The sequence below is a fragment of the Nuphar pumila genome, chromosome 3 (genome assembly GCF_984573655.1).
Source record: "Nuphar pumila chromosome 3, dmNupPumi1.hap1.1, whole genome shotgun sequence".
Lineage (NCBI taxonomy): Eukaryota > Viridiplantae > Streptophyta > Magnoliopsida > Nymphaeales > Nymphaeaceae > Nuphar > Nuphar pumila.
The window spans coordinates 22,407,266-22,533,157 of NC_143251.1; the positions used below are offsets into that span (position 1 = coordinate 22,407,266).

Consider the following 125,892-nt stretch of genomic DNA (forward strand, 5'->3'; position numbering starts at 1 on the left):
GCATGTAAAAGTCCTATTCCAAATGTCAAACTGCACTGACAAAGACAATCATAACTGGAAGTAAAGTAATTAATTTAAACAAAAGAAGATTATGTATAGATTAAAGACAAATGAAACAAAATGCACTAAAAGAATTTCTAAAACAGTCCATACATCAGTTTACAACTATGTCACATCGGTGCGGGTGTGGGGATGCGGCACTTTAAAAAAACATGGGTGCGGGAGTGCGGCAAAAAAAAAATCGGACCCGGGTTGGATTTGGATCCGACCCGGATCCAAACCCGTGCTTAGAAGCAGATCAGGTCATGCTGAACATGAGCGTTTTTGCTCCTGCACACATCGTGGCCGTCTGTTTGCATTTTAGATGAATGCCACGTGGTTTGTTGACCTTTTAGTAAATCGGATGGCCAAGAGCAAAAGCGCCCTCCTCCTCCTCCTCCTCCTCCTCCTCAGGTGAGCCTCCCACGACGTCTTTTTTTTTTACATAAATGACCCTGGGTGCGTTGACAGCACCCAGGGTCAGGTGCCGCACCTGCGTCGTGTCGTGTCGCGTCGACGCGGGTGCGGCACCTGATTAGCCGAATCCCTGTGACATAGGTTTACAATTACAACATGATTTAAAAACTGATAAGATAGAGGAACTCACCCTGTTCAGCAAGCACCTCATCAACCACTTTAGCTATCTGTTACATTAAAAGGAATCCCACAAATGTGAATCAAATAAATGAACATTCCAGAAAACAGGGCAAAAAGCAACACAAGGAAATTGATAGCTTGCATAGGTATACCTTATTGAAATGCTCATATTGTCTGTTACCCAAACCAAAGACACCGTATTGAAGGTTCTGGAGCCAGGTTTCTCTCTCTTTTACCTAAACAAGTAACCAAAATTTTCAAACATATGCATTGCAACATTGGACTGTAGGACACTTCTCAGACTTGGAGTCCACTATGAAACCCACCTCTGTAAACCATTTATAAAACCTTGCAGCATTATCTGTTGGTTCTCCATCACCGTACCTGCATTATCATAATAGAGCGTCATATTTAGAAAGATGCTCAGTGTTGATTCCTCTTTTCAGCCATAAAATAAGTATGATATCAACCCACGTTGCTAGCATAAAGAAGGCCAAAGTTTCTTTCTTCAAATTCTCTTCAAACTCATCATCATCAGATGCATATTCATCCTATAGAGATGGAAACACCATTTTTCAAAGCTAAGAATAGACACCAAAACCCAAAGGAAATAAAATAATTAGAGGAGAAAAAAAAGCAATTATACATACCAGATCAACAATCTTAAAAACTGCTTTATCGTACCGTGACTTGGCCTCTTCCACTAGTGCCTGCATCCAAGAAAAGATGATCAGAATAGGCATCTTATCAAATTCTTTCTTTTTGCCACACACAGATGTCAATAAAATTTGAATTAAGAAATGATGGAAACATTCAGGCTGTTTAACCATCTCTTGACCAGTCACTCCATATCCCCACAAGACAACAAATATGAAACAATTCTTTCTTACTAAAATTTGCTAACAACATTATTCTTTCTTTGATTATTCATATTACAATGTCTAAATGCTGACAAATGTCAATAGAAGTTGAATTAAGAAGTAATGGAGTCATTTAGGCCGTTTGACCCAAGATTACAAGAAAGGGAAACAACAAACGTCTTGGGAAACAGAAACAGGAAACGGGGCTTTCAAGCACATGTGAAACAGGGAACTGGAAACAAACCCAGAAATAACTGGGAAACGCATGGGAAACATTTAAGAAAAAGTAATATAATAAATTAATAAAATGAAAAATATGAAAAATATGTATCCCACGAAAGGGAAACTCATGGGAAACGTGTTTCCCAAAGATGGGAAACACATTTCCCATGATTTTTTTGGTGTTTCCCAAATGTTTTGGAAACACAGTGTTTCCCGTTTCAGAAACAGTTTCCCAGGAAACACGTTTCCCACCCTCTTATAGTGTTTCCGGTAACCCTGGTTTGACCATCTCTGTTGACAAGTGATTCTGTATCCCCGTAAGACAGAAATTATGAAATCATTCTTTCTTACCCAAATTTGCTAAAAACATTATGCTTTGATCATACATATCACAACCTCTAAACGCTGATAATTATCTCGTAAATTCCCACCTAATATGAAGAAGGATGTGAACCCCAACAAAATGAAAATCCTGAAAAGTAACGCTGTCAAGCTAGAATCGTGATAGCAATTCAACACAAACAAGCTTAGAAAGCTGCCTAAGTAAATACGAGAAGCACCATTAAAGTTAATAGAGCTTGCTCCCAGGGAATCATCAGTAATGCAAAATGCTTCCAATGCAGTAAGCAGGTACTGATGGTATATGACCACCACTCCCCTAATTTCCTCATTTTAGACACGATGATTTACAATCAACCTTTGGCTCGCTTTCCCCTTCTCATACAAGATTAGAAACTAATACGCATACCCAAGTAAAATATGAGACACCATTAAACTTAACAGAGATAACTCCCAGGGAATCGTTCAGTGAAGCAAGAAGGTATCACGATAATTTACAATAACCTTAGCATTTTCAGTTTTGCTTTTGCTCGCATTTTTCTTGCATTCCACACTTTTTGGTCAATATTATCCCTAACCACGAGAGGATCTCACTCGTTTACTTAAGCATGTCCTATCACTGAATATTGGAAGATCCCCCAGAAAGCTAACCACAATTTTATCACACGTTAAAGCATTAGTAATACGTCGTTACCCTCTCACAAAAAGTTAACATATTTCACTCCATTTTCAGGTATTCCAGTTGAAAAGGGAAACTTCCAGTACAATTCCCACACGAAGCTTGAAAAACTTTTGCTTTTCACTGGAAAGCAAAACCAGAAATACGGAAAATCCCACCGAAAAGACCAACATTACCTTCGCGAAACCCTCGGCCGTGCCAGTCTGCGTCCCGAATAAAACCATGACCTTCTTCCTCCCCACATCAACCTCCAACTCCTTCTTCCCTTTCACGACATTCGGCTTCGCCGACATCATCGCCGCCGCAGTCGCGGCGCTCTTCCCTGTTGACCTCCTCCACACAAACAGGAACACGCAGCCGATCAAAACGGCGATCAAGGTCGTGAGGATCACGAGAAGCTTCGGGTTATCGCCGAGGCCCTGAACGGAGCCGGACAAGTCAGCCCGGCCGGAGAAAATCGCCGGCATGAGATCGATGGGGATGATGTCCAGCAGGCTCTTCACGGTCTCCGACTGCATGATCTACTCCTATCCTCTCCCGATAATAGAAAGAGAGGATTCCGGCAAGGTCTCCACCAGAAAACCACCAAAATACACAGTATTCCGTCACGATCACGAGGGGAACTGTGCAGAGGGAGAGAGATAAAGATAGAGGGAGAGGGCTCGGCGTGCTTTCCCAATGAGGATCTTCGCCGTAAAATGATAACTGCGGTCGGATACCGGTGAGTTCCACTCCGAAAAACCTTAAGTGAAGAGAGAGAGAAGGCGTGGGTGTGAAGAGTGGAAGGCATTTAAATTGTGGAACCGGTGGAGCCAACGCCCACCCACCAAACCCTAACAGTCAATCCCTCCCACCTACTCATTTAACCATGGTTAGCCACGTGGCGAGATGTCGAGCATCGTTCTCGGCCCCTTGGTTTAATCGGCTTCTCCCTTCACGACGCGATGGGATCAAGTGATATCGGACATCACAGTTGACGGTGATTTTCAGTATGCACCACCCATCCTGGTGGATTAAGGGTCCGGATTTCAAATCGTCCATCCAAAGTAATTTTGAAAATTTTGACGTCCGTTTCAAAAAAAAACACTGGACATCACGAGAAACGGTGTTTTGCAATATCACCTGATCGAACCTTTCGGGGGAGGGGAGCTCCTCTCATCAATGATGAGCCGAGTCACGAGTTCAATTCACTGGTAAATGACCTGAGCCCAAGCATGACTAATGGGTGCAGAATAGATTATCAAAAATGCCCCTGTAGGTCAAGGTAATAGGATCGGTTTCGGACCCACAGGGATCTGGCCCAATGATGTCAGAAACGTGTATCCAATCAGCTCAAAATGGATTGAAAAAGGGAGGAGATTCGGTTTAATTATGTTTAATATATTTTAAGAGGGGTTAAAGACTTTTTATTATTGTTTTATTTAAAACTACACGTGTCATCCGATGGTGAAAGGTGACCGGTTCAACTAGATTATGTTCACAGTCTAAATCGGTCGATTCTCCCAATAGAAAATCGATTCAAACACGATACCAACGTTGATCCGGCCCCTCTGCTTCCAATGATAATTAAAAAAAAAATGTGAACGATTTCTTTTTATGTATTGGATATGGATCGGATCCTTACCAGCGATCAATGTTGGGACTAGTGTGTCCTAAATCTTCATATTTTGGGCCGAGAATGGATTCGTCGAGGGACGGATGATTCTTGAATCTAACCTTAGTCATGGGCAGGATGATTCTATAATCTGAATCCAAACTTTAAGAAATGCGTCTGAACCAATATCCAGATCGGCATGAGATACGATTAATAGAGTGGAATCCACGTCCAAATGGTAAGGAAAAAAAATGCAGACATCGCGTGCCTGTGTGGGGTTACATTTTTTTTTTTTTTTTTGAAAGGCAACCTGTGGTTAGGCAGGCCCCTACCAAGGGTACAATGATACCATTGGGATTTGAACTTGCAACGTCCCAACACAAGGTGTCGTGCACTAGCTGCTCCTACCAGACAAGGAGCCCTGGTTGCCAGAAAAACCTATACAGATGTCAGATTATAGCGGTCCAAAACCTGGTTCCTATTAAGCTAACAAAAAAAGGGTTTCACTAATTCTATTGTAAGTAATATAACCAACGGGGTCGAGCAGAGTTCTTACTGGACCTCATTCCTTATCACCAAACCCTGACCCTATAGGGTTTGGTATGGGTCACGTCGGGGTCAAACCCGACCCATTGACACCCCTAATCACATGTTTATACAGTTGGGAGAAGGCGATATTCCCAGATCCAGATCCAGATACGGTCATCCCTAACATCATACCCCTATTGTCAAACCCACCCCGAAATCTCATTTTCGCAAGTTGTTTGGGTTAAATTTGACCCAATAATTAGATTCAACATGGTTGATTTCACAGGATCGACCTTTGAATCATATTTTTTCGATGAAAAACGTGATTTTTCATATCATCAAAATTTGATGTTTCATGTAGTTGTTGGTTTTTGAATGGTCATGCCATCCTGCACACGAGTCCTATTTTAGGTGATTTAAATGTCAATTTGTACAAATTGGACCATGTCCTCTAAGGGGGTTCGGTTTGATGGGAACATAACCTAATATTATTAATTATAATAATTTGTCCAATTGGATCAGGTTTGGTTATACTTTGATCCAAATTGAACCAAAGCCATTCACATCCTATCACCAAACCCAACCTGACATTCTTTTATTTACTTATTTATATTATAAGAAAAGCTAGGGGAGTGCCCCACGGTGAGATTCAATCTTGGGACTCGACTAAATAATGGTTTTTTCAGCATTCCTGCCCCAACCCATGTCCAATAATATCATTATTAAGATTTTCAAAAGAATGTCTAAAGGCCGTCAAACTAACATAACCTAATATTCATGTTTGACTATTGAATTAATAATCTATTCTGCTCAATAAAAATAATAAAACTTTAGGGACTATAGAAACTATTTACTTGATCATTGCTCAAAAATCAAATGTTGTCACTGAAATGCAATTTATACTGCTTTCTAAAGATACGAAACATATTATATTATATACCCTTTGTATCGCTGATTTGGTTGGAACTAGAGGATTGGGTCGGGTCAAAGTCCAATCAAATACCGACAAGGGCTCTGCTCGTCTGGTAGGAGCTGTTTGTGCATGTGCATTGGTAATTGTTACCAATGTGATGGGATGTTGAAATTAGGGGTGTCAACGGGTCGGGTTTACCCAGACCCGACCCGGTATGGTGATAAAAAAAAGACCCATTAAGACTCGGATTTGGACCTGAAGGTCCGAATAATATATACATCCAGGTATAGTTTGTGAAATTTTATACCAGACCCAGGCCAGACAATAGTTCCTATTAAGACCCATAATTTTTAAATGTAAAAATGATAAACAATCTTATTTTACCGGGTCTGGCCTGGGTCTGGTTCACGTAGTTCTCATCGGGTCCCAATATGGTTTCTCTTATGGTGAGTATGATTAGACTCAGGTCCAAACATGATACCATACCCACAAATCGAGGTTAGGTCTGGTTTCACCTAGGTCCCAACCAAACCCGATCCATTAACACCCCTGGTTGTAAGTTGAAATCCACCCCTATATAGGTGGTTTTTGCATGACTTTTCTGTTGGGACTTGAATATTAACTTCTTAAAGCTTTTTTTTTTCAATTTTTATGTAATAGCTAGCAACGATAGCAACAATTTTTATGCATTGTTATTTCAAATCAATAATTTTTTTTTTGTCTCTCTCTTCCACATGGACAGGACAAAAATGGCACGGGACACTCATTCTTGTAAAATTTCTCATTGAAAATAATGCACAAGAGGACACGACAAGGGGGGATGACAAGACCCCCAGGATCCGCATTAGCTCTGCCTGTAGTACTTACAATCACGGTCCTGGGCTTACAGGACACTCATTCTTATAATTTTTAGTTTTAAATCTTTTCTAAAACTTTATTTTTTATATTTTAAATTTGATTTTATTGCCACGATTTTGTTGAACAAAACATGCGATTTACAAAAAAAAAATATCACGAGTTTTGGCTGCCAAAATTTTCCCATTTTTGCTTTGGTCACTATGCTCCTATATGTCCATACAGTGTGTACGGTACTGATCTTCAATTACCTCAACGTATGTGTTCAAACACGATTCATTTGCTAAGAATCAATTAGCAGGTCATACTTTTTTTTATTAAAAAAATATAATTTTATGAGTTTTAAAATTTTGAGTGGATGATTTTTGAATTTTCTTAAAAGCCTGTTTCCCATGTAATAATCAGATAATCTATAAGTCAATTCTTGCTAAGCTGACCATGTCTAAGGTCAGATTCTGAAAAAAAAAATTTTGAGACTATCCACACCATCCTACTATTAAAAGGAATCGAACCTTCTGCCAATGGGGTAGGGGTGGACAATGGGCCAGGCCTAAGCTCGGCTTTGGCAAGACTTGGTCCATGGCTTGTAGTCTTATTTGGGTCCGGTTTTAGTATATATATATATATATATATATATAGTTGAAGGCAGCCCCCTCCCCAAATCATCTACTGTACATTGGTTGGCCTCCCGTTGGTAACACCTATGAGGTCCTTCATTAGGAATGACGGTGGAGCAGGGGGAAATGGGTTCCTGCCTTGCCTTTGGATCGAGAATGGAATACATGAAACAGAGAATGGATCGGGGATGAAGGTTAAAATCAAAACCAGTGCGGGGATAAACTTATTCTTGTCCCTGCCTCCACCCCATTCTGTCTATAATCTTTGTTAAGAAAATTATTATTATTATTATTATTATTATTATTATTATTATTATTATTATTATTATATATATATATATATATTTCTAACCTTAACGTTCTCGAATATCTACTCTCTTCTTTTTCTCTTTTTTTTAATGAGTTTTGTGAGCTTTCATTCATCTCGTCTCCTTCTACTAATGACGAAAGACGGTGGTGATGGAAGGACCGAAGAATTGGGGCCCGCTTCGCCCCGTTTGGACTAAAGATGAAAGACATGAAACTAAGAATGAATCGGAGATGAATGTTAAAATCAAAACCTGTGCAAGAATGGAGGGCAAAATTTTGAGACGGAGTGAGGGTGAAGACCTTGTCCCTCGTTGCTGCCCCGGTTCACTGCCATTCCTATCCTCCATGCCCATCGAAGTTCAACTTTGGTAAGAAACTCACATGTAGGTTTCAAATTTGTGAGATAGTGTCAACTTCGTGTCATTCATAATTCACTCCTACTAGATGAGTAGAGCCCTAATGCATTATAAAAATAAATAAATAAATAAATATATATATATATATATAGCCGATAGAGCTGCAGCCTGATTTATAGAACCAAGCCCGACCAGGCGGCCCAGCCCATTGCACACCTCTACAATGAGTAGAAAGCTTTGCCAAATATGCATGACCAGACGAACATAGTTTACATGCTGTCAGCACCACCACCAACCAACCACCATTGGAATGAACCGACAGTCACTAGCTAGCTTAAAAAGCAAACAAATAAAAAAGAATAAAAATTAAAAATATTAATCTTGGCTAATAAGAGTGCACGTCCTATCCAACTACCCCTATTTTTATTCTATTAAAGTGTCCTATTTTGGTTACATCTTTATAGTTGAAAATTTTCCTGACACTTGAACCACTTGCACCTGCCATTCAAGCCACCATAGGTGTTTACTGACACTTGAACAATTTCCTTTTCATTCTCTGTGACTGGCCTGCCTTAAGATTAGCATACTATCAGAAGTAGCCAGAACTTTTTGGTTATTCCAAGTTCCTGCTATTGTTGGAGATAAATTTTTTTTTTGAGAAATTACAATTTTTTTTTACCACATTCGATGACAATAAAGCATGTGATAAGTTATTAGTACAATTTCTAGCTAGGAAATGAGACTTCCTTCAAGCATGAAAATGGCAAAAAAGTCTAGGAAAATCTGCATTTTTTTCTAGAACTCACTAGATTTTCCAGATTCCATTCCTTTATAAGCACCTAAGAAAGGAAAAATTTATATTGCTAGTTCAAGTTGTTTGTTTGATAGCCCCCAAAGGGGTTTGGCCAAGTGGGATGAGACCTAGGCTGCTAGGCAGGTTGTTCAGGTTCAAATTCTATGGGCGTCACAACTTGCGCAAAGCTGAAGGATCAGATCAGGTCCAAGAGACCTTGAACAGAAAACTGTTGAAGGCATCTTAAATTCCATCCATCAACGAAATAAATGACACTCACCAACGGTGGCTCCGCTAGTCTGGTGGGAGCAGTTAGTGCACGTTACCTTTTGTTGGGGACGTTGCAAGTTCGAATCCCAATGGTATAATTGTGTAACTGGTAGTGGTAGGGGGTCTGCCTAACCCCAGCTTTCTCCGTCAAGAAAAAAACTAAAAGAAATAAATGACACTCGTGCAAACTCATCCACGGTCTTAGATGAGCGGCGTCAAACGCTGAAAACTGGATGACTGAAATTATTCACAACAAGCGACTTGTTGTACTTCTTGGGTGCCGTTGATTTTGTCAATGGATGGCATCCACGGTGCATTGGACAGTTTTCTGTCCAAGTTCCCTTGGACGAGGCCTTGTGCCTGGTAGACAGGGTTTGAATTCAGGAATGCGAAGAATCAACCAAGTTCTCCCTCGTTTGATTGATTGTGCTGGATGCAGCCTCCCTTTTTTACCAGATCCCTGACTTTGGAGGATAGAGCTGGGATCGTGGTTGTTATGGAGGAATAGACCTTTAGATTGGGATGTTTTGGTGGAATGCAATATTTCAATGTAGTTTTGTTTGTATATAATATTTCATATGTATAGATTCTAACAAAGGGAGAGGGTCTTCCCCTAGCTTTTTTGGATGAAAAAAAAAATGTACAATGTAATTGCGCATTTTTAGTGTTCTGCTGCACCTGTTCAACCTCCGATCATTGCTTCCGTCCCACAACTGACAGGTTGTATCCTAAAGATAGAAGGTGATAAGCTGTATTGGATCACACACAAAACACGTCAGGTAACATGGTTCACATGGTTCGACCAAAAATGGTCTAAGTCTAAGGTGATAAGGTTCTCTCTCTCTACATTTACTAGAGATGAGAGGTTTCTTTAAATCAGAACTGATTATGCGATTTTGGTGATCTTCCTTATCATAATGAACAATTCTATATGTAACCAACTTTTCTTTAGATTTTACATTTTTTACATTTTTACTAACTGACGAATCTCTCCTCTTGAAGTGTTATCTGAACGTGAAACTCAATCATGTGTGCATCATGACCATAACAGAAGTCATATATATCATCTAATTAATAGTAATCATCCGCTTCAACAATCTTGTCTTCCTGTAACTGATCATACTTGGGGTATAGTTTTGACTTCATCTTGCAAACCGCTCACCATTCATTTCTATCTGACTTCATTGTATTCAGATATGAAGTATAGTAAACTTGTTGAGCTTGCGAGACTAATATGAATGGTTTATATGTTCCAAACCTTGATTTATGATTCACCTCCATAATGTCTGAGGCTTTGCCGACTCTTATTGGTGTAAGATCAAATCAATGACACTTGATATGCTTAAGTAAGTCAACTCTATTATTTCTTCAATAACAATGTAGTAGTCAAGTTCATTTTCACCATAACTGCTACCCTTGACACACACCACTATTCATCGTTGACTTGTTTACACCATAGTTTTTTGTATGAAATCGATAATCATTTACGATGTATTCATTGTAATATTGCACAATATTGGTCAGACCATTTTGTAAATCACAAATTTCTTGATCATCAACATCACCATGGCAGACCTACAAACATAAGCAATGACTGTAATCACGACCAATTAAGTAACATATTGTTGTTTACACGAAAAGAATGCATGTCATTGTCCTTACCAACTCTTTGAACCATGCCCCCAAACTTATTCTTACGTTCTTTCTGTACTTCTGAATCAGTGAGATATGAAAGTTCTCTTTGCAACTCCAGATTAAATCGTCTTCACTTAACAAATATTTATATTATCGAACCATGTACACACGTATAGAATTTAGTGTCACATATTAAGTATACTTACTTGATGTAGGGGTCGATCGCTGAGCAATTAAAAATGATATAAATTTGTGTTGTGTCTTGCTCTCGATCTTTCAAGAGTCTTGATCGGCAACTGTCAAATGCATGTCCAAGTGGTTTAAATATAATAGTTTAGCAGTCACAGTAAATTATTCTCTCATCATCATTACAAGGTGGGCAAGTGTAATTGAAATATGAGATTCAAAATACATAGATGAGAAATTTGAAATCTTTTCTAAAGTGTATGCTTTACAAATTGAACCCTCCACTCATGCTTTATTCTGGACCTTTTTTTTTAGGCCAAACATGCATTGTCAACAATATATATCTTGTAATATAATAAATTCTCAATAGCATTTGAAAGAAAAGTATAAATAAAAATATATCTTTCAAATGGGTAATCCATTGATATTGCACAGGACCACCAACCCTAAGTTTATATGGCAAATGTATGACCACATGTTCTATAACATCAAAAAATGCTGACGGAAATATCTTCTCTAGCTGACAAATAGTAGTGACGACAGAATCATCGAGATTCTTTATCTTAGTTACTACAACTTTCGATGCACACAATATTCTAAAAAATCTACTCAACTCGGATAATACCACCTATATAGGTTTGCCTAACATATCATAGAATGTTAGGAAAATCAATTGTTGCATAATGACATGACAATCATGGCTCTTCAACTCATATAATTGTCCATCGTCTATCTTTACAACCCGAGCAATGTTAGAGACGTATCCATCTGGATATCTCAATTGTCTCAATCACTGTCATACCTGCTTTACTTGATCTGGTCCAAGCACGTACCTTACTTTTGATTTCAATATTTTGCCATTGTACTCTTGGAGTTTCAATTTTGGTCTTTTACATATTGCTTTTAAATTCATACGGGTCTTCCGATTATCCTTCATTTTTCCTTTGACATTCATTACCGTATTGAACACATTATCAAACACATTTTCCTCCACATGCATCACATTCAAATTATGTTGTATCAATAAGGTCGGCCAATATGATAGTTAACAAAATATAGATTTCTTTGTCCAATTGTGATCATTCTCAAATGCAAGAAAGGGCATCAGACTACGAGCATCTGTCAGTCAATATCGAAAGTATTGCAATCATCTTAAAATCTCTATGTCAGACAACCATGTAAGTGAACCTTTTATTTCAATTATGTCTGCTCGAAACGCATTCCTTTATTGTCGAAACAGATGGTTGTTGGGTAGAAATCAATGGTGACAATCAAACCAGCTCGGCTTTCTTCCATGCGTCATTCTAAAAGATTTTGTATCCTCCATGCAGTACGGGCATACCAACCTCCCATGTGTGATCCAACCAGATAACATACCATACGCAGAAAATCACTAATTGTCCATAAAACAACAGCCTTTATATTGAAGTTTTGGTTTTTATGGGCATCATACATGAGAACATCGTCATCCCACAGTATTTTCAGTTCATCAATCAATGACCTTAAATATACATCAAGATTTTGGCCCGGAGAGGTCAGACCAAAGATCAATAGAGACAAAAAAAGATTTTGACGCTTCATACACAAGCTTGGAGGAAGGTTGTATGGGGTGACAAATACTGACCAATGCGAGTATGAGGTTGATCTACTCCCAAATGGATTAAATTCATCTATACATAAACCTAGTCTAACATTTTTCACTTCCATTGCGAAGGTCTAATGAGTATGATCAAAGTGCTTTCAAGCTTCTGCATCAACAGGATGTGTGATCTTGTCTTCATCATATCGAACTTTATTTGCATGTCATCTCATGTGTTTAGCTATCCTAGAAGTCATATACAATCGTTGCAATTTAGGGGTGTGAGAAAAGTAGCTGAGTGACTTGTATGATAGTTCTTTTGACCTCGTGCTACCATTGCCTCTTGTCTTTGGCTTAAACCGAGGATGCTCACATGATGAGCATGATCTGCTATTTTTTGATCTTTGAAATAAAACATGCAACGATTTGGACAATCATCTATCTTTTGATATCTCATACCTAGAGAGTTGACCATAACCTTCGCACGATAGAAATTTTATGATAATTTCTCATCTTTGGGCAACATAGTCTTTACAATAGAGTACAAACAGTCAAAACATGATTTGCTCAAATTATACTCTGACTTCAAGTTCAGTAGTTAAAGAACTGCAGACAAGACAGTGTGACTCTCGCAACCATTCCACAGTGGCTCATCACCATCTCTAAGTAAGTCATAAAATCTATTAGCTACATCGTTTGCTGCTTCTTCCTCTACTCTAGTTGGTACAGCACTAGGACCCATAGCAGAACCCAGTTCTGATCCTGCGACATCAAATATTAAATCCACATATGAATTATTGTGTACCACATCCACCTGTATGTCAAAATTGTTCTAAATTTCTTCACCATGAAGCATCCAATTCTAATAACCACTCACAAAACCCTTCCTGTATAGATGATGTCTAATGCCATGAGGTTCTACAAATCGATTGTTCTTACACATCGTGCAGGGGTATCTGATCCGATCGATGGAATCCACTGTACTGACACTTGCCGTTATAAATTCAATAAAACTGTCAACACCATCCATAAATTCAAGCATTCACAGTTTTCAGTCATTTTATCCTATAATGTTATGAATATTATCTTCACCAGTTAAAAGAGAATCATAATAATGCGTTGATGAAAAAAAATTATCATGCATTGTCGGTGGCTATAATGATTTGATATATATATATATATATATCACAAAGATATTTAGAAAGATGAAATCATATTCATAAACATGATACATTCAATTTAAGCATATTTTCATGATATAATTTCACATGGTGGGCATAATTAATTCAAAAATAACTTTATGCAAGCATGAATACAGTCACATCAAACATTATAATACATTCAATTATTTATATCACAATAATGTCAAACATGTACCTACAACAAACACACTCTAATATCCCGCTAACTACTACCATGACTAGCATGGACTCTGAGCTACAAAAATAAGAGCACTTTTATTTTCATACATTCAAATCATGCTCAGCATGATCTTCAAACTCCAGCAAAGCAGTCCTAGATATCTACAACTAAGTGAGTATGTGAATAGAAAATTATTGTATCGAAGAAAGTAAATAACATGTAATGAGCTTACATCACTTACTCACCATGGGTTTTTACCCGATTTGCATGATATTGCCTTTGCATTTTTTTATTTCTTTTTGCATTATATTTGTAGCTGCATGCAATGCTTAGCACTAATCATCGCATAATTAGCTCAGTTATGTACTTGCAGAGCACATTTATATACGACAAGGATAACAACTCATCAAGAGGTGGTAGCGGCTTCGCCACTGCCTGGCAGAGAGAGAAGCAATATACCTGCAGACTCACCAGCGAAGAGGATTCGGTTGCATGTCGGTTACGGAGCAAGGCTACCAGAACAGGAGGACGACAAGGTCACCAACATGGGTCAGGGGAGATTTTCAAAAAAATGATTGATATTTACAAAAACGTCTCCTCCCCTCCCTGCCCCCAACAACCTGACAGAAAAAGAGGGTAGGGGGCAACCCCTGCCACTACAAGAAAAATACTAATTAGCGACAGACATTTACAACAGACAAAATCTATCACAAATTGGTGAAGAATTAGCGAGAGAAAGATATTCGTCGCTAAAATAGCATTTATTTGCAATTTTAGCGATGACAAATATTATGTCAATAATTTGTCACTACTTTACGATGGATCAACGGTAGAACTATTTTGTCGCTAAGTCGTCGCCAAATAGCGATGACTTAGCGACAGAATTTGGCTATCGCGAATCTGTCGTTAATTTTCCCATAAATCCCTAATTTTTTCCCTTTCTTTCTCTTTTCTGTTTCATCTCCGCCACATTTCCACGGCCCACCTCTCGTCACGCCCTGACCCACCCCTCGACCTGCCTCCTATCGCCCCCGACCCGCCTCCTGTCGGCCCCCGACCCACCTCCCGTCACCCCCCGACCTGCCTCTCGTCGCCCCCTGGCCTGCCTTCCATCGCCCCTCAGTCGGCCTCCCATCGCCTTCCTACCTGCCTCCTGTCACCCCCCGGCCCGCCTCCTGTCGCCCCATGGCCCACCTCCCGTCGCACCCCAGCTCGCCTCATGTCGCCCCTAAGCCTGCCTCTTGTCGCCCCTCGGCCCACCTCCCGTCGCACCCCAGCTCGCCTCATGTCGCCCCTAAGCCTGCCTCTTGTCGCCCCTCGGCCCGCCCCCCAACCCACCTCTCGTCGCCCCCCGGCCTGCCTTCTGTCGCCCCCCGACCCGCTACTTGTCCCCCCCCCCCCACCTCCCGTCGCTCCCCCGACCCGACAACATCGTCGTTGACCCTCCTACCTAACTCATTGTTACCCTTTTCCCCTCCGGTAGCCTTGCCGACCCCCTTCCGCCGCGCACCCGACCTAGGCTAACACCCCTGTTCGGACATCCCATTTCCCCCTCTTTTCTGCTCATCTTTCAGACATCTTCGACGCCTTACCCCCATTTCCGGTGACCTCGCATGTAACCCCTGGCCTGCCTCTCTGTATTGTACTGCATATTTATGCTTCACAAATACGTTGTTGAGCTAATTGTGCGATGTTTAGTGCTAAGCATCGCATGTGGCTAAAAATGCAATGCAAACAGAAATAAGAAAAAAATGTAAAGGCATAAGCAATTCAAATCGAGTAAATACCTGTGGTGAGTAAGTGATACAAGCGCATCATATGTTATTTAATTTATTAGATGCAACACTTTTCTATTCACACACTCACTTAGTTGTGGATATCTATGACTGTTTTGATGGAGTTTGAAGATCATGTTGAGCATGATCCTAATGTATGAGAATAAAAGTGTTCTTATTTTTGGAGTACGGATTTCATGCTCAACATGATAGTAGTTAGTGAGATATTAGAGTGCATTTGTTGCAGATACATGTTTGATATATATTTTGATATGAATGATTTGAATGTATTGCAATGTTTGATGTGTTTGTATCCATACTTGCACGAAGTTATTTTCCATTTGATTATGCCTTCCATGTAAAATTTTATCCTGAAAACATGCTTCAAATAAATGTATCATTTTATGAAATGTGATTTCATATTTCTAAATATCCTCGTGATGTGTATAAATATGATGTGATGGTGTTACACACGAAAATTTAGGCATTCAAAAAATTGCTCACAAACAATCACCAAATAAGAATTAATAGATAAATTAGATATTTTTTTCATCATAGGATTATTAAGATTCTCTTTTAACTGGTGATGATAATATCTATAATAGTATATGACAAAATGACTGCAAACCGTGAATGGATGTATCATAGAATAGTTGATAATGGGGTGTCGCATGAATATATGGATGAAGAGGGGTTCGATCCTAGTCCCCCAGCTTGACATAGGCCCCTGTTTACCACATGGGATACCACCTCGGTAGTACGAAGAGAGATGAGTGGGCAGGGAAGAAGAAAAAGAGCAACAAGGGTGAGAGGGTGTGAGAAAAAGGGTGGGGGTTGCACTCCTCCCCGTCCTCTAAGAGGAAAATAAGGAGCGGAGAAATGAGAGAGAGAGAGAGAGAAAGATGAGAGGGGGTCGGCGGGTGCATCGTTGGCGTCGGTCATGTTGGTGATAGGGGAAAAAGAGGAAACTCAGAGAGAGAGAAGGGAGCAACAAGGGTAGGTGATGTCAGTCGAGGTCGAATGCTCGACAAGGTGGTGTCGGTGATGCTGTCGGAGAGGGAGGCAGTCGTCGAAAGGGGGAAAAGAAAGGGCAAGAGAAAGGACGGAGTTGTGCGATGAATGAAACAAAAAGAGAAAGAAGGGGGCTCGCATTAGGGTTTTACTGAAAATTAGCGACGATAAATTTTTGTCTCAAAATCCATCGCCAATTAGCGATGGATTAGCGATGAATTTTTTTTGTCTCTCATCCATCGCTACGTTGCGACGGAGTTTGAGACAGAACGTTTTCGTCACTAATTTATCGTTAATTAGTGACAAAGTTTGAGAAAAAAAATATCTTAAATTCTGCAACTAATTCCAATTTTAAGAACAATTAATTTTTTTCGCTAATCTATCGCAAAATTACAACGAATTGTTTCCGTCGCTACTTAACATTTTTCTTGTAATGGAGCGATAGGAGCAGGTGGCTCATCCTCAGGCATTGGAGCCAATGGGCTAGGAGAAGAAGAGATAGGATCATCAGAAGAAGGTGAGGAAGGTGGCAGATTTGGTAAGGAAGGCAGTGTAGGAGGAAAACCGGACAGATTTGAAGATAAGGCAGGTAGAGGATTGATAACAGGTGAAACTAATGATACATGTATGGAGTCTGCATGGGCAGCAAGTGAGGATGATATATTATGAATAAATGAAAATGATTGTTCATCAAACACAACATGTAGGGAAATAATAAATTTAGCTTTATCTTTCTTGAGACAAAAATATCCTTGATGCATATTACTATAACCAAAGAATACATGCCTTAGATCTAGATCTAGTTCAACCATTATGCCACAATCTCACATCCAATGATAATCCAAGTTCCGACTGGACCACTAAATTCTATTAATTTTTCATGTTAATGGGTCATATTGTATGTAACCGATCAATGGTTATATTCAATCCCGACCGTACATCACCATTGGGAACGGTGAGAGTGCTTCGACGCATATCTTCATCAAATTTAGATGTGTGATCTACATCACAAAATCGAATCCTTGTTATCGGGTTTGTGGCTTTTGCTCTTCCATTCTCCTCCTAGTACAGGACAACTTCTTTTGTGGGAGGACTCTCCATTTTGGCTGGGCTCGTTCTTTGTACATATTTGTATATAACTTCGTATATAGACTACACATTATATGCAACATCGCTGCATTAACCTGACGACCATCCATCTTGGCATTTCTCCAGATGGATGTGTTCATCTCAAGATATGTTGAGATGGAGCTGCATAAAAAATGATCTGTACATATTCGTCGTCTTTATTTTCAATGAAGGGGCCCAGCATCTTTTCATTAAAAAAAGGAGCTGATTTAGTATTCGTATATAATAAAGCAGGTCAGATCCAGTTTGGACGAGGCTGAAACTCTGACAGAAGCTAACTAAAACCTGGGTCTAGTGGTCCATATGGCTCCGAGGTGTGGCTGTCAAAGCATTTAAGATGATCTGACATCCTCACCGTCCGTTACAGTGGATGTTTGGCAGCCTTAAATCTGCCGTTGTGTTGTGGTTTCCACCATGCTCTCGTCCTCTCTTGTTCTCAACATCACAGATGATATTTTTGGCAACATCCCACTTCAAGGCTCCCAAACATGGCCTTAATATGTTCACATGGAACATTTGGGAAACATACCATTTAAAAGGTATGCCTTGACCTGTTAATTTGGCAAATGAAACATGCTTTATGTTAAGATTATAATTCTACTTAAGATTTATACTTTTTTTAAGGTTTTCCAAAGTCTAGAAAATAAAAAATAAATAAAAACAACAAGAGTAATTATTTTACCTTTGGAAAAATATTTGCTACTAATGAAGGTAAGAAACTAATGAGCTAAAAATTATGGAATGGTATCCACAAATATCTAACCATACAGATTGACCTTTCTTCTCAAACAAAGAAATCTTACCACACATATGTGTTCAACATGGTTTGTTTGCTATGGATCAAGCCTTGGATCATGTTTTGCTGATGTAAAAACATGATTTTTTAAGTTATGAAATTTTGACACATTGTGAGCAATTGATTTTTGAACCCTTTCAAAAACCTAATTGCTTGTCGTAATCACATGATTCAAAACAAGTTTACTTATAAACAAACTATGTAGATCACATCTGTAACATTTGATCTATAGAAAATTAAAATTTTTGAAGAAAGCAATGATTTCTACTCATTAGCTCCTTAACTTCATTAGTAGCTAATATTTACCCTTTGCCTTTTTTAATCATTATTAGGGCTGGTAAACGGGCTGAACACTGAACACAGTGTTAAAACTTGGCCTTTTACCATGGAACAGTCTCAGAATCATGTTCGTGTTTAGCCAAGCCGAGCTTGCTTGTCCCTGAGCTAGATGAGCCGCAAATATAAGCAAGATAGTGTAGAAGATTTTGTGTTTTCAAACAATGGAAACAGTGAGGTTTGGATTTTGGACACTGGCGTTGAAATTCACCTACTCTAATCACTTGTACCAATTTAATTTTAAAAACATGTCACACTTAAAGCATATATATATATATATATATATATATATATTATAAAAAATATGTGTATTAGCAACAGACGCTATCTATCGCTAATCCGTCGCTAAATATGTTAGCAACGGTCTTTGCAATAGATTAGCTACGGATAGCGTCTATCGCATAACCCTAGTCGCTAAACTGCGGTTGAATTTATCTGTCGTCAATCTGTCACTAGGTGGCGTCAGATTGGCGGCGGATCATGCCCGTTGTTAATCCGCCTCTAAATAGAGATTGAATTTAGTTATGTGACAAAATTTAATCAGTCACTACTATTTAACGAGAGATACGTATCCGCCGCTAATGGTCGTTGCCAAATTGGCGATGGCCATTAATGATGGCTTAAATTCCGTCGCAAATCGGCGACTGCCTCAAATTAGCGACGGATAATCCATCGACAATCCATCGCAATAGTTCATCGACAATCCATCGTCAATCCATCGACAACTTAGCGACGCAATAGTTTTGTCGCTGATCCGTCGCTAAGTTGCAACGGATATGGCGACAGAATAAAATCCATTGCTAATCCATCACAATGTAGCGACGGATTATCGACAGAATATTTTCCGTTGCTAAAATCATAAATAAATGATATTTTAGCGATGAATATCTTTCTCTCGCTACTCATTCGCCAATTGGCGACGAATTTTGTCCATCGCAAATGTCTGTCGCTAATTAGTGTTTTTCTTGTAGTGATATATATATATATATATATATATATATATATATATATATATATATATATACATCATCTGTATGAGCTTGCTCGAGCTAAGCCGAGCCAAGAACACTTGTTTAAGCTAAATGAGTTGTTTGTGGCTCGGGTCACCAGCTACACAAACTAATCATGAGTGAGTTTGTGTCGAACTGAGCTGAGTTGATCAACAAGCTGTTCAGTTCGTTTACCAGCCCTAGCCACTGCTAATTTTCCTTAAACCTTGGGCTGGGTTTTACCTTTTTTATCATTTTGTTATGACCGTTTCTTAATCTCTGCTCTCTTATTTTGGTTAAACTGGGTCAAGTCAGTAAAAAAGGTCAATCTGACCCGATTTTTGCCCATGGTAGCACCTACTGACTCTGCAATTTAATGGGTTGCATTGGATACACTATTCAGATGTCTAAACCTAATTCTAAGATCAATTGGATAAGATGTATAAACCACATCCCTTGGGGCTATATTTCATTGGGAACTATTTATTTTTATTTATTTTTGTTGTTTCTTGTCATTACATTTCAATGTTTGAGTTTTCCTTATATATTGTTATAATTTATTTATTTATTGTTTCTATTGAGGTCCTTTCCCTTGGACGGGCCGTGCCACTAGTCCTTATAATGCCTGCATGATGATGAGTATATAGTATAAGAACGCACGTTTAAATTACCTTTTTAATGTTCCTACGTACTCACTCGTCCTAACGAATGCATTTCTTTCACATTTGCTTTTCATCTCACGTTTTCATGCATCATCATTTGCTTCTTCTAATAAACATGTGATGGTCATGCTTTTGATGTTATTTTAAGATAGAATGTTATGGATTGGACACAAGGCCCACCACCAATGGCTTGGCGCCACGTGGTAGGCCTCTATCGGTCTCTCTCTTTCTCGCTCTCCGATCCAAATTAAAGACAACCCTGAATCTTTATTTTGTATCAATACAGAAGCTGACAGAGAACATGAGCTCTCAATTTTAGGACTGGCCTTGGGCCTAACATCAGATCTGGATATATGAGTTTGTAGATGGATCCAGATTGAGTCGAAAGTTTGGGTTGGGCTTAAATATAACTCCAATTTTTGAACGGCCCAGCATGAATCAAATATGAAATGTAATTGCTATAAGAGATAGAGAGTTTTACTATATATATAAGGGGTTTATTCTATGCACGAGTGTATAGGCAGCCCTCTATACTCTACCATTTTTAGGCCATCATGACATCAAAATTTGGCAAAATTACTACCATCTCAAAGGGTGTGATGTCTATACTTGTCTTGTTGTACTCCTTCACTGGCCATAAAAATAGAATGTTTAAACTTAGGGATGCCCTTCACAATAATAATTGAGAGAATTTTGGGCCAAATTTGACATAGAACAACTCTCTCTCTCTCTCTCTCTCTCTCTATATATATATATATATATATATATATATATATATATATATATATATATATATATATATATATAAGTTGGTAGCTGCTAACCACTTTTCTAGTTAACTGAGCTTTCAATGTGTTTTTTCCGTGTTTTTACTTAAATTTGGTCATTCATATGTGCTCTACGTGCTTGATTTTATAAGAATCGACTCTTGGATCATCTGATTTCAACAGGTATGCTTTTATAAGGTTTAAAAATCTAAGCTCTAAGATTTTTCTAAATATTCAAGGCTTAAAGATCATATTTTTTAGTAAAAAAAACACTATCCAAGTGTTGTTTTCTAGTAAATCGATCGTGTTGAACACATTTGTATGGTAAAAAATAAATAAAATATGAGAAAAACACTTCAAATATCCAGTTAGAAAAGTGGTAAGAAGTTACTCCTTCTGTCTCTCTCTATATATAGTAATGGGTTTGTGCTAAATCATTTTTCTGCTAAATGAGCTAAATGTTGTATGTCGTTGGATCTAAACTATCCAACGGTGTGAATACAATATTCTAAAAACCCCTTTAGGGTTTTTGAATCATGTTTGTCTCATCTCTCTCTCTCTCTCTCTCTCTCTCTCTCTCTCTCTCTCTCTCTCTCTCTCTTGGTTGCCCACCCCTCTTCTCCTCTCACAACCGTCGCTGCCACCATTGACTATTGTCGCACTCTATGGTTTCCGCTCTCAGTCCCTGTCGCTGCACCCAGACTTCTCTCATCTTAGGTTGATTTTTTTTTGTTTGGTTTCTTTATTATTTGATAAGAGAACCGTCTCTGGGCGCAACGATAGGGGACTAAGAGGGGAACCCACCTAGTGCAGCAACGATCGACAGTGACAACCAGCGACGGCCGATGGTGGCAGTGATGTTTGCGAGAGGAGAAGAGGGATGTGCGACAGAGATGAGACAGAGAGGGAGAGAGAGAATATCTACCAAAAGAGGGCGAGAGAGGCGACAAACGTGATTCAAAAAACCTAAAAGGGGTTTAAGTACATTGTATTCACACCGTTGTGTCATGGGATAAATTTCAAAGCCCCGTGCAACATTAGGCGAACCTTAACTCAAACCTTTTAGCGAGTTTTAAAAGCGAACACAGCGGATTTTTCAAAGCAACAAGTGCGAAGGCAGTTTTGCATGCAAACACACAATTACAAGAAGGCCCAATTATACATAGCAAAAAGAGTTGAGAGAGAATGAGAGAATAAAAGAGGAGAGAGGAATGTTCAACAACAATCAATTCATTGAACATAAGGAATATACAATAGTGTCGTGCACCACAATCTCATGAAGGAAAATGCAAATTACAGGTATATAAAACTGTACAAACATTACAAGGATGAAAGGCCCTTGTGAGCCATGCAAGGCTTTCGGTAGGCTTATTACAAGGCAAAAACTACACAAAAAGTTTGGGCCTAAGATTCTTCCACACCTAAGCTATCAACGTCCTTGACGACATGGCTCATGCTTCATACTCGTCCACTGCTGAGAGAAACTAGTGAACGTTCTTCACCTTCTCCCAACTGGCTTCTTCTTCTTACAATCCTTTCCACTTGATAAGATAGTCTTTGATCTGTCATTGATGATTACACAGATGATTTATGATGTTCTCTACTTCTTTGACGTCAGTTGTGTGGAGAAGTGTTGGTTCTCACATCGGCTGGTTATGGTTGTTGTCTTCTTCATTGGCATGTAATGACTTTAGGTTACTGATGTGAAAGACTGAATGTGTTTGAAAGTATAGAGGAACTTTAAGTTTGTAGGTGAGGTTCTCTACGTACTTGATGACAAGAAAGGGGCCTTCGTATTTGTTAACGAGGCCCTGATGTAGACCCCAAAAGATCTTGGTTCTCTCGTGATACAACTTGACCAATACTTGTTCTCTGACTTTGAACTTTGCAGAGCGGTGCTTCTAATCCACCTACTTCTTCATCCTCTTGGTAACTTTGTGCAAGAATACCTTGGTCAGCTTTGTTTGATCATGCACGATTGCTCACGATATTCTCTGAAATGCCTCAGTTGGTTATAACATGATTCATGAACAATCCTGTGATTTGCTCGATCGTACTTGTGGGCAGCATCGACATGAAGATATCATACTTTGAGAACCAATCAACCACCATAAAGATCAAATTGTAGTCGTTCACCTTCAGTAGTTCCAAAATGAAGTCCCTGGAGATGCTCTCCCACATACTACTTGGAATAGGAAGAGACTCGAGTAGTCCTGCGGGCTTCTGATTACTCAACTTATCCTACTGGAAAATCAGACAGGTGCAAGCATAACCTTCAATATCGTCCCGCATAAGAGGCCAGTAGTAGGCAACTCTACTAAAGTGAGTGTTTGATGTTGCCCTGAGTATCCTAAGTACCAAGTATCGTGACACTTCTTAATCACCAATCTCTGCAATGATCCCTATCGTGGTACAAAAAATATGGTCTCCCTTTGTCACAACAAGGTCATCTTGCATCCAGAATCTTTTGGTTTTCCACATGATGAACTAGGGTTACCAGATGCTAAGCTGATGAATCAGACTAGATGCCTTCCTGAATATAGTCGAGGAGGTCGCTCTGAGGCTGAGCAAACAAAGCTTCCTCCTCTTTCAAGGCTGCCAACTTGGCCTTTCTGCTTAGTGTGTTGGCTATGACATTGGTCTTTCTAGGCTTATACTCCAAGACTATGTTAAACTCTGCCAAAAACTATTTTCATCTAGCCTGCTTAAGGCTAAGCTTCTTCTACATATGAAAGTAGCTACTGGCTATATTGTTTGTCTTGACGATAAACTGAGAACCTAAGAGGTAATGATGACAAATCTACAAGCAGTACATAACTGCAATCATCTCTTTCTCGTGCATGTAGTATTGCCACTTCACATCCTTCAATTTACGGCTCTTAAAAGCGATTGGATGCCCCTTCTGCATGAGCACTCCACTAATTACAAAATCCAAAGCATCTGTGTGGACCTCAAACATCTTCGTGTGGTTGGGTAGCCTTAATATTGGATCGCTGGTAATAACTCTTTTCAGATCTTGAAAGGTTGCTTGGCATGCATCCGACCAATCCCAACTTTGATCCTTCCGATGCAAATCTTTGAGATGTGCACAGGCTAGATAATACCCCTCAATGAACTGGCGGTAGTAATTCATGAGTCCCAAGAATAACTGCAGCTTTGACACAGAAGAGGGAGGCTTCCACTCCATAACGACTTGAACCTTTTGTTGGTCCATCCGCAACATGTCACGTCCAATAACATGGCCCAGGAACTCCACTTGCGCTTGCCTGAATAGACACTTCTCGTGTTTCATATATAAATCATTGTCTTTCAACAACTGAAACACAATGCACAAGTGACGTGCATGCTCTTTCAAATTTTTGTTGTAAACAACAATGTTGTCTAAGTAGACGACTATAAACTGATTCAGGTATGTATAGAAGATTTTGTTTATGAGGGTCAAAAAGGTTGAAGGGGCATTCGTCAGATCGAATAACATAACCAATAACTCGTATAAGCCATATCTCGTTATGCACGTAGTCTTGGGTTTATCTCCTTCTATGATCCTAACCTGCCAATAACCCGACCGCAGGTCTAGTTTTAAAAACACTCGAGTGTTCATCAACTGGTCGAACAGGACGATGATCAATGACATAAGATATTTGTTCTTGATCGTCACCTTGTTTAGTACCCGATAGTTCATGCACAACCATTGGGACCCGTCATGTTTCTTCTGAAAAAGCACGGGTACACCAAAGGGTGCTTTTGAGGGATAAATAATCTCAGAGGCCAGTATATCGTCTAGCTGCCTCTGTAGCTCCTTCAACACTGGTGGAGCCATGAGATATGGGGCCATAGCAGAGGGCTTCACATCCAGCAGAAGTTCAATCTCATGATCTACCTCGATAAGGCAATATCTTTGGGAGCTCAGGAGGCATCACCTCCTTAAACTCCTATAATACGGGGATCAGACCAAACGAGTTGTTTGCTTGCTTCATAGGCTCGGCTTCATGGAGGGCCACCAGGAATGTCTCATCTCCCTGCTTGATGCCCTTCTTTAACTAAATCACGTAGATCGTCCACATCTGCAAAGTGCCAACAATACAAGTAGAGACCATGCACGGGCATTGCTTATAAATAATAGACACCATGTTCAAGTGGGGGCGGGACAGAGGCTTTGTTCACCCACAAAAAATCCATGTCGATGATCACCTTAAAGTCATCGAGTGGGGCTACCGAGAAATTAGTTATGCTTAACCAATCTCTCATCTTGACAGTCACATGTTTTGCCTCACCGAGGATTGGCTTCGCTTCCAAGTTTACCGTTTTATGCAGCTTACCTCTTTCGTAGACTTTAAGCCCACTCGCTTTGCCTCTTTCTGAGAGATAAAGTTGTGGATGACATCTGAATCGACCATGGCCTGATTGGCCACTTTGTTCATGATGATATCCATGTAAATGAGTGCCTTGTTGGACGAAGGCATGCCAACACTAGTTTCCTTGGGCGTTAATACTCTTTGTAGTGTGTTCATCCTTGGTTGGTCCTCTGGTGGGCCTTTTGTTTAAGCTGTGTTCACAACTCTATCATCATTCTTATGACTCTCACGGTAGTTCTTGTTTTTGTCATATTGTTCCCAATAATTTTGGCTTTGGTTATCTTGACGATTCTCCCCTTGGTCATTCTATCTTTTCGATTATCATTCTGATTTTTGTCCTCAGAAGTTATCTTTTTTAGCCATCTTCCCTTGAACTTAGGTTTTTACTGAAATTCTGATAGTACTTCTGCTACTGCTAAGGCGTTAGCAAGATTCTAAGGTTTTTGCTTTCGCAACTCTTGCTCTGCCCAAGGTTATAGTCCCATCATGAAATAGAGGAGATTGTTTGTTTCTCCCATATCTGTAATATTCAACATGAGAGCTGAATAGGTCTTGACATAGTTATGGATTGACACAGTCTGCTTCAGGCCCATCATCTTCTTGTACGCTAATTAATTGGCATCCAACTGAAGAGAGTGATTTCACAATTCTCTTTTGAAATCATCCCATGTATCAATTGCGCAGAGACCCTTCTTCATGTCACTGCATCTTCTTTGCCACCAAACAATGGTGTCATCAACCAACCGCATTGTGGCGGCTCGAACCTTGACCGCTTCATCCTCGACATAGCTTGCTTTTAGGAACTCCTCTATCTGTCATAGAAAATTCTCTACTTCTTTGGCATCGTGAACACCAATGAACTTCTTGGGCTCAGAAACCTTTAGACGGGTAGTCGATGTCTCGACTGCACCATGATCATGGGTTGTTGATCGACATTCCATAGCTAGGATTCTATGTTCCAAAGCCTGGTTCTTCTATTCCATCCTTAACCCATGATCCCTCACAGTGTCCAACTCGACAATGATCAAGTTTACTCTATGTTTGAGTAACACAATACATTCTTGGAGGTCTTCATTTGTAGTCTTGAGCTTATCATTGATCTTTTGATAGTTGAGAGAGGCTTCACACACTGTAGCCTTCATCTCCTACATTTTTTACAAGAGTCTTTCCACCATATCACTACAAGAAAACTGTGGATTAGCGATGGATGCTATCCATCGCTAATTTGTGATAGATTAGCAGTGGACATGATCTGTCTCGAGTCCGTTGTTAAATAAGTATAGATTTGGTTTTGCAACGGATATTATCCATCGCTAATCTGTCGTTAGATTTAAATAAAAAAAAAAATTGCTCCCTACCGAGCGGTATTTCGGCAGCAATAGGTCGAACTTGTACCGCACCACACAGGCGTTGCACAAGGTCTTAGACCCGAGCGGCTCGGCCCGCCACTTCGGGGTCTTCTGCATAGAACTAGTGTGCTCTCTGACACCCTCTCGACCTGGTTCCCCATTTGTCTTGCCCGACCTGCTACTGCAAAGAAAAGCAAAAGTCGTATCTCATCCATAACGAAAATATGCAAAGGAAACCAAGGAAACACAAGCTCCGCTTAACTTACCCGATCAAAAATCACTCAAAACGAAGATGCATTCTGATAAAAAAGATGCTAGAGATCTAACAAAGATGAAATAGAGTAAGATCAAGCTTTTCCGGAAAAGGAGACGACGACAACGAGGATGATGATGATGATGATACAGCTGGACGTCACAGTAGAAAAAAAGCTAGCATGTGAAGCGTAGCTGCAGATCGTCCGTTATTTTGATGAGAGTTCTCCCATCTAGCAGACCTCAGCAACCTCAGATTCTGGCAGTCACCTACGAGGCTTCTCGGGGAAATCGGACGATCTGAAAGAGAAGCACGCCGTTCGGCGCTTTAATCGAACAACTTTTGGGTTGGTTTAAATTTTGCATCGGGGAGAGAGGGAAATATTTGTGCCCTAGATGGGTCAGTTTAAATCGAAAAGTAGCGACGGATTAGCAATAGAATTTTTTTCGTCGCTAATTTCGCAAATATTCTGAATGTTAGCAACAGAGAGTTTTCTCTCGCTAATCCATCGCAAATTTGCGACGAAAAAAATCTATCGCTAATTAGCATTTTTCTTGTAGTGTATTTTCTGACTTGGTAGAGTCTGTCAAAGGAGTTTTCCAAGCTTCTTCGACGGTAGACATCTATGTCCCCTTAACTTTCTTGCTCTTTGGCTTTGGTGGTATCGCCACACCAGAATCTCTAGAAGCTATGATCAAAGATTGTCGCTTAGTCGAGCGAGACTCAATAGACTTCACCTTGCCTAGGGTGAAGTAAGTGCTGATACTACATGTCACGAGCTAAATTTCAAAGGTCTATGCAGTGTTGGGCGAACCTTGACCTAACCAGCCTTTTAGCGAGTTTCAAAAGCGAAACACTGTTGATCTTTCAAAGCAACAAGCGTGAGACAGTATTGCATGTAAACACATAATTACAAAGAGGCACAATCATACAGAGCAAAAAGAGAGTTGAGAAAGAAAGAGAGAATAGAAGGGAAGAGAGGAACGTTCAACAACAATCAATTTATTGAACGCGGGGAATATACAATAGTGTTATGTACCACAATTTCATTAAGAAAAATGCAAATTACATGTATGTAAAGTTGTACAAACATTACAAGGCTGCAGGGCTTTCGGTAAGCTTATTACAAGGCAAAAATTGCACAAAAAGTTTGAGCCTATCAGTTAGATATCAACGAGATCCAACAACATACAACATTTAGCACGAAAATGATTTAGCAATGACTCATTACTCTCTCTTTCTCTCTCTCTCTCTCTCTCTCTCTATATATATATATATATATATATATATAGGAAAATGAAAACCTACCTAATAGAAAACCTCCCAAACATACCCAATAAGAAATATTTATTGGATTTTTGTTGTTTTTTTTTCAAAATTTTGACCTTCCAGATGTGTTCCTCATGATTGATTTACTAGAAATCGATACTTGGATCGTGCATTTTGGATGAAAAAAAATGGTATTTGGAGCCTCAAAAATTTATGAAATTGTAGGCTGTTGATTTTTGAAACCTTATAAAAACATATCCATGCACCAGATTCAAATGCTCCAAACAAGCACATAGATCACAACTGTAAGGTCAGAATTTCAAAAAAATATCAAAAATTTGATAAAATGTTTCTTATTAGGTAGGTTTTCATTCATATATATATATATATATATATATATATATATATATATATATATATATATATATATATATATATATATATATATATATATATATATATATATATATATATAGGTCTTGGTCACAAGGTTGATCGAAGAAGGCCCTTGTTTCCTTAGAGGAGTGGTTCTTCAAAGACGAGATTGCAGATTGGTTAGAAAGCGCCTCACAAGAGGGGTGTCAAACTTTCAAAGGCTTTTCAATTACTTTCTTTGGCCATTCTAATCGAGACCGGCATTGGAGTAGATACCAATAGAGAGGAATAACCAATCGATAAAAAAACATGAAACGATTCAGTTTTCATAGAGCTATTGAAAACAGTTGGCAACAATGATGTTGAAGTGGCAGGATTTTGCGAGTTGTCCCAACTACTGCTATCTTTCATTCCTAGAGTCGAAGAGAGTGAATACCACATATATATTATTTCAGTCTCTTAGGATAGAGAAATAGTTGGAAGCAGATAAGGTCTGAACATGAGCTTTTTTTGCTCATGCCAGTATCATGGCCGTTCGTTTTGTATTTTGAAAAGTTAAAAACTCAACAGCACAGTTATATATGCTATGCGGCATTCATCCAAAATGCAAACAGACGGCCACGATTGGCATGACCAAAAAGTTCATGTTCAGCATGACCTGATCTGCTTCCCAAATAGTTGTGCCTAAAGATGTTATCTAATCGTGCAACTGAGACGGACTAAAAGTTGCCTTATTAGAGAAAGGGGTGGCTTTATCAGATAAAACCCTATATATAGCAAAACCCCTACGAGAAGGTTTTCCTTCAAAATGGGTAATTGCACAGCGTAACCCCGCACGTTCTTTGTTTTTTTTTTTTTAAATGAGAATTAGCGGCGGTTTTGAACCACCACCTCTCAGAGATTTAGCAGTGATCAAGACAACCACTAAAACTCACAAGCACGAAAAAAATTGATGAAGCATCGCTGTTTTGTATCATCAGATACGTCAGACAAAGTGTCGCCATTGATCATGCATGATCAAACAGCGATGTTTTGTCATTTTTTTTGGGTGTGCATGAGTTTTAGCAGTTGTCTTGACTGCCACTAAATCTCTAAGCTAAAAGCGGAGAATTAGCAGCGGTTCAAAACCATCGGTAATTCTCAACACGTGGCAAAGCAAAACCTGTTAGAACATACGAGTTTTTTCATATATATTGGGCGTAATAGTAGATGCCCAATTGTCGAGCAAAATTAGAACTTTAATTTTACTTGACACAAAAGACGATCTTTGGTAAGGGTGAAGACTGCCTCAAGACTTTTTTTTTTTGGTTTTTTTTCATATCCATCCATGCCTTGTGGCGAATCCCAAACCAATTCCTGCCTTCTATCGAATCTCAAATATGTCCCTGCCTTTCGCTTTACCATTCCAAATGCACCCTTCTAGTTAGGGGCGGGCAATTGGCCCGGCGGCACGATAGGCCAAGCCGACCCGGCCCATATAGTGGGCTAGGTTTGGGCCATAATTTTAGGCCCACACCCGTTAGGTACCTGGCCGAAACCCGACCCGTTATATAAGTGGGCCAGGCTTGGCCTGGCCTGCAGGCTATCGGGTCAGCCCGGTGGTCCTGGGTTATTTATTAATTTTTTTAATAATATAAATTTTTTATAAATTAACTATTATATTTAATTTATTTTTTGTTAATTTTAAGAATGAGTAACTATTACTAGTCATTAATTTTATGTTTTTTTATTTAATTCATTTTTTAGTATTTTAAGAATTATTGTATTAATTTTATTAAAAAATGACCTACAAATGTGTTTGGACTAGGCCAGATCGGGCCAGACCCGGACCCCTTCACATTGGCCAGCTGGGCTAATGTGCCAGGTCACGAGCTTCTCTTCAAACCCGAGCCCGTTAAGAACCGGACTGTTGACCAGGCTGGCCCGGTCAGCCTGGTCCATTAGTAGGCCAGGCTGGGCTGGCCCGATGCCCACCCCTACTTCTAGTTAGCTCCCGTAAGAGAATTTGATGGAAACCATTTAGGCATAGGAAAATGACATTTTTGCCCATTAGGGAGGGATTAATTTGAGATAAACAATAAGGCAAAAGTGATTTTGAGAAAGCTTATGCAGACAAACTACTGAATGGCTCCTTCCCCTTCCGCTCACAACAAACACCACATTCCTTGGATCTTAGAGTCTGTTCAAGACACAAATCACCCTTGCACTAAGACGATTTCCAAATAGAACACAAATGCATAATTGTGCCATCATAATCCAATGATATAGTACTGTTTTTTATCCTCCTATATGCTGAGGCTACATACTCAATGTCAGCTTGCTAAAATTAGGATCAAGACTTACCACTATTATAAACTGCAATACAAAACTAATCTCCCAAAAGCTCCTCCTCTAATGATATTTACACTACCTCTTAAAAATCTTGCATAAAGTCTAGTCCTCAACAAGTAAACATCATGTGTGCTTACACATTGACAATGCTGCTTGTCATGTTGTAATTGCTTCTCTGGTTTTAGAAAGGAAATCATAGCCTCAACTAATGGTTCTATATTTTATCTGTTCACTGTAATGTTATCTGTCCACTGTAAAAGATGAGGAGCATCCAATGAATTCAGAGACAACCATTATGCTCTTTTTGGGTTTTTTCAAATCCAACTCCCTATATATTACATTCAAGATTATGCCCATCTCTTACAGTTGTGGCAATAGCACATTTGTTCTTCCCCTTTTACAGGAAGGACAATTTGAACCGAAACCATCTCGTTTCACCATGTTGAGTGTTGTGTGAGGAGAAGTTCCTAGGCTAAAAGCTTGAGATTTGTCCCAAAAGAAATGAGAGGTGATTGCAATTAGCATATGGGGAACATGTAGAATCTGGCATTGAAAGACACCAAGAGAGGGTGAGAAGGGTCAGGGGAGATGGAATGACATGTGGGTGCTTTTTAAACAAAATAAGTATATTGTTATGATAACATAACTAAGGTAAGATGCTAATCATGATTAAATGAACAGCACTTGACAGGTGAACAGATTTTAATTGAGGGAGCAAATGCTAGGGATAAATTTAGGGTTCAATACAAGGCAGGGATGCATTTGAGATTAGCCTATAAGGTAGGAATGATTTTTGGAAAAAAAAACTTTTTTTTTAACTGCACACACCGTTGCTCCGTTCTACGGAAATATATATGAACTATGGATGTATTAAGCATGGCCAATTTGCTAGAAAGTGACTATTGGACTATGTGTTTTCAACAAAAGAACATGAATTTTAAATGCTTGAATATTTATTAATTTTTTGAGCCACCAATTTTCAAGCTTTAAAAATCTTTCTCATGTTTCATAATTGGATGATTCAAAAGAGCATTTTTTGTAAAACGGAGTATGTAGATCACATCTTATATGGTTAGTTATGTGAAAAAAAAATATGAAAATCTTTGTTTATATTCTAGTTCTCATATTTCCAGTTGGGAATGACCAGAATCCCATAAAAATAACATTCTTGAAAATGCATTGGTATTTTTGAGGTAAAAAAAGTAACTTTGATAAATTCAAAAAAGAAAAGGTGTTGACTTTTCATTTTCCTTCAAGTTCAATAGGCCTATAATGCCCCAAAAAGTAACTGTGCACTTTCAAAAACATCATTCTTTTTAGTGTATTTTAGCCATTTTAATAAAGATGAATGTTGCTGTTAAATACAAATGGTTTAATGTTATATAAACCCATATATACATATAGTTTCACTAGAATATGAGAACGACAATGTGAAGTGGGCATTTTGACTTTTTTTTTAGGAAATTTGACCACGTGATGTGTCTGTTCATCATGGTGAAGTTCCTAGGAATCGATTGTTGGATTGTTTAATTTTTATGCAAAAATATGTTTTTAGATGCTTAAATATTTATAAAAAAATCTTAACCATTGATTTTCAAGCCTTAAAAGGTCCCCCTTAAGCATCATAATTTGATGATTCAAGAGCTGGTTCTTATTAAACCAAACATGTAAATCACATTTGTACAATCATATTTAAGCAAAAAGAACTAATGAAAACATGAAAATCTCACTTAACATGGTAGTATTCATATTTTCAGTTATATATATATATATATATATATAGAGAGAGAGAGAGAGAGAGTTTGTAGTAATCGAAACATACCTTTCTCTGAAACGGAAGCGTGAGAGGATTGTTTATACTTGCTTTTGCTCAACGGTCTCACTTGGAGAGAACGATGATTCCACGAGTCCAAATGCTAATCACGTTGATTCACCACGAAATCGTACTCTCTTCTTCTTCTTACTGTTTCTTTTCTCTTTGCACAAATCTCTCTACTGAGATTTCTCTCTCTCAAAGACACTGTAACCCACTGTGTACCAACGTACACAATGCCTTCTCTTTCCCTTAAGCACACTCCAAAGAAAAAAAATGAAAACCTTTTTTTTTGTGTCTTCCCTGTTTTCGCCCAAATGAGAGAGCCTCAGTAAATGGGGAGTGGGTGGTTTCCAAAACCGTCCGTCCCCTCCTCAAATGGTGGGCCGGGTCCGGATCTCGCCCATCATGGGCGGACCCGGTACCCAACCCAACATTCTCCCACTCGCACATGATGGGAAGAGATCTTAGAAGAAGGAACATCAAATGTGCTCATATGGTGAATAACATCGTGTATTCATACTGGCAAATGGATCGTGCAACCCGTGAGCTTAGGGAGAGGAGGCATATTATGTACCGGTTAGTGTAACATAATAGCCTAAACCTGCAAACAATAAGATAACACAAAGTATACCTGCACAAGCCAAGTAAGAAGCTCACTGTGTCCTAGATCAAATACATTTTTCATATTCTAGCATACTGAATCCCTCTGCACATATTATAGTGCTAAGCTATGCTAGACAAGGCCTTTCATTATGCCACATGTTTCATCATAAACCCAAAACATCCCCAGGATGCGAAAAAAATAAGCTAGCTTTTAACATGTGCATAATCTGAAAATGTCAAATGATCTTCCTTCCCAACTCTTATTCTTTGAATCAAGATAAGTTGCTTTCCCAAACATGTTCTTTTAGACCGAATCATACATGGCCTTAAGCAACATGCTAAAGTAGCAACACTCATCTTTCTCCTTAAAATAAGGTTAAAAGTCAATAAGGACATCAAAATATATATATATATATCTATATCTATATATATATTAAGGACTGACACAATGAAGAAGCATGGACCATTCTTCATTTCCTTTTGTGGTCGACTTATAGTCATGGTGTGACATACGTGGTATGACTCACGTATTACGGCAAGACTTTCTCACTCCAGTGAGTGTATGCATACACCATAAATTCTTTGCCGTACAGATTTTTTTTTTTTTAGTTCAGTTCCTCCCCGAGAAACTAACTTGAGTCCTTCAGGATGCACATTCCCATGCAATGTCTATCCAAGTCCTCAGATCTGGTCAACCAGGTTACCCTTGATATTTAGATATCAAGGTCGGTCTCTCCATATAGTTAAATATACACAAGACCTCATCCTAACCCGGTTAGGGCGATGCATCCCATATACGTATATATGGCGGATATCATAACTCATTGTACTCCCACTCCTTTGAGTTATAATCACATGATATCCCCAAAATCCGACATGCTTCTTAATTCAGCAATCCTGGATTTTGTTACATCTCATCTCAGCCCGCCCACAAGCAGCGTCTGAGGCGATAAATCCGTGTGAGAAAATTTATCTCAAACCTGGTAGCATACTCATATAGATGTGCAACATACTATACAATGATCATAGAAAGAAAATATGAATAACATTAGCATATCAAATCTTACAAATACCCATAGATTTTACATGTTTAACATAAGAATCCCTATAGATAGGCTTAGTAAAGGGATCTGCCACCATATCTTGGGTATTAACATATGCCAAGGCAACCTTGCCTTTAGATACAATATTGCGCATATACTTGCATCTCGTATCAATATGTTTGGTTTTATTGTGAAACTTGGGATCCTTAGCAAACGCAATTGCCGCTTGATTATCACAGAATAAAGTCACTGGCAGTTTTGCTTCAGAAGAGAGTCCCAAATGTTTGATGAATCTCCTTAACCACCAAACACATTCTTGCACTGCGAACGATCCTGCAACAAATTCAGCTTCCATTGTGGACAAGGCTACACACGTCTGCTTCTTGCTACACCAAGATATAGCTCCATTGTTCATCAAGAACACATAGCCAGACGTAGACTTACGCTCATCAGGGTCCCCACCCCAATCTGCGTCAGTATAGCCTACCACACGCATGTTACCACCATGGTAACAAAGAACTGAATCTGATGTGCCTTTAAGATATCTCATAATCCTCTTGACAGCCTTTCAATGGTCTTGTCCTGGATTAACTTGATATCTACTCACCAACCCTACTGCATAACATATGTCAGGTCGGGTGCACATCATAAGGTACATAAGGCTGCCTACTGCACTGGAGTAAGGGACTTTGGACATAGCTTCTATTTCTTTAGATTCCTTTGGACACATCTTAAGACTTAAATCATTTCCTTTTGCAACAGGAGTATCTATGGGTTTACAATCTTGCATATGAAATCGTTCTAAGACCTTCTTTATATATGATTCTTGTGAAAGAGAAAGAAGTTTTTTTGAACGATCTTTTTTTATCTCTATGCCCAACATAAAGCATGCTTCACCCATGTCTTTCATTTCAAAATGAATAGACAACCATTCTTTAATGGTTTTTAGAAACTCCAAATGATTACTAGCCAATAAAATATCATCCACATATAGAGTTAGAATCACAAATTTTGGATCTTGACGCTTAAGATAAACACAGTGGTCCTCATCAATCATAGCAAAGTCATTGCTCATGATGGTCTCATGAAACCTTAAATATCACTGTCTGGATGACTGCTTTAATCCATAAATGGATCGTTTGAGCTTGCACACTTTGCGCTCAAAACCAGCAGTAACAAACCCCTCGGGTTGTACCATATATATTTCTTCATCCAGTTTTCCATTAAGGAATGCAGTTTTAACGTCTATCTGATGTAATTCTAAATCCATATGTGACACTATGGCTAACAAAAAGCGAATAGAGGTCAATTTGACCACAGGTGAGAATGTTTCATCATAGTCTATCCCTGCCATCTGTGTGTATCCTTTAGCAACCAAACGAGCTTTATATCGCTCGATAGATCCATCAGCATTTCTTTTAATATTGAGAACCCATTTGCTCCCAATAGGTTTTCTTCCTTTTGGAAGATTAACAAGATCCCAGACCTCGTTGGATGCCATGGATTTCATTTCCTCTTCCATTGCCTTGTGTCATTCATTCCTTTTAGGACAAGATAGAGCATCTCTAACACTCTTAGGTATATTATCATCTTGGGGCAAAACCACAAAGGCTTCCCCTTCGATTTGGAATCTCCAACGAGGAATTCTCTTCCTCAGACTCTTTCGAGTTGTCAGATCTTCATCAAAATCAATATTCACTTGAGTGTTACTCCCACTATCCAACAGTGGTATAGACACATCCTCTTGTGTCTCTAAAACATGATGATCAATCTCTTTAGATTGATCTTCATCATCCAATTCATAGAACTGGAAGTGACGCTCTATCTCTCTTCTTTTAGGAAATTCACTTTCAATAAATGTGGCATCTCTAGAATCTATTTCAGAAATACTCCCATCAGTATTCTCTCCTAAGAATACATATCATTTTGAATGTTCACAGTATCTTATAAAGATACACTTCTTTCCCCTAGTACCCAATTTTTCATATTGATGGGAAAGATTATGGACATATGCAGCAGACCCCCAGGGATTGAGATAAGCCAATTCTGGCTTTCTGCCTTTCCACAATTCATAGGTAGTTGAAGAAATAGATTTAGATGGTACACGATTTAATACATGAGCGGCAGTTAATAAGCAATCACCCCAAAAGGAAATAGGTAAATTTGCCTGCGCCATCATGGACCTGACCATCTCTAAGAGGGTCTTATTCCTCCTTTCTGCAACACCATTTTGTTGCGGAGTTCGAAGAGTAGTTAATTGTCTATCTATCCCTTTATCATCACGCAATCCCTTGAATTGTTCGGATAGATATTCATGTCCACGATCTGTTCTCAAAGCCTTGATCCTACGATCAAGTTGATTCTCCACCATGTTCATAAAAGATCTAAAGCAATCCAATGCTTCAGATTTATGCGTAATTAAATACACATGGCTAAATCGTGTATAATCATCAATAAAAGTGATGAAATATGAAGCTCCATGCCTCGTTGCCACATTCATTGGCCCACATATATCTGAATGAATTAATTGAAGAGGATAGGTTGCTTTAATTGCCTTTCCAAAAGGTAATCGAGATGCTTTCTCAGCAAGACAATGCTCACATATAGGCATTTCAATCTTAGCATAGGATCCCAAAAGACCCTCTCGTGCGAGCCTATCCATTCTCTTTTGCCCTATATGTCCAAGCCGAGCATGCCATACAGATACATCCACATCCATATTATTAGCAGTTGAAATAAGTGAGAAACATTCATCATTAACATTCAAATTAATAAGTTCTGTGTCCAACACATAGAAACCATTCATCAAGAAACCAGAAGCAACTGAAGTTTGTCCACAAATGATGTCAACATTGACATCCCCAAACACAAGTTTATAGTTTAACATAGACAAAGCAGAAACTGAAATTAAATTTCGTCGAATCTCTGGAACATGCAGAACATCATATAATAATAGAGATCGTCTTCCTCGCAAATCCAATTTGCAAGTCCCGATTCTTTTGACTTCTGCTCTAGTGTTATTCCCCAGGAACAACCACTTCGAACCAGATGGCATCTTCCTATATTCGACGAAGTTTGTGCGGTCTTTGGTCACATGATCAGTGGCTCCTGAGTCTACAATCCACATAGGATTAGATTCAATAATTAGTGCACAACTACAAACATTTGTACAAAAAACAGGAGTCATAAGAGAATGTACCTTCTCCTGCTCATGACATTCACGAGCATAGTGACCCAAATTGCCACACTTAAAGCATTTTGCATTTGCCTTATTTTTCTTGCTTCCACGCTTCCCAGAGCGCTGATAAGGCTTCTTTTCTTGCTCTTTGTCTTGTCCCTTCTTATTACCATTCTTGAACCTTCTTGGTCCATAGAATTTCTTCTTAAAAGATTTTTGCTTTTTCGAACTTTCTGCCACATATGCCCTCATGCCAGATTGTTGAGTTGCTTCAAGGCGATCATTTTCCAGTTCTACATGACGGGCGATATCATCGAAAGTCTTAATACTTTCATTATGAGTCATATTAATTTTCATATGTTCCCAACTGTGTGGCAGAGAACGAATCACAACCTGGACCTGTTGTTCATCTGTAAGGGTATGCCCTGCACTATTGAGCTCTCTAATCATGTTTGTCATCTCCCTGAGATGTTGGCTCATGGTGTGTTAAGGGGACTTTCTGTATGAATCGAACCTGATGGTCAGCCTCCTTAGTTTTATGGCTGATGTTCCCCCAAACTTATCTTTAAGGGTCATCCACATCTGTTGAGCAGTCTTATAATGCTCAAATTGGCACATGATGTCATCCTGCATAGAACATAGCATGGTGACACACGCAACAGTATTCATGTGCTTCCATTTCTCATAGGTTTCCATATCCTTACGAGATTGTGCCCCAGTACCAATTTCAGGTCGTTCCACAGTATGGTTGAGAGCCTCCAAGGCCTCAGCCTCCTCCAGTGTAAACTGAATCTTTCTATGTCATATATCATAATTATCACCATTCAGTTTTTCAATTCGTGCCAAGTCCATTATTGATTTACTTGGTGCAGCCATGTCCTTTAAGATAAGAATAAAGCAATGTGCAAAAAAATGTTATTCAAGCATGTTATGATCTAATCATTAGCACATCTATATGCAGTCATAATCACACGATTAGATAACATATAATTTTCACAGGGCGTGGAATCAAAAGCTCACTTCGTTCACAATCATCTCCCACTTTCTCTAAGATAATTATATTTACCTAAACTGTATTATGACTGTTTTAAAAAAAATTAACACATAGAGTAAGTACTTCCAAAGTACTTAGATTTCCTTATATGATTAATATGATTATATTACATGCATTCAAATTAAAAAAAAATATTTATATAAAGTTATACGGATCCGGGTATCCCTGGCCTAGTAGTGACTTAACTAAGGGAGTTTGCAGCTCCAACCACTAGCCAATATGCCTCGACCCACATGGACCTTGGCCCTGTCAGGGTTCAGCCAAAAATTTCTCAGCCTGTGCCGCAGTTCAATGAACTCGGCCCACGGCCTGTGCTGCAGGGCCAAGAGCTAGGCCTGCAGCCTATGCCGCAGGGTTGGGTCAGGTTGGGCTAAGCCTGCGGCCTATGCAGCAGGACAGGGTCTCGGACTGCGGTCTTTGCCGCAGAGCCTCACCCAAAATTGGGCCTGCGCCACAGGAGCCCATCGAGCCAAAAACTAGGTACTGCCTAGTCGTATAGCCTGCGGCTGCAGCAAAAACCCGCATGATCTGTAGGGTCCCGAATCTGGCCCGAGGCTGGGCCAGCGCTGTAGGATATGGTTCGGGGCCAAGAAGGCGCCGCAGGATCTGGCTCGAGGCCGGGCCTGCACCGCAGCAGCCCACCTGGTAGTAGCCCAGGTTTGCGACCTTGTCGCAGGGCTGCAGTGGCCTGCCCGACTAAGGGCCCATTATGCAGCCCCACTCCAAGGTCGGACCTGCTGTACAAGGGCTTTCAGGCAGGTCCGACAATGGCCCCACAACGTGCATCCACGAACGCATAACGGTGGATACGGGGATACATCCGCAAGCATAAAATAGCATAAATAAACGATAGCTCTGATACCATTGTAGTAATCGAAACATACCTTTCTCTGAAACGGAAGCGTGAGAGGATCGTTTATACTTGCTTTTGCTCAACGGATGCGTGCTCTCACTTGGAGAGAACGATGATTCCACGAGTCCAAATGCTAATCACGTTGATTCACCACGAAATTGTACTCTCTTCTTCTTCTTACTATTTCTTTTCTCTTTGCACAAATCTCTCTACTGAGATTTCTCTCTCTCAAAGACACTGTAACCCACTGTGTACCAACGTACACAATGCCTTCTCTTTCCCTTAAGCACACTCCAAAGAAAAAAAAACGAAAACCTTTTTTTTTGTGTCTTCCCTGTTTTCGCCCAAATGAGAGAGCCTCAGTAAATGGGGAGTGGGTGGTTTCCAAAACCGTCCGTCCCCTCCTCAAATGGTGGGCCGGGTCCGGATCTCGCCCATCATGGGCGGACCCGGTACCCAACCCAACAGTTTTGATGATCTATAAGGAGCAAGAAGTTTACGGTGGTATACAAGAGCAGGGTTTGGAAGAGGCAACTGAAATAAGGAAAACGAAAAAGGACGGAGGAGAAGAAATTTCCTCTGTTGGCAGTATCAGTTTTCCTATACAATGGATTCTATTTTTTCTAATTTTGCTTTTAGAAAGCCTCACGTTGAAAGCAAGAATATGTTTGTTTAAACCGCCATTACAAATGTCTGAAAAAAAAAACTTTATTCCTATTTCATTGGGTAATCCACATTGATGCAATAAAAGTAAAGGGCCTACCACAATGATGAAACAACCCAAATAATCGATCCAATTACCAAGTAGGGTCTCATGAAATATTTCCTCTTTGTTTTTTATTACATCTTAAAATGACTTGTAAACATTATTGTGAGCATCTCATTAATTGTCTACGGATCCATAATTGTCTACGGATCCACTATTAAGAAGTATATCTACAGCTTTTTGTGCCAACTTTCCTTGACCCATTACTAACTCTCTGTAGATCTTCTTCTTGTTAATAGATCGGTAACAATATTGTTCAGGTAACTCTTTTTCTTACTGGTACAACCCTTTCACATGGCGCCAAGGTGTCCATTTAGGCCACCCCAAGGTGTCCTTCCACATAACTTCAATAATTAAAGCAAAGTTATTAAAATCGGTCTAAATAGGCAAATTTGGATCAAATCGGCCCAACAACGACTCTAAAAGAGCGGATTCAGTTTGGTTTTTCAATCCTCTTTTAAGGGGTTCAAAAAAATGTTATTATCTTTTTGATATTTTTTCAAATACCACGTGTCATTTGATGGTGAAAGTTGAACGATTCAGCTCTAATTTGATTTGATTCGATTTGATTTTTTTTTTAAAGAATCTGATTCACTTATTGAACCGACACCAATGAATGAAGTGTGAAGGTCCAGTTGTCCTATTAGTCTGCATCTCACATCCAACATGCACGCACCCACCCACCCACCCACATACACATATCCCTATCATCTTCATCTTCTTTTTTTTGTTTTGTTTTCTCTTTAATGCAATGAAAGATTCTTGCTTGCGTGCAAGGTACTGACCCAATCAATCACTGGCGGTCACATCCCTACGATAATAGATCAGGTAATCCGTCAAATCACTTTAAACATTTAATTTGACATCTTCACCATCCATTGCTTCATCCCACGAGGACCCCACGGTCTTTATGATTCATAACTTTTCTGGTATGAATCATAAAAATAGAAACCTAACTCATCCAATTCAATAAGTTGAAAATTTAGTTGTAGCACATATGTGCATAAACCTGACATCCTTTCACTTAAGATCAGTCACAAATATAGTTGATGTTCTAGAAACATCATGAATTTAATGTGATATTTTGAATAATTGCATTTTTTCCATTAAAAATATAGGCCCCCACTTAGATGACAAGAGGCAAAGCCAAGTTTTCAAAAACTTGGTTTCTTTGTAAACCTCATTTGCCAAAACTAGGTTTTTATTGTGTTTGGATGACCGAAAACTTTAAAAACCAAGTTTTAGATTTTCATAATTCAAAAAATTAACCAAAAAAGGAAAATTAATGGCTAACCATTTTCAGGCCTGCCATTAACTACAAAATGTTTATCTATTACTGCATATGTCCATGTCAAACCATTTTCTGGTCAATGGCTGGCTAGAAAATGGCTTAAAAGCTAAAAAATATAAATATAAAAAACAAAATTAAGAAAAAAAATTAACCGACCATTTTCCTGCTACATCTCGGTTAGGTGGGTATCAATGTGACCATTTTCCTGTCAATGGCCGGCAAATGAATAAAAAGCCAAAAATAATATAAAAAAGTGAAAAAAGAGAAATTAAAATGGCTGGCCATTTTCCAGCCTGCTACCATTGGAAAAAGGCCAGACTAGTACCTCCTGACAATGTGGGTACCATTCCAACCATTTTTTCGGTTGATGGCTGGTGAGAAAATCCCTAAATATCAAAAAGAAAAATGTAAAAAAATAGGAAAAAATAGAAAAATAAATTGGTAGGCCATTTTTTGGCCAGCCACTGACTCAAAAATGGCCGGACTAGAACTGCCCAGTGAGGTGGGGACCAGTCTGTCCATTTTCTGCCCGAAAATGGATGAAAATTGAAAAAATAAAATAATATAAAAAATGGCTGAAAATTGGCCGGACTCATACTACCTTCCCATGGTGGCTGGCCGAAAAATGATTAGGTATTATTTATTTATTTTTAAATGAGGCCAATCACCTGCCGAAAATGGTCAGGATACTAATACATGGGTTGGCTGTCACTGTCCTGGCCATTTTCGGTAGAACAACAGCTCGAAATGGCCGGATATAGAAAGGTGGTGTGGAAGGGGTGGTGGAGAGGGAGCCCCCCCACCCTACCCCACCTCTTTGCCCCATAAACCAAAATTTGGAATTGAAAAAAAAAGGGGGAGACCTCATTTTATAAAACCTAGTTTTGCTTTACAAAACTAGGTTTTGTAAACCCAGTTTGTGTCACCCAAACAGTGCACGAACTAGGTTTTAGCCCATAAACTTGGTTTAACACTCCAAAGGGCCAAACCTAGCTTATAACTAGGTTTTTTGGAAAGATATCATATTTTTACTTTTTTTAGAAAAAATTACATTATTTATATGTTCATCCTTTGTGCAAGCCCAAGCATGGCGACTCTCTTGGGGCAAGGGGTAAGTCTAAGGAGTTTTATGCTGTCTGGACAGAAACCGTAAGAATGACAGGTCGAGCCACTGCGACTAGATCTTTGATCCTAGAAGCTGTTTTTCTGTGTAAATATAAAAAAAAACTAATTTTTTTGTAAAATATTACCTTATTTTTCTCCCGTGGAGATTTTCTCAAGAATGCTCCACTAGGCCTAAGACTGTGCATATTCTATGCTCCTTGTCCCACTGATTAATGCAACTATATGTATATAGTACTAAAAGGAGTCACTGTCCAAGGCTTAATTACCCCATTGAAATATAAATTGGAACCACAATTAATTAACTGCCAACATTCACATAACAATGTAGTATAGCATGGTTAAGATAGCAGCAAGGCCGGAACCATAGGCCAAGCGTGTGGCTGAGGAAGCATCCTTTGTCTTGGAAGGTTCCGGTGCCTCTCCTTTAGGGACCTTAGGTGAGCTGGAATTGGGGCTGTCTGCAACCGGAGCATCAGCATCGGGCGGCGATGGTGGGGAAGCAACGGGGGCGGCCACAGGAGTGGAGTCATCAGAAGGGGTTGGTGCAGGTGGGCTTGACATGGACTCATCCGGTGGGTTCCTCGGGAGCGAGAGGGGTCTTCAGCGATGATGGTGATAAGATCTCGGGCGGCTGGAGCGCGGCGTCGATCAGGTATATGACGACCTGCTGCTGGTCCAAAACGGTTCTAACGACATTAACGGTATTTAAGCCGGTGCTGAGGGCCATGTTTTGACCGTTGGCCTTCACGTGAAGCTGGAATTTTGAATTACCGTTAGAGGCCAGGGTGGCCAACGGTACGGCGACCTTACTCAAGAACTGCGACGTCAGATAACCTGACACGGCATGGTACAGCACAACGGATGCCTTCTGGTCAGCTGTCAGATTAGCGGTCACGACTGAGAGGGCTTGATCTCTGGGTGCAAAAACGGTCAGCCCGGTTCCGGCAAAGTCTGGTAAGTCTGAATCGCGCCTGTGAATTGCAGCATCGCTGTAAGAGCCTTGAACCCGGCGTTCTGCAGAGCAGAGGGGATCTGGAGGCCGGGCTGCGGCCGGTTCTCGAACCCCGGCGGGATGATCACGCTGCTGATCTGCAGCACCGAAACGTCATACGGCTCAGCCACGACCGACTTCACGAAGTTGGCGGTCAGGCCGGCACCATGGACGCCTGACCCGAAGGCGATGGTGCCAGAGCTCAAGACGGTGACATTCAGGAAGCCCGCCTGGTTGGTGGCGGTGCCGGTGGTCTGGAAGAGGGTGGTGAGGAGGGAGGACCTGTGAGTGAGGTGGTGGAGCTTGGTGGTATCATAGTAGTCAAGGACGACATGCACACTGAGGATCCGCTTGATGGCTCCAATGGGGCGGTTGTGGCCGGTGAGCTCGGACATGGCTCCGTTGTCTGTTGATCGCATAAGCAAGGTTGGTCTGTGAGAGGTAGCCATTGAACACACTAAAATCGGGGAATTGGCTGAGGATGTTGGTGATGTCAAAAGATGCTACAGAAGAAAGCAGAAGGAAGAGGAAGAAGAAGTGGGTAGGTATAACCATGGTGGATAGATATGGGGTTAAGTTTTTTATGTTGGCAGCAGGAGAAAATCAACAATGGTTCCAAAAAATTTTGATGGAGGGAAGGCTGGGAACCTTTCCACCACGCCTGGGAAGGAGATAGCAGTGGTGAAAGATAAAGAGAAAGGCATGGATAAATTTGGGTTGAGAGAGAGAGAGAGAGGCACTAAAATTAGAGGGAGTCTGTTACTTTTGTGGATAGGGAAGGACTGGATTGCTCTTGGTTGCTAAGTTTGGGCAAAGATGAGTGAATGAGTGGAGGGCTTGGCTGCCAACCTGTGTTTGATCATCCTCAATTTCATAGAGTGGTGGGAAGGAGTACCGGCTTGTTTTGATTGGTTCGTGGTCAGTTTATGAAATTAACGACCAGATCCGAACAGTAAACCAGTTTATTATTTTCTTCACTTAACACGCATCTCGGCCCATGTTCGGCTGGTAGGACCGGCAAGCGGAACATGAACAGTAGGTGCTCACTCGGCTAGACTCGTATGAGCTCGTTAAGCAGTAAAAAATATATTTTAAATATATTTTACATTATATAATATATGTAACATGCGTTGAACTATTTGACTTGCAAAAAACAGGTTTAGTGGTGAATATTAATTAGATTTATCTATGAGATAAAAAAAATTTAAATCCTATTTCTTCCGGTTCTAAAAGAATGTAATTTTTCTGTAAACAAGCCAGCTTGAACTCTGCTCGTTTATCTCCGGCACATTATGAGCTCAAACTCAGCTTGTCAAGCTTGAGCACTTCAAGCTCAGCTAGTTTAACAGTATAGAAGATTATTGTGAAAGTGGTGCAATATAATCTCCAACAATAAAGATACTTTTCAATTGAAAGAAACGCACACTAATCATCCCATGTGTGAGAAACCCTATCATGGACGTAATCTTTTTGAGCTGAACCAGTGGCGGAGTCACGTTAGGGTCAGAGTGGGCTCGTGCCCATCGTGACCGGAAAAATCCCCTCGTAGCGGTATTGGGATGCCCACCCTAACCCAAAAAATAAAGTGCAGGCCCAAGTCAGGGTGGCCACCATCCGGGCCTGACCCAAAGGCACAAGGTGTTACTCTCTCTCTCTCTCTCTCTACCTTAACCCCACTCATCGGTGGTTCCTTCTAATCCAACGGATCCTGGTTGAGCTTGGCTTTGTTGTCTGTTGCTATGTGTCTGTAGTTTCTTTTTCTTTAGCTTCTTATTTTTCTATATTTTATTTTTATTTTTTATCTTGTTCATGGGTTCAACATTTTGTTGATTTTCATGAGTGGTAATGTTGATCTTCTTCTTCTTCTTCTTCTTCTTCTTCTTCTCTCTCTCCTGAAATGCCACCTTTTGCTGCCTCCCACAAGTTACGGTCAAACGATGGCTTCCGTTGCACGTCATGCAGCCGGGTAATGGCAGATCCTCTATATCTCTCTCTATTTAGGCCGAGACTTCAAGTCAGGGCCTCAGGCGTGCATCCTATGCCTTGCATCCAGCTGTCCATCGTTAGCCGTCCTCTGCAACACGGGACATATGACAACACACCTCCTTATTCTTCTTCTTGTGATTTTTTTAGGGTTTAAGGTTTTTCCTTTTACAATTAGCATTAGGTTTTTTTTTAAAATAAAATGAATCATGAATATTTATTTTCAGGTTTTTTATTTTTAATCAACATTAAACATGATTTCACATGCTTGATTTTAGTTAAAAACTTATAATTTGGGTTTTTTAATTAGCATATATATGAAATTATGAATAATATTTGTTAGGACTTAGGGTTTAGGTTTTGATTTACGTTTGAATATTTAAACTGGTCTAAGGGTTTTGGTGTTTTTTTTTCTAATTAGCATTTAGCTTTTTCATTTTGTTTTTTAAATGAGATTACTATTTAATTATGTATGTCTATGTTTTTTAATCAACATTAAAAATAATTCTGCATGTTTGATTTTTGTTAGAATTTTGGGGGTTTAGTTTTTTTTATTTCAATTAGCCTATTATGAATGATGTTTGTTAGGACTGAAGTTTTTTAGTTAGTTTTTATAAATAACATGGATATTTAATTAGATTGTAAGGTTATTTTTATGAATATCATTTAGTTAATTAGTTTTTTTTGTGTTTTCTGTTAGGATTGAGGTTTTCTAGTTAGTTTTTTTAATAGCATGAATATTTAATTAGATTTTTATTTGGTTTTTAAACAAAATAAACATTTATTTAGGTATGTCTGCATTTTTTTATTAACATTAAACAGGATTCCACATGCTTGATTTTAGTTAGGATTTTAGGTCCTTTTTTTTCAATTAGCTTATCTATGAATAATATTTTTTAAGATTTCATGTTATGATTTGATTTTTTGTAAAATAGCGTAAATGTTTAGTTATAGTTTAAGGTTTTTAACTTTTTTTTTATTACTATTAGGCATGAATTCATTAATACTCAATAATAAATATTTGATTTTGGTTAACATATTAAGGGTTTTTTTTTTGTCATTGCATAAATGCAGACATTGTCAATTAACATAAATGCAACAACCAATAATGAAAGGTATGTATCTGATTTTTTTTTAACAGCGCATTTGTGTCCACCCTATGTTAAATTCCTGGCTCCGCCATTGAGCTGAACCACGTAAATCAATCTCTTACCATTGTTATTTTAGATTGAAGCCAAGACAAATCTTGAGTCAAATTCAAACAAGGCAAGTTAAACCTGGGTCAGGTCGGCCAGCTAAGCTCCATTTCTGCAGCCTTAGGAATTAGGTTGGACCAAGATCAAGAGACTGAAACCTGTGGTTGAATCAGCGTCGCAAATCTCGGATTCAAGGCTTTTGCAAGGAGGGAAAATGCCATGATAAAATTTGGAAAAACCTAAAACAATATCAGGAAAAAATCATCACATGAAGAATATAAAAAAAATTAAAGTGTTACCATTTGCAAAGTGTCACTGCAAAATCACAATACTATGAAGCAATATTTTGAAATGTCACAGATTTCTAAGAATTTGTGTTTTGAAAAAATCATGATATTTTCAAAATATTGCACATATTTGTGGCTAACTCCATGGTTGGTGAACTAATTGTAGAGCCAAGCCCAACTGGATGCAGTTGTCTCATATGGACGCTAACACCACTGGTTTGCATAAACTTCTAATTACTCGCCCATTAATTCCCAAGAAAGCATCTACCAAAACAATGAAATAATACATGGCTTCAATCCTTGAATAGAAAAAAAAAAAACTCTTGAATTAGAATGTATATATTTTCTTTTAATGAAAAGATTAAAGTGAAGATACAGATTAAAAGGCGAGCATTCACCCCAAAATTAGTCTAACATATTAAAGGATGATCCTTGCCTCTTAAAACTACTTAATCCCCATGCTTACAAGACAGTCCAGCAAGCTACTTAGAATCAACCTTTTAACATATATGCCTCCCTTTTCCCCTAGGCTGACAAAGCCTCTTTGAGCTCATGGAGGCAGAAGGGTAAAAAACTGAGATTCCAGCAAGCACTTCAGGCAGGGTCATCAAAAAACAACTGCTGGGATCAGAAATGACCACTAGTGACTCAGTCAAGTGAAGAACACTTAGGCTTGCCAAAGCAGGCTAGACTCGAGGTGTTGCAAGGCTTCCCCAGATGCTTCACTAAGGTTGGAAGACAAAGAATAGAGTACTTGGTTGGATGTGATCAAGGATTCATGTATTAAAGGGAAAATAGTTGTTGAAACAGGCAAAGCAGATTTGGCTAGCAATATTAAGCGAATTTTGGAGGGGTGGATTACAGGTTAATTTCAATTACTGTAAATCTGATTTTTAGAGTAGATATCTAGCTAAACTAGTGGGGGGAAGAATGAACAAAACATGGAAAGATCACCCCAGATTGGCACCCCTTGTTGGATGGGTGATTGTGCAAACTGTAACGTTTCTTAGCCTAACCCCAGATGGTCCACAACAGCTTTAGAGGACCCCAGCCTATGCAGACTAGATTTAGGGCGAGAAGCAGCATGCTTATAGGAAAACGCATTCAGCTAATGCAATTTCACCTCTGCCAAAAAACTACCATACTAGGGAAGAAACAAAAAGAAATTTCACCATATCCAGGATTTATCAATGGCATTGTGACCTTATACACCTACAAGCATCACAACATTGTCATGTTCCAGTACCAACAGACGTGCTCCCACATGCATAGAATTTGGACCTCATCAAATCACTGCACTGAAAAAGACTTGAAAGTCCAACCTATCCTTCATAAGATCTGAAACGTTGTGATGCTTGAGAACCATCCACATCTAAAGATGAAAGGCACCGGTTGCACCAAACTCGATCAAATGAGAGAAACTTGGGAATTACAATTTACAACCATTGCATACCACAAACCATTGAACCCATGCCATTGTCTTGCCTTCAACCACATATCTTTTGACAGAATGATACAAGAGCTAATTGGTTAATACAAGAGCATTTTCATTCTGCAGGACCGCCTGCCAGCTCATGGGGTATGTTTGTATGCAAGAAAAACTCAGGAAAAGGAAATTTTGCCTATGAAAAGTTTTGATATAATTTTTCTAAAATGAAAATTCACTTGTTTGGGTAGCATGAGAAAAATAAAATGAAAAATCTTTAAAAAAATGAGACGAGTGGTGGAGCTTCTCCATTGCCATTTTTCAGGATGTGGGTGATGGTGGGAAGGGTGGTTTTCCGAGAGGTGAATGATTGTGGGTGGCAATGGTAAAATGGATGACAATGATAGACAGTGGAAAATCATCATGAGGAAGGCCGTTTTTCGAGAGGCGGGTGATGGTGGTGAGATAGATGATGGTAATGGTGGTGGGTGGTGGTGGTGATGATGAAATGGTGGGTGGTTGTGGTGAGGAGTGGACCTCACCATTTTCTATGGTAGAAAACATTCCTCCACCTCCACCGATGAATATTTTCTATTAAAAAGTGTACTTAAAAAAATCTCAGAGAGACATTTTCTCTTGTTTGGTTTGGAAGAGTCGGAAAAAATGAAAAGATTTTCCATTTTGTATCACTTTTCTTACATTTTTCTCACTTTCAAACATGCCCATGATGTCCAATTCTTTCCAGAGGTAGGTGCCAGATAAATTGGTTTCTTTGACAACAAGAACTGTTCTCTCAAAAAAAAAGACAACAAGAACTGTTCTCTAAAAAAAAGGCAACAAGAACTGGTCTACATACAAACCAAAATCATTGCCATTACAAAAGAAAACAAAAGGGTAGAAACTAAGCATGTATTTCCATCTCACTGGATGAGTACCCTGAGTATGTGAATACACAAGATAGAAACAAAATGGCAAAAAGCTACCAGCCATGAACTGTATAAATCCAACTTGACCAACCGCATCATGATATGTTAATGTAGTCACTGTATAAATCTATACATTCCTCTGGCAGAACAATAACAAGCACTGCATATTACCAAAAATACCATTTCCAGCAGAAAAGGGTACGAGTGTGTGGCTTCTCTAGTGAACTTATGATCACGCATTCAGTCTTCGATGTTACTCTTGATTTCTTCAACAAGCTTGTCCATGTCAAGCTCTTTCATTTTAGTGAAAGGCCGTGGCATGTTCTAAAACACATCAAGAAAAGAAAGCAAGCATCAGTATTTTGTTGCCTACTACAAAATGCATCAAGCAAGCAAATCAAGTAGCAGTAAAGATGCAAATATGATAAGCATAGGAATCAAAAGTGTGCATCATCAATCCAGACATGGAGAAGGAAGAGCATTTGTAATTAACAACTGACAAGGAAACTCAAAGCTCTTATGGTAGACATTCTAGATATGACTGGAAATGATCAACAGAGTGCAACTACAGGATCAGAAGCAGAATGGCTGCATATCATAAATATTCTGGCATTGAATATGAACTGTTAATGCCAATAGAGTGTTACATATGGAAGCTTAAACCAAGGTTAGTTGTGCTTTTTTGCTCCCAAGAGAAATCCCATCTAAAGTATAACAAAAGCTCTATATTTCTATTATAACACGTACAAACACCCTTTAAAGAGAACTGCAGTTCCAAGTTCTAGCACTGCCACAAAAATAGATGAAAGATTGCAGGAACACCCAGTTTCCATTGTTATTTGGCACTTCATGGGCAGCTATGGGACCAAAAGTTCATACTTAAATTGCTCACAAATGTTCAGATTTTAATTTATCAAAACTATAATATTCCTAGATTTAGCCTTGCTAAGGTATACCAAATGTTGACATATTTGACCATGATATATACATCTGTTTGTGTGTGCATGTTAGTGTGTTGCAATGTTTGAAATTCAATCCATCTTTAGTTTCAAGACTGAAATGAAGAAACATAAAATTTCACAAGAAATTGACTACCTCCAAACATTTTAATTTGTTGCAATATTCAAACAATTGCCACATATTCCCTCTGTAGTCCTGATAGTCCATTTCCAACTTTCATTTTTTCCTTCTTTTAATATTTTTTTATTTGACATTGGACAAATTTGTGTGCATATTTGGGAGAGAGATAGAGAGTCACCAGAAGAGAGACGAACGTCTTGCCATCCTCATCACGGATCTCAAAGCATCCTCTTCTTGGCTGGAAATTGAACATCAACCAACAAAAAAAATCCAAGAAAATGACATCAGTGACAACAAACACTCACAGCAGTATACAGCAGTGTACAATAAGAGGAACCATTAAAAAGAGGAAAACCATTCACAAGAGAACATCCATAGCAAAAAATTTGAGATCATTTGAGTGCATAAACTGATAAACCAGTTGAAAATGACCTGTTTAAAAACACAGATGAGCTTGATAAGAAATATAAACAGTGATGAACATGCATGCACACACACACACACACACACACACACACACACACACACAAAAGATGACATGCACACAATGCATGCGAACATGAAATTGCTCATTTTGATTGCACTTTTAACTGATAATGGCAAGAAAAAATTTATAAAACAGGAATATACATTGCAGTAAAAATCATATGGAAGGAAATCCTTGAATCTTACTATAAAACTTTAGCCAATGTTCCTTTTATGTTTTTCTCTTGAACTCTTGCTGTCTATGAGGTCAACGAAACACAAAAGGCAGAATGGATATGAATGGGCCTTTTCTCCTTTTTCACTTATTCAAACGGTAAAGAGAAAAAGATGCACCATCGAATAAGAACCCTAACTTTAGTAGAATTAGGGGTGGGAAACGGGCTGGCCTGTTGCTGGATGACTGGCCATATATATATATATATATATATATATATATATATATATATATATATATATATATATATATATATATATATATATATATATATATATATATATATATATAAAATCGGCCTGGGCAGGGTGGGACAACGCCAACCTGTTGATAAACGGGCCTGACCACATGTAATAACCTCAATTTTTGACAATTATTTGTTTAAATTTATTTGAAAATAATGGGTATTTTTCTAAATTTGGGCCTCGGATCTGTTACCGTTATCGGATCCATAAAAGAATTCGTAAATAACCCACAATGGGGTGTTAAATTATAATTATAATATTTAAATAAATAATTAATAGTATTTATAAGAAGAAAATGAATACATTTTGGTATATAGGGTCAGACCCACAGTTGGATCCAAACGCATCCAACTGAAGATCTGTCATTCACAGGCAAACCGGGTCCATTTTAATAATGGACCCAACATCGCGGGTTTGGACCCGGACCCGATTTCAATTTTAAAAGGGGTGGCGTTAAAACAGGATCGTGCTTAGGGCACAATTCTTGTTTTCAAGAATCCAAAACAGAAAAGGGGCAGGGGTGTGTGTGTGTGTGTGTGTGTGTGTTACGCAAAGCGTAACCGACCCCGCGCCTCTCGACAAGCGAGGGGGTTTGGGCCGATAAAGGGGGAGTGGAGAGGGGGTCTCGCCCTCTTCACTCGGACTCTCTCTCTCTCTCCCTCTCTGTGTGAGCACGTCGGAGTGAGGGTTCTGTCCTCGGCGAACTTCGGCTACCCACAACCATCACCGACCTCCAGCGAGCGCCCTCCACGGCAGTGAAGAGGGGTGACACCAGCTTGCCTCATCCCCACACGGCAGCACTGACAAAGCTCAGCCGACCCTTCTCTCGCAGCGACGACAGTCTTCGATCGCCGGATAAGGTACGGGTCTTCTTGGAATCGGGGTGAGGGATCAAACAGGGGTTCAATTCCATGTGTGGGTTTGAGGGGAGGATTTGGGGTTTCTGTCAACCCTAAACCTAAAACCCCAAATCTATGATTTGGGGTTTCTTGTTTTTATGTAAGAAGAGGAACCAAAGACCATCGGGAACCTCAAATTTGCCTTTGTTGGGGAGGATGCAGGTGTCAAAAATCCAAAAATTTCCGATTTGCGAATATCGAACTTCCGACAGTGAGGTATGATGCATGTTAAATTCTGTTTGGGGATCTCGTTTGGGTGGAATCCCAAACCCAGAATCACGGTAAGACATTACTGCAAGTTTGTCACTGTGCTACTCTGCTCCTAAAACTGATTATTTGGTAAGTATGTTAACTCGGGTGTGAATGTCGACTGTTAGTCCATGTTTGATTTTTTTTGTTTTTCCTGTAAAATCCAGGTAAAAAAAAGCTAATGTGAAATAGGGTCGCTAACGATATATATATATATATATATATCGATCAACTAACATGGTGATGGTCTCTTGTTGGGTTGTCTTATAGAATCGGTTTTTAGTTTTTATAAAATTAGAAATAAGTAATCTGTAAGGTATAGTATCAAGTGTAGCATCTTGTAATGCCTGAGTATTATGAGTTCTGCTAATCTCTTCTGATCTTCATCGGAGCAACAAATGTCTAGAGACTTCCCTATCAGGGATATATCTTAAACTTGCTCGTGTTTTCCTGTTTCTTAAGTCCTGCTTATTCCTATCGGTAATCATCTGAATAACAAATATCTGATTGAGCTTGAGTTTGTTTTTTTTTTCCTTGATGTTAAATTTGAATATGCATCTATATAGTTTAGCTCAACAATATGAATTAAACCAGAATGGGCACTGAAAAGTTTGAAGGGTTATGACTGCTGCGAAAGAATATATAGTCACATATGTAGGGGTGGTTGATTCCCTTCTAATGTTAATAGCATGCCTCGTTAATCAGTTTGGGTCAATTGAATACCTTCGTGTATGTTGATCAATTAATAGAATTGTATACCCTGTGACATTCTGATTATCATACCCCCTTATACTAGCATACCTTGTTATCCTCTGATTAGATACAGTTGAACTATATTGCAACAGTATGGCATGCTTTCACCATACTGATTTTTTTTATTGCACCATTATGAATTGCTTTCACAGCTCTGGTTTTCTTGAAACAATAGGAATTGACTTCACTTGATTAAAGTAACATTGACTATTGGTTTTTGTATTAGGTTACACCAGATTGTTTACCTTTCCCTAATTATGAATATTTGAGATACCTTCTCTTGAATGTCTTGTTCTGTTAATATGTTACTGCAAAGTTTGTTTGGTGGAGGTGCATACATGATATGAATGCGTGCAGCCTTGAAATATCAATTTCTGAATTTGGTTTATGTGCATGTGTCTGGATGATAACTCATGTTATGAATGGAAGGTTTCATGTATCTACATTATGGGACATGTTTAATTATCATGCATGTATGATTTGGTTTCAAGTGCATGTGCATATATGGGATCGAGGTGTATTGGCATGTATAATCATGCATAAATATTCTCATATACTTATGAAATTTTTGATGAATGAGAGTGCGTTAAGTGAATACATGAAAGCACTTGCACATGGATGTTGAACGCATGTATTTGGCAATTTGGCCCAATGTTAGGAATAAAACACTATTTTGGTTTTGTTATGGGATGCATCGATGGCCTAAATGGACCATCATCGGCCTAGAGAGCCGTGGGTATAGTTTTCTTTCATATATATTATGAACTGCATCACTTAAATCACATAAGATGGTATGGTACACTACTACATTGTTCTAGTTGTTTATACGGGCTGGAGTCCCGTATGGGTCCCCGCAAGGGAGAATGCGGGTTTTCACTTTACTTTTGCATATGGTGTTGCAAACTTAAAGAATTGACTTAAATAAAAATATAATGAATAAGAACAGTGTAATATACATTTTGGGATATCTCATCTGAAGTATGAGAATCTTAAAGATCCGGTTTTGGGGAGACTGTGAGGATACAAAAACTCTGTGTATTATAATTTTGTCCCCTAAACCCGATATTGAGATTTTTTCTCGTGGCCACGGTTTTAGGAAGAGTCTGCCACTTTACCCGGGAGTGGTGTGTTTGACACAGCGGTTATTTATGGTACCATGAAAGTGACACTTGTGGGCGTGGGTATCCCTTGTGTCCCCGACATTAGATGTGGTGGTCTAATGTTCCGAAGGTGATTTCGGTCGAGGGCTAAGTAAGAACCCAGTAATAAAATACAAATTGTGTGTTAAGCTACCCTGGGAACCTACTTGACCTCGGAGATTGTACTCGTTTGGTGTATCCGCGTGCCACGGTAATTAAAAAGAGGAACTTAAAGTTGTGTGCATTTAATAGAGCATGCATATGGAAAGATGGAACTTAAATAAAAGATAACAAAAAGGAATCATGCATTGCACATAATCATGCATTTTCCTGTTATGTATTAGATCATGCATAATTGAATTGTTCTCTAATTCATGGTAGAATGGTGGGTGTATGTTAATTACTTCCTTTCGAGCATGCGAAAATATCTTATTACTCAGTTCTTGTCTATGCCTATGCCTTACTGTTTCTTCCTGCTTAACATATGTCACTGATTGCATGAATGGTTATTTAGATTCTGCAAATTGTTATATCTGCACTCACTCAAATCATTACATGAAATTTTATCCATGTTCTTTGTCTCACCTGGTTTCTTTAAAAGTATCTGTGCTCAGAATTTCGGTTCTGACACCCTACTTTGTTGGTTTTTCACAGAATATGGTGAACAGTGAGGTTGGACTAGCTACTGGGGATGGATGAGAGTCATACTTGGGCTTGTCAGCTTCAGCAGGGGACATAGTGGCTCTTTCTTCAATTCTTCTTGCTTTTAAAGTTGTTACTTTACTTTCAGTCGAATAAAACATTGTCCTCTACAATTTACTCTTACTCATAAATAAAGAAATTGTTTTGGTTCTTATAGATGTTGGTTGAAAGTTCGTTTGTGGTGATTGAGCTATCCAATGGAAATTGGAACTGTGAGGACCCCGGATCTCTGGGAAGGTTTCCGCATTGAAAAAAAAATATTCCGCAATTTCAAAGGGTATAATTTGGGGTCGTTACACCACAGGCCTATGTCACACATACTCCAGTTTGGCTCCAGTACTATGTTCCCTTATATACCAGTCACATTGAAAACTTCATAGATATGGATGTATCCCCATATTTGCAGTTGTATCCATGTGACATAGTCGTGAGTAGCCTGACCTGTTGACCATCCCTAGGGGTGCATGTGTGTGTGACTTTGTTGAAAATATCATGAATTTATCATGTATTCAATGAAAAAGATATGATCAAGACATTTGTTAAGATATATATATATATATAAACCGGAATACCCATCAAGGGCATTCCAATCATTTCACTATGTAATAGTCATCAGCCCATTAGGGGCTGACTGTGTTTTTTCCTTTTTTTCTTTATTTTTTTTTCCTTTTGATGTAAGCTGATTGGGCAGCTCCAACTGGCTGTTGGAGCTGCTCACAACGGTCACAAATGTGACTGTTGGGAACAGCCCAACATCTAGTTGGGCTGCTCCCTTTTGCGTCCTTGTATTATAAATAGGGCTTTAAAGCCCATGTATTCTTCAATGCTTTTGAGAGCATTTTTCCTGCAATACAAGAGGTATTTTGACCCTTGTGTAGCTTGATCAGTGTTCTTGATTGGTTGTGTTCTTGTAAGTCCATAAGTGACATTTATTTGCATTTGTTGTATTTTACTACATGGTTTTAGAGCTTTGGTGCACTTGAGGTGTAATTTATTCAGAAAGGCCAAGGGGAGGATCGTAAGCTTGGTAGAGCATCAGTTCGTGGGATCAATGCATAGGGAGGCGCACTATCGAAGAGCTCATCAACAAATCTTGTATTATCTTCCTTTCACTCTCTCTCTCATTATTGTAAAACATGTAGAATGAAAGAGAAGTGATCATCTACATTCCCATGCAACTCAATGATTCTATGTGATGTGGGCATCCATAGTAGTGAAACACAAAATATGGAAAAAAGGTCTATGGGGTTTGGTTGATGGTACCTGATCATGCATAATATTCGCATTTTATTCATCTTTATTTATACATGATCCATGATAAAATCACATTAAAAACTCATCTTTATCGTTGTTTTCGAGAATTCACTTCGAAATTGAATTTTCGAGAAAAAATGCATTTTCTAGTTTTAGAATTTTCTTAATTATAGTTTAGTTAGATTAGGACTTAATTAGTTATTTTTAATTAGTTTTAGGAAAAAACCCTTTTGGAAAACACTTTTTTGAGGAAGACCCTCTTGAAAAATTGCGAAAATATTTTGGGCATTCTTTGAAAATTCATGTTTTGACCTAGAATAGCTTATAAATAGTTCTTTTTCAGCAAAGAAGTTGTTTTTCCAGCCCTGCAGCCTTCGCCCCTCTCTCTCTCTCTTCTCTGCCTCCCCTTCTTCCTGTCACCCTCTTTTTCGATCGATTGGTTGCCTACCTTCTTGCTTCTTATGCTTCTCAATATGTCCTCTAAACCCCGTCGTCGCCGATTCCTCGCATCCCCTCTGCCGGAGAGAGAGTTGAAGTCTGTTTGGGTGCAGTCAGGTAAAAACCATCTTATTCTCCCTTGTTCTATGGTAGTTTCTAGTTTTCGCATCGCATAAATCATATCATCGCTTTGATTTTTCGCATATAGCATAATATGATTTGTTTTTGTTATTCATTGCATTTAGTTTAGTATATTTGTTCAACCATTGTAGTTGAAAAGAAATAAAAAAAATCGTCAGACTGCACATTCTTGATAATAATAAAAAATCAGTGAAGTATAGTTCTGCATCTAGCGTTATAGTTTGTTCTTATTAGTCATTTTTTTTCTTTTGTCAGTCGGTTTTTGTTTACTGCGTGTTAATTTTTTTTGTATTCAGTCTATAGTTGGTTTCATCAGTAGTTCAGCGTCTTTAGTTTTTTTTACGTGTTTGACACTGCTTAACAATCAATGTCAAACTGTTGTTTTATTTATTTTGGGAATCAAAGTCGTGTTAGTTTTGTACATTCGGTTTATCCTATTGACCACGATGATTGAATTGTTTTATCAATCAATTTTTGTTTTCACCATTCGTTGTCAATGTTTTCTAATAATTAGTTTCAACGTATTATTATATTTAGGTTCAGCGTGATAGGTGTATTGTCATTTTTTTTATTGTGATCTCAATTTCATTTAGTTTTGCTAGTAGTTTTTGTTATTATTGATTAAGTAATGTATTTTATATATTAGATTGAGTTTAGAGTTTAACAATTTTATTTCCAATACTGACTGCAGCATAAGTTATAAGTTTTATGCAGTTTTTGTTTTTAATTTAATCTTTAGTTGATAAAAATTTTCTCTTTAGGTTGCTTGACGTTTAATGGTGGCTGATTTAGACCAGTATTAGCATAGTCATACAAGTCGTTTCTTAGATTTTGAGTAGATTAGATCACAGCTGAATCGAGTCATTGACCCAATAGTTTTTAATTCATTCATTTTGCTTACCTTTATAGTAATAGTTGATTAGTTTCTTTTGTGTTCTTATAATTAGTATTCGGTAATGCAGTTGTAGGTAGTTGTTTTTATTGGCTGTAGCTTAATTCGGTCAGTTCATATTTAGTTTGTCATATTAGCATTTATATTATATAGAATTAGGTCAGATTATCTCATAATCGGTTACATTCAATTAGACGGTTAGATCGATTTTTGATTTATTTCTTTTGAAGTAAAATTAGTGAATTATTTTAGTTAGATCTCAATAAATAGTGTTTTCACATTTTCTTCATTTATTAATTAGTAGATGATTTGGTTATTTCAAGTAGTTAATTACTTTAGTTTGTTTTCAATCTAGCCAGTTGTTACATTGTTTCATAAATTGTTACACAAATAGTTATAGAGTTAGTTTTGCTATTTTGTCTTTTAGTGGTGTTATTCCATAGTTTATTTAGTGTTTTTGTGATTTTTATCAAAACTAACTTGTGATTTTCTTGTAGTTTTCTTTCTGTTTTGTGTTTTCTTTTGTGATTTTTGCAGGGAACGATCGGGCGTGCAAGAGGCCCATTTTTATACCCCCGAAGTGCCCTCTAAGGCCCCTAAAAGGCCTTTCAAAAGGCCATTCAAGCCCTCAGAGAGCAAAAGAAAACATGCATTACATGTTCCATTAAGGGGACAAGAAGACTCAAGCACTGAAGACTTTTCTCTTTATTTTTAGATTAGGTCTTTCTTTATTTCATTTATTTAATTCATTTAGGTCTATAATAAAATCATTTAATTATTGTTTTAAGTCCTCTACAAAGAAGTTGTGCTCTCTCCCTTATTTACTCAATTAATTGATTTTTTTTTGGCAATAGAGAGCAGTTAATTGTGTGTTTTAATACAAAGTATTTCCCATTCCCTGAGATCAACCCAGACTCCACCACTCGTGCGAGACTGTTTTTATTATTTGGTGTTTGGCTTTCACAGTTATTTTAATTAAAAATATTATTTTAAAAATCGCTTTCATAAAACTCACACCAGTACCGAAAGATAGCCTAAACTTATATTTACCAAAATTGAAAATGGAAAAGAAATGGCTCTTCAAGGAAAAGATATGTCTAAAGAAGTCACCAAATATAAGAAAAAGTAGAAAGAATGAAGGATGGGTCATTCCAAGATAATTGGATGGGTCATTCCAAGATAATTGGATGGCTCATCAATAATATTGACATCAATAAATGCTCTAGCTTAGCGAATTTTGACTTCGCTAGTGATGCATGAAAATATCTTAAAGATATATATAGTCTCACAAATATTTCTCGCATATGCAATGTGTAAAATAAAATGAGAACTATGACCAAAGGAGAGATGAGCATTAGGGAATATTACAATGCCTTCTCTCTTTTTTGGGATGAATTGGCTCTTCTAGAGCCAAAATGGCATTTCCCTCAAGATGTAAAACTTTGTGAAAAACAAATTAGAACGCAACATTTCTACCAATTTGTTAATGGGCTTAGACCCGAATTTGAAAAGACCAAGTCGGCCCTCCTTCATGGAGGAAGTGTACCTAACATAGTTGAAACTCTTGAAGAGTTAACTATGAAAAAATAGGTTGAAAAAACCATATGCCTTAAAGGATGAAGAATACATGTTTGCTATATTAAAGCCTGAAAATCACACTAGGAGTTATAAACCTCCTCACTTTGTAAAAAATGAGAATGGAAGAAATTCCAATGAATATGAAAGAAGTCAAAGTGATAAAAGAAGTGATCATGAATACAAGAAGGGTAGTAAAATCACATGTCACCATTGCTACGAACTGGGACATATCAAGCCTTTTTGCCCCAAAAGAAGGAAAGAAGATCAAAGAGATGATAAAAGGGTTGTTCCGGTAAGACCATCCTTTAAAAAAAATGGTATAGCCGACTCTAAATGCATCAGCTCATTGTTTTTGGCGCAACTAATGAAGGCACTAAAAAATCTACCCTTCGACTTGCAGGACTTGTTGTTGGGGAGATCGAGAAAGGCATGGGAAGGGAGGAAGATGGGAACTCGTGCTTTGTGAGAATCAGCAACCCCTTTTCATAGTGTCGGTTGTTGTAAACCTTCATTATATTAAATAGGGTTATAACCCTTTTACAAAGACAAAAATGCCCTGATAAGAAAAACAAATTACAACATTATAAAACACAAAATGGATATGGATCCAATAAGGGATCCATGTCCATTCATATTCTAATTGTAATGAGATATTGCGGAAATATAAAGAGTGCATGCAAGCACTTACAACAATGAATAAAAGAGACAATATCACAAGTCCACAAAGGGACAATACAAGCATAAGCCTTTAAGAAGGCAACAATATAAAAAGCCTCTTATTGAGAAGAGAGAAAGCTCTCAAGAATGAAAATATACAAGGGGATCACCCCTATTTATACAAAAGGGAGAGGAGAGAAGAGGAGGCAAAATGCCTCAAAAGGGGAGCCCAAAAGGGGGCTCCCATGGAGTCGTTGGGGGCTCCAACGACTCTATGTTGGAGCCCCTTTTTGTTATTTAAAAAATACAAAAATTAAAAGGAAAAAATAAAAAAAGAAAAATACATTTTAATGAAAACTGAAAATAGTTGTTTTCTAAAACAACTTTGTGAAATTACAAAACTACCCCTATCGGGTATTTTGTAATATATAGAATATATATATATATATATATATATATATATATTAGATACATTTTAACACCCCTCCTCAAACTTTACGGGGAGATGACGGAAAGTTTGCCAAGAAGAAACATGAAGTGAGGAGCCGGAAGAGCTTTAGTGAAGAAGTCCGCCAACTGATATTCTGAAGTGACATACGGAAGAGCAATAGTTCCTCGCAAGAATTCGTCACGGACATAGTGGCAATCCATTTCGATATGTTTTGTACGCTCATGAAAAGTATGATTGCTCGCAATATAGATGGCACTCTTGTTGTCGCAACATAGCTTTGAGGCTTCGGTGATATCAACTCCCATGTCTTTAAGCAAACTGCGAAGCCATACAAGTTCCATTGTCGTGGTTGCCATAGCCCGGTACTCAGCTTTAGTGAATGATAGTGAAACTTTCTGCTGCTTTCTTACATCGCCAAGCAATCAAAGAGTCTCCTAGAAAAACACAAAAACCAGTAGTTGAGACTCGATCATTGGGATTACCTCCCCAATCTGCATCAGTATAAGCAAGAAGATTCAAGGAAGAAGAAGAGGATAGAAATAGCCCTTTACTGATGGTATTCCGAATATAGCGGATGATTCGAAGAACAGCACTCATATGCACAGTTGTAGGAGCATGCTGAAATTGGCTAACAGAGTGAACCGCATGAGTGATATCTGATCTGGTGATGGTTAAATAGGTAAGAGACCCAATGAGTTGTCTGTAAGGTGTAGGATCTTCCAGAAGAACCCCATCCTCCAACCGCAATTTGGCATTAATAACCTCGGGAGTCTCTACTTTCTTATCATCAGAAATCCCAGACTTAGAACATATATCTGCAGCAAGCTTCATCTGTGACAAAATATATCCTCTAGGAGAATATGCAACTTCAATTCCAAGAAAATATCTGAGAAAACCTAAGTCAGACATATCAAAATTATTTTTTAACATATTTTTAACATTAATAATACTATTTTGATCATTCCCAGTGATAATCATATCATCAACATAAAGCAACAAAATTATGATACTAGAACCTGCATGTTTAACAAAAAGAGCAGTGTCAGTATAACAAGAGTGAAATCCTAACTTTATCATGATATCACTGAAACGATCATACCAAGCCTTAGGAGCTTGTTTAAGGCCATATAATGCCTTCAAAAGCCGAAGAGTTTGACCTTGCTTAATATTTATTCCGGGTGGCGGATCCATATAAACTTCTTCACTTAAACTTCCATTTAAAAAAGCATTTTTTACATCAAGTTGATAAATAGGCCATTTTTTGGTTGATGCAACAGCTATTAAAGTCCTGACACTGGTCATTCGAGCTACGGGAGCGAATGTTTCTTCGTAATCGATGCCATACTCTTGGGAGTATCCCTTAGCAACTAATCTAGCTTTATATCGTTCTAAAGAGCCATCGCTTTTTGTTTTAACTTTGAAGACCCAGCGACAACCAATAGGTTTTTTGTGTGAGGGTAGATTAACTATTTCCCAAGTATTGGCCTTTTTTAACGCATTAAGTTCAACTTGCATTGCTTCAACCCAATGACGTATAGATTTAGCTTGATTATAGTGTGCTGGTTCAAAATAAGAGTGTAGGGTTATTAAACATGCCCGATAGTTGGGAGTTAAGGAATCATAGGATACAAACCTATTTGGGGGTATTGATATTCTAGAAGAATGTCTAACTTGTGGTTCCTCAGAAATTTGAGAGTATTTTTCGAGGGCACTAATAGGATTTTCTTGATTTCTTCTTGAGTAAACATTTATACTGGTATCGCTATCATGAACATTTATATTAGAATCACTATCATTTGAGGGTGTTATGTCAAGAGGGGTTACCTCACGAGAATCATCAATGTTTTCAAGAAAATCTTCTTGTATGTCATCAATAAGATCATATAAGAATATATAGTCAATTTCATTTGTTTCTTCTAGTTTATCAAAACCATTTTCTTCTTCTAGAAATGTTACATCTTTTGAAATATATAATTTATCATTCTTAAAATCATAACATCTATACGCTTTTTTATTTTCACCATATTCTAGAAAAACACATTCAATTGCTTTTGGAGATAACTTATCCCTTTTGTGTGATAGGACAAAACATTTGCAACCAAAAATACGAAGACGCTTGAAATCGGGTGAAAATTTAAAGAGTTTTTCATAGGGAGAAGCAGTTTTTAACTTAGAAGAGGGAATTCTATTGATTAGATAGGTTGAGGTTAAGACGGCTTCGGCCCAAAACTTCTTTGGAATATTCTTAGAAATAAGTAATGTTCTAGCGGTTTCAATAATGTGCCTATGTTTCCTTTCCGCTAGGCCATTTTGTTGGGGAGTCTTAGGACATGACTTTTGATGGCAAATGCCATTTTGGGTTAAATAGTTTTGGAATTCGTGAGATAAGTATTCGCCACCGGAATCGGATCTTAAAATAGATATGTTACTTTGAAATTGATTTTGAACCTTTTTATGAAAATCTTTAAAGAAAGTAAATACTTCCGATTTATGACTAAGAAAATAAATCCAAACATACCGAGTAAAATCATCAATAAACGTAACATAATATGAATAACCCCCTTTAGACATAACCGAAGAAGGCCCCCAAACATCCGAATGCACCAATTCAAAAGGCCTTGATGAAAGAAAAGTTCTAATTGGAAATGGAATAGACTTCATTTTTCCAAAAATGCAATCTTTGCAATTAATTTCTTTTCCCTTACAAAATTTGTTTCCAAAAGGAAAGAGATACATTTTGGAATAACTTGGATGACCAAGTCTTTTATGCCAAGTTTCCATGTTTTTTTCTTGGACATAAGAACAAAAAAAGTTTGTAGGGAGATAAAGATGGTCCATATAATAGAGGTCTCCATTTCTATGGCCTTGCCCAATCCACTTCCCGGACCGGAGATCCTGCACAAAGCAACCATTAGATGAGAAAGATATTTCACATCCATGGTCGGCAATTTGAGAAACCGAAAATAGGTTTAAATTTAGTTTAGGAACAACTCTTACTTTTGGAACACAAAAATTTTGTGAATCTTTAAAAGAGCCAATACTTGAAATTTTTAAAAAGGTTCCATCGACCGTAGAGACACAAAAGTCCTTTGAATTGGTGCAAACATCAATAAGTGCATTTTCATGAGGGGTCATATGAAAAGAAGCTCCGGAGTCAAGGATCCAAGAATACGTACCGGGTGAAGATGATGAAGCAATAGCCGCACCCGATGTGGAAGAAGAAACTTTTAGCATTTGTTGGAGAGCCATAGATATTTGTCCAAGAGTTTCTTTGATGTCGTTGTTCTTGCCTTCATCTTCTTTGGTGGTGGTTTCCTCAAGAGAAGCCACTTTAGGCTTGAAGGTTCCAATAAGCTTAGGACAAGCGGGTCTAATGTGACCTGGCTCATTGCAATAATGACAAACAATCATTTTTCTTCCTCCATTGTAGTTTCCTTGTTTCCCAAAATGAGGAGGCTTATAGGTTCTAACATTATTACCCGGTTTGGATACGGCAAGGACTTCATCAACATGCTTACTCATGCCAAGCCTTGTCTCCTCTTGAGTGATTTCGGCAATAGCATCCTCAATAAGAGGAAAAATAGATCTATGGAGAAGTGAAGATCTCACTTGCTCAAATTCGGGACGTAGCCCAAAAAGAAATTGAAACAATCGCTCTTGTTCCATTTGTTTTTGCCTTAAATCAATATCTTCCATAGAAACCCATTTTGGCTCCAAGAGAGCCAATTCATCCCATAGTGGGTTTAAGGCACTATAATAGTCTTGAATGCTAGAATCACCTTGCTTGGTGGTTCTAATCTTTTCTTGCAAGAAGTATGCTCTTGCAAGATCCTTTTGGGTATACATACCCTTCATAAAGGACCAAGCCTCATTAGCTCTACGAAATTTAGCTATATTAGCACATACCTTAAGCTCCACATTATTCATAAACCACGCAAGGATTTTTGCGTGATTGCTTTCCCAATCTTCCACTTCCTTTTGATGACTTTCAATGGCCTTGAGGCGAGCATCTCCTTCAAGAGCCTTTTCTTGACCTTCTTCAATCTTCGTGAGCATAAGCTTAGGTTCCGGAACGGAACCCATGACAAAACCCCAAAGCTTCTTCCCTTTGAGATTATTTTCCATTGCCGATGCCCATATCATATAATTCTTTCCATTGAGCTTGAAAGAAAGGTCAATCTTTGTCTCCATGATGTTGCCAAGAAGTGAGAAGATATCTACTAGATATGAAAAACACGAACCACACCTTTCCTTCAAGAATTGAGTGGCTCTGATACCATGTAATGAGATATTGCGGAAATATAAAGAGTGCATGCAAGCACTTACAACAATGAATAAAAGAGACAATATCACAAGTCCACAAAGGGACAATACAAGCATAAGCCTTTAAGAAGGCAACAATATAAAAAGCCTCTTATTGAGAAGAGAGAAAGCTCTCAAGAATGAAAAATATACAAGGGGATCACCCCTATTTATACAAAAGGGAGAGGAGAGAAGAGGAGGCAAAATGCCTCAAAAGGGGAGCCCAAAAGGGGGCTCCCATTGTGACCATTGGGGGCTCCAACGACTCTATGTTGGAGCCCCTTTTGTTATTTAAAAAATACAAAAATTAAAAGGAAAAAATAAAAAAAGAAAAATACATTTTAATGAAAACTGAAAATAGTTGTTTTCTAAAACAACTATGTGAAATTACAAAACTACCCCTATCGGGTATTTTGTAATATACAGAATATATATATATATATATGATACATTTTAACACTAATATCCTCCCTCAAGTTGTGCATGGGAGTAAACCATGTGCAACTTGTTCTTCAGGTACCAGCAACGGCTTCTTGTGAGACCTTTTGTGAACACATCAGCGACTTGGTCTTCTAAAGACACATAAACTGTAACGCCCCAAAATTTCGACTTGTGATTTCGAAAACCTCATCGAAAAACCTTTCAAAGATTTAAAGTTTAATATTTAAAAACAACAGCGGAAGACATTTTAGAAAGGGACACAAGTCAACAATCCTGGGTACGTTAGCTGAAAAACCATCATTCACATGTACAACATCTTAAAGGAATTTAAGAAATAAAGCAATCGATTAAAATCTGCAGTTTATTACAAAATGGGTCTTTTATTCCAAAGTTCAATAAATCTAAGAAAAACTCCAAAAAGTCCCAGAGCCGATCCGCCAGCAGAAAGGAAATGAATCTTGATCCACGTTGCACCACGCCATCGGCTGCCAGTGAAGTCCTACTCCTCACCTGCCCATGAAATGGGTCAGTTTTATAACAAACTAGTAGGTGCACGAACAGATAAGTAGAATGAAAATAAAACAGGACATTCATAAGATAGGCAATTATGATATTTAAGCAGTTAAAGCAGTTGTAGTCTATTCTAGCAAATGTAATAAGTGCAAAGAGCAGCAGTGTAAGTCTCAGTCATCTATATTTATTCATGAATATCTTATTTAAGTTCTGATATTAACTGGCCTGTGGGTACGCACAGACGCGAAACGTAGAAACAGCCGAGACCAATCCGGGGGTTTATTATGTCAGGTGTTTTCATTAACCCGGATGACTGACTGAGTCCGCTCCTAAGGGGACGGTCAGTGACCAAGAGAGTAAATCCCCAAAGGCATTCGTGGCCCAAGGATGCATCCAACTTCTGCAGAAGTGCCTGGGAGTTACCACCTAGGATAATTTATGGTAATCCCAATTCCCCTAACTCCGATGACGGGGGAAAACCGAGTCTTTTGCTCGTGGGGTGGTTGTTAACAACCTGTCCATCGGAGTCTTTGTACCATCCATCGTCTCCCTTGATGAACCGTGAAGATCGGATGGGTACGACGGGGGTTTCTTAACCGTCGTCCCATCCTATATGCTCTGGTCCATTAGACCCACTCGAGCATCTTGCCTGTGAAGGCGAAAAGGTCACCATTTTATGTGATCTCAGCATTTTGCTAATAGCATTCATCGAGGTTGCCACAACCTCATCATCCCACCATCGTAACCCACATGGGACGTACTTGTCCAAAAGTACGATTGTACCTTCCTAGAGGTACAACTACGATAGAAGGGCAACATAATGGTATATGATTCTTTTGGTTCCTATATGACATGTTTTGCTTTTCTGAGCAATTGGCCTGTGGAGGCTGATATTACCATATCAAAAATCAGTAAAGTATAGATTTCACCCTTCAATTACCCTCCATGATCTTACATAAAATTCATACCGTACCTGCCTTAAGGTTTGGTTATAATGGCAATTGCAGTGGTTTTGAGTCTCTTCACAAAATCTATCTTAAGTATGCAGTTTCAAAGGAACAAGCATGCATAAAAGACAATTATGAGTTAAGTAATTGTACACGTAAACAGGCATGCCAAGTAAACTACTTGATTTTTTTCTAGAATGAGTCTACCCAAAGAATTTACATTATGCCATTTCAAAAGAATCACACAGAGTAAAACATGGATCAACACATACTTCTTCAGATACGCAAATATGCAAAAATAATCATTCTATCTCAGAAGTCTTATTTTATTTAGTTCATATACACTATTCGTGCGACTTTCCCCTACCTCGGGATGTCTTGCAGCTGCGTGCGTCTACGCGTGTAGATGATACGAGGCTCGGGCCGCGGAGCCAGAGCGAGGGTCCGATGCGAGGTCTGCAACAGTGCTATGTTAATAATAATGCGGAGCAAAAGAAGGACAATCCTGTCTATAGGAAAAAGAGAGGCAACAGAGGTGTGCCCCTGCTGGCCGAAAACAGACAAGCGGTGGGGGAACAAGCCCCAGCCTAAACATAGCGCAGTGGCAGGGGGTCACCCCTGCCGACGGCCACCAAGTGGCAGGGGCTGAGCCCCTGCCAACGGCACACAGTGGCAGGGGCTGAGCCCCTGCCGACAGCAAAGGATGGCAGGGGGCCAGCCCCTGCCGGAAGCATAAGGATGGCAGGGGGCCAGCCCCCTGCCGAAAGCACAGGTCGGCAGGGGCCAACCCCTGCCGCCAGCACGAAGTGGCAGGGGCTGAGCCCCCTGCCGACAACACAGGTCGGCAAGGGCCAGCCCTGCCGACAGCACCAGACGGCAGGGGGCCCAGCCCCTGCCGAAGGCACAGGTCGGCAGGGGCCAACCCCTGCCGACAGCACGAAGTGGCAGGGGCTGAGCCCCCTGCCGACAACACAGGTCGGCAAGGGCCAGCCCTGCCGACAGCACCAGACGGCAGGGGGCCCAGCCCCTGCCGAAGGCACAGGTCGGCAGGGGCCAACCCCTGCCGACAGCACGCAGTGGCAGGGGCTGAGCCCCTGCCGACAATACAGGTCGGCAAGGGCCACCCCTGCCGACAGCACCAGACGGCAGGGGGCCCAGCCCCTGCCGAAAACACAGGTCGGCAGGGGCCAACCCCTGCCGACAGCACGATGTGACAGCAAAAAGGGGTGCCGCAGGGGCCACCGGTCCCCTGCCGGCACTCCGGCGATTCGCAGAGGGAGACGGGGATGACAAGGGCCGCGTAGGCCACCTGTCGGGGCCATGGCGACACAGAGAGGCGGTGGGAGGCCGCGGCAGTGGCTGTGAGCCACCTGCCGGCCTCCCGGCGAGGTGACAGGGAGGGGGGTCGCAGGGGCCTCAGGTCCCCTGCCGGCGATCCCCATCGAGAAAAGGGGACGACAGGGGCTGCGTAAGCCACCTATCGGAGCCCCGATGGTACAGGGAGGCAGTGGGAGGCCTGCGGCAGCGGCTGCGAGCCTGCCGGCCTCCCGACGAGGTGACAAGGAGGGGGGGTGAGGAAGAAAAGAGGGAGGAGAAGAGAAGAACGGCGTACCTGGGGGGGGGTGGTTCCCGGCGTCGGCGGCGGGCGCAGCAGGGAAGGAGACCGGCGCGGGGGAGGAAGCTCGAGAGGGCTGTGAGAGGGAGGCGAGACTCCCCTCGCCCTCCGACCTCTCTCTTAAAGGCGAAGGGGGCACCGGAAGGGGAAACCCCTGGTGGGTTTCCCAAATCTTCCCGCAAGAGAAGGGGGAGAAGGGGGGTGGATAGCAGCGCCCGAATGCTCGGGTTTTTCTTAAAACCCTAACATAAAAAGGGGCCCGGGTCGGGTCCGAACCCGACCCGGCCCGGGTCCAAACAGATTTTTTTTATGGGATTTTACATAAACTAGTTCAATTTCTTTGTCTGTTATCTTTTGTCTGATGAAATGTTGGTCAATCTCAATATGCTTGGTCCGACTGTGATGAACAGGATTGATTGCAATTTGTATGGCACTTTTATTATCACACATAAGATTCGAACTTGAGATATTATCTTCAATCTCTGTAAGTAGATGTCTAATCCAGGTCACTTCAGCTGTAGCAGCTGTCATAGATCTATACTCAGCTTCTATGCTAGATCTTGCTACAGCCTTCTGTTTTCTGTTGCTCCATGAGACAAGATTATTTCCAATAAAAACACAGTATCCTGAAACAGATCTCCTTTCATCTGAGTCCCCTGCCCAGTCGGCATCTGTGTAAACCAATATATCATGGTTTGGTGTCCCACATGAAGACTGAACATATGTGAGTCCATCACCCACCGTGCCTTTTAGATAGCGAAGAATACGTTTGACGACATCCATGTGACCAGTTTTGGGTTCATACATGAACTGAGATACTTGTTTACAAAATATACGATGTCTAGTCTAGTAAAAGTGAGGTACTGTAACATGCCCACTATACTGCGATACTTGCTTGCATCAGGATGCAACTCACCATCACAAATGTTGAGCTTTTGATTGATAACACTAGGTGTAGGTAGAGGTTTGCAATCTCTCATTTTTGCTTTGGCCAGAAGATCAAGAGTGTCTTTGTGTTGAGTCAATGACATTTTTCCATCATGTTTGTCCACATCTACACTGAGAAAATATCTCAGTTCCCCAAGATCTTTCATCTTGAACCGCATACTTAGTAGCACTTTAATTCGCTGAATGTGGTCAGGGACATTACCAGTGATCACGAACCGTGGTTCTGAATTTCTAAGGAGAAGCTTTCAAACCATGATCTGGAAGCTTGCTTTAAGCCATACAATGCTCTGGTTAGTTTGCATACATATTTCTTTGGGTCTCCCTCTGCATAACCTTGAGATTGCTCCATGTAAACTTCTTCCTTTAAGTCCCCATGCAGAAATGCATTTTTAATATCAAGGTGACTAAGAGTCCACTAATGTTCAATTGTCAAGTCAAGAATAATACGAATAGTTCCCATTTTCACCACTGGGCTGAATGTCACCTCGTAATCTTGACTGTATTCTTGAGTAAAACCTTTGGCAACAAGGCGTGCTTTGTACTGTTCAATGCTACCATCCGGTTTATATTAAATCTTATAAACCCATTTTGAGCCAACAACATTTTTGTCTAGGGGACGCCCAACTATCTTCCATGTTTGACATTCATGAAGTGCCTCGATTTCCTCATTTATGTCTGGGGGACGCCCAACAACATTTTTGTCTGGGGGACGCCCAACTATCTCCCATATTTAATCTTCAATCCATTTGTTAGAATGAATAGCTTGACAAAAACCAAGTGGTTCTTCGTGTTTTTCCATCTTGGATAGAAAAACCTAAAAATCCATTGAAAAATTATCATAACTCACCCACTTTTCAATAGGATGTCTTATCTTGCCAGATCTTCTTGGTGCCTCTCTGTTATTGGACAATGCCACGTGTTCTTCAGCAGGCACATCGGTTTGCTCTTTGAGCCTCCTGGTATAGACATTTCCTTTGTATCTCAAACATTCTATTCTTGATTCCTCATCTGAAGTTGCCTCATCACATATGCTTTCAGAAGCCAGATTAGTGTGTTCTGCACCATGTGAAATAAGTTCAGCACTGAGCCATGGATCATACCAATTATCAGTAGTGTCAATATGTTCACGATTGTGATCAGCTTCATTCTCCAGAAAACTATTTTCATCAAAAACAACATTTCTGAAAATTCTGATTCTTTTACTTGCAGGATCATAGCACATGTAACCCTTGTGTTCATCCGCAAAACCAACAAATTGGCATACAGAGGCTTTGTCCTAAAATTTAGTTCTCAGCGATCTATCAATATGAACATAACATAGGCATCCAAAAACTCGTAGCTCATCATAAGCTGAATGTACACCATAGAGAACATAATAGGGAGACTGATTTTCAAGAATGGGCGTAGGAAGACGATTTATCACATGAGTGGCAGTATGAAAAGCTTTTGTCCAAAGACTAATAGGGACGTTAGAACCATGCATCATGATCATTGCACTTTCCACAATGTGTCTGTGTTTGCGTTCAGCAATTCCATTTTGTTGTGGAGTGTACGGGCAAGAAACTCTATGATGTATCCCATTATCTTAGAGAAAATCTAAAAACTCGAGGAATACTCACCACCTCCATCACATTGGAGAATTTGAATATTTTGAGAGAATTGGGTTTTAACGTAGGCATGAAAATGATGAAAAATAAGACAAACCTCTGATTTGTGTTTCATTAAGAATATCAAGGTAAAGCGAGAAAATTTGTCAATAAAGGATACATAATATTTACTTCCAGAAGAGGAAACATTGGGGGTTGGGCCCCAAACATCAGAGCATATTATCTCAAAAGGCATGGAAGCTCTTTTATTTATTTGATGAAAAGGAAGTACATGACTTTTCCAGACCTGACAACTGGAACACAATTTATTTTTCAACGAGGGTGAAACAAACTCTGGAAGGAAACCATTTAACACTAATTTTTCAATAAAGACTTGACTAAAATGACTAAGACAGGAATGCCAAAGTTTTGGCTTATTACATTGGGATATACTCAAAACACTTCTAGAAATGTGATCAGACTTGGGGGGCTTCAGAACAGTAGAGGTTGGATATTCATTGAAGATATACATGTTTTCACGTCGCTCCCCTTTAGCGAACATCTTTTTCGTTTGAAGATCCTTGACAAAGACAGAAGTAGGAGTGAATTCAAAAGATGAATTGGTAGAATCAACAAGCTTAGACACAGAAACAATGTTTTTCTTTATATTTAGTGCATGAACAACATTAGATAAAGCAATGGATGAGGATTCAGACAAAGGAATGAGGACGTTGCCTATATTTGAAATAGGGTGGCGAGTCTCATCTCCAGTTACAATATTAGATTTACCAAAATAGGGGATTAAAGTAAAGAACTTACCTGCAATTCCAGTGACATGCGTTGTTGCCCCAGAGTGAACATACCATATTCCATTGTCATTCTGTTTTAGGTTCAGGTAAGCCATAGCAGACAAGAGAAGATCCTTAGCATCATCACGAACCCGAAAGGTACCCGCAGATCCTGATGTAGCAACATTTCTATTGTTTTGTATTCGATTGCGGTTTTGAGGATTTTGGGGATTGAACCAACAGTTGGCTTTGATGTGGCCATGTTTGTTGCAATGATAGCAAATGGGAATACTCTTGTTGTTCTGACTTCCTGCAAATAAATTGGATGATCCACTGGGAGTGGGGAGCAATCCTCGTCCTCCTTGCCCACCCCTACCTCTTCCTCGTCCTCCACCAAAATAATTGTCCACACGTCCGCGCCCTAAACCAAAGCTAGAATAAAGAGCAGATTGGGAGAAAGAAGGGTCCATGACCGATTTTTTTATCAGGCTAACGATGTCAGCAAAATAAAATCCAAATATTCAAAACTGAAGGCTGATAATATTGTCAATAGAATCCAAATACTCAAACAATATGTTGATGTGATGTAAAACAAGAGGCATATGCTGAAATGAAGGTGTATCGTGATCCAGGAAAGATACCCACAACAAAATACGCAGATCAGAGTTCAAAGAATCAACCAAAAATATATTGATTTTCTGATTTTAAGGACAGTAACCCAAAAAAATAAATATAAATGAAAGGAAGTTGTAACAGCAGCCCATAAAATAATATGAATGAAAGAAAAGAACAGAGGTTTATCACGTTTTAACAGCAACCCAGAAAGTAATATGAATGAAAGAAAGAACAGAGTTGTATCACGTATTAACAGCAACCCAGGGAGGGAAAAAAATTGGGACGTTAAGAGAGAAACACAAAAGAGGCGTTAAGAGAAAAGAAGAAACAGAAAGGGACTGAGAGAAAAGAATACCAGAGGAAAAAGAAAAGAAATAATAAGACGACGGTAGAAGAAGGATTTGGATTTTGAAGCACCTCTTTGACGCACTTTCTGGAAGAATCTGATGACGTTGTTAGGCTCTCAGCTCTGATACCATGAAAAATCTACCCTTCGACTTGCAGGACTTGTTGGGAAGATCGAGAAAGGCATGGGAAGGGAGGAAGATGGGAACTCGTGCTTTCTGAGAATCAGCAGCCCCTTTTCATACCGTCGACTGTTATAAACCTTCATTATATTAAATAGGGTTATAACCCTTTTACAAAGACAAAAATGCCCTTTATAAGAAAAACAAATTACAACATTATAAAACACAAAATGGATATGGATCCAATAAGGGATCCATGTCCATTCATATTCTAATAGGCACTACAACCAATGTTTAAAAATCAAGTATCTTCCTTTTCGGAGGTTGTTGTATCCACAAGTAGTGACCCTAGTAAGACTTGGTTCCTTGACTTCGGTGTCACTTTCCATATGACTCCAAATAAGTCCATATTATCTGAATATCATACTAACCCAAATAACTCTTATGTTTCAACTGACGATAGAACTTCCTTAAAAATTAAAAGTTTTGGTGTTTTTGAAAAACAACAAACCTTCTTTATACAAAATATTATAGTACCAAAAATGACTTTAAACCTTTTATCCGTTTCTCAAATTGTGAATCATGGCTGTAAAGTTTTATTTTCATCTAATGATTGTTTAATACAGGATCTTCAGTCCAAGAAGCAGATTGAGCGAGGCCATAGAAGAGGAGATCTCTATGTTATAGACAATCTTGAGTTATCAAAACGTACCTTTTGTAATTTTGTGAAAAAGAAAGATATAGAAAATTGGCACAAAAGACTAGGGCATCTTAGTATGTCCAAATTACACTTGTTTTCATTTCTTACAAGTTATAAAGAAAGAGATTTTGTTTGTGAAGATTGCATCCTTGGTAAAATAAAATCTTTACCCTTTGGGCCAAGACATTTTATATCTAAAAAACCATTTGAGTTGGTAGATTCAAATGTACGAGGACTAGTTCCGATTGAATTTAAAAGAGTATTTTATTATGTTGTGTTTATGGATGATGATTATAGTAGGCACTCTTGGATACTTTTTCTCAAAACACAAATCTGAAGTATTTGATTATTTTAAAAAATTTCATTGATATATAAAGACTCAATTTAAAACCAATATTCAAATCTTTAGAACTGATTCTGGAGGAGAATTTGTGTCAAAAGAGCTCAAAAATTATCTTGACTAATATGAGATTATCCATAAAAAATCTTGTCTTTATACTCCTCAACAAAATGGACTAGCCGAAAGGAAGTATAGACATGTTGTTGAGACCACTAGAACACTTATTATATCAAGAAATGTTCCAAAAATGTTTTGGGCCGAAGCCGCTCTTACAACTATTTATTTGATAAATAGAATGCCTTAAAAAAACATTGAAAACATTTCACCTATTGAAAATTTATTTAAAACATCTCCTGATTATAAAAGGTTGAGTCTTTGGTTGCAAATGTCATGTCCTTACCAACAAAAATGACAAACCTTCCCCAAAAGAAATTGTAATACCCGCGAATTTTATCCGGTAAATAAACTCAAATTTATGTTCTTGAACGGAATATCAGATATTTTTATTATTGTATGTGTTATTTGTATTCGGATATCAGATACTCTATTTGGATCTTCAATGTTGGATCCCTAATATCCTGATTAGAACTTCGATATTCCATTCGTATCTTAGATATTGGACCACGAACCTTAAATTAAATATTTAATGATAGATTTTGGTCAAATGGATTGGATCCTCGAAGTTTAAATCAAATTTTTATTGATAAAATTTCTATATTGGGTCTACAACACTTTAGTGGGATTGGTATAGCCTAGGCGATGTTCGGATCCATAACATTGCATTTGGATCTTCGACATCGGAACTTCAATATAAATCTGGATCCTTGTATGGAAACCGTAAGGATCAATGTATATTTAGTTGGATCCATAAGAATTCATTTGGATCCATAGTTCCAAATCATATAATTAAAACTTCAGATTCCTGGATCCAGATTTATTAAAAGGATCCATAAAGGAACCATATATATATAACTATACAAATATATATATGTATATATAATAAAATAAACATATCACGTGGATCTGTAATTGGATCTATTTGGGTCCGATCTTCGAATCCACTCCGCAGAGTTGTCGTGGATCCATATTGCGTCTGGATCCAGGGTCTCGGACTCGGACCCGAGGCCATGCCCCGTGTAAAGAGGTAAGTGAAAAAAAAAAAAAAACAACAATAAATCGTGTTAGGGTTCATTTTGAACCCTAACACGTTAAGTGAAGGCTTCTGGGTGCGCAGCCGCCGAGCGAAGGGAGGAAGGTAACCGCTTCCTTCCGTTTCGGGGCCACCCTCCTTAATTACTCCCCTCCCACACCTCTCTTCCTCCCACTCGCCTCTTCTTTCTCCTCCCGCACTCACTGTCTCACTGTCCCTCTCGACCCGAGCTCGCCAGCAGGAGCAACCGATGTCGGCGATCTCCCTGACTGCAACAGCCACCTCCTCGTCGTCGAAACAGGTAGGTTTTCCTGTTTTTTTTTCTTTTGGGTATTCTGTGGGTCGAGTATGGGGTGCGGGGGCAGTGAATGGGGATTTACGAGTGCAGTGAATCCCAAATCCGACAAGAAATTTTAGGGATTTAGGGTTTAAGCTACCGAATATTCCAGAATCTCCGATTTGGGGATTTTGGAATTTCAATAGTAAAGAGATAGAGTGTTTGGCATGGATTTAAATCTGGGGGAATCGAGTTGCTATTCGGGATTTCACGGTGAACCCCAAATCGTTGATTTGGGGGTTTTGTAAGTCTGTCAAAGAAGTATAAAAAGGGGTTTTCTATTCCTGCTATAGGGTTTCGTTTTAGGCTACAAAAAAAAGGGGGTTTAAATGATTCAGTAATATATTTTGTTGCAAGTAATGGAATGGGTTGTTGCACAGCCAATCGGCGTGACCGAGCCTGTGTAGATGTCTCTCTCTTTAAAGTTTTAATTTCTCAAATTACGATTTTCTGCATAACGTAAGTTGTGTGCTTGGTTCTGTAAGCATGCTCTACCCAAATTTGCTTTTCAGTAAGTATGGATCTTGGGGGAAATCCCTGTTGTGTCATTTTTTTTTGGTACTTTATATGCCTAGCGTTGTGAATGAAGGTTTTGGTTTGGAATGATAGGATTTCCTCTGCATTCCTGGTATACGTCCTGTATATGAACCTGTATGTTTCTGAAAACAGTTATATATAGGTCCCTGCGTATGAATAAGTCCCCTGATGTAAGTCTGGTGCATATGATTGAGTGTTATGTTTATCCAATACTATTCATGATTCTGGTTCTGTGTATTCAATACTATAAATCAGGCATGTTAATGGTATATATATATATATATATTCTCTTATATACCCTAAATTAGCAGGTCGTATACCTCTGTTCGACAGGTTACTGTTTGTCATGGAAAGATATTTTCATAAATGAATTGCATATAGGATCTCGATTCCGGTTACACCTTCTAAGTGCTCAAGGCTATGTTGTAACGATGTTACTATGTCCTGTGGGCTACTTTGCATACTTTTCCATTCCATCAAGTGTCAATTCAACCTAGAGGATGTCTTTTGATTCTGTGGACTGTTGGTTTAATAGTCATGCATGACGTAGAATCGAGTATATAGTTTCATAAGATCTTGCCAAATAAATTTGGGTACCTAGATTGTGGTCTAGCTACCTCTCCACTTGGAAAGTGTTCAAAGCTGGCGTTCTCGTTAATACAGCAAGTCAGTACGGTAGTAGGGATAATGCAGCAAGTATCTGCATCATATAGGTGTTGGTGTTGGTATATGGCAAGATGCAATGGCCTTCCCCAAAGGATCATTGGTTGCACCTACATTATGAATACACAGTATAATATGTACTTTAAATACAGTACTCTGCATTGCTAAATAGGTAAATCCCTGATCAGATTGTAAGAACATTACACGTTGAAATATTGTTTTAAATGCCTAGTATTGTATTTTGTGGTTGTCATAGGACATATATATATGAAAAAAAAATAGATCTTTTTGGTAAAGCCACGACTGGTACAGGTACGTTTTCAGTAAAATTCAATCCTTGTGGTCACTAAGGGGAAATATGTGATTTTCAAATCCGGAGATTTAATCACATATAAGGTTGATGTTCGATTGTATATTAAGCCATACCTTATGTGTGTACTTAGCTGATGATAAGTTTGTTCAATTGCATATTAAGTGACAAAATCTCTATTGTCCAAATTAAGCTACATAATTTAGTTGGTTCAAATGCATATTTCTTAAAATGTTCCAATGCCCATTAAGTGTATATCATCTAGAAGGTTCAAATGGCCATTAAGATGCTTATTCTCCAATGTTAAACAATAAATTGCATTCTTCCAGGTTTCTCTAGTGTTGTGACTGATTTACATGAAATACCACATGCTTAGATTGCACTGCTTCTCGTCAAAAAGTGTATGATTTGAATTGCTTGTATGCGGTATGTTAACTGTGTTTGAGGAATGAGGTTGTTAGATTGGTTCCAAATGTATGATGGTGTACTTAATGACATATGAATTTGTGCTTTGCATAATGGGCAATATGAATGGATTACCCGATACGGGTAGTTGGGCTATTAGCTTGTGTGTTATGGCAAGAAAAAAATGATGAAAACTTAATCATAAGGGTTGTGCGACCGACCGGTTTAAAGGTACCGAGGTCTTGGTACTTTACAGTTTAAAGGTACTGAAGCATTTATAATAATGATCATAATACTGATAAGAAACTTAAATTTAATTCTTGTTGCCCGACTGGTTTAAAGGCACCAGGGCATTCGTGCTTGACTGGTTTAAAGGCACAAGAGCACTTTGGGTGGGTTATGCAATTAATATGACAAAGGATTGGGACTGTTCTATACACCTTGGTAAAATGACTAAGGTTGAGAATTCTACTGCTGTGGTAGTAGAAGGAAGTTGGGGAAATGCCATGTACTTCGGGAAATGAATTAAAAGAAACGATTAACCCACTCAGATTCGGGCTTACCTTGGAGAGGGTAGGTGGTACAAACTTCGAGGACATGTGTTTTGGTTCGAGCGTAAAGCGACTCGTTCGTCCCTAGTCCTCGGAGTTGGGGGGACCTGGACTACCAATATGTCTTAGGTGGTAGCTCTTTGTTCTTCTGCAGAAGTTAAGGATGCATAATGTTTTGGTTTTGGCCTTTGGGAGTTTCTCTCGGTCACTGGCCGCTCCCTTGGGATTTCAGTCACAGTTAGAATGTTCGGGTTAATAAAATACTGTTGAATAATATACCCCCGAACGTTCTCTTCAGTGATGGTTGTCTCGGCTCGTGTGTACCCGCGGGATAAGAAAAAAAATAAACATCAATTAGAATATTTTAGGTATCACAGTGAGTGGAGTTACTAGAAAGACATGGTGACATTCTTCCAGCATGTTCTGAGCTTGTGATGAGATGAAATACTGAAATGGGTAGATAAGAGATAATCGAATGCATATTGCGATTGCTACATGTAGGTTATGCATGACTGTTATTGTTGTTGTAGAATATGTTTTAATTGCTTAAATGTCTTACTTGCTCAATTGTTGTTGTCGCATAAAATGCTTTACTTGCTTAATTATAACTGTTGCATAATCTACTTACCTGCTTAGATATATAATTATTATTGTCGTTGCATAGATTTCTTTACGTGCTTATGTATAGGCTGAAAATCACACACAGCACCCACATCACATACTTGACACACGATATACTGGCAAGAAGAATTACAGTAATTCCTACTTAGACGTGGCAGTCTAATTCCAATCAATTTACTATTTTTCAGGTAAAGAATATGGTTTATGAGCGGCTGCGGGATGAGGCATCGGACCGAGGTTTTTGGATTTATTGTTCCAAGGATCGCTTGGGTTTAATGTAATTTTTAATTGTTCATATCATTTAAAACTCTGATGATTTTTCATTGACATTGAAATGAAATAAATGTGTTGGGTTTTCTCTCCACTGTAATGTCTCGAAATGCTTAACCCTATATTATTTCTTGATTCCACTATTATAAAAAAAAAATCCTCTTAAATTTGGGTTAAAATTTTGGGGCGTTACAGAAATTCCTTTTGTTTTTTTAGGCCATGCCGAAATCAAAAGAGATATAGATGTTATGATACTAAAAGAAACAAATTGCATGTTCCAAGAAATGTTACTTTTCTTGAAAACGAAAATAGGATTGGTAAAGAAAATATCAAAGAGAATTGTGACTATTCATTTCTTTTTGACCTTGTCAATGAACATGAAAGATGTGAAAACATTCATGATGTGCATGAGAGTGACAACGAGGACACTCATGATGCACATGGGAATGTGAACGAGGGACTTGATGGTATAGACCTATCTCATAATGAAATTCAAACCTATACTCGACATATCGAAGACCATCCACCTGAAAAGAAGTCGCTATTGGATCTTGGATCCAAGTCGGGTTTGGGCAGTACCAAACCCGACTTGTGTACCAGATCTGATTTATATAATGTTGTATTTCTCCTATTCATTAGAGGGTATTTTCGTACCCTAAAAATTATATTAGTGTTGTACTTATAACCTAATGCTATTGAAAAACATGTTGAGTTATTCAGACGTGAAACTGCAGCCCCTTTTTCTTCTATTGTTCTTCTTTCTTCTTGCGCAGGTGAGTATAGAGGACATCACGTTTTAACATGGTATCAGAGCAACATTAAAAATAGGCCCAAGATTGTTTTTCAGAAAGAATAACCCAGGAGATGATTTGAACCTTCAAGTCAAGAAAACTCTTTCTTCTTCAAATCTCGATCTCTGCACCTCTTCATCTTCTCCTTCTCTTCTGATTTTCGGTCTGGTAAGGACGGCATTATCCCACCTGTCTCTTTCTTTCTCAAATTTGATCCTCTTCTTTAGGATTAGATTCCTTTTTCTGATTTTAGGATCGGATTTCTGCAACTTCTTCATTCCTTTCTGATTTACCGTCTGGTAAGGATGTCAACACTCATCTGCCTTCTTTTCTCTCAAATTTGAACTCTTTTCTTCAATCTAAAAGCTTAGAATCGACTGATCGATTTTAAGAGGCTCTCGTTAATCTAAAGTTTTTTTTTGCTACCTAAAAAGTGATTCTCGTTTTTTACTTTCTAGACGTGAACAGACATCGGTTCTCCAAAATTAATTCTTGTGCTGCCTTAGTTTACAATAATCGTCCATCTCAAAATATTCATATCTTTGTTTCACGTTTTGCTCAATCCGAAATGAATCTTTAGTTGATTCACTTTTTTATTAGATGTTCTCTTAATGTCTTATGATCATACTCGAATATAATCTTTGTCATAATTTCCTGGAAAAAAAAAGGACTGAATATTCGAGAGAATATTCGAGTGGATGATTTCTTCGTGAACAAAAATTTTGGTCCAGAAAATTTCTTCTTCCTTTAGAATGGATTCATCTTTTTCACATCCAGGCCTTCTAATTTCCTCAGTCAATTGGACTCCAAAAAGCAAAATAATTTTAACTTCTTGACCTGAAAAAGACATATAGTTCCTTTTATAAGGAGCCAAGATTTCTCTTGTCATCTGGATGGATCGATCTCAACCCCTCCAAAGTTTATTTCGCAAGAAAAGAAGGATGATAAAGGGGTGTCATCTACTGTTCTTGTCAGAAATCCAGATTATGTTGCTTGGGTGAAAAGAGATCAAGCACTAGTGGCCTCTATACTCTCACAAGTGTAATGAAAGAGATCAACTCCAACAAAAGTCACTTATGAACTTGTAAGAACACACTTCAATCAAGCATTATACTTGATTGAATAAGCAAAAACACCCACACAAGGGTCAAGAATGATTGTTATTGAATAAGAAACCTCACTCTAGAGAGGATAATACAACCCAAGGCCCTGAGGCCAATTTATAGAGAAAGAGCCACATGGGAGCAGCCCAATATGGCTGTTGGGCTGCTCCCAATAGTCATATCATATTTATGACTGTTGGGAACAGCTCCAACAGCTATATTGGATCTGTCCCAAAAAACCCAAAAATCAAAAAGGGTAAAAAATACAGAAAATAAAGGTAAAATAAAAAGGAAAAAAAAAAAGAAAAAAGATGGTGGACACCAAATATAGTGAAAAGACCGAATACCCTTGTTGGGTATTTTGGTTTACAAGCACGTGTGTGTGTGCCCGTGTGTGTGTATATATATACATACTTTAACACCCCCCTCAAACTCATGGTGGCACAACCGAGAGTTTGCCAAGAAGGAAGTGGAATGTGGAAGATGAAAGCGCTTTGTTGAAGAAATCTACTAGTTGATACTTAGACGGAACGTAGGGCAATGTGATGGTCTTCCTCAGAAATTCTTCACGAACGTAGTGGCAATCCATTTCAATATGTTTGTTCCTCTCATGAAATGTATGATTGCTTGCAATGTATACAGCGCTCTTGTTGTCACAACATAATTTTGATAGTTCCACAATATGAACTCCCATATCTTCGAGAAGTTGTCTCAACCAAACCAACTCATATGTGGTTATTGCCATGACACGATACTCAGCTTCCGTGGAAGAGAGAGACAAATTCTGTTGCTTTTTGCATCGCCATGAAATCAAAAAATCACTTACAAAAACACAAGAACTAGTGGTTGAGCGTCTGTCATTTACATCCCCTCCCCAGTCAGAGTCATAATATGCAATGACTTCCAAAGAGGAAGAGGATGATAGAAATAATCCATAATTGATTGAATTTTTAATATAGCTAATAATTCTCATTACAACACTCATATGTACTATAGTGGGAGCATGTTGGAACTGACTAACAGAATGAATAGCATGAGAAAGATCAGGTCGAGTAATGGATAGATAAGACAAGGCTCCAATCATTTGTCTGTATGGAGTAGGATCCTTTAGAGGTTCTCCATAATCTATCTTCATTTTTGCATTTATAACTTCTGAAGTATCAACTCATTTATCGTCCATAAGTCCTGATCGTTCTATTATTTCTACTATATACTTTGTCTGAGATAAAAAATAACCACGATGTGAGTAAGCCACTTCTATTTCAAAATTATCTTTGAGGACATTTTTTATTTGATTTACTCCCTGTTTGTCACCTCCTATGATAATCATGTCATCGTCGTAAAGTAGTAATATCATTATTCCTGAAGTTGAAGACTTAACAAACAATGTAGTGTCAGTATAACAAGATTTAAAATTCAGTTTTGTCATCAAAGTACTGAACTTATTATACCAAGTTTTAGAGGCTTGTTTCAAACCATACAATGCTTTGCGTAACCGAAGAATTTTCCCATGTGCTAAATGTAAGCCTAGTGGAGGATCCATATACACTTCCTCATCCAGATCATCATTTAAAAAGGCAATTTTCACGTCCATTTGAAAAATAGACAATTTTTTAATTGAGGCTATAGAAATTAGAGTCCTAACAGTTGTCATCCGAGCAATTAGAGCAAAGGTCTCGTCATAATCTATCTCATATTCTTGATTGTAGTCCTTGGCTAAAAGTCTAGCTTTATATCTTTCCAATGTTCCATCCCATTTAGTTTTAACTTTGTAGGCTCATCTACATCCCATAGTTTTTCTACCATTGGGTAATGTTTGAATTTCCCAAGTTTTTGCCTTTTCTAATGCTTCTAATTCGTCATTCATTGCTTAATCCGCTCTTGATGATTTTTTGCTTCGTAGTAGGAAATCGGTTCTATATAGGAATGTATGGGCCATAAGACATGATCTGTACCTTGGCTCAAAGGAGACATAGGATACAAATCTACTAGGGGCTTTTGAAATTCTTATGGATCTTCTAATACTAGATGAACCCATATCTTGGTTTTGTGAATATCTTTTCAATGCACATGGTGGATGATTTTTTGTACGTCGAGAATAAGTTTATACGTTATCATGAGGTACGTCTTCATGACTAAAAACTTCATTTTCACTCTTATGCACATCATGAGTACATGTTTCACGTTCATTGATAAGATAAAAAAGAAATGAATAATCACAACTCTCTTGGATTTATTCTTGGGTAAAACCATTTTCTTTTTCAAGAAATATGACATTTCGTGAAACATACAATTTGTTTTTTTTCAATGTCATAACATCTGTATCCCTTTTGGTTTTTGGAAGAAAGTTTATCATTTTTATTAGTAAGAATGAAACACTTACATCCAAAGTCTCTTAACCTACTATAATGAGGTGATGCTTTAAATAATTTTTCAATTGGAGAAATATTTTCAATGGTTTTTTAAGGCATTCTATTTATCAAATAAACAACCGTAAAGGTGGCTTCGGCCCAAAAACTTTTAGGTACATTTTTTGAGATAAGGAGACTTGGACATCCAAATGTTGCAAAACTTTCCTATTTACCTTTTGTTAAACACTTGTGTAAAAGTGATTTCACTTATAATGATTGTATTCTTGGGAAAATAAAAAAATTACCTTTTTTGTCAAAGATTTATATTTACAAGACCTTTTGAAATTGTCCATTCGAATATATGGAGATCGGCACCAGTTTTATCAAAAGGGGGTTTTGCATATTATGTAATCTTTGTTGACGACTACACAAGATATTGTTGGATATTTTTTCTTAAGCACAAATATGAAGTTTTTCGACTTTCAAAACCTATCATATGATGATTAAAAATCAATTTAATGAAAACTTAAAAATCTTTAGAACTGACTCTGGGGGAGAATATCTTTCAAGTGAATTCAAAAATTATCTTGAAAGTCACGGTATTCTTCACCAAAGATCATGTCCGAAAACTCCTCAACAAAATGGATTAACCGAAAAAAAAAGCATAGACATATTATAAAGACAACTCGAACCCTTATCATTTCTCAAAACATCTCGAAACGTTTTTGGGTTGAAGTTGCTTTAACATCTGTCTACCTTATAAATCGGCTACCATCTAAAAATTTGAACAAAATCTAGTCTTTTGAAATGTTGTATACCAAAAGAACCTAACTATAGTCAGTTGAGAATTTTCTATTGCAAATGCTTTGTTCTTACCGACAAGAATGACAAGCTCCCACCAAAAGCCATTACATGTGCTTTCCTTGGATACTTCGAAACCCAAAAAGGGTTTCGATGTTATGATGTTAAGAATGACAAGTTATATGTTTCTAGAAATGTGAGCTTTCTGGAAAATGTTAATGGTTTTAAAAGAAGTGAACCTTACGAAGAAAATATGGATTATTCCTTTTTATTTGAGCTGTTAGCTAAAAATGATGATAGTGATGATGAACTCACTCATAATGAGGCTAGTGATAATGAAGATGAGAAAAATATTTCCTTCCATCCATCTACCTTCCAACACAATGATGAAAGAGCATCGAAAGATCCTATAACATATACTCATAGAGATAGAAGCAATTTTAGAAGTGCAATTGAAAAATACAGTGAACCTAGTGGCTCGACTTCAACAAATGAAGAAAACCTACGAAGAACCAAGAGAAATAGAAAGGTACCTTCTAGGTTCATCTCATACGATTCTTTTACACCTAAACATAGAGTTTGTCTCAGTGCCATTCACTCCTATGTAGAACCCAGAAACTTCGAAGAAGCCAAAAAGAATGATGAATGGATAAAAGCAATGGATTGTGAACATAGAGTGCTCAACAAGGCAAAAACTTAAGAATTCCAAGATCTTCCCAAAGGTAAGAAAACAATAGGGTGTAGATGGGTATTTAAGGTAAAAACTAAGAGCGACAAATCTCTTGAGAGATATAAAGTTCGACCAGTTGCTAAGGGGTATAGTCAAAAATACAGGATTGACTATGAAGAAACATTTGCCCCTGTGGCCCGAATGGTCCTTGTAAGATGCCTCAATTAACAAATGAAACATCTATCACATGAATGTTAAAAACGCTTTTTTAAATGGTGATCTAAATGAAGAAGTATATATGAATGCTCCGCCAAGAATGGAGACTCCCAAAGGAAAGGTGTTTCGTCTTCGAAAAGCACTTTATGGTCTAAAACAAGCTCCCAAGGCTTGGTATGATAGATTTAATTTTGTAATGTTAGAAAATGGATTCTCATCTTATTTCAGTGACACTGCTTTATTTGTTAGAAAAACCAATGCAAGGATAGTAATACTGCTTTTATATGTGAATGATATACTAATAAGTAGAAGTGATACTAAAGGAATTAAAAGCATAAAATCAATTTTAAATGATAAGTTTGAGATGTCTGACTTGGGATTTCTAACCTGTTTTTTGGGTATTGAAGTGGCATACTCTCACAAAGGATATTTTTTATCTCAAACTAAACTTGCCTCTGAAATTATTGACAGGTCAGATATTACAGATGATAAAGTTTGTGAGACTCCTACTATAGTAGGAACCAAAATGAAAATTGATGATGGCATTCCCCTCACAGATCGCACTCCCTACAAACAGCTTGTGGGATCATTGATGTATCTAAGTATTACTAGACCATATATTTCTCATGTAGTTCATACTGCAAGCCAGTTTCAACATGCACCAATATTTGTTCACATAAGTGTCATTTTGCAGATCATCAGATACATAAAGGATACATTAAATAAAGGAGTATTTTTATCCTCTTCCTCTGAATTAAAATTAATTGCTTATATTGACTCTGACTGAAAAGGTGACAGAAATAACTGTCACTCCACCACTGGTTTTTGTGTGTTTTAAGGAGACTCGTTGATCTCATGGAGATGCAAGAAACAACAAAAAGTATATTTATCCTCTATTGAAGCTGAATATCGAGTCATAGCAACTGCTACCATGGAAATTGTATGGATTTATCAGCTATTAGAAGACATAGGGATCAATGTAAAAGGGCCCACCAAGCTTTGCTGTGATAACAAGAGTGCATATTATATTGCTAAAAATCATACATTTCATAAGCGGATTAAACACATTGAGATGGACTGTCACTGTGTTCGAGAAGCATATCTGAAAGGAGTCATAGATCTTTCGTATGTAACTTCAGAATATCAGTTGGCAAATTTCTTCACCAAAGCATTGTGTTCTCCGCGGTTCAACTTCCTTCTTGGCAAACTTTCGGTCATCATGCACCAAGTTTGAGGGGAGGTGTTAAATTGTAATACTAAATCATTGTAATTCTATATATATTTTATATATATATAGAGAGATACATATACACATGTATCTATCTAATTATATATACACAAATATACATCAGTCATAGGGGTATTTTAGTCTTTTTCTCTTCTTACGCATATTCATCTTTTTTAATATGTTTATATATTTTTATTTTTATTTTTATTTTATTTCTTTTTAAATATTATACTTTGTGTACCTTAGGGGGCACACATTTAGTTGTTGGGCCCCTCCAACGGTCACATTTGTGACCGTTGGAGGGGCTCCAACGATTACATGTGGAGCCCCTCCAAGGCCCACAAAATCTCTTTTTGATGCTCTATAAATAGAGCTCTCCTCTTTGTATTTTGTCAAGGCTTTAAGACAAAGCCCAAGCATTATCTAATAAAGTGTTTCATTCCTCTTTATGTCTTAGTGCATTTGTAAGATATTGTGGGTTGTGCCTTTGTGCACAAGTGTTCTTATTGTGCATTTGTGCACACGTTTTTCATCAAGAACTTTGTGTCTTGATTGTAGTGTCTTTTTTAAGACACTTTTACATGAATACCAAGAAAGCTTTTTCCTATGATAGTCATTATAGATGATCACAATGGGACAGTTTGTGATAGACCAGTCCTTTTCCTATGGTGTCCCTCGTCTCTAGTATCTTCCCCTTTATGGAGGAAAAAAACATCAAATGCATCTTCTTTTATGCCATCTTACTCTAATAATGATGATTCCACTCTGTGGAGACTTAAATCAAGAAGTTGAATTTGATAACAATTGAAACACAGGAATAGAAAAAATGCTTAGAAAAAAGTTGCAACTCTTATGTGGTTATATATATATATATATATATATATATATATATATATATATATATATATATATATATATATACACACACACACACACACACACACATAGATCAATAAGAGAAAGAAGTATTTTCAAATCCAGTATCCATTTTAAACACAAAGATAATAATGACGCTCTGCCCTCCAAACTACTGCCCATCCCCTTGTGCACACCTCCTCTTAGAACTTTGCAACTCAGACCTGTGCCTAAAGGCAAAAGCTTCTTGTCTTGAGGCAGGGCATAAAAATCAAGGCTTAGGAACTAAAACATTGTTTTGAGGGTTCCAAAGATTATGTGGCTGACACCATTCTCAATTTGGCATTTTTTCAAAAAGCCAATTTTGAAACGCTATAATGTGGTTTTAAATACAAATACAAAAGCCTACTTTTTCAAAACCTATTTTTCAAGTAGTGCTTACTTGCTAGGCCACATTGTTTCCTTCCATACCTAACCTTTTCAAGTGGCTCTCATCATCCGTTTCAAAAACCTTCACTGCCCCTCCCTCCTACTGCCCAACTTCTCTACTGCCATTCTTCCAACCATGGAGTGTCTCAAAAATGACATGCAGGTGCTTTTCAACATCAGGAGACATCTTGCAAACTTTTTAGAGCCATCACTTTGCATGAAAATTATTAAAGAGCCTCACTGGAGAATTAACCAGTTTCGACAATTGCTGACCACTATGACATGAATTTTTGGGAATGCCTTTGATTTGGTCAAAAAACCATTTCTTGCTTTTCTTGGTTAGACTGTCAACAAAAAGATGAGGTATTTTAATCGCTTATCAATTTCTTGACTCAAAACATTATTTAGCCAAAAAAGGTGGCAAGTGGATGTGACAAATATGGTGACAAATGATACAACAACAACAACAACTACGCCTTCATCCCAAAACAATTGGGGTCGGCGATATGAACCAAAAAAGAAAATCATTCTGGGTCTTTCACATGAATCTTTCTCCTCCAATCATTTCTATCCAATGACATGTCCTCGGTGAGGTTCAAACTTCAAAGCATTCATATCCTTTCCTATCATCTTCATCCATGTCTTCCTAGGCCTACCCCGACCTCTTTTAACTAATATATTTTTCCATTTCTCCATCCTTCTAACTGGAGCATCATTAGGCCTTCGCCGAATATGTCCAAACCACCGTAAACGATTCTCTCTCATCTTATTTTCAATGGGTGCAACGCCTACCTTCTTACGTATCTCCTCGTTCCAAATCTTATCTTTTATTGTATTTCCACACATCCATCTAAGCATAAGCATCTCAGCTACACTCATTTTTTGAATATGATGTCTCTTGGCAGCCCAACATTCCGTACCATATAGTAAAGTGGGCCTAATAGTCGTCCTATAAAACTTTCCCTTCAATCGCAATGGCATTCTACGATCGCACAACACTCCAGTTGCACTTTTCCATTTCATTCACCTAACATTTATCCTATGATTTACATCTCCATCAATTTCTCCATACTTTTGACTGATAGATCCCAAATATTTGAAACAATCATCCACCGGTATTTCTTGCTCACCAAGCTTAACTACACTCCCATCACTACTTCGTTGCTTACTAAACCGGCATTCCATATATTTTGTCTTACTCTTACTCAACTTAAAACCACTTGCTTCCAATGTCTGCCTCCATAATTCTAACTTCGCATTAACCCCAGCTTTAGACTCATCAATCAAAACAATATCATCAGCAAACAACATACACCACGGCACATTTTCTTGAATTGATCTCGTAAGCTCATCCATCACTATAGCAAATAGGAAAGGGCTTAATGCAGATCCTTGATGTAACCCAACCGTTATAGGAAAATTGGTTGTCACCCCTCCACAAGTGCGGACATTGGTTACTACTCCTTTGTACATATCTTTAATTATAATAATGTACTTGAGAGAAACACCTTTCTACATCATTGTCCATCAGAAAACATCCCTAGGTACTCTATCGTATGCCTTCTCCAAATCAATAAAAACCATATGCAAATCTTTGTCCCTCTCTCTAAATCTCTCAATAAATTGTCTAAGAAGATATATAGCGTTCATAGTTGATCTTCCAGGCATAAAACCAAATTGATTCTCCGATATCATGACAACCTTCCTCAACCTATACTCAATCACCCTCTCCCAAAGTTTCATAATATGACTCATGAGTTTTATACCACGATAGTTTGTGCAATCTTGTATATCACCCTTATTCTTATATAAAGGCACCAAAGAAATCTTCCTCCACTCATTAGGCATCTTATTTGTCCGTCAAATCTTATTAAAAAGATTTGTCAAGCATTATAAATCTCTCTCCCAAGCATTTTCAAGCCTCGATAGGTATACCGTCTGGGCCAACTGCCCTTCTTGATTTCATTTTTTTCAAAGCCTCTGCAATTTCTTTCTTTTGAATCTTGCGCATGAAGTCACGATTCATCCCATGAAAAGGAATGGAGAAGTCTCCAAGATCCTGAGCATGACTTTCATTAAATAGCTTATCAAAATAATCTATCATTTTCTTGATGGTGGCAAATGATAATGTTACAAAAACAAGTGCATTTTCAATTAAAATCAGGAAAACGTTTTCTTGGCCATCCAAAAACCACCAAAACATCCAAAATATAAACTTAGTTTCAAACAATTGCCTTGGATACACAACTTTCAAAGTGCCATTCTAAATGGCGAGCGGGCAACTATAACCTCTAACAAGTGAAAGGCATTGGTCCCAAAAAATATGGAAAAGAGAAGTCGGCTGCACTTCCAAGAGCCTCCAGCATGAGATAGACAAAAGGAATGAATGGGCAATGCTGCAGTATAATACAATGGACAACCTTTGTGCACAGGAAAACTTCACCTACACTGTAATAAACAGCAACTTGGCTATGAAGGATTTTCAAATCCTATTCCCATGAGAACAAGAAAACATTGGAAGAGCTCAACGTATGCAAATAAAAAGTTGTCAATTATTGCAAAAAAGGGTAATTTACATATAGGCACCTAACGTATGTAAGCATCTATATATAAATTACACATTTAATAAAAATATATAAAACTTAAACATAAATTTGTCATACGCTAGGCATCTATATACAAATTACCCAAAAAACAATTTCTAGACAAGCCAATATTCCGCTTTTTTGACCAGCCATCCAACACTACAGACAGCAATGCAAGCATGCATGCACCTTTGTCACCACAAAATATTACACCTGCACGGCATCCTCAATAGATACAATGATGTAACACTTGCCAAAGCAATGACTTGGGCCAAACACCTTACAATAGAACCAAAGCAAATTCCATTCAACCACCCAACCACCTCTAAGTAAAGCAAAATCCCAACCTAGTCTGTTTCACTGCAATGAAACCTGGAGAGACAAAAGAGATAGGATACCTTGGAAGGGTTCACTTTCACAACAACATCAGGGACACTCTTCTTCAATCCTGTCTGCACTATTTCAGCCCTTTTCTTGAACGAGGTGCATTGTTTGCTAGATTTTCCGCAACACATGCATTAAAACGAAAACAAATTAGTGAAAGCAGAGGTTCCCCATGCTGAGAACACGTATTACAAATAAAGTGAAAAACCAAACCCATCATACATTAAACAAAAGAACTGGAAGCGATGACAAAAGCACCCAAGAGTGTTTCTCACATCATAACACTCAACACAAATCTTTTCGAAAGTAAATACATACAATCTCAACATTCATATGCAGACAATCTTCATTCTACTATTTGAGATAGCATCTATATGCAGGGGAGACAAAAAAAAGAGTGCAAAAAGAACAAATGACTAAGAAGAAAGTACACAAAATCATTGTACGTTACTAACCATTACAGAGGCACCGGCCCACGGAGAATCCAGAAACAAAGTAAGAACACAAAAACTAGCTTCCCAACAAGAAAGCATAAGAGCAATAAGGAGCAAACGTTTTGGTAAAATGCCCCAACGATTCCTAGCAGTGAGGGAAAGCAAGTAAAGCAAGAGAGAGAGAGAGAGAGATGATGATGAAGAAGAAAATGTCTAAACCAAAGATGATCAATAAGGAAACAAATAATTTGGGGAAAAAGGAAAAGAAACGCAAGAACACAAGCAACCTTTAAACCTTAGGGCTTCCAACTCAAAACCCTAGAAGCCCTCACAATGGAATGAAGCACAAACCCTGAACAGAATCGCAAAAGGAAACCATCAACCTGCCTCTCGTTCTCACAACCCAAAAAGCCAAATACAATGGAGCAAAAAAGATGGATACCAGTGTTCGATGACGATCGTCTTCTGCGGCTCTTCCACACGGACTTCTGCAGCAGGGGTTGGTTTCGCCTTCTTGCGCCGCAGCTCTGTCGCCGGGGCCGGGACGGTGGCTGCATTCTTTACAGAGCTGCGCGTGGCCATCCGCTGGGAGGGGGGCTTGGCGACGGCAGGTGCAGGGTCGGCGGCGGCAGCTAACTTCTTCTTCGGCTCGGAGGCTCCGGCCGAGGACTTCCCGGTTGCCTCACGGCGACGCTTAGGCGCCATTGCTTCTTCTTCTCCTTCCTGAATGGCCGGCTCCCTCGTTTACTGAGTAAGTGTGGGTTGGTTTGCAGAGGAAGAGGAAAGAGGTGGGAAGAAATAGGAGAGCCCAAGGGTCGTTTTCTGTACAGTAAAACTGAGCAGAGCAGACGAGAGCGAACTCAACTTTCCCGCCCAAATTCGCGCCCTCTCTCTCTCTCTCTCTCTCTCTCTCTCTCTCTCTAATTCAATCGTGGGGTTCCCGCGCGTTGCCGTACGTCCTGAAACCCGGATGAATGTCAGGAATCTCACACGGGAGAAAATCTCCAATGTTGTCGACAAATACTGGGAAATACCCAAACGTGATAATGTAAAAATAATATGAGCAGGTGCATCTCAAATTCACGTTAAAAAATAAAAAACACCATCCAAGGGCACAATGCCCTGCGATTTTTGGTTCATGTGATTGTAAATCACAAAGTTGTGATGGCGACTGCCAGCTGTGATTGCTTTTGCCCTTTTTTCCCTTTGTCTTAAAACTTGAGAAAGTAAATAATATATGTAACCCAGTTTCTATATCCTTAAGGCATGTTTGGAAGAGAGAAAAACTCTTATAGAAAAAGAAAGATTTACTTACTAGAAGTTCTTCAAAACAAACTTTTTCACGTGTTTGTGTAGCATGAGACAAACAGAGTGAAAAAATGTAAAAAAAAATGAAAGAGAGGAGGAGGGTGGTGGTGATGGTGGGATGCGGTGAGATGGATGATGGAGAGTGTAAAAAAAAAATTTCTTTTGGTAGAAAACATTCCTTCACCCCCCATGGAGGAATGTTTTCTGAAAAATGTACATTTTAGAAAAATTATCTCAGCAAAAAAGTCTCTCGTTTGGAAGGATCAGAAAATCCGTATGAATTTTTTCACTTTGCATCACTTTTCTTACATCTTTTCTAGCTTTCTAGAAGCAGAAAATGTTTAAAAATTATAAATCGAGGTCGAAAAATCATATCATTTTTTTGACCTTTTCAAACAAGTGAAAATGTTGCTCTGATAAACATTTTGAAAAAAGTGCATATTTTGATAAAAAAGACTCCTCCAGAGGGTGGAGTCTTTCTTATCCCCTGTCTCACCCCTCGTCGGGTGGGTTGAGGTGGAGACTTCTCTCCACCTTTCACAATCATCTTCGTCTTCACCACCACCACCCCCATCGTCTGTGTCTCCACCCATCAACACCCACTTCCTGACCTCTACCATTGAGCCGTCCACCAAAATGAGAGAGGAGAGGAAATGAAGGAGAGAGACGGCAAGGTCTATCATATGAAGGATAGGCGAATGGGAAGATCATTACCCTCAAAAAGAACCCTTACCTGAACGGGAACGAAAAATATCTCATCAAAATGAAGCTCAGGTTTAACCCTTACCTAAACGGGAAATGAAAGGATGATATTGCAGGAGCAAATTGGAAAAATAAATAAGGCAACTCTTTCAAAGAAGTAAACAATGCCAAGTTGTATCAAAATGGACAATGAGAAAGGTGTCCCCCCGACCGCCCTCTGCGAGATCTCCCTCCTCAAAATGATCTTCATCGATCCCCATATCATTAGGTTTGGCTCATTCTCTCTTCTTTGGTTTCTTTCCATCTCGGTGTCTCCATCATCATCCTGTTTTTCTTCTTTTTTGCTAGGATTTATCCATGTTTTTTTTATCCTTTTCTTCATGAAAATCCAACTTCTGAGAGAAATTGATAGTTGGTGTTCAATTGATTGAGTTTAGAGTGATACCCATGTCACAATTTTGATTGGCACCATCATTTTCATGATTATCTGTTCTTGTTTGAGTGTTGATCCGGTAAAAGAAATGGTAGTCTCATGATCACATAATCTTGTGATCTACTGGTGGTTGTCTTTCTTTACTTCTGCTCATTTGGGTGTTGAGGTATGGCTCTCTATTCTTCATATCTTGGTTTTATTGTTGGAATCCATTGTATTAGTTCTATTGATGTTAATTATGGGTTTTTCTTTGTACCATATTTTTTTTGGCTGAATTTTGTGGTTCAGGTTCTTAGATTGGCCTTCATCTTTGATTCGGGTAGTTTAATATTAGTAGTTGTTAGCTTTAATCTTTGAATATGTGTTCTCCAATTGAATTTTGTTAGGATTCATGATGTTGGTTGATTTTGTATATGGATGCATGACTTGATATGCTTCTCTTTTGTTATGATTTGATGATGTTGTGGGGTTTCTAAATGTGGGATGCCCGCAAAAATTATTTTTGGCCATTAAATCATTGGTTTCTAGTTAGGTGTAAATTCATTATCACTATTTATGGATGAAATTTATTTTCTACCACTTAATTATTTTCTTCTATTATCTAGATGTAAAATCATGCTTTTTATGAATGGAAGATTCATTTTCACTATTTGAACATTTTGTAAATTGCAATGATTCAATTATTTGCTTTCATATTGTTGTAATTTGTGATGGATGGGTTGTTGATTTTCACCGTTTTGGATATTGCAAGTTCTCAAAGGGATTCAATTGTTTTTTGTGTAGTATGAGAAAATGTTTCTAGGTACAAACAAACAAGCATAAATGTTTTTCTTTCGTTTTCAGCCTTCATTTTCTCATACTACACAAACAAGCGAGAATGTTTCTTTTGGAAAACCTATTATATCAAAACTTCTCGTAGGAAAAATTTTATTTTCCTACGAGAGTTTTTCTTACTTCCAAATGTGCCCTTGAGGGCACGATCGAAAGTAGGAAAGATATAGAAAAAGTGATAGAAAAAAAAAATATTTCTCAAAAAGAAGTGGAAGAATGTTTACAGAACCAACGAGAACTCCACTTGTCTAGTAGGAGCAGTCAATGATGTCACCTTATATCATGAGTATATCCACAGATCCAAGGTGGATCTGTGAATATCGTCAAGCAGTTGTCCTTTTGGTTGACTCATTGTTGCTTGTAACATTACATTTTTTTTATTTTTTATTTTCATGTATATCTTGTTACCCAATCCCAAGTATGGTGGATACAAAGTGTAACACATATACTCTGTTAATGGTCATATGACACAATAAAATTTTTATTATTTTTTGCCTATCGTTCTCTCTTATCATCATCTTCACTTGGTATCAGAGCGAAAATGACAATCTCATCGTGTGTGATCGTACCTCACAATAGATCAAAAAAAACAATCATATTCATTATGTCTGCATGTGGATCCTGGTTTCGCTTGTGAGGATTTTGGTGTCGTCATTGTCAAACATGCATACCAATCGAGTTGTGTCAATGTGCCAATCGTGATACATTGATCCTACTCATCCCGTACGTTTTGTCCACTGATTGAGTCGTGATTGCATGTCGATCGTGATACCCTGATCCCTCTCATCCCATACATTGTGTCTACGTGTTGATTGAGTTGCATCAATATTGTGCCTGATACTGTTCTAGTTGTGTTCATGTGGTCTCCTTAATATAGTTGTTGTTATTGTGCCTTTGGATCACACTCTCGATCATGATTGATGGTCGAGATGAATAGTAGCAACTTGTTTGATGGATGAGAGGAGAAGACATCGAGCTCTTGTTTTACTTGCATCACTTAGACAATCCTGGAGTGATGCTGGTTTCATCACTATTAACTAGTGACAACTATTCAACATGGAGATGGGGTCATGTGCATGTTAAATTATATCGTGTGTGTATATATATATATATATATATATATATATATATATATATATATATATATATATATATATATGCCCCAGGGGCATTTCTATCATTTTTCATTTTACGCATATTGACCCTTGTGAATGTGCATGTAACTTTTCCTCATTTTCTTTTTCTTTTTTTCTTTTTCTCTTTTCTTTCTTTTATTTTTTTCACCTTTTTGACTAAAAGTCAAAGGAGGGGGAGACATTGGACCCCCCTCCAACGGTTAGATTTCTAACCATTGAAGGGGCTCCATTGTCTAGTAGAAGCCCTTCCTTTTGGTCTCCTCTTGTATTATAAACAGGGGTGTGTCCCCTCTAATTGTACTCATTCTTTTGGGAGCCTTTGTGCTCACCTTTGCTCAATAGATTCAATCTTTTGCATTTCAAGTGTTCTCTTTGTACCTTTGTGTACTTTTTATTAAAGTGTTCTTGGTGTATCTTTGTACATGTATCCCTTCGTGGAGCTTATGCTTGTAGTGCACATCTTTGAAGATATTTTTACAATGCATGGCTCTGAGCGCAAAAACCAAACTCATGTTTGTTGATGGGTCCCTCCCACAACCCAACAAATGCAACCACTTGGGATAAATGCAATTACATGGTCTTGTCATGGATCTTAAATGCCTTGTCGAAGGAACTCGCAAACAATGTCATATATGTTGATAAAGCCCAAGATATGTGGGCGGACATGGAGCAACATTTATTCCAAGGTAACACTACTTGTATCTATCAGTTGAAGAAATTGATTTCGGATATTAGGCAAGATTTGTCTCCTCTTGTCACTTATTTTAGGAACCTCAAAACTTGATGGGATGAACTTGCGTTATATTTGACCATCCCTACAGTATCACACATATATACTTTGTTAATGGCCATATGACACAATAAGAAAATCATTGTTTTTTGGCTATCGTTCTCTCTTGTCACCGTCTTCATATGGTATCAGAGCAGAGAGGGTGATCCCATTGTGTATGGTCATACCTCACAGCAGATCAAACATACGATCGTATTCAATGTGTCTACGCGTAGATCTTACTTTCATTTGTGAGGATTCTAGTGTCATCATTATCGAACCTGCATACCAATTGAGTCGTGTATGTGTGCCAATCGTGATACCCTGATCCTACTCATCCCATACATTCTTTCCAATGATCAAGACATGTTTGCATGCCGATCATGATACCCTGATCCTGCTCATCCCATATGTTGTGTATGCGCATTGATTGAGTTGCATCGACGTTGTGCCTGCATACTGTTCGAGCCGTGTTGATGTGGTCTTCTTAATATAGTTGTTATTATTGTGCTTGTGGAGCACACTCTTGATCACGACTGATGGTCAAGATAAATAGTAGCAACTTTTTCTATGGATGAGAGGAGAAGACGTTGAGCTCCTATTTTACTTGCATCACGTGAACAATCGTGGAGTGATGCTGGTTTCGTCACCATTAACTAGTAACAACTATTCAATATGGAGATGGGCCATGCACATGGTCCTCAGCGCGAAAAACAAACTCGTATTTATTGATGGGTCCCTCCCATGACCCAACGAAGGTTCAACGGATGCAGTCACTTGAGACTGATGCAATGACATGGTCTTGTCATGGATCTTAAACGCACTATCGAAGGAACTTGCGAACATCGCCACCATATACTCTGATAGAGCTCAATATGCGTAGGCCGACTTTGAGCAACATTATTTCCAAGGTAATGCTACTATATCTATCAGTTGAAGAAATTGATTTCTGATATTAGGCAAGAGTTGTCTTCTCTTGTCACTTGTTTTATAAACCTCAAAACCTTATGGGATGAACTTGTGTCATATTCAACCATCCCTAAATGCATGTGTGGTGCATTCAAGGAGTTCAAAGAATGTCAGGAGAAGGAAAAGGTCTATCAAATTTTTATGTCCCCTAACGAGTCACTTAGGTCTCTTTGTAGCCATATTTTAACCATTGAACCTTTGCCAAATATCAACAGGGTATACAATGGTGACACAATATGAGACCCAATGACTCCTAATGCCATCTAGCCAACATCAAAATGAAGTCATGATACTTATGATCAAAGGCAATGTGACTACTCAAAATCACATTAACAATCTTTTTGGTCATGGCATTAGGAGACGTAAGCCTCATCTCTTGTGTGATTATTATGGCATGGTCGGACATGTGAAGGCATGCTACTATGTGTTTCATGGATATCCACCCAATCATTCAAAAAATGGCAATAAAAGAAATGTCAAGTTGGCTAAATCGGCAGCCAACACTGCGTCGAGAGGAGACAACCCACAAGCTAAATCACATTCCTCCACCGTGGGCAACGTCTTATCCAAGCTATCTAAGGACCAACTAAGTTATCTCGCGTCTTGGCTTAATAGAGATACTAAACAGACCAAAGCTAATCTAGTAGGTAACTCATCAGATTTTTCCATCCCTTCCTCTTGGATTCTTGACACTGAGGCGACAGGCCATATGATGCCACATCTTGAAAATTTGTTTGATATTATCCCACTTCTAAAAGTGCAACATATGAAACTCCCTAATGGCCAAGGTATGTTGGTCACTCATGTGGGCAGCACCCATATCTCTCATTCCATCATTTTAACTAATGTCATGTGTGTGCCAAATTTGTGATATAATTTGCTTTCTGTTGGCAAACTAACCAAATCCATGAATTGCAATGTCATTTTCTTCCCTACTTTTTGTGTGTTTTATGACCTTTCAACAAAGAAGCCGATTGGAGCAGGTGAACTAGGAGATGGGCTTTACCACTTTATCCAATCGCCATCTTATCATCAATCCTTTAATGTTGCAAGTCAGGTCAATTTTTGCCTTTGGCATATGCGACTTGGACATCCTTCTAATCACCATATTTTTTTTAAGTAAAGACAATGCTGAATTTTGTTTTCCTATTAGCTCAAATGTTAGTACTGAACTTTTTGCTCTTGTTCATTATGATATCTTGGGTGGGTATGCTACACCTTTACACATGAGTGCACATTATTTTTTAACCATAGTTGATGATTTTTTTGAAGCATGTGGGTTTATCTCATACGGTTCAAAACCAAAACCTTCTTTTTTATGCAGTTTTGTGCTATGGTTAAGACACAATTCCAGAGAGTAGTCCAACATTTTTGAATTAATAATGGGTCTGAATTCATGGCACATAACATGCAAGTATTTTTTCACCGAAATAGGATAAATCACCAATGCTCATGCATTGTAACACCTTGACAAAATGAAAGGGTTGAACGCAAACATAGACACCTCCTTGAGGTTTCTTGTGCATTACGTTTTCAAGGCAACTTGTTTCATTTTGGGGAAAAAGTGTCCTTACAATAACATATTTAATCAATCGTATACCCACTTCAGTGTTGCAAAATAAATCTCTATATGAGGTTGTGTTCCAAACCAAACCTGAATACTCACACCGACGCATTTTTGGTTGTTTATGCTATGTGTGAAACCATTTCTCTCTTCATGATAAATTTGCATCCAGATCCAGGCGTTGTGTCTTTGTTGGTTATCTGTTTGGACAAAAGGGATATATGGTCTATGATCCTGAAACACACACTTTATTCAATAGTCAAGATGCCATTTTCTATGTGCCACATTTTCCTTTTCATAATAAGGTCCCTAATGTTAATGTGTCCATCTTGCCACAGCCCTTGGATCCTCTGATAGAAGAGAACAATACATGTATCATCGACTCATCCACTATTGAACCTGAGACCATCCACCCTCTATCCCTTGAACTGCTCTGGTCTACTGAGTTCATCTCTCCTGCATCGAGCTATGTTCTCAACCCTGACCCACCCAATGGTTCCAATGTAAATGATACCCCATATCCAACCACTCCCACTCACCTGTGTCATTCTGCTAGGGAATGTTCTAAACCCACCTATTTCACTGACTACGTGTGTTTCTGTAACACCCCAGTAATCTTAACCTGAAATTTCATGAAATTTTTGAATTTGTTTTTTAGCTTTAAACAACAAAAAATAATATTTTTCATGCAGAGGGTTGAAAGACTCTGGAGCTAGTTACAAGTATGAATTAACAACGTAAAATCAGAGAACCATTCATGAAAACCAAAATGATCTATATTTCTAAAAGTAGTCATTCATAAAATGCAGTCAGAGGGATAAAAAGGACATAGTTGTAATTACACAAGCAATTGATATCAAAATGAAACAAATTCCTAAGTCTAGCTCTGGATCGTTAGTGGTTCTAGTTCTCGACGTTGCTCCTGCATCTCGCCATCCACTGTGCAGTATATCAATCACCAGAAATCCTTTTAAAGGGTTAGACTTGTGAAAGTCTGGTAGGTATACCCCATTCTCAGGTAATTATATAACATTAAAATATATATTTTCAACTGTAAAGTAACATGCAACTTTATTCATAATATTACCATGCATTATCAGGGCATATTTTTATTTCAAGACTGTGTAAATAAGAAAGTTTATTTCTTTTGATTACAGTTCTCTCGGGTGCACGTGGGCATATAGAGCAACATAAAAGAACACTTCTAGCGTTTATTATGCTATGTGTTTTATATTTCCTAAAGGTCTAACTGCTCGAGGTCCAAAGCGAGTGGTTCAAGATCGGGAGTAGATTCACTTACGTCTGTTTAGGTTTTGTTTCATTTATTTTTGTATGCTCTTATTAGACCAACTGAGCAGTTCTATTTTTTAATTAACCATTATTCTTATTAGTTTCAATTGTATCAAGGTTATGTTTGACGTTATTTAAATGGAAAAGGTGTTGTCTTGTCATCAAACACAAAGTTACAATAAGATGTTTGTGATCAATGGTGATGATTATGAATGCAAACATAAAAATACTTAATGGATTAGATTAGACTTACATCATCTTGCAAGTAAGACTTGTTCAAGCAGTTTGTGCTTTTTGGAAATGTGTCTTTGGATGACTGAATTCCATATTCTAGTGCTAATGGCTTCATTTGTTAAGTCTGAAGACAAACATGGGATCTTTCCTTTTTTCTTCTGGTTTTAGCTTTGTATGTATGCATTCTGCTGTAGTTTTAGCTTCATATGTATTCATAGATATATGTAAGCAGGGGATACTTGTAGGCAATGTGCATTAGATTCCTAAGGAGGCAGATCCTTCTTTGTCTTTGTCATATTTTTTATAAAACAGACAGAATTTGCACCAAACTACCACTACTACAACTTTAACAAGTGCTAACATTTTATTGTGGGTGAGTGCACCACCTCATTAACCATGTAGATTTTGCATTTATTGGCTATTTGTCTGAATTTCGTAAGAACTCTTGCAAACAACTTGCCGTTAAAAATTAGAGCCATGACTAGAACCTTAAAGATGTTTTGGTAATACTTTCTTTTGGGATTTCTTCCATTTATGTAAGCGGTTCAACATACTTGTGGCAAACCCTGCTAGTACCAGGGCTTGCCTTTAGTAGACAATCTTCCAATATAAAGTAAAGTGGTTTATAGTTTATGACCAAACTCATGAATAGATAGAAGACTTTCCACTTGGCAATTATTTTTTTGCAGAGGGAGTGTGTGTGTGTGTAGCCTTCAATAGATGTTGGTTATTGTTCATGGTTCAAGGATAGCCCACAGAATATCTGAATTACCTTTGATGCATTGCTCTTGCCTTTGGAGGATCTACTTTTATTGGCATGGATTTGGCCTGTATTGGTAAAAAACTATGGGGGTGGTAGTGAAAAAAAGTAGGTTGGGTAGGATCGAGGGGAGAGGCTTTAACAATAATTTCATGAGTTCTTGCTCTCAACAGTTCTACAATAACCAGCATTGCTCTTGCCTTTGGAGGATCTACTTTTATTGGCATGGATTTGGCCTGTATTGGTAAAAAACTATGGGGATGGTAGTGAAAAAAAGTAGGTTGGGCAGGATCGAGGGGAGAGACTTTAACAATAATTTCATGAGTTCTTGCTCTCAACAGTTCTACAATAACCAGCATGTGCATATGACTCAGAGATATGCATCATGCATACTTTTTGCATTGCATAAATGTTTATTTCATGTGGTACTAAATTTTATCAGTTAAAACATTACTGGATTTTGGTAGGCCTACTTGTCAAAGATTTGAGAGTATCATGAATCTCTTCTCTTAGACAACTGAAAATATATGTACTCCGTATTTTCAGTGTTGTAGCCACAAAGAGTCCAGTGATATTTATTGGAACTGGAGAGCACATAGATGAGTTTGAAGTTTTTGATGTTAAGCCATTTGTCAGTTGTCTTGGTCTTGATGGATTTTCATGTTAATTTTCTTTTCTACTCTAACTACAAAAAAGTTGCCACATTGATATTTCAACATGAATGGGTGACACAACTGTAGTGCCAAGGTTTTTGAACTTCACTAGCTGGGGCCAAAAGATGCATTTTACTGTTAGCTTCAAAGTGATTGCACCATCCAATGGCTATGTATTTGGATTGCTAACATCGAGGAAAAAGAATTTGTATGTAAGCAATCCTCTAGTGGTCAGATACTTGTCTGAAAGGGCAGGTCTTGCTACTTGAAATTTAAACACACATTACATGACTGAAATCTCATCAATAAGTGTTAACTTGAAAGCAAACATTTACAAAAAATCTTTGAAGATTCTATTGTTGCCAAAATTGGGGTCGAAGAATTCTACACTTAGGAACACTTGAAAAGTTTGCATTTGGTGTAAAACATTCACAACCCCTTGTAACTTCTTTGTTTAAAAAAGCTGTTGGTATATCTTTCATGCTTTTTTGTATCTAGTTGAATTTTTGCAGATGAATAAAGGCTATGTTATGAATAATCCTTTGTCTTCATATATAGAGTTCAGTAGAACAATGAAGGTCATGTTAGCTGTTGTATGTGTTAATCTGTTTAAATCATTTCATGATCTTCTGTATCTTTGCATTCAACTAGTAACAAAGACTCATGTTTCAACGTGCAAACATTATGTCACTTGCATAAGAAAATGTTAAAACAAATCAATATGCAGATCTCAAGTAATTATGGAAACTATGTCTTGCTATGAAGAGACATAAGTAATATTTATTTGTTGAAATACTGAAAAGAAAAGCAAACTATTTCTTCTTTAACTTCCGTTCATAGACTTTTGTGTTAAACTCCGAAAACAATTCCTAGTCAACATCAGATCTAAAACTGAACTTGTTCTAGATCCGATTATAGTACATTATAGCAGCCCATTCTCCAAAGAAGAGAGAGAGGGAGAGCATACCATATATTTAGGACAAAAATCCGATTTGAGATCCATATTCGATGCAAAAATACATATTCAGGCAAATATCCAGTTCAAGATCTATATTCGAGGCAAAAAATCCATATTTGGGGCAAAAATTCAATTCGAGATCCATATTTGAGGTAAAAATCCAATTTGAGATCCTATTTGGAGCAAAAGTCCATATTTGGGGCAAAGATCCCATTCAAAATCCATATTTGGGGCAAAAATCCAATTTCAAATCCATATTCAGGGCAAAAATTCATGATTTTAGATATAATTTTGTAATTGGATCCATATCCAGGTAAAAAACCATAATAAACTTGCTAAAACATTTAAAATGGTGGATGGATCGGGTCATACAATCCAAAATAAAGTAATTCAACTCATTATCCATGACTTTCCAAGTTGCCCGCACATCGTCATCAAACAACAAACATTTGAAACACAACATTTGAATGGACTTGGAACAATTGTTACGGAACGAACATAACCAATGTTTTGTTCTGTTCTTTTTGTTCATTTCGTCCAACCTTGGACAAGCCATCAAACATAAGAGTCATTCCCATCCTGCTAAGTGTCCGCAAAATGGAGTTTGTCCTCATTGAGGGACTCCTTTGCAAAAACAACAGTAAATTGGACTGTTTTGCAAAAGAATATGGCATTAACACCTTTGCTTCCATGAAAGAACTGTTTTGCAAAAAGAAATTATAAGAACAAGGGATAATCAGATGAACATGCAAAAAATCAAAATATAAATAATATATATCTGAAAAATTTAACATAACAAATTAAAAACAATAAAAAAATTTAAAGTTTAAATACAAAATAGTAAAAATTTGAAAAAAATGCAAAAATATAAGAATTCAAAACTTAACAAAATCAAAAGGTTTTCATAAAAAAAAGTCATCTATTAAAAAGGATTAAAAATGCAAGCATCTAAGATCGAAAATGCCAATACCAAAAATTGAACAATTCTAAAAGTAATAAAAAATTAAAACAAAAAAAAATGTTCTAACAAAAAACATGTATTAAAAATGATTAAAAATTCAAACATTTGAGATGAGAAATCTCAAAACTAAAAATGAAACGATTCGAAAATAAATAATATAAAATTCATAAGTTATCATAAACTAATTTGGTCGTTGGCTTCAAAATGTGCAAAATTAAAAAATCAAGAAATCAAAATATGAGTTGTTCAAACATTAAAATTATTAAGAACAAATCTGCAAAAAACCTAAAAAAAAAGGAATATGTGTGCAACCCTACAAAATCATAAAAAATAAAAGATAAATACAAAAATAAGAGGCAAAATCAAACCCGGGAGAGAGGTGGGGAAAGGGACATTGGTGAGTTTGAGGAAGAGAAAAGAGTGGTAGAGTTTGTGAGGTGAGAGAGATATTGATGCAAGTTGTGGATAGGGAGGGAAAAAGAGTCACTGATAAGGAGAGAAAGGGACATTCTAGTAATTTGTGATCAATTAACCACGATCAACATTTGATCATGGTTAAACTAACATTCCTTCAAAAGAAGGGCCACTTTGTAATGTGAGTGAAAAAGAGTGGGATGCATTTGCAAAATTATATAAGGTAGGGAAGATTTTGCAAATCAGCTATGAGGGAGGGACTAATTTGCAAAAAAAACTTTGGCAAATAGACCATGCCAAACACATCTACAAGATCAAAATTGTGAAAAATACTCCGAAAATATCCATTCAGTCGTGGTAAGATCCTAACTTTTATGTTTGGATGAGTTTAAGCTTTAAAAAAAAACAAGGACCTTGAGAGAAGGAAACGAAAGACACCTTAAAGCAAAAATTCAATTTTCATTAAGTCATAAAGAACTTCATAATAACATTCATTGCATTGGCACACATAGGTATAAATGCCTATTTATCATAAAGTTATCCTACAATAGCTAAAAGTCCAATCTTGATGCTTCCGTATATCATGTTTGGGGTGAGCTCAAGCTTTCAAATCTCCAAGGTAATTATGCAAAATAAGAGGAACCTGAGAGAAAAGATGAGAGAGAATGAAAAGATCACTACAAAAAATCAATTTCCATTAACTTATAAAGAATAGTATAAGCACACTTGTTGCATTGACACAAATATGTATAAATGTCGATTTATAATCAAACTACCCTGCCTTAGCTAAAAGTCAACAATGACTTGTCCTTGCCCAACAAAGCGAGATTGACATGACCCTATAAGACTCTCGCATAAACTATTTTCTATTATAACAACTCTTATAATGATTCAACCACAATTAACAAATAAAATGATAAAATTATTCAATCAAAGTAGGATTCAAAATAAAACAAAAAGAATCCTGATCAATGAATAATTTTTATGATACTACTTTGATTGTTGTAGCACAATATCATCTTCTATTGTTGTAGCACAATAAGAAAGGCCAACAAAGAACTATGAACTGGGGCATCTTGATAATTTGGAAGCATGTCTTAGTGTGTAGAAGTGGATAGAGAGGGAGTCACATCTAAATCCAAAAATGTGGGTGTCCAGCATTTTCCACAAAAAATGCACCCTCGATAATCACCTAAGCTACGCTCAAACAGTGAGCTGAAAGCAAAACCTGAATTGTCGTACATTGAATATGTATAAATTTCAAAGTGTCCCGTATCTAAGGTAGAATGTGCAGAAAAAATTGAGTAGTTTATAGGCACAATCTTGTCTCCTATCCCAAAAGCAACTAATGAGGGAGAGGGTGACCTATTGGCTGACACTAAAGTTATTGCTAACCTTAATGCTTAGATAAATGAATCTAGAGATACAGCCACCTACCGTGGCAATGGTGAGAGGGTGGAGAATGTACCTAACTAAAGGGTTGAGGTTAATGTGGACCCTCCTAAGGAAGTAAAAGTGAGGGTCATGTAGCTAGATCAAATGCAAATATTGTTCAAGAGTTTGATGCTGCTCTTTACGCGAAGGAGAAAGTACAAGCTCTGACGAAGAGGTCGTAGCGAGGTAGAAGGTCTTGCACTCGTGGACAAGTATTGCTACTATCCATGAATGCAATTGAAATTGAAATTGCTACTATACATATATACATTGAATAATTGATTAGTTTAATGCTGCTATTATCCATGAATGCAATTGATTAATTTGTCATGTATGCGTGAAACATATAGAAATTTATTGAAATTGACTGATTCCATTGATTAAATTAGGATATATATATATATATATATATATATATATATATATCAATGAATGCAATTGAAATTGAAATTGCTATTATACGTATATACATTCAATAATTAATTAGTTTAATGTTGCTACTATCCATGAATGCAATTGATCAATTTGTCATATATGTGTGAAACATGTAGAAATTTAGTGAAATTGACTAATTTTATTGATTAAATTGAGATATATATATTGCTACTATATATAAAGTCATTCAATCATTGATTAGTTTAATGTTGCTACTATCCATGATACAATTGATTAGTTTGTCATGTATCTGTAAAACATGTAGAAATTTATTGAAATTGACTGATTTCATTGATTAAATTGGGATATATATTACAAATATCCATGACTGCAACTAATATTAACATTGAAATTTATACTATACATATATACATTCAATAACTAAAATTTATTAAAATTGATTGATTTCAATAAAATTAATTTGTATTGTAGGATTCTTAGACAATTGATTCAGAAGCTTACATCCTGCATGCACCAGTTCTACTGGAACCAAGCATATCAATGGTTTTTAACACTAGGGAAGGAAGAGAAGGTGTTGTTGGATTGAATGCATGTTTGCAAATTCTTGGTAATCATACCATGGAACATCAGTTACCCCCTCTTAGAGACCGTTGTTTAGTTTTGTATTCTGACAACTAACACATTCTAGTTCATAGATTTTGAGATAACCATCATGTTGGAAGACGTGATATGAATCATCAGACTAAAGTGCCATGTGAAGTCAGTTAGTGGACAACGATGGTGAGTTTTTATGCAATTATTTGATATTTATATGTAAGCAAATGATAATACATTTGAAGGTGATAATATTAAGTTTTCATGGCTTAGGAGCTACTATGACCTCCAGTAAGGTGAGGAGGATGAAAACAAAACTATCGTGTATTAGAGGGAAGGGTGATAGTAGGATGGACAAGACAGTGAGAGCATTCTTGCTATACTTCTTTGGCTTGTACTTATTCATCGACATTGGTGAAAAGTTAGTTTATGCATCATATATCAAACTATTAAAAGACCTGAATCGTATCGATCGATATGCATGGTGAGCAGACACACTTGCACACCTGTATGTAAGTTTGAGTAGCACAAGGAGCGGAAGAAAAAACTTGTCAGGATGTTGGTGTTGTTGGAGGTATTTATTCATTCATTGTACCTAAAATTTTGATTTATAGTTATTTTTATACTTACACACTATTTTTAAAACATATTATGTATTAATCCTTGTTAATCATTGTTATACATGTTTGAATATGGGAGTACATATCCATTACAAGGCCTCAGATGCATGACGTTGCTTATGAATTTCCATGTGTCACAATGTAGAGTCAATCATGTAATAAAGATGGCCATGATCGAAGATTGGTGGGTACTTTCATGTCACATGTTGAATGCGCTACATCGCTTCGCAAACTCACTAAGATAAACATAAGTATTGTTGCTGATATTTTATATGTTTTTTTAATAAATACATGTCAGTAGGCCTAACTATAAAGGAAATGTAGGTAAACTGATGCCCCTATAAAGGCGCTTTGGAGGTGAAGAAGAATGCCGATGTGATTATGGGGGTAAAGAACATCATGAGGAAGGATATTTGGTTGCATAACATGAATAAAGTTGAGCACCAAATGTTCAGTTGAGTCGTTCAACAGTTTAGGTTTGTTCAACAACCAACCAGTCGCCCTTATGCAATTAGCAAATTTCTATCGCATGCCACAAAGGATTACCCCACGATATTCTTCTTTGAATTTCAAGGCTAACACGAGGGCGGCAAATACATTGGCTTGTTGTCCATGGCATGTAACACCAATGATGATTTTATAGCCTCTCAACAGGTCGCATGTTCTTCAATGGCAAAGAGGGCCTTTCACGGGGAGGAGAAAGTTAGAGAGAAGAATAAAAAGATTGTAAGTGGATATGAGAGATAGTTGACTCTTGCACTTGAAGAAATATACATGTTGAAGAATATGATATGTACTCAAGAGGATATGATACATACTCAAGCTGACCTTCTGAAGAATGCAAATAAGGTCATCGAGGAGCTACGATCGTGGCAATCACAACATCCTCAATTGTAAAAATTTATTTGATTGTTTTTGTTTTTTAATTTGTATGCATTCAAAGATCAACATTGTAACTCATTAATTTGTATATATTGTCATTTGAATGTTTTTATGAATAAATTTTTGTATAAAGTCATTTGAATGTTTTTATAAATAAATTTTTGTATAAAGTCATTTAAATGTCATTGATTTGTGTATAATGTCATTTGAATGTTTTTATAGATGAATTTTTATATAAAGTCATTTGAATGTCATTGATTTGTATATAATGTCATTGATTGAATGTTTCTATGAATGTTTCTATGAATGAATCTTTATATAAAGTCATTTAAATGTCATTAAATGATTTGAGTGTTTAAATTGAAAATATTGTTGAATAATTTATATGTAATGTCATTGTTTATATGTTTATATAATTTCAAATGATTTGAATGTTTAAATGATTTGAATGTCTATTTGCTTACATTCGCTGTTGTGTGGGTTGTCATATGTGAAACTTCACTTAAAAAACCAAAATATTAAAATCACAAATACTTCATAAATTCTCTTAAACATATGTCCACTTAAACTGAAACCAACTAAAATTTCATATATCATACTTTTTCGCTTATAATTCACAAATTTGCATAAATATATTTGTAAAAATCTAACTGATTTGCAAAAATCTGACTGTTTAATTAAAATCCTATTATTTTGCATAATCACTGAAACAACTAAAATCACAAATACCCAATTCATTTACAAAATAGAAGGACTTTCACAAACCAGTAGGATTATCATAAATATATTTATGCAAAATCATGAATTATATGAAAAAATGTAGGATATATAAAATTTTAGTGGTTTCAGTTTAAGTGAAATTTTGCAAATATATTTATGCAAAATATTAATGTATATGCGAAAGCATATGATATTTGTGATTTTGGTAGTTTCAGTTTCATAAAAAATTTGCAAATAAATTTATGCAAATTTATGAGGTTCTGGATTTAAATGAGAGTTTGACCTAGCCAACAAACATTATAATTTTATCACAATAAGGCCTCAATTCGCAGTTGCGAAGGGTAAAAGGGTCCTAACAATGTCAGATATTTATAATTTTAGACATCAGAAGAATATCGAAAAATATATGTTTTTTAGAGAATCAGGTCAAATTATCCGTATAGTATGGTCATTTTCTGTAAAAATTATGTAATGTAGAGATAATAAAAAAAACAAATTTTTGTGCTCATATATTTCAATAAGAATGTGATATTCTCAAAATAGGTGATACTTGAAAATATCACAATTCTTGGTATATACCATCCTTCAAAAATATCACAATAATATCATAATATTTTTAAAATATTGAATATATATGTGACATGGATCTTAGTCAATCTCAAACTTGCAGGCCTTTTATCCCTTCAATATCATGATACAAGAACATGGAACCATGTTCCTAAGAGAACCATATCTTATTTTTGAAAATATTGTTTTTTATGAAAATCTCAAAAACATAATGGAATATAGATAAAATATGTATAAAATTATACATAGAAATATAAAGTAAACTTAAACAGTACAAACTTATTGAAAATTGTGTTCCTATATTTTTTTTAAGGAAAACAAAATTTATTCATGAATATAATAACAATTATTACATAGTTATGAGACTGATGAGAAATCACTTTATTAGTAGTACTGCATTTACATTTTTACAGCAAAATTTTTATGTACCACAATAAGATGACAAATTGTTAAGATCTATCGAGACCTATGTGATAGCAAGACCAATCTGAAACTTCAAAACAAGGCCGTAGTAATTACCAAGAATCCCAGAGTCAAACTAACCATAAAAAAATAAAGACCCCTTGGACCTCAGCCCCTGAATAGTACCCATCATGACCACATCCAGCCATAGAGAGAACACTCACCCATCCTAGAGTGGGACAAACCAAAACCCTAACCTACCAATAAACCCCCACACTCAAGAATGATGGACTTCCACCCTATAACAGTCACTTCCTATGCTCAACCAGACAAACACACCTGTTATGACAATGTTTGGATTATATATAGTGTGGTTTGTATCATGAGTTTTAGATTAGAACCTATAAATAAGATTTCTCTCATGTAATGAACATAATCAAAATGTCATGAAAATTCACTCACTTACTTGGGTGTTAGGGGGTCTGCTTCTCCTCTAATTGCAGCAATCTCCATCCCCCGCCCCCTCTCTCTCTTTCTTGTTAGAACCTAGTTCAAGTTAGGATGAACTGCTACCATATAATAGTCACTTCCTATGCTCAACTAGACAAACACACCAACCCTATAGACAATTGATCTACATAATTAAGTGATGCAACACATCCTGATGACATCATAGAAGATGCATTAAAAATGCATTTGAGAAAGATGTACCATCGAATCTGAACTCGAAATCCACACACATGAGAGACATGTTGAGTTTGAAACTCAAAATTTGGAGAAAATTAGATTTACTTTGTTTCTTTTTATTTTGTAAACTTTATTTTAATTAGGAATAGTGCCCTTGGTCAGTAGGATCTATTTTGGTCATAGGATGGTGTTGCGAGTTGCCAAGGTAGTTTTATAATTTTTTTATTAATTTTCTTTTTCTTCTGTTATATTTTTTTAGCTAAATAAAACCCAGTTATGCAGGACCCAATCTGGGGCGGGTTTGGACCCACGGGTTGGTTCTAGATGGGGGGCACACTTATGCACCTCCCACCCATTGGCCTCCAAGGACTCGTATTGGGCCCTTGGGTGGCAATGTGAAATCAAAGAGAGAGAGACACCAACACCTCTCTCCTTCTTCCCCTAGGGTCCTTAAGAGACACCCCTTATGGAAAGGGGTTGCTATTGTCTTGGCTATTGCTGTTCGAGAATCCTCCCCTGTGTGGAAGCCAATGAGAAAGCATTGAAAGCCGGAAGGAGACACCTTCTCCCTCTCTCTCCTTGGTGCCTTGTGTGGTCGTTGCATCCTTCATGGATGCCACCATTAAAAAGATGACCAAACGTGTTCTCTGTTGAACCGTTTGAGTGTTGTGTTGGTGATGTCGAAGTAGGCTAACTATTGGGCGAACCCTAATCAACGTTGTAACACCAGAGCTAAGAACATTTTCCCATTTTCCTATGCTTCTGGAAATTTGATCATGTGTGGCTGTTTTTTTTTTTTTTGGATAACTTTTGTGTTTGTTCTTTGTTTAGACGTTTAATTAAGATCTATTTTTTTTGGACATATGTTCTTATTTCGTATTGAACTTGATTAAGCATTGAATCTGATATATATATTTGTTGTTGAAAAGAAACCCCCTTTTCTAATTTTTTTATGGTTTTGTTGTTCACAAATGTATAGCTGAATGAACTGATTGCGTATTCTGTTTGGGTTGAATTAACCCATTTATTTTATGCATGAAATTTAGCTTCTTATCTATTCCTGTCTAGGAAAGAACTACATTCAGTTTTGATTTGTACTGCTGAGGCACATGCTAATAAACTGAATTTTTTGATGATTTAAATATGATTTTTTTTATATTATTCATGTTTATATTTCTATTGAAATTGAAATATACATGTTTCATGTTTTTTTCATGTGAGAAAAAAAACAAAGGAGTCTTTGTCAAAATTTTGTTTAAGAGGCACTCACCAAGTGTTTTGTGTCTTGATAAAATCTGAATTTTCTGTTGCATGTCTAATATATCTTCAAGTCATATTTGCTCATGTTTAATTCATTGTTTGGGTTCATTTTGATGTTCATATATTCATTTTAGAAATTCAGCCATAGCAGTTTCCTTATATTTTTGCCTTGTTGTGTGTGAGCATTGATATGCAATTAGTGGCTGGTTTCATTCCCGTCTCTCTTATCCTCGTAGGCTCCGTCAGGTTGGTATCAAAGCTTGGCCTGTCGAGTTTCTTAATTAGGCGTGATCTATTATCTTGATATCGCGAGGAAGGTATGGATGAAGACCGTACATGGAGCGAGGAGAGGATGATGTGACTTAAGAGTTACATAGGCAAAACACCGACCTTCGCTGCCAGTTAGATGCTATGACATAAATACTAGTGGCGTTAGAAGTTGAATGAACCCGTAAATCTGACCACGAAGATGATGGACACATCTATTCTAATTCAACATGGTCATCTCGATTCGCCCTAACAACTCGACCGCAAGAATCAAGTTTGAAAATCTTGAATTTTTTGGATCTTGTAGTCCGAAAAAATTTATTGACTAGTTGAATAATGTCAATGAGACCATGAAATTCAAGGAAGTCCAAGATCACAAGCGTGTTGGTCTCGTTGCCATTCGCCTCAAGGGCAGGGCAACAACTTGGTAGCGCTAGGCTAAGCAAACCATGCAAAACTAAGGGAAGGAATCCATCGATAAATTGGCACATATAAAGCGTAAGCTCTGATTTTTCATGTTTTGTGTGGCTTGAGTATTTTGTGAAGTACTTGGCCTGATCACTAGCACATGGCTGGATTTAGATTACTTAGATATTAAAGAAAGTGCCATCTTCCACATGTGGCTTATGATGCTATACCAAGGTATAATTTCAGGGAATGTCCTTAGACTCTTTTTACTTGCAACAAAAATGCTTTTAACCATTTATGAGGCTGTCTTTAAGTAGTGTTTATCTAAATCATGGACAATATAAAACAAGACCTAACTAGTGATTTGTCTATAAATAGAAAAAACAGAATACTCATAGAAACATGAAGAAGCACAACAAGCATATAGCAGCCACCGGCACCGGTCCATCTTCCATATGGTGGGCAAGATGATAAATTTGTCATAACTAGGGTCTACCCTCAGCTTGGATTGGACAACGGGCTAGGCATGCCGTGTGGCTCGACCCAACCCTAGGGCTATATATATATATATACGTTAATCTAACATTAAACTACTTATAATTAACTTTAGATAGATTCAACCTTATTAGAATGACTAAAACACCTTTAAAATAATGACATTTTTTGAAAATATAAGGTTATTTTTTGAGGTAAAAAAAGTAACTTTGAAAGCTTCATCAAAATACTTTTTTAAAAAGGTGTTTGACTTTTCAATTCCTTTAAAACTCAAATGACTTATAATACCTAAAGAAGTAATCATGCATTTTAAAAATTATTATTTTTAAAAAGTATTTTAGTCATATATATATATATATATATATATATATATATATATATATATATATATATATATATATATATATATAAGAAAACCCATAACAGTGCATGAACAAATAGTCCACTGTTACTGGACACATCCACCATTGATCCCGATAGATCAACGGTGGAGTTTTGTTGTTTTGCAAAAAACACATTTAGCAGCAGTTGCAACTGCCGCTAATTGTGTGTTTTTCACCTACTGCCTATTTTGCACAAAATCGATGTGCCATGCACGTCCAATGGTTCATTTGACGTTACGGGTTACTCATATATATAATTGAGATCGGGTCAATGTAATTCAAAAAATGGATCAATTTTGGATTCCATCTATTCTTTTGTATTTTTTTATTTTTAGTTAAAAGAGCCTATGAATTCAAATAAACTAATGAAAAATGTTGTGAATATGCCATGACTTGCAACATGCCCGGTCAGATCCGAATTAGGTTATGGGCCGAACAGGCGGGTCATGGGCTTTGTATTAGACTCGAGTCCAACCCGATTAGTCAATGGGTCGGGCTTGACCGCGTTCAAGCCAGTCCACTAAAGGGGCTGGGCTAGCCTGCCTATCCGCCCATTGTCCAGCCCTACCCTCAGTTTGCCTATGTAAAAAGAAAACATGTTTATGGGGATAAACATCATTAGTCATTATTAATGAAAAGAACGTATATTACAATCAGAAGCCACACTAATATCACACGCTTCATAGTTAATTTAACTACATATTTGAAAAGAAAAAGGTGCATAACGGTATCATGAAAAAGTATAAGATCAATAATTGTAGATTAATAATTGCTCGCCTCGTGCTTAAGGAATCCTACAGTGAAAAACCGTTTTTTTTTTTTCATTTTTTTGGGAAAATTTTCAAAAAAACACCTAAAGTTTAGGCATTAATAAAAAAAAGCTAACTAAGTTTTGGAAAATTTTGAAAATACACCTAAAAACTATCATGGTTAATTAAAGAGGCCCAGTAGTTTACTACTATCAAGTTGGTTGTTGAATGTGATGTGAAATTACCATTTTATTCTCAACATCATATTTTAAAAAATCCACCTAAAAAAAGGAAAGGAGTCTTTGAAGGGTTAAGTAGTAAATTAACTCTCTCAACCCATATAGGCTAGTGATAACTTAGGTCAAATGGATGGAAGTTTGTTTTTCATTAACGATGCAAAAATTTAGGTACTTTTAAAATTTCAAAACTTAGGTCCATTTTTTATTAATGCCCAAACTTTAGGTGCATTTTTACTTTTTCTTTTGTGCACGTATGTCAGATTTTTGGAGGGTTGAAAAATCAATCACAATGTAATGATTTTTAACCTTAAAAAAACATGTTTTTACATAAAAAAATGATCCAAGGGTCGGTTCCTATTATTTCCACCATAATATACACAGTCATATGGTTAGATTTAGTCAAATTAACTTATTCCAATGAGTTCCAACTAGGGGTTTCTTATCCACGAGGATATCAAATACTTTCTCAATAATGATTGTACAACACAAAACACAATTAGCGGATGAAAACTTAAAATCAATTTTAAGTATTAGCAAATATTTGGTATTAATCAAAACATGAAACTATTGAGTAGAAGTCACCTTCTTTTCATATATATATATATTACATCAAACCCAATGGATTTGATCAACAATGTTTAGTAAAAAATGAGTTTCCAATCATGTGATTGTAAATCACAAGCAGATTTTTTAAGGTGTTCAGAAATCAACAGCCCACAATGGACAAAAGCTTTATAACTCCAAAATTTATATTTTTTATGTTGAAAAACACGATCTAAGGTCTGGCCCTTAGTAAACAAACCATGCCAAGCACATCTATATAGTTAGATTGAGTTAATACCACCTGCACCTATGATTTTCAGCTCAATATAGTTTCATACCTTCATTAATACCAAATAAAAACCATTTAATTGGCTACACACAAAGCAAATTTAGAAAACCCACTTGCCCTTTCTGTAAATCTACTTGTTTACTTGGTCTACATGCATGACGATTTGACAAACCAAGCCTTTGAAACAAGTAAAAGACCAAAGAATATATCTATTTATCTTCGATTGAATTCTATTGTACTCATAGTTCGAGACACCATTAAAAGTACCAACGAAATATTGGAAAAAACAAATCAAATAAAACAAAATGCAAAAAAAGATCAATGTAGCTACTCCTTAGGGGCAATGGGTAAGCCCACATAATTTTACCCTACCAAGACAGTTACCATAAGTAGGACAGGCAAAGTCAGCCCGGCTAGGTCTCTCATCCTGGGGGTGGTTTCTCTGTGTAAATATTAAAAAAAACAAAACAAAGGTCAATGTGCATCTTTGATGGCCTATAACCTATAGTCTCCACTAGTGCAGTCAAATTATGTAGAGTTATTCATGTTAAAGAACATTTTATGGAAAATTGATTTTGGGTGGCCTTATTTTTCAAATGACTTGGCCCAATTGAAGGAAATCTTTGCATAGATCAACCAGTTAGTCTGGCCTAATTGCACTTCCACTTTTGACTGCAGACTCCCCCAACTATGAACTGCTAGACACCGTTGCGTGCACAATCACAAAACAAAGTTGACCTGATTATGAATCTTTTCATTTATATATGCCTTTTATTAATTATTGATCTGCATGCATGATAAGATGGGGTTTCCTTGTTTCCATTAATTCTAAACTTTCACATGTGGGATTCAAATGGTAAGAAATATACTAGATGAAGTTGCTATTCATTGCATAGTTGCATTGGTACTTGATATACCCTAGCCTACCAGTCATTGGTAAGAAACTCACTTATGAAACCATAGAAAAATAATATCAAATGTTTAAGAAACTCCTCCCAATTAAGTGAGAAACACATACCAACTTACATAGAAACACGTTTCTATAACATAATTATTATAAACGAGTTTGAAGTTTGTTTCTGTTGGCACAACAAATCCATTTTATGAAGACATTATTTTTATTAAGATTTTTAATATTATAATTCATAAGAGAATTATTTTTACAATGATTAATTGATTTATATATTATGTTTAATTATTTTAATTTGTATCATATCAACTTTGTAGAAACTCGTATGAATTCATTTATAAACTATATCAATGTTTCTAAGAAACTTGTATCACTATTTTCTGGAATTTTATCAATATGCCTTTCAAATAAAGACATAAACAAAACTTTTTAAGCCCTCACGTACCTATACCGGTTTGTGGCAAATACCTAAATATTTAGCCATAGGGTATTTGGAATCTAAAGATTAGCCAGGGCAGTAAACGGTTCGGGTTTGGATCTGATATGCGACCAAATCTGAGTCCATTCAGTCAAATTCGGTATACAAAACTGTATCTGATTACTAGTTGGACTTGCACTTGCTTGTAAGCGACCTACAAAGGAATATTCACTATTTGATCCATATTCGGACATAGGAAGGTCCATAGATGCATCACTTGAAACCAGAGTCTAATTAGAAATTGAAGAAAATCCAAGATGTACATTACGTGTAAATGTGTGTCTAATCGGATCCAGGTTTGGTACTGATACTGTTCTTGCAAATCCGAGTCTGATTCCCAAGTCAATCAACCCGGATCTGACTATATAAATCCGGCCCACCAAAGATCAGGCTTAGCTTAGTGGGTAGGTAACATGCAGCATTACCTTACAGTCTCCACTTGGAATTGGGCAACGCTGATTAGGATATACCAAGTTCCCTTATTGGGTTAAAGAGTATCCCGAGTTTGGCCAAATGTGGGTAGGGATGGCAGTGGGGCGGGGCGGGGGACAAGGTCTCCACCCCCGCCCCGCCTCAAGATTTTATCCTCCACCCCCGCCCCGCCTCCCCGGAGGGGATGGATTTTATCCTCCACCCCCGCCTTCATCCCCGTTTCATGTCCTCCATCCCCGGTTCAAACGGGGATGAGGCGGGGCGGGGCGGGGATATTGCGGGGAAAAGTGGTCAGGGCGGGAAAAAGTGCACGTCCATCCCCGCCTCCACCCCCGGACGGTGATGGATTTTAACCTTCGTCCCCGCCTCCATCCCCGTTTCATACCCTTCATCCCCGGTCCAAACAGGGCGAGGCGGGGCGGGGGCCCGCTTTCCCCCGGTCCACTGCCATCCCTAAATGTGGGGTGGATAGAAACTGAAAAGTGAAAAAGACTTAGTGGAGACATGATGTCAGCATTGTATAACCCGTTTTTTTTGTATAGAATTGTTATTCAGAGAAACCACCTAAGGATTATAAACCAAATCGCACTGGCTCTGCCTGCTGTACTTACTATTGCTGTCTTGAGATTAAACTCCGAGGGTAAACCCCTCACTCTTGGGAAGTCATATATATATATATATATATATATATATATATATATATATATATATATATATATATATATATATATATATATATATATATATATATATATATATATAGAGAGAGAGAGAGAGAGATGGGTACATGCTAAATGAAACACGTTAATTGGTTTTTCTGCTCTTTCTGTATTTTTTTGCAGTTCCAACCTCATAAATGTGTTGGGCATGGTCAATTTATGACGAATCCACATCGGGATCATGTGTTTTTGGTGAAAAAATAATATTTTGAACCTCAAAATTTTACAAAGATTTTGAACCTTTGTTTTTTTAAACATTATAAAAACTCATCCATGTGTCGGGATCAAACACTTCAAGAGTTGATCCTTATAAAATCAAGTACATAGATCAGATATGTACGGTCAGAATTTAAAAATAAAACAAAAAACCTGAAAAACTCATTCAGCGAATTTCATTTAGCACCTACCCGTTACTCTCCCTCTCTCTCTCTCTCTATATATATATATTATAAAATATTATAAAAGAATCATGTTCACATATATTGGTTACATGGTGAAAAATAATGTCCATTTTATAGCACTATTTTCTAAACCTATAAAGTAGTAAAAAAAAAGGTAATACTCATTAGTAGACTCACTAACAGACCTAGTCCGCTTGATTTGATGACTCCGGACTTAAAACAACTCGCGATCCATTTGGTTTCATCAGTGACTTGCATTAATCAAATTGACTCGATTTCACTTATTTATTATCCTAAATCATCGAATAAACAAATTGCCTCAAGGGGGTAGCCGTAGGTAGGGGTGGCAATCGGGTCGGGTTGGCGGGTTGGCGTGTCAGCATACCTCAACCCGAACCCGACCCGTTTATTAAACGGGTCGGCTGTGGCAAACACGAACCCGACCCGTTTAATAAACAGGTAACCCGACACAACCCGCCAACCCATTTAATAAATGGGTTGGGTCGGGTAAACGGGTTTTCAGGTTCGCGGGTCAGGTTGGCGGGTTGACGGATCGGGTTGGCAGGTAGGCAGGTTGGCGGGTCGGGTTGACGGGTCTGGTTGGCGGGTCGGGCAGACGGGTTGGCGGGTTGACGGGTCGGGCAGACGGGTTGGCGGGTTGACCCACCCGCCTAACCCGTTTATTAAACGGGTCAGCCGGGTTGGCGTGTTGGCATACCCCCAACCCGAACCGACCTGTTTAATAAACGGGTTACACGGGTCGACCCGTTTATTAAACAGGTTGGCTTAAGCCCAACCCGAACCCGCCTAAGAGGCGGGTTGGCGGGTCGTGTCAGAAATTGCCACCCCTAGCCGTAGGGGGTTGGGGCCTTGGCTGATTGACATGCAGTCAAGGTTCGATTCACCCCTCTGTGCAAGTCAATACCTAGCATAGGCTTAGGGGCAGGGGTCCTAACGTCGGAGTTTTACCCTGCCGGCAAGACGACCAACCAGGTTTTGGGGTGGGGTTTCTTCTGGTTATAAATAAATAAAAAAATCCAATAAACAAGCCACATGCGCATGCCTTCTTATCTCTATCTTTAGCTAGAACCACAATTTAGACGAGCAGCCCATGTGATCCTTTTATAACCCATTTACAGGAAGTCAAAATCCTGTATTGCTATTAACAGTCAAATGTTTATAAGTAGAAACAACACCAATAAAAGAAAGGTTTAAAATTTTAAGAGTTTTGAGTTGTGCTTGAGGTAAACAGCAGCAATCTAACAGATACACACAGGAAGTGTTCCATGCACCACCCACCCACCAAGTCACTCGTTTTGTCTTTGTTTACAAGTCGGCGAAAAGCTGACCACCAAAATCTATTGGTACTAAAGCAATTGAAACAGAGAGTGGAAGAGTAACAGACAATACCGGTAAGAAGGGTTAGAAGCAAACTGCACCTAGCCGGTTAGTCTATCATTCAAGAATCAAGAGGCAGGGCACCTTCCCGGATATTGTGCCCTGCAATTCGAATCATTCCTATAATAAACCCCACTCCCATCCCCTCAACACCTTAACTCTCTCTCTCTCTCTCTCTCTCTCTCTTACAGAAAACCATGCAGAATCTGCATCTCTGCAACACCAACGGTGATTTAACGAAGTACCCACATGAGAGGCATGGCTCCGGGAGCGTCTTCCCCCTCGGAGAGGCCTCCCTGACCAGTGGAGAGACCGAGTTGCCCGTGTCACTCCTGGAAGGGGAAACCTTCGTCAGCAGGCTGCTCACCAGAGAGGCTTCCATGGGGTTCTCTTCTCGGGTCTACTACAGTGACGCCTGGAAGGTGCCGTTCGACTGGGAAATCGCACCGGGGAAGCCGAAGAATCCGTCGGAAACCGAATTTCTGCCGCCGCTGAGCCCGCCTCCGTCCGTTCACGGCCACCTCGTCCCTCGGAATCGCCACCGGGAGAAGTCGAGGTTCTGGTTCCTGAATGCAGTGGGGAGGAGCAGCGACGGATACCGTCTTGACGGAGCGGACGGTTTCGGTTGTTCTCGAGGGGTTCTGGCCGCCCTGGATGGCCGTGAGTGCGATTTTCCGGCGTCGGAGAACGAATTCAGGTCGACGGACTGCGGCATGAAAGGTTGCCTTCCTGTCGACTTGTCAAGTGTTTTTGGTTCGGTTGCACGGAGAAGACTAGGCTGAAGAATAGTTGCAATTTTAATTAGCTGTAATTAGTTATTAATTAGACTTGCCAATTTTCAATTTGTTTTTGTTTGCTCTCTCTCTCTCTCTCTCTCTGTGTGTGTGTGTGTGTGTGTGTCTGGTAAACCAATGAGTCGAGCCCATCGTGTTCAAGCTCGGTTAGTTTCTCATTTAACTCAGCTCGGGATCGTCTCTCATGTTGGTAACTACACAAACCAAGCTCAATCACGATCCAAGCTTGAGTCAAATGAGCCGAGCCACGAGCTGGCTTGTTAAGAAAAAATACATGTATTTCTATACATCGATAACAATGAGATTTAAGCTGCAGAGCTTTCATTTACATGTCGTGATTTAACCAACACTACAAAGCTACTTTTTGTGACTGATATTGCGTTAAAATTCTATATCCTGCATTCTTACGAGCTTACACGAGCTGAATCGAACCGAGCACCCTTTGTTCGTGCTCGGCTTGTTTTTAGTTAATCGAACACGAACAAGTTCATGGCAAGCAAAACCATGAGCTGTTCAGCTTGTTTCCCAGCCCTATTATGCGTGTGTGGTGTGGCTGAAAAATGAGATGAGTTGCTCATAGCCAGACTCTTAAAAAAACTCGTCCAAATTCATAAAATAAATTTGGCCACCCAAACATGAACAACAGGTGCTCAACTCAACACGGCTGTATAAGCCGGTTAACTAATAATGATATATTTCAAATATGTTTTACATCTTATGGTGTAATGTAGGTCAAGTGATTGAAGTCGTCTTTGACTTGCAAGCAATATGTTTAGATGGGAGTCGACATCGGATGAGAACTGATGGACTCTCGATCCGGAGAATGCAGGAAAATCTACCTTATTCTACTCCTACATGATGAAATCAAGGCAAGCGAGAAGATAATGAAAATAAAAAATAAATTAATGTAAAAATTTTAGAAAATAACAAAGGTTCAATTAACCATCTACCTTAAATCCCACAGCATAACAAATATTTATAGTTAATAAAGAAAACCTTAATCCTATTTTAGGATCTTGGATATATATATCCAATGACAAAAAAAAAACTCTAAAATCATTAAATAAATAAAATCCTAAAAAATTGAATCCAAATGCATCCTGGCAATAATCCACTAATTTCTTCTTCCCTTTATTCTTTTTGGTGGATCGGCTTGGATCTGGATCGGCAGGTGCATCAAGAACCCAATGAGTGGTCAGGTACTTGACCCGATGGAACTCGGGCCTAACCTCGCTTGATTAGTAAACGGGCAAGGACTCAGCCCAATTTAACCTGAACCCAGTCAAATAAACCCTAGGGCGAGCGTGAACTTAAATAAGAGTTTAAATCTTATTGCTTTTAGCTTTGAAACAATGTATTTTTATTGCACACGAATAAACTTCAGTTTGTTTCATAGGCTTAAGTAGGGTTCGGATGAACCCAAAACCCAGTTTTAAATTTGGTTTTGGCATAAACTCATTTTTTAGGGTAAAACTAGTTTTTGGCACCGTATAGGTGACGCCAAAACCTGGTTTGAGACCCAAGTTTTATCCAAAACTTGGTTAAACGAAAAAACCCTCCCAAAATTTGGTTCAATGAAAACCAAGCTTTTAGGTTGGGTTGTATCTTGATACTTTGTCACTAGATAGTATTCATGTATTCTTTAGAATGTTATTCTTTTTTCTTCTTCCTTTTTTGGTTACGAGGAGAACAAAGAATTCATTAACAGGTTGCAAGAATTAAGCACATCGAAAGGTGATGAGAGGTCACCTCGCAAAAGAACAACGCATAAAATATCAAAGAAAACTAGAGGATAATTGCAGCAAAAGGTAGATTAACCAATAATGGTACAGAACTAGACACAAGCTCTGAAGGAAAATCGTTTAATATTCACTTTTCTTTGAATAAAAAGAAAAAAATCTGATTAATAATGGGAAAATTAAGTACTGAAAGCAGCAAAAGAGCATTAGACTGTGTGATGCGCAGTCTCCCAGTACTAAAGGCAGAAACAGAACATTGAGCACTCTATATCAACATAACAGAGTAACAGCAAGCAAATTAACAACATGAAAATCAGTTAATAAAAAGACACCATGCCAAATCTGGAAGAAGGCTGGTATATAGCGGCCTGGTTCATCATGCTACAAATCAACCTGTGCAATCACATTGCACCAAAAGCTGAGGGAGGGTGATCAGTGTTGGGTTCCCCTCCTTATGGGACCCATAAATCTTGGAAATGGATCGCCTCATAACTGATCATTTATGACATCATTAGTACTTCGAAGCACATTCATTATCGCGGTAGAATTCCCAAGCACAATGCTTGATCTTCTCGAGGATGATTCTTATATTTGCTGGATAGCGATTTGTAGAAGTGCTCACGGCTGAATGACGATTCAGCTGTTCAGAGTTTTGAGGATCAATGATTTGTCGATGACGATTTGTGGTTTAAGCTGTATAGCGATTTGTTTCAATATTCGCTAGATAGCAATTTGTTTCAATGTTCGTTGCATAGCGATTTGTTTCAATATTCGCTGGATAGCGATTTGTGACAAGACGATTCATGCGCATTGTAAGTTGCGCAAGACATTTAGTCTTTCACATCAAATACGGGTCTCGTCCTCTATTTAAAGGATGAACGAGAGAGATGAAGAAAGAGCTGGAAAAGCAGGAAAGAGTGTGAGATGCACTTTTAGGGCACCGAAAGGGTGTGAAAAGAATAAAAGAGAGAAGTGTTGCTACACTTCTTTTAGGACAACTTCGTGAGGCTGGTTCTTCAGAACATTCATTCTTTGTTCTTCAGTGAGGTATATCCTATTTGTTTATTTTTCTGTTACACCTTTGTGTGTTTGTAAGACTTATGCCTTTTGGCCACTCTGTAACTCTGTTTGAAGATAGCGGAAGGTGCTGACCTATCGGTCGCAGTGAACGTACCTCAGTTTGAGAGGAAACCACATAAATCTTTGTGTGCTTCTTTTGTTTCTGCTGCTGGTTTACCTTTCTTCCACTGTCACCGTTGTATTGCTTCATTGATTCACACTTGTGGAAAAGTCAGTTTTTTTCACACATCTAGTATCAGAGCCTTGGTTCCTCTAGTCTCAGTTCGTTATATTTGAGTGTAAAATCATGGAGAACAACGTCGGTCGTATGATCAGTTTGAATGGCACAAACTGGATGACCTGAAAAACAAAAATGAAAGACCTTTTGGTTTGTAAAGATTTAGATAGATCTATAGAGGGGGATAACGTCAAACCAGAATAGATGAAAGATGATGAATGAAGATAGCTAGACTAAAAGGCGGTCGATTTCATTCAGCAATTGATTGATGATAGTATCTTTCATCATGTATCTAAAGAAACTTTGGCGCATGGTCTTTGAACCAAACTAGAAAGCCTTTATGATAGAAAGACAACAATGAATAAGGCCTTTTTACTTCAAAAGCTTGTGAACCTCAAATATAAAGAGGGTAGCTCTATTGTAGAGCATCTGAATGAGATTAAAAGCATTATGAATAAGTTAGCCATAATAAAAATCACTTTTGATGATGAGGTACAAGCCGTGTTGCTCCTTAGTTACCTTCTTAAGAGTTGAGAAACCTTGGTAGTCATAGTTAGTAACTCCGCATCTGATGGAACGGTAACGATGAGCCAAGTTACCAGCAGTCTGCTGAATGAAGAAACTAGGAAAAAATTATCAGATCCTTTCCTCTCTGAGGCACTTGTGATTGAAAATCGGAGGAGAAGAAGGAGTAAGAACAAGACTCTGCACTATCGTGATAAATCTAGAAGTCACTCACACTCGAGTTCAAAGAAAGATGTCGAGTGTTATTATTGCCACAAGAAAGGGCACATGAAGCGGAAGTGTAGGAAGCTCAAGTTTAAAGAGCAGAACAAAGAAAAAAGCTCAGAAGAAAAGCAAAGCGTCATAGCAGTAGTCACAAATGGAGAGCTTATGGTTATCTATGATAGTACTAGTATCAATTTTATCGGTCAAGAGACTGATTGTGTAATTGATTTTGGAGCTTCATTTCATGTTACCTCGCGGACTGATTTCTTCACTTCCTATTCGCAAGGTGATTTCAAGAATGTCTGAATGAGAAATGAAGATGTGTCAAAGATTGTTGGTATAGGCGACATTTGCTTTGAAACAAACGTTGTTTGCAAATTGTTGCTCAAAGATGTTAGGCATGTACCAAACATCCGACTGAATCTGATCTTTGCTGAAAAGTTGGATGATGGAGGCTACAACAACACCTTCCGTGATGGAAGGTGGAAGCCAACCAAAGGCTCCTTGGTGGTAGCAAGAGGAACAAAGACCTGCTCTCTCTATACTTTGCAAGCGAATATCTGCAAGAGTGTTGTGAATGCTGTGGAGAATGGCTCATCCACAGAGTTATGACATAAAAGGCTCGAGCATATGAGTTAGAAGGGGCTGTAAGTCTTGGTCAAGAAAGATCTCCTAGTAGGGGCAAAAGGTACATCCTTGGAACTATGTGTTCATTGCTTTCATGGTAAACAAAATAAGATTTCTTTCCATAGAAGCATTGCATCTAAAAAATCTTATGTTCTAGATCTTGTACATTTTGATGTGTATGGACCTTTAAAGGTCAAGATACTTGGTGGTGCATTGTATTTTGTGACTTTCATTGATGATCACTCTAGAAAAGTATGTGTTTATACACTGAGAATTAAAGACCAAGTTGTAGATGTATTCAAGTATTTTCAAGCTATGGCTGAAAGAGAAACTGGTAGACAGTTGAAATGTATTCGCTCGGATAATGGTGGTGAATATATTAGGCCATTTGATCGGTATTGCATCAATCATGGCATGAAGCATGAAAGGATCGTAAGGATGACACCTCAACAGAATGGGGTTGCTGAGAAAATGAATCATACCATTCTTGAGAGAGTCAGATGTATGTTGTCACACTCAAAGTTGCCAAGATCCTTTTGGGGTGAGGCAATGAGGACAACAGTTGATCTTATCAACTTGTATCCTTCTATACCCTTGAAAGGAGATGTTCCAGAGAAAGTTTGTATAAGGAAAGAAGCTTCCTATGGTCACTTAAGAGTGTTCGGCTACAGAACATTTATTCATATTTCAAAGGAAGAGAGGTCCAAGCTTGATCCAAAAGCCAAGCAATGTATATTTCTTGGCTATGGCCACGAAGAATTTAGCTATAGACTGTATGATCCTATTGATAATAAGGTTGTCAGAAGTCGAGATGTTGTCTTCTTAGAAGATTAGACCATCGAAGACAATGGTAAGCTTGAGCCATCAGAGTCCAGTACAAAAGATCTTGTTGATTAATATCTCCTTGATGCACCGGTTGTTCATGATTTTATGGAGAAGATGTCACCTCCTCATAATGATGCAAATGAAGAAAATGCTAAGTCAGAGATTGAAAGAGAGCCAAAACCCAAAGAGCTACTTCCTCAAACTCCGATAAGGAAGTCTACTAGAGAGAAACAACCATCCATAAAATACTCATCAAATGAGTATGTGATGATTACAAATCAAGGAGAGCCAAAAACTTTTCAAGAAGTTTTAGAGAATAAAAACAAGTCTGAGTGGTTCAAGGTAATGAAAGAGAAAATGAATTCATTGCATGAGAATCACACCTTTGATCTGGTAAAGCCACTTAAAGGGAAGAAGGTGTTGAAGAACAAGTGGGTCTTCAGGCAGAAGACTGATGGAAACATCTCTCAACCTAGATTCAAGGCACGACTTGTCGTGAAAGGTTTTGGTCAGAAAAAAGGAGTTGACTTTGATGAGATCTTTTCACCAGTTGTGAAGATGTCCTCCATCCAAACTGTGCTCGGTATAACAACAACAATGAACTTAGAAGTTGAGCAACTTTATGTAAAGACTGCATTTCTGCATGGTGACTTGGAAGAAGAAATTTATATGGAGCAACCTGAAGGCTTCATTGATAAGGGCAAAGAACACCTTGTTTACAAGCTGAAGAAGCGCTTGTATGGATTGAAGCAAGCACCAAGGCAGTGGTATAAGAAGTTTGATTCTTTTATGATTGAGCATGTATATTCAAGAACCTCCACAGACCAT

The 125,892-nt window shown here is 38.0% G+C and overlaps 3 protein-coding genes across 3 annotated transcripts in view; all 3 read right to left on the reverse strand.

The window, feature by feature from the left end:
- The window catches only part of LOC149842270 (NADPH--cytochrome P450 reductase 3-like), a 9,345-nt gene extending 5,802 nt beyond the window's left edge, over positions 1-3,543 (reverse strand). The window contains exons 1-6 of the mRNA XM_090001344.1: positions 2,913-3,543; positions 1,287-1,346; positions 1,111-1,187; positions 963-1,020; positions 789-872; positions 647-683 (exon numbers count right to left, since the gene is read on the reverse strand). Coding sequence (XP_089857470.1) covers positions 647-683; positions 789-872; positions 963-1,020; positions 1,111-1,187; positions 1,287-1,346; positions 2,913-3,254 — 658 coding nt within the window. The 5' untranslated portion in view covers positions 3,255-3,543. The remainder of the gene's footprint in view (positions 1-646; positions 684-788; positions 873-962; positions 1,021-1,110; positions 1,188-1,286; positions 1,347-2,912) is intronic.
- Positions 3,544-43,423: 39,880 nt separating this feature from the next.
- On the reverse strand, positions 43,424-44,244 carry LOC149842271 (fasciclin-like arabinogalactan protein 10). The gene is made up of 2 exons (XM_090000625.1): positions 43,830-44,244; positions 43,424-43,692 (listed from the first exon to the last, which is right to left on the reverse strand). The coding sequence occupies exons 1-2, from the start codon at positions 44,242-44,244 to the stop codon at positions 43,424-43,426; spliced, it is 684 nt and encodes a 227-aa protein (XP_089856751.1).
- A 5,357-nt stretch (positions 44,245-49,601) lies between these two features.
- Positions 49,602-91,532, reverse strand: LOC149842272 (uncharacterized). The gene is made up of 4 exons (XM_090001345.1): positions 91,241-91,532; positions 90,379-90,475; positions 50,926-50,985; positions 49,602-49,991 (listed from the first exon to the last, which is right to left on the reverse strand). The coding sequence occupies exons 1-4, from the start codon at positions 91,501-91,503 to the stop codon at positions 49,908-49,910; spliced, it is 504 nt and encodes a 167-aa protein (XP_089857471.1). The 5' UTR covers positions 91,504-91,532; the 3' UTR covers positions 49,602-49,907.
- Positions 91,533-125,892: the final 34,360 nt, after the last annotated feature.

What these genes read in the sequence shown, in the direction of transcription:
- LOC149842271 (XM_090000625.1), bottom strand. Translation starts at nt 44,244, where the DNA reads ATGTCCGAGCTCACCGGCCACAACCGCCCCATTGGAGCCATCAAGCGG. An exon ending in AGCGATGCTGCAATTCACAG is followed by an intron (nt 43,693 to 43,829) that starts GCGCGATTCAGA and finishes ATGCCGTGTCAG; the next exon opens with GTTATCTGACGTCGCAGTTC.
- LOC149842272 (XM_090001345.1), bottom strand. Translation starts at nt 91,503, where the DNA reads ATGGCGCCTAAGCGTCGCCGTGAGGCAACCGGGAAGTCCTCGGCCGGA. An exon ending in ACGATCGTCATCGAACACTG is followed by an intron (nt 90,476 to 91,240) that starts GTATCCATCTTT and finishes CGGAAAATCTAG; the next exon opens with CAAACAATGCACCTCGTTCA. An exon ending in AGACGTTCGTCTCTCTTCTG is followed by an intron (nt 49,992 to 50,925) that starts GTGACTCTCTAT and finishes GATGTGTTTTAG; the next exon opens with AACATGCCACGGCCTTTCAC.